The sequence below is a fragment of the Lucilia sericata genome, unplaced genomic scaffold (genome assembly GCF_015586225.1).
Source record: "Lucilia sericata isolate MDLA Ls3-8-SP2 unplaced genomic scaffold, ASM1558622v1 Contig001020F_arrow, whole genome shotgun sequence".
NCBI classification, from domain to species: domain Eukaryota; kingdom Metazoa; phylum Arthropoda; class Insecta; order Diptera; family Calliphoridae; genus Lucilia; species Lucilia sericata.
In genome coordinates this window covers 1-137,500 of record NW_023995002.1, presented here as the reverse complement: position 1 = coordinate 137,500, position 137,500 = coordinate 1, and the positions used below count along the sequence as shown (strand labels likewise).

Below are 137,500 nucleotides of genomic sequence, written 5' to 3'. Positions count from 1 at the left end.
TAACAGAATTGAATTATTTTGTAAAAGTTAAGAAAAAAAATTAAAATTTAAAAAAAAATAAAGAATATAAAAATCTATTTTAAGTCTCACTTATGCAGATTACTTTATAATTTCAATTGATACTAATACTCAATTTTCTATAAAATTTCAAAAATATAAACAGTTTTTTTTTAAATTATATATTTCATTATTTTTTGCTTTCTCTCTTTTCCAAAATCTAAGCTGCAAGTAACATCTATGAGTATGAACAATAAGAAAAATGAAGGCAACAACAGGTAGCATAACTGCATGGATTGTATACAATGTTGTGGTGAAAATAATAATACTTAAAAAAACAGAAACAAAACTTAACGGAAAATCAACAAAAAATCAATACAAAAACTTCAACAATATAAAAGTATTTAAGAAAAAATAATTAAACATCTACTACTACTAATAGTACTTCGTCTACATTCTCTGCATAAATTATAAAATTTATTAAAACTACTACAACAACAACAACTATTATTCTTATAATATATAATTACAAATTTTATACTTAACTAAAAACATTTATTATAACAAAAAAATATTTTAATGTAAATATAACTTATTAATCTTATTAATTGATTTTAATTAGGCTTTTTCTTTGGAAAAAATAAAAAAAAATGTTAATTGTTTAAAAAAAAATATTATTATTCTGTTTAAATCCAAAAACAATCTTTATTTATGTTATTTAATAAGACTGAAACTTAATAAGAAAAAAAAAAGAGAAATAAAACTAATAATTTTTCTTTCAAAAACATTTAGGTTTTTTTTCAATATTAATTTTCTTTTATCTCAGGAAAATTTTTTTATTTATGCAACTAGTTCTAGGGAACACCTTCAAAGTACTTTAAAACCAAAAAAGTGTTCTACAGAATTGGTTTATGAAGCTAAGACGCTATCACTAGTTCCAAGGTTGCTGTTTAAGAATCTTAAACGATTTGATTTTCATCCGTTTTAGAACTAGAAAATCTAGAATAAATTAAAAAAATTTTCCTGGGATGAAACTGAACCAGGCATGGAAAATTCAGTGCTTTTTTCAGAACTTTAGACTAGAATATAGACTAGACTATAGACTAGACTATAGACTAGACTATAGACTAACTATAGACTAGACAATAGACTAGACTATAGACTAGACTATAGACTAGACAATAGACTAGACTATAGACTAGACATAGACTAGACTATAGACTAGACTATAGACTAGACTATAGACTAGATATAGACTAGACTATAGACTAGACTATAGACTAGACTATAGACTAGACTATAGACTAGACTATAGACTAGACTATAGACTAGACTATGACTAGACTATAGACTAGACTATAGACTAGACTATAGACTAGACTATAGACTAGACTATAGACTAGACTATAGACTAGACTATAGACTAGACTATAGACTAGACTATAGACTAGACTATAGACTAGACTATAGACTAGACTATAGACTAGACTATAGACTAGACTATAGACTAGACTATAGACTAGACTATAGACTAGACTATAGACTAGACTACAGACTAGACTATAGATTAGACTATAGACTAGACTATAGACTAGACTATAGACTAGAATATAGACTAGACTATAGACTAGACATAGATAGTCATAGACTAGACTATAGACTAGACTACACTACACTACACTATAGACTAGACTATAGACTAGACTATAGACTACACTATAGACTAGACTATAGACTACACTATAGACTTGACTAGACTAGACTAGACTAGACTATAGACTAGATAGACTAGACTATAGACTAGACTATAGACTAGACTATAGACTAGACTATAGACTAGACTATAGACTAGACTATAGACTAGACTATAGACTGACTATAGACTAGATTGACTAGACTATAGACTAGACTATAGACTAGACTATAGACTAGACTATAGACTAGACTAGACTAGACTATAGACTAGACTATAGACTAGACTATAGACTAGACTATAGACTAGACTATAGACTAGACTATAGACTAGACTATAGACTAGACTATAGACTAGACTATAGACTAGACTATAGACTAGACTATAGACTAGACTATAGACTAGACTAGACTATAGAATAGACTAGACTATAGACTAGACTAAGACTAGACTATAGACTAGACTATAGACTAGACTATAGACTAGACTATAGACTAGATATAGACTAGACTATAGACTAGACTATAGACTAGACTATAGACTAGACTATAGACTAGACTATAGACTAGACTACTAGACTAGATAGACTAGACTATAGACTAGACTATAGATAGACTAGACTATAGACTAGACTATAGACTAGACTATAGACTAGACATAGACTAGATAGACATAGACTAGACTAGACTATAGACTAGACTAGACTATAGACTAGACTATAGACTAGAGATAGACTAGACTATAGACTAGACTATAGACTAGAATATAGACTAGACTATAGACTAGACTATAGACTAGACTATAGACTAGACTATAGACTAACTATAGACTAGACTATAGACTAGACTATAGACTAGACTATAGACTAGACTATAGACTAGACTATAGACTAGACTATAGACTAGACTATAGACTAGACTATAGACTAGACTATAGACTAGATATAGACTAGACTATAGACTAGACTATAGACTAGACTATAGACTAGACTATAGACTAGACTATAGACTAGACTATAGACTAGACTATAGACTAGACTATAGACTAGACTATAGACGACTATAGACTAGACTATAGACTAGACTATAGACTAGACTATAGACTAGACTATAGACTAGACTATAGACTAGACTATAGACTAGACTATAGACTAGACTATAGACTAGACTATAGACTAGATATAGACTAGACTATAGACTAGACTAGACTAGACTATAGACTAGACTATAGATAGACTATAGACTAGACTATAGACTAGACTATAGACTAGACTATAGACTAGACTATAGACTAGACTATAGACTAGACTATAGACTAGATATAGACTAGACTATAGACTAGACTATAGACTGACTATAGACTAGACTATAGACTAGACTATAGACTAGACTATAGACTAGACTATAGACTAGACTATAGACTAGAACTATAGACTAGACTATAGACTAGACTATACTAGACTATAGACTAGACTATAGACTAGACTATAGGATAGACTATAGACTAGACTATAGACTAGACTATAGACTAGACTATAGACTAGACTATAGACTAGACTATAGAATAGACTATAGACTAGACTATAGACTAGACTATAGACTAGACTATAGACTAGACTATAGACTAGACTATAGACTAGACTATAGACTAGACTATAGACTAGACTATAGACTAGACTATAGACTAGACTATAGACTAGACTATAGACTAGACTATAGACTAGACTATAGACTAGACTATAGACTAGACTATAGACTAGACTATAGACTAGACTATAGACTAGACTATAGACTAGACTATAGACTAGACTAGGACTATAGACTAGACTATATAGACTATAGACTATACTAGAACTAGACTATAGACTAGACTATAGACTAGACTATAGACTAGACTATAGACTAGACTATAGACTAGACTATAGACTAGACTATAGACTAGACTATAGACTAGACTACTAGACTAGACTATAAAGTAGACTATAGACTAGACTATAGAGTAGACTATAGACTAGACTATAGAGTAGACTATAGACTAGACTATAGACTAGACTATAGACTAGACTATAGACTAGACTATAGAGTAGACTATAGACTAGACTATAGACTAGACTATAGACTAGACTATAGACTAGACTATAGACTAGACTATAGACTAGACTATAGACTAGACTATAGACTAGACTATAGACTAGACTATAAACTAGACTATAACTAGACTATAAACTAGACTATAAACTAGACTATAGACTAGACTATAGATAGTCTTGTCTGTAGTTCGGTTACGTTTTCGCAATCAGTTACGCAACGATCGAATAAATGTATTCCAACAAAATGGAATCCCAAGAAACAGAAAGCATTTCTTTTCAGTATGTTATGATTGTGTGTATATATTCTACAATACGATCGTAGCATTGTCATTAAGTCGTTCTCAAACGGAGAAATCGTTGTCGAACAGAGAAATTTACTATTCAAATAGTCTAGTCTATATTGGCAAAATTTATTTAATAAATCAAAACATCAAATCGATATTTAAAAATTTAAGAATTCGTTCTACAACAAGTGCAAACATAACCATTTCAGATTTTTGAACTCAGGAAAGAGTTCTGAAAGAACTTCTTAGAATCAGTTCTTTATTCTAAGTAAATCAATTAGTCTTTGAATAGGTGCAAACAGCAACACTTCAGATTCTTCAATAAAACCACCCTTAGAAGTAGTGACGTCATTTTTGCTTATGGAACGTTATTGTGATTTTAAAGCATTAATAAGAACTTTTGCAAGGAAGTAGTTCTATAGTTATTACATTGGTTCTATAGTTATTACATCTAAAGGCCATAATAATGCATTCTGGAACTAGTTGTAAAAACTTTTTTAGAAATTTTGAAAAAATCTGAAATTTAAATAAGAAAATGTGTAAATAAATTTTAAATTAATATTTTAAAGGAATAAATTTAACTAATTTTAATATTATGATTTTATTTGTTAAAAAATAATAATAAAATTTAAATAAAAACATCTACAAAATCTACATTTAAAATTACACGTCTTCACTGTGGCTTACTTGTCTTCTATCTATAAAATAAACTAAATAATAAATACTTTCTAAAAAACAAGAAAATAATTAAAAACTTAAAAAAATACAAATTTTCTATAGAAAATTAACTAAAACGAAGAAAATGTATTATAACTATGGGAAAAATTGAAATCAAAACAAAATTAAAAAAAAAAAAATATTTAAAAAATAAATCGAAATTAATAAAAATATTTACAATATTTAATAAAAAAAGATTTAATAAAAATATATGTGTACAATTTATTATAAAATTAAACAAAACTAAACTAAATAAAAGTTTAAAATAAACGTAGTTAGGATTAACCAAAAGAAATTGTAAATTATTAAAACAACATTTAAAAAATTAAAATAAAAAACTAACATCAAAATTAACTAAATTCAAAAAAGTTATTGTATTTAACAGCCATATTTATATATATATAAATAACAAATGAAAACTACAATTTTGTCCTTAATCAAAAAGAGAAATTCCTTTAAAAATTTTTAAAAGAAAATGTAACGGTAATAATATTTTTATTCAAATATAAAATTCTATAAAAAAAATATTTGAAAACTTATATATAAAAGTAGTTATAAAAAAAGAAAAGAAAAGTGTAAGTCGTGTGGGGTCTGAAGTCGGATAGTAAGAAAACCGAAAGTGAGGTAAGAGTGAGAAAGTGAAAGGGGGAGGGAGGAGAGGAGGAGGGAAAAAGAAAGAAATGAAAACGGAAAAAGGAGAGGGAAAAGAAATAAAGAGAAAAGAACGTAAAGAGGGAGGAAAGAAAGTAGAAAAAAAAAAGAAAAAGAGATGAGGGGGGGGAATACACGGGGCAAAGGGAAGGGGGAGAAGCATCGAGCGAGCGAGCGAGGAGCGAGCGAGCGAGCGAGCGAGGAGCGAGCAGCGAGCGAGCGAGCGAGCGAGCGAGCGAGCGAGCGAGCAGCGAGAGAGCGAGCGAGCGAGCGAGCGAGCGAGCGAGCGAGGCAGCGAGCGAGCGAGCGAGCGAGCGAGCGAGCGAGCGAGCGAGCGAGCGAGCGAGCGAGCGAGCGAGCGAGCGAGCGAGCGAGCGAGCGAGCGAGGAGCGAGCGAGCGAGCGAGCGAGCGAGCGAGCGAGCGAGCGAGCGAGAGCGAGCGAGCGAGCGAGCGAGAGAGCGAGCAGCAGCGAGCGAGCGAGCGAGCGAGCGAGCGAGCGAGAGCGAGCGAGCGAGCGAGCGAGCGAGCGAGCGAGCGAGCGAGCGAGCGAGCGAGCGAGCGAGCGAGCGAGCGAGCGAGCGAGCGAGAGCGAGCGAGCGAGCGAGCGAGCGAGCGAGCGAGAGAGCGAGCGAGCGAGCGAGCGAGCGAGCGAGCGAGCGAGCGAGCGAGCGAGCGAGCGAGCGAGCGAGCGAGCGAGCGAGCGAGCGAGCGAGCGAGCAGCGAGCAGCGAGCAGCGAGCAGCGAGCGAGCGAGCGAGCGAGCGAGCGAGCGAGCGAGCGAGAGAGCGAGCGAGCGAGAGCGAGCGAGCGAGCGAGCGAGCGAGCGAGCGAGCGAGCGAGCGAGCGAGCGAGCGAGCGAGCGAGCGAGCGAGCGAGCGAGCGAGCGAGCGAGAGAGCGAGAGCAGGAGCGAGCGAGCGAGCGAGCGAGCGAGCGAGCGAGCGAGCGAGCGAGCGAGCGAGCGAGCGAGCGAGCGAGCGAGCGAGCGAGAGAGAGCGAGCGAGCGAGCGAGCGAGCGAGCGAGCGAGCGAAGCGAGCGAGCGAGCGAGCGAGCGAGCGAGCGAGCGAGCGAGCGAGCGAGCAGCAGCGAGAGAGCGAGCGAGCGAGCGAGCGAGCGAGCGAGCGAGCGAGCGAGCGAGCGAGCGAGGAGCGAGCGAGCGAGCGAGCGATCGAGCGAGCGAGCGAGCGATCGAGCGAGCGAGCGAGCGAGCGAGCGAGCGAGCGAGCGAGCGAGCGAGCGAGCGAGCGAGCGAGCGAGCGAGCGAGCGAGCGAGCGAGCGAGCGAGCGAGCGAGCGAGCGAGCGACGAGCTAGCGAGCGAGCGAGCGAGCGAGCGAGGCGAGCGAGGCGAGCGAGCGAGCGAGCGAGCGAGCGAGACGAGCGAGGAGCGAGCGAGCGAGCGAGCGAGCGAGCGATGAGCGAGCGAGCGAGCGAGCGAGCGAGCGAGCGAGCGAGCGACGAGCGAGCGAGCGAGCGAGCGAGCGAGCGAGCGAGGCTAGCGAGCGAGCGAGCGAGCGAGCGAGCGAGCGAGGCAGCGAGCGAGCGAGCTAGCAGCGAGCGAGCGAGCGAGCGACGAGCGAGCGAGCGAGCGAGAGCGAGCGAGCGAGCGAGCGAGCGAGCGAGCAGCGAGCGAGCGAGCGAGCGAGCGAGCGAGCGAGCGAGCGAGCGAGCGTAGCGAGCGAGCGAGCGAGCGAGCGAGCGAGAGCGAGCGAGCGAGCGAGCGAGAGAGCGAGCGAGCGAGCGAGCGAGAGCGAGGAGCGAGCGAGCGAGCGAGCGAGCGAGCGAGCGAAGCGAGCGAGAGCGAGCGAGCGAGGCAGCGAGAGCGAGCGAGCGAGCTATCGATCTATCGAGAGCGATCGATCGATCTATCATCTCGATCAGCTAGCGATCTAGCGAGCGATCTATCTATCGATCTATCTATCTATCTATCTATCTATCTATCTATCTATCTATCAATCTAAACTTTAGTATAATTTTAAAACCTGAAAGTGGTATCTGTTCAAAAAAAGAACCAAATAAACTTTAATAGGTAATTACACTTTCGATTGGAAAGAGAATACATTCCCGATAAACTATAGCTTGAGGTATAAACTGTATATATCTAGTGTACTAATTAGACAAATATCAACCACGAATCAATAACTATTTTCCAACAATTCACTAAATTTATTACATAATACCAAATATACAAAAAATTTACTACATTTCACTAATCTCTACTTAAAGCCAACTGTACCAGAGGCAAAACTTTTATCGATGATAAATCCGCCAATATTGCTTCGATACTATCCAGAGAAGTTACTTGCATAATGCTCTCTTTGCGAAATGATAAAATAATGATAGCAAATATGGAGAGAATTTCTAAACTATCAAAGCCCAAGATCTGTAAAGAAATTGGAAATGTAATTCTAGTACTTATGCTGTCTTAGACATGAACACTTACCAAATCCCATAATACTAGCAATTGATCGGGAGGTAAGTGGCCACTAAATGCACGCATTAACCATTTGAAGACAACACGAATGCTGGAAAAAAATTTGAAATTGTGAGCGTGTTAAAATTGGTATCATGAAAATTCGGAATTATCGTTGAACTATTGTGACAGGATGAATTCATTCTTCTCCCAAAAGCAAATTTTTCCCATCATATGATTTGAACTTACGGTTGTATTTGTAACTCTCGAAAATGTGACCATAATTGTGGCTCGTGGGTTTGTAAAAGTTTCTCGAACAGTAAACATATGCTGACAATGCCCTGTAAAAAGGATGGAAAGACATTTTGATAATATGTATATTTTGTTTTATTAGGAATTCTATTATATTACCTGAGGATGAGTATTAATAGTGGTCAAACGATGACAATATCTGATGTAAAATGCTCGAAAGGTGAAATATAAACCAATGGGTGAATCATACAAATAACAAAATGGAGCAGCTGCAAGAAAAAATTTCTCAATTGAAAGAGTATTGATAAAGATCCAAAGAGATCGCAAATACAAAGTGTCAATATTGTTTGCTAATAGTGATCGAATTATTGTATGTAATTCGACCACAGGTCCATATGTTGCTAAACAAATTAAAATCATAAAATTAACTTACCAAACATACAAATACCATGAAACGGCACCACTCCCGACGGCGGAGCCTCATAATGTTTACCCTTAATGGGATAATGTTCAAACTGAATCATTTGGGCGATCTCTGTATCGCGTGAAAAACACAACATCACCTGATAGAGAACATCCTCAAAAACAAAATACTGATCATCATTGGAGGCAGTAAGTTGTATATCTTTAAAAACTAATTTATCAACAATATGATCGGTGGCCAAAACCATATGTTTCAATTTGTTCCAGTGATCAATGTCCTAAAAGAAAAGATGATTGGTATTCTTTAAATTTAAAGAAGAGAGGGAACTTACATAATCGTTGACATGACTACCCAAACATAGGCCCACAAAGCACCCCTATAGGGTGCTGGTGTATTGCCTTTTCTTAGTAAATGTTGACAGAGCACCGCATGTTTTGACTCCAGTACACGTTGACATTGTACATTTATATCGGCAGCACCGACATACGTTTCATTACGCATTAGATCATTATAATGATTTCGCTGAAAAGATATGGATATAGGGTTTTTAAAATTTTATATTAAAATATTGTTTCGATAACTACCAATTCAAATAGATTCTTAACTGGCAGTGATATATGCGAAAATTCCCATTTCGGCACCTGTCTAAGAGGAAAGGGAATACAAAAATTTTCTATTAAAATATATAATTTTAAGTGCAATTAATTACACCAACTCAGTATTCTCTGGGGATTTGGTGGGACCCTTTAAAGAAAGCAAAACATCTAGAATATCTTTAGGAGCATATACTGGCCGATAATTGGCTAAATCTGTTAAAAGGGTTTTCAATTGAATAGAGGCTTTATAATTTGAGTAATCACTTACCTATAGTGTAATTACTTAATTCATCCCATTTATTGAGTAATTCCTCACGATCGGCTGGTATGCGCGGTTGACCTTGACAAGCCATTTTCAATTCTGAACACATGGCATTTAAACTTTTACGCACACGACGATCCCATTGAACGCCAGCACGTTTCAAATAGGCTAAAGGGTCATTCTTAAAACATTATAGGAAATATTTGGAATGGAAATAAATATATATGTAAGTATAGGTAACTTTGATCCAACAATTATCAAATGTTTTTGGATTTGGATTACAAATTTACCGTATTTGTCTGTGACACTTTCTCCTCCGGTTTCAGTTTACTGCGCACCAAATGAAATATAATATTGCGTATATCGGTTTCAATGCCGGCATTTTTAATGGCCTCTTCTAAAGTATTGCACATATCATTACGATCCACATTGGGACTGCACACCAATTTCTATATAACAAAAATATATTTACAAATATTTATTTTAAATAAATAAGCCAAAAATACTTAATATATACATATATATCCCCATATTTTGTCTATTTAAAACCCACCACCTACCTGAACATTTTGATAAAGTGGCTCGTAATTTTTTAATGTCTTAATTGTACTGATTAACTTGGCAGCCGTATGATGAATGCTGGCGTCTTGTAATTCTTCCATACTTTTGAAATATAAATAAATTCAATTTTCTTTTTAAAAACACTAAATTTGCAAAATTATTTTTATTTAATTTAAATAAAGAAAAATATTTATAAATAAAATTAGTGAAAGACTTTTTTGTAAATTTTTCTTCTTTGAAGTATTGAAATTTGATTATCGATTAAACAATTTTATTTTGAATACGGAACTAATAGAAACACACTTGTTAATGTGGTTAAAGAACTCCACTTAGAGAAATTAAATTTGTTTTATTAGTCGTAAGGTTGCCAGGGTGACAAATTCACTGAAAACTTTCAATATTGATAATAATTTTTGGCAGTAAAAAAAACTATCATCCTTATGGCCCTAGAGACTTTAGTCTCGCCCTAAAAATGGACATTTAGGTTTCACTCTATTTTTGCTCCAAATATCGGATGTTTTTGGAAAATAATATGTTAGGTTATGTGCGTTGCTCGCTAGTTAGTGAGTTCTCTCGGAGGCCTTGTGGCCCATTGTAATACCCTTAGAATTGTCATTTCCTTATGTTGAGAGACTGGTTTCCCTTCCTAATCTCGTTGATTATTTGGTTCTTGCGGTCTTCTTGAAAACCAGCCGGTGTTCCTAATAAAACCGATTCTGTTTACTAGTGACGCACTTCTAAGACAGTCTAGATCATGGTAAAGAGCTCTAGCAAGTTAGAGTATTCTGTGTCGTACCGATTCCACTTCCTCTTTGTCCAAACAGCTTCTCCAGTAGCTATAATAAGGGTAGCTCATACGTTCCCACATATGTCTAATCATACAGTAATTATACCAGTTAGAAGCCTAATCGAGTTCATACTAAGAGACAAGAGAGTCCTAGTCCTAACTCACTCGATATTCTACAAGTCGTGATATTTGACCACCTAAGTTCCATTTCACTCAAAGCCCAGTCATCTAGCAATTTTGATAGGCTCATCAGGGGAGTGTGAATATGCCTTTGCGTAGGGCTTAAGTCAAGGGACGACCCTTTGGTTGCGTTTCCCCGGATGCCCTCATGTCCTGGAACCCATATCAGCTCAACGTGATGTTGCGTCTGTTGTGCCAATGATTGAATACAATTGACAAGAAATTTCGACTTAATAACATTGGAGTTGAGAGCCTGGATTGATGCAAGGCTGTCCAAGTATATATGTATGGTCGAATTTTCGAGATTTAGTTCCCGGATTCTTCGCGCGACTTTTAGGTTTCATTATAATTCCTGTGAAAATATTGAATTTTCTTGGAAAAATCTTTGATTATAGTTTTATTTGGCTTTAGCGCCACTAGATTCGCCAGGAAATAGACTTTTATGTTTCACTATAGTTTCACAGATTCGATTTTTGTCAAAAAATAAGAGTTTTTTAGATTTCACTCTAGTGACGTTCAAAATAAAAGTGATCTTTTGGTCCTAGTGCCTCTAGTTTAACCAAAAAATGGTTTTTTATTTTTCAATCGGGTTTCACAAAAAAATCTCTTTTTGGGCAGGATATAAACGTGATCACAGATTATAATCCTTTGGGTCCATGTGATGCGCCAGTTTATTCAAAAGTTCGAATTATGTTGGAAAATAAAGGTGATCATACATTATGGTTTCTTTTGCTCCTCTAGCGCCTCTAGTTTAGCCAGAAAATTTTATTCAACAGTTTCACCAAAAATTATAGATTTTTGCCGGGAAATAAAAGTGTTCACGGATCACCCATATTTATTTTTCACTCAAAAACTCGAATTTTGTTGTGAAATAAAACCGATCAGAGATTATCGACCATTGGAACATATCGCTCTTAGATTCATAAGAAAATTGTCTTTTTCACTAAAAAACTTAAATTTTGGCGGGAAATTAAAGTCATTATAAAAGTGGCCCTAGCGCCCTAGTTTCGCCAGAAAATGGACTTTTATATTTCAATCTAGTTTCGTCCAAAGAAAATCGTTTTTGGCGGGAAATAAGTCCAGATTATAGAACTTTTGGTTCATGTTCCTTAATTTCACTAGATAGTTGTTTCACTCTAGTTTCGCCAGAAAATGGACTTTTAGTTTTTCACTCAAAAAATCGAATTTTATTGGGAAACGAAGATTATCGAGCTTTTGGCCGTAGTTTCACTAGACAATGGTCTTTTAGATTTTCACTCAATAAATAGAATTTTGGTGAAAAATAACAGTCATTGCAGATTATCGTCTAGCGCTTCTAGTTTCGCCAGAAAATGGACTTTTATGTTTCACTCTGGTCGTTAAATAAAAGTGATCACAGATTATAGTTTATTTCTCTTAGTGATCATAGAGCGATAGGGCCCAAAAGTTTCGCCAAAAAATGTTGTTTCACTTAAAAAATTAAATTTTGGTCGGATCACTTTAATCACTTTAATGATTGCAGATCATTTAGCGCTTCTATTTTCGCCAGAAAATTAAATTTTATGTTTCGCTCGAGATCTGTCGGCAAATAAAAGTGATCACAGTTTATTGTCTTAACGCTCTTAGTTTCACCTGAAAATGGGGTTTCACTAAAAAAATCAAATTTTGGTATTTAGGAAATAAAAGTGATCGTAGATCATCCACAGCTGCTACTTTCGCAAGAAAATGTTTCACTCCAGAAAATGGCGTTTCACTCAAATAGCAATAAAAGTGATTGCAGATCGTCTAGAGCCCCTACTTTTCTAAAAAAATGGATTTTTATGATTCATTATGATAAGTGATCATCAACAAATTTTCTTTCAGTTTTCTTTAAAAGATCAAAGTTCGAAAAAGTACTCTAATGTAAGTACTCTAAAAGTGGATAAATTTGAATGTTTTTAACTGAAACCTAGATAAGCGGATGTTTACTGTTTATAATAGGTTTATAAATTGCTCATACTTTTTGTTTATAGTCTCTTTTAAATTAGTTTTTAATTATTCATTTGTTTTGTTTATTCTATAATTAATTACGGTGCGAATAAGAAAAATATTCAAGGAAATGATTAATTGGATTATTTAATGCTGAGAAGATTAAATTGAATTATAGTCCATTAAATAAAAAATATGTACATATATCAATTTATTTTCCAAATAGCTAAATTAACCCATTCGCAACCAAAGATATGTTCAATCATATTCAAAATTATTCATTGAAATTGAAAAAACAAACTCACACGCTTGTCAACAGGCAAATTATATGACAAATGTCATTTAAAATTTTAAATGCTTTATGCCAATGTCAAAATTTATATTTTTATGTATTTAAACTATAAAATACAGTAATTCTATATGTAAAAATAAAATCACAAACAATTGTATTTTTCATTACTCACTTTTCGCCATAGATACAATTCGAAATCAATCATTTAAATAGCAACAAAATTCACATAAAAACAAAATTATTTGTGAGAAAAAAATCGAAAAAAATTATATATATTAAAATGTTTTTAAACCACAAAATGCTATAAATTTATAGTCATTGTGTCTGCTGCCTGACCGAGAACTCATTTTCGATTTGATGAATAATTATTAAAATACGTTTATTTACTTTTTTTGAGAAAATAATTTTTTTTTTGTGAAATTTTTTTATGATCATGTGAAATTTTGGCTAAAACTAATAAATATAATGGCTGCACAATGGGTAACAAAAAGTAACAGAAAGTTCATTTTCAACTCCATGTTTCTATGATCAAAAATATTAATAATATAAAAAAGTACCACAAAGCTTAGTCTTATAAATTTCCATTCCATCAGGTTCCTATATATTTCTAGGTTCAATATTGCTGAAAATCAAAAAAGTACCAATTGAATGACGAAAAACTACCAGAATTTTGTGTTCCTAGGTTCAATATTATAAAAGATTCACAAAGTACCAGTTGAAGAACGAAAAAGTACCAAAAATTTCACTTTAATATTAATATATGTCTGATTATTGAGTTCTTGGTTCAATATTGCCGAAAACCAACAAAGTACCAGTTGAAGAACGAAAAAGTACCAAGAACCCTTTACTCACTCACTCAGGACTCTAAATGTTTAAACTTAAAAAAAAGTACCTTTTTAAAAACGAGAAAGTATCAAAAAATTCCCTCTACTAGGTTCTCATGTACTCCGTACTCTACATACTTAATTTCATATTTCTAGGTTCAATATTATACAAAACTCAAAAAGTACCTATTAATAATTTCCCACAAACAACTTATCATCACTGATTTTGACAATAACAACAGACTGCCTTAATCGAAATCCTAAAAAATAACTTTCTAATATTAAACACTCTTAACCCATGGTGCAAAATTTTCATTTAAAAATTCTATAGACATCAATGGAGGAGGATAAATGCAAAAAGTACTTGAGCTTCACTGTCTTAAGATTTTATGAAATGGAAAGACATAAAAAAAAAAGTACTTAATGAACATTTTGTGTACATTTGTGCATCATACGAAGAAATGCTTGATCGAGCGTATTTCATTTTCACAAAATTTATTACAGACAACACAAAATTCCTTTAACTACTTAAAAGCCATATAAATACCAAAATAATGAAAATTAAAGAAAAAAAAGAACTAAATTAAAAAAAAAGATTTATTTCAGTTTGAGTTTTTTTCTCAAAACAAACCGCAAAAGTTTTTACAGTTTATTTTTAGTTAAAATAACAAATAATTTTTTCTTTTTTATTTTTCTTATTTCATAATTTTATATCCATCATTTTGAATTTCAACAAAAATGTTTCAACTATTCATTTTGTTTGTTTGTCTTTGACTTGAAGCATAATTAACGTTGCAAATTTCTCTCTTTTTTGTAGTTGTAGTAGTTGTTGTTATTGTCGATCTCATCCAAATTCCGGGGGTGTTTAAAGTGGCTAAAAAGTAATATTCATATGAATATTGCCGAGACGAATGTACTACAAACATACATACATATGCACATGCATTAAATAATATTTATTTTTTTTATTGGTACCGTTTCAGTACTTTGTAACACATTTAGTTCCTACTACTAAATTCATAGATAGATACATAGATAGATAGATAGATAGATAGATAGATAGATAGATAGATAGATAGATAGATAGATAGATAGATAGATAGATAGATAGATAGATAGATAGATAGATAGATAGATAGATAGATAGATAGATAGATAGATAGATAGATAGCTAGATAGATAGATCGATCGCTAGATAGAGAGTAGATAGCTCGCTAGATCGATAGCTATCGTAGCTAGCTCGCTGATAGCTAGATGATCGCTCGTCGTGATAGCTAGTAGATAGCTCGATCGATGTCGCTCGATCGCTGAGAGCTCGTCGCTAGATGCTGCTCGATGCTCGTCGATGTGTCGCTCGCTCGCTCGTCCGCTCGTGCTGGATAGCTGTCCTAGTCGAGGCTAGCTCGATCGCTCGCTCCTCGCTCAGCTCGTCGATAGCTCGTCGCTATTCGCTGATAGTGCTAGCTAGTCGCTCGCCGCTCTCGCTGCTAGTCGCTCGCTGCTCGCTCGATCGCTAGCTAGTCGCTCGCTAGTGCTCGCTGCTAGATCGATGCTCGCTCGCTCTGCTAGCTAGCTAGCTCGCTGCTCCTCGCTCGCTCGCTCGCTGCTCGCTCGCTCGCTCGCTCGCTCGCTCGCTCGCTCGCTCGCTCGCTCGCTCGCTCGCTCGCTCGCTCGCTCGCTCGCTGTCTCTCGCTCGCTCGCTCGCTCGCTCGCTCGCGCTCGCTCGCTCGCTCGCTCGCTCGCTCGCTCGCTCGCTCTCTCGCTCGCTCGCTCGCTCGCTCGCTCGCTCGCTCGCTGCTCGCTCGCTCGCTCGCTCGCTCGCTCGCTCGCTCGCTCGCTCGCTCGCTCGCTCTCCTCTCGCTCGCTCGCTCGCTCGCTCGCTCGCTCGCTCGCTCGCTCGCTCGCTCGCTCGCTCGCTCGCTCGCTCGCTCGCTCGCTCCGTCCCTCCTTCCCGCTCCCTTCCCTCCCCGTCTTCCTTTCTCCTTCCGTCCTTTCCTTTCTCCCCGCCTCGGCCCCTGGTGCTCTTCTCCCCGCCCCTGTTGCCCTTTCTCCCTGGCCCGTCTCTCTTCCTTCTTTCCCCTTCGTCCCTTGCTTATCTGCACATATGTATATGTATATATGCAATCACACGATCTTATAAGGGATCATGTGTACATAAATTAGTTTATTATTATTTTTTCTATTCGCACGATAATTGGAAAAATGAATGACGTTGATGTGTTTTTCTGAATCTTCATGAACGCTCTTAGAGTGTGTGCGTGTGTTTTCGCGTAAAAGTACCTCATATGATCAGTTCGGGAGGAAAAAAATGATCATGCAATTATTATTAACGTTTTTTTTTGGTAGATATGTGTATTTCACTTAAAGGTGGTGGAGGTGTTTTCTTTAGAGAGTTTTTTTTATTTTTTTTGTTTATAATCTCAAGGAAATAAACTTGTATTAACGAGTTTTTTGATATACAGTAAAAGGGAAGAGAAATGTTATACATATGTATATGGATATTAAAAATCATATCTATTGGCGATTTTTAAATTTCAATGTATTTCAACGAAGTTACTAGTGATTTTAGGGTTCCGATATAAAAAACTTGATTTCACAGGCCAGCAAGATAGAGACTATTGAATAAGTTCGATATATATATAGATAGTCTAGTCTATAGTGTAGTCTATAGTCCAGTCAATAGTCTAGTCCATAGTCTATAGTCTAGTCTATAGTCTAGTCTATAGTCTAGTCTATAGTCTAGTCTATAGTCTAGTCTATAGTCTAGTCTATAGTCTAGTCTATAGTCTAGTCTATAGTCTAGTCTATAGTCTAGTCTATAGTCTAGTCTATAGTCTAGTCTATAGTCTAGTCTATAGTCTAGTCTATAGTCTAGTCTATAGTCTAGTCTATAGTCTAGTCTATAGTCTAGTCTATAGTCTAGTCTATAGTCTAGTCTATAGTCTAGTCTATAGTCTAGTCTATAGTCTAGTCTATAGTCTAGTCTATAGTCTAGTCTATAGTCTAGTCTATAGTCTAGTCTATAGTCTAGTCTATAGTCTAGTCTATAGTCTAGTCTATAGTCTAGTCTATAGTCTAGTCTATAGTCTAGTCTATAGTCTAGTCTATAGTCTAGTCTATAGTCTAGTCTATAGTCTAGTCTATAGTCTAGTCTATAGTCTAGTCTATAGTCTAGTCTATAGTCTAGTCTATAGTCTAGTCTATAGTCTAGTCTATAGTCTAGTCTATAGTCTAGTCTATAGTCTAGTCTATAGTCTAGTCTATAGTCTAGTCTATAGTCTAGTCTATAGTCTAGTCTATAGTCTAGTCTATAGTCTAGTCTATAGTCTAGTCTATAGTCTAGTCTATAGTCTAGTCTATAGTCTAGTCTATAGTCTAGTCTATAGTCTAGTCTATAGTCTAGTCTATAGTCTAGTCTATAGTCTAGTCTATAGTCTAGTCTATAGTCTAGTCTATAGTCTAGTCTATAGTCTAGTCTATAGTCTAGTCTATAGTCTAGTCTATAGTCTAGTCTATAGTCTAGTCTATAGTCTAGTCTATAGTCTAGTCTATAGTCTAGTCTATAGTCTAGTCTATAGTCTAGTCTATAGTCTAGTCTATAGTCTAGTCTATAGTCTAGTCTATAGTCTAGTCTATAGTCTAGTCTATAGTCTAGTCTATAGTCTAGTCTATAGTCTAGTCTATAGTCTAGTCTATAGTCTAGTCTATAGTCTAGTCTATAGTCTAGTCTATAGTCTAGTCTATAGTCTAGTCTATAGTCTAGTCTATAGTCTAGTCTATAGTCTAGTCTATAGTCTAGTCTATAGTCTAGTCTATAGTCTAGTCTATAGTCTAGTCTATAGTCTAGTCTATAGTCTAGTCTATAGTCTAGTCTATAGTCTAGTCTATAGTCTAGTCTATAGTCTAGTCTATAGTCTAGTCTATAGTCTAGTCTATAGTCTAGTCTATAGTCTAGTCTATAGTCTAGTCTATAGTCTAGTCTATAGTCTAGTCTATAGTCTAGTCTATAGTCTAGTCTATAGTCTAGTCTATAGTCTAGTCTATAGTCTAGTCTATAGTCTAGTCTATAGTCTAGTCTATAGTCTAGTCTATAGTCTAGTCTATAGTCTAGTCTATAGTCTAGTCTATAGTCTAGTCTATAGTCTAGTCTATAGTCTAGTCTATAGTCTAGTCTATAGTCTAGTCTATAGTCTAGTCTATAGTCTAGTCTATAGTATAGTTTATAGTCTAGTCTATAGTATAGTCTATAGTATAGTTTATAGTCTAGTCTATAGTCTAGTCTATAGTCTAGTCTATAGTCTAGTCTATAGTCTAGTCTATAGTCTAGTCTATAGTCTAGTCTATAGTCTAGTCTATAGTCTAGTCTAGTCTAGTCTATAGTCTAGTATATAGTCTAGTCTATAGTCTAGTATATAGTCTAGTCTATAGTCTAGTCTATAGTCTAGTCTATAGTCTAGTCTATAGTCTAGTCTATAGTCTAGTCTATAGTCTAGTCTATAGTCTAGTCTATAGTCTAGTCTATAGTCTAGTCTAGTCTATAGTCTAGTATATAGTCTAGTCTATAGTCTAGTCTATAGTCTAGTATATAGTCTAGTCTATAGTCTAGTCTATAGTCTAGTCTATAGTCTAGTCTATGTCAAAAAAAAGCTTATTCCAAAATTTTCGAAATATCTCGTTCCCTTTACGGTATACTTAACTCCTGCATTAATAATTTTCTGTATGAATTGTTTTGTCTACTACAAAAAACAAAAAAATTCAGAATACTACCAGCTCGAGAATTAAGCAAAATGAATAATCTACATTTGTTTGTTGTTGTTTCATTTGATCTTTGATGCCACACTGATGATGTTGATGCTATAATGAAGAACAGTTAGAACTTTTTTGATATTTTTTGTGAAAATATAAAAAAAAATTAAGAAAAAAAAAAAAATAGAATTCCAATGTGAACACTTCTAAGTACCAGCAAACCGACAAAAAAAATATTAGAAAAATATATACAAGTAGTATGTGTTAATATAATAAAAACGATTCAATGATGGCGAATAATGGAAAAATGTCTAATGCAAGAAAGGGATGGGAGTGGACCTGTTGTATATATATATAGTAGTACGAATGGATGGATGGTTTTGTGAGTTAATGTTGTTGCTGCTGATGATGATGATGAGATACTAAAGGAATGAATGTTTGAATTTTCTTTTTTTCAGAGAGGTCGGTAGGTAAATTGCAATCAACGAGAAATTCCACTACTTGAAACGAAACACAATTAACAACAAAAACCAAAATGTAATATTATAAATATACAAATTTTCAAAATTTTATATTTTAGTTTATTAATGAAACTCAAACGCAGTGGAAGTAGTAGTGGTGTGTGGTTTCTGGGGAAATCTTTAAATTTGTGGTGAAAAGTGGTGAAGTTTTTGCAAGAAAAAAGAGTTTTAAATTTCTAATTCGAAATTTAATATTGAGAAAAAAACAAAATGGTAAATTTTAAAAAAAATTTAATAAAATTTTTAAAGAAATTTTTAAAAAGTTATAATTTTTAAAAAAAAAAAAATGATTTTATTTTCATTATATAACAAATTTAAACATTAGGAAGATGATGAGAAAATGGATATAATGCGTAAAGCATTTCAAATGTTCGATACCCAAAAAACCGGTTTTATAGAATGTCTGCGTCTCAAGACCATACTCAACAGTATGGGTCAAATGTTTGAGGAAAGTGAACTGCAGGAATTAATCGATGAAAATGATCCCGAAGATACGGGTAAAGTTAACTTTGATGGCTTTTGTAATATAGCCGCCCATTTCCTAGAGGAAGAAGATGCTGAGGCCATACAAAAGGAATTGAAAGAAGCCTTTCGTTTGTATGATCGTGAGGGTAATGGTTATATTACCACTTCCACCCTTAAAGAAATCTTAGCTGCCTTAGATGATAAATTATCCTCAAGTGATTTGGATGGTATTATAGCCGAAATTGATACCGATGGTTCGGGCACTGTGGATTTTGATGGTATTTGGAAAATTTTTCATTATTTCCCTTCTCTTCTTAATAATTATTTTCTCTTTTTTTAGAATTTATGGAAATGATGACTGGCGATTAGTTATTTAAATTTAAAGAAAAATAAATTTTATTTGAAAATCAAAATTTCCTTAACAATATTTTTATTTGTTTCTTGTTTTTTTAATTATGTACAAAATTTGTCTACAAATAAATTATTTTAATTGTTAAATAAACAATACATAATTTACTTAAAAAAATAAATTTAAGAAAAACTAAAGAAACAACATTTTTGGTTAAAGTGGATTTTTAGTCATTAATAATTTGTCTAAATTCTTTGCGTTTACCCCCCAAGTATTGAGTAATTTATGATTTTCTTAAATTATTTAACAGTAAATAACACTGGCCAACAGAAATTTAAAAAAAACAAGGTTACGACGAATCTTAACTTTCCTTTAGCTATAACACGTCGAATATTTTTCGAAATTTTGAATGCTTAAATAATAAACAATAAATGGGTCGATCCTTAAAAAATATTACGGAAAGATTTGTATGACCGATCGGGAAAAAAAATTTGCTGGAGCTTTTCTATGCATTCAAAACAGAATTAGAATTAAATGCCGATATCATTATTACATTCAAGAGTTATTTACTATTAAAAGATCGCACCAATCCCGGAAAAATGTTCGCAGAATGATTTGTTTCAATACAAAACATATTTGTGTAGAATTTTATACCGATATCAAAAAATTTTATTTATTTAATTGATTTTCGAATGTGGACCTTATATGGGAGCAATGGTCAATTATGGGCCGATCCTGGTAATACGATTTCTATTGATATTACATTTATATATACAAAATTTATCACATGTTAACAAGGTATGTTCATTTAATCGATTTTTGCAAGCGGACCTTATATGGTAGCTATGATCGTTTATCCAGGTCCGATCCAGGTTTTACTTGATAATACGTTTACTTTTAATATTAGATTAACTAAAGGAAGTTATTACTAAAACTATAGTCTAGTCTATAGCCTAGTCTATAGTCTAATCTATAGTCTAGTCTATAGTCTAGTCTATAGTCTAGTCTATAGTCTAGTCTATAGTCTAGTCTATAGTCTAATCTATAGTCTAGTCTATAGTCTAGTCTATAGTCTAGTCTATAGTCTAATCTATAGTCTAGTCTATAGTCTAGTCTATAGTCTAGTCTATAGTCTAGTCTATAGTCTAGTCTATAGTCTAGTCTATAGTCTAGTCTATAGTCTAGTCTATAGTCTAGTCTATAGTCTAGTCTATAGTCTAGTCTATAGTCTAGTCTATAGTCTAGTCTATAGTCTAGTCTATAGTCTAGTCTATAGTCTAGTCTATAGTCTAGTCTATAGTCTAGTCTATAGTCTAGTCTATAGTCTAGTCTATAGTCTAGTCTATAGTCTAGTCTATAGTCTAGTCTATAGTCTAGTCTATAGTCTAGTCTATAGTCTAGTCTATAGTCTAGTCTATAGTCTAGCCTATAGTCTAGTCTATAGTCTAGTCTATAGTCTAGTCTATAGTCTAGTCTATAGTCTAGTCTATAGTCTAGTCTAGTCTAGTCTAGTCTAGTCTAGTCTAGTCTAGTCTATAGTCAGTCTATTAGTCTAGTCTATAGTTCTAGTCCTATAGTCTAGTCTCTAGTCTAGTCTATAGTCTAGTCTATAGTCTAGTCTATGTCTAGTCTGTCTAGTCTAGTCTAGTCTAGTCTATAGTCTAGTCTATAGTCTAGTCTATAGTCTAGTCTATATGTCTAGTTCTAGATTCTGAGTCTATAGTCTAGTCTATAGTCTAGTCTATGTCTAGTCTAATAGTCTAGTCTCTAGTCTAGTCTATAGGCTAGTTAGTCTATAGTCTAGTCTATAGTCTAGTCTATAGTTAGTCTAGTCTATAGTCTAAGTCTAGTTATAGTCTAGTCTATAGTCTAGTCTATAGTCTAGTCTATAGTCTAAGTCTATAGTCTGAGTCTATAGTTTACTAGTCTATAGTCTAGTCTATAGTCTAGTCTCTAGCTTTAGTCTATAGTCTCGTCTATAGTCTAGTCTATAGTCTAATAGTCTATAGTCTAGTCTCTTAGTCTAGTCTATAGTCTAGCTCTAGTAGTCTTAGTCTAGTTAAGTCTAGTCTATAGTCTAGTCTATAGTCTAGTCTATAGTCTAGTCTATAGTCTAGTCTATAGTCTAGTCTATAGTCTAGTCTATAGTCTAGTCTATAGTCTAGTCTATAGTCTAGTCTATAGTCTAGTCTATAGTCTAGTCTATAGTCTAGTCTATAGTCTAGTCTATAGTCTAGTCTATAGTCTAGTCTATAGTCTAGTCTATAGTCTAGTCTATAGTCTAGTCTATAGTCTAGTCTATAGTCTAGTCTATAGTCTAGTCTATAGTCTAGTCTATAGTCTAGTCTATAGTCTAGTCTATAGTCTAGTCTATAGTCTAGTCTATAGTCTAGTCTAAGTCTAGTCTATAGTCTAGTCTATAGTCTAGTCTATAGTCTAGTCTATATTCTAGTCTATAGTCTAGTCTATAGTCTAGTCTATAGTCTAGTCTATAGTCTAGTCTATAGTCTAGTCTATAGTCTAGTCTATAGTCTAGTCTATAGTCTAGTCTATAGTCTAGTCTATAGTCTAGTCTATAGTCTAGTCTATAGTCTAGTCTATAGTCTAGTCTATAGTCTAGTCTATAGTCTAGTCTAGTCTAGTCTAGTCTAGTCTAGTCTAGTCTAGTCTAGTCTATAGTCTAGTCTAGTCTATAGTCTAGTTTATAGTCTGGTCTACTTTATAGTCTTGTCTGATAGAAATTATGACAGGGAACGCCGTTTGTGAATTTGGCAAATATTTTGTTCTCTGGGTTTAAAATTTGTTAGCCCGTGTAATCTACAGAATTTAAATTTACTCAGTTATGTATATCAAATAATGTATAAGGAAATAATAGGTGGTTAGTTTGAAAATTATATGAAATTTTGCAAAAATTTATTACACAAAGCTATTTTCATATTAAAATCTTTATTTAAATTTATTAAAATTGTTATAAAATTTTTATTTTTCCAAAAAAAATGTTTCACAACAATTTCTTCTTATTAATCTAGACAAAAGAAAGTATAGCTTAAAATGTACATATTTGTTGTTTATTTTATTTTAATTTTAAAATCTTACAACTAAGCTGTTAAATGTAAATTTGTTCCCAAAAAAAAAAGAAAATGCTGTCGTTTTTTCCTTTTAAACAGTCCCATTAGGTAATTGCATTTCTTGTTCCGGTGGTGTTTGTGGTTTAATCTAGATTTAGAGGAAGATTTTTTTATAAATTTATAAATTTTTTATAAATACAAAATAAATACCCCATAAAACATGCAAAAAGTTTTGAGAAAAGTTTTATTATATATTTTTATATAAATCCAATTAATTAAATAGTAGACCCGTATTTTATTTTATAAAGACATTTTTTTAGTAACTCAAATGCAAAGTTAAGATAAAATTATAATTAAATTAAAATTAAACATAAATATAATATTATATAAATAATTTTTTTCTTAAGTTTAGTTTAATGAATATTTGTTATATGCACTTATATTCTAGTCATGCTTCAATGGATCTTTGATATTCGATATAAATTCGAAATGGATTCTATATTTACGATGACAGAATTTAAAAAAAAATTAAAACCCAAATACTAAAGTTTACTTTAATAATGGCTTGGGCTACACTCACACTAAAACTAACTCCTTTAAAAACTCGCAAACTAGATCATTTAGTAACAAGGGTTTTGACTTTTTTCAAATTTTCTCGGCCTGTGTAATTAACAGCTTAATAATGACTCTCTTGAATTTTGATATTATTTGAAAATGTGTTACAGATTTACGTCTTAAGTTTAGTGGGTCAAATTTGTCATCAGTTTGATTTTGTTTGTAATATATGGAAATATTGAACCCACAAAATGTATCTTATGGGTCATGCAAGACTCACTACGCAGGCCGACATAATTTTAAAAAAAGTCGAAATCCTAAGACCAAGTTATACTTTTCTAAAGCCGAATCTGCATCACATCTGTGATTTAAGATATTGTGTCCTGAAGTTTAAAAATCGTCATTTCTGTCCCTTTTTGAGAAGTTACAACAGCGCCAATACAACTTTATCTATAAGTCCATTCTGTTGACTTTAAAATAAAGGCATCGAGATATCTTTGGCGCAGCTCAATCCTTTAGAAAAGTATACTTTGGTCACTAGCTATAAATATATCCTATCATCAGTTTATTTCTACCACGATTGGCCAAATATCGGTCGGGGTTAACTAGAAGAATTTTTTCAATAATATTCTCTGAATGAAGAGTTTTGTAAATGAGCACAATCGGTTCACTATTTCGGGTCAGTTTGAACATTTATAAATATATTGATTATATCGTGACAAAAAGTTAACCAAGTAATTTATGTGTATCCAGAAGTCGTAATTCGAAAATATTATTCACAATTCTATAAATTTAAATATCTCAACACTTTTGCATATTTCGTCCCTTAAATGGTCCTAACCTCCAGAGAAGGTCTCTATCAGACTGTCAGTTTATCGTAACAATAAGAATTAAAAGAAATTATTCACTCTTTCAAATTTCATGAAGTTTGACCCATAATTTATTCAAGGAATCATCGAAGGTCTCTTCTGTAAGTCACTCGTAGCCCCTTATTCTTTGTATCGGTCTATGATTGACTTCTAACCCCATAGAAGGTCTCTGTCAGACTGTCACTTTATTTTTATAATGCTACTTTCAACCTTTGTGAAGTTTGGTCCTTAATTGATTCAAGACCTTTCAGAAAATCACTCGTGATATTAAATTCTTTAAGTATCGGTCCATTATACATATATAATAGTAAATAGTTTTTCGCAAATAAATAGAACCTGGTGGACATAGGAACCGAATATTCTCCGTTAATTGGTCATCTAGGACATACGATTTTAAACCGCTACAATATTTATTTTGGAGTCTTGTTGGAGTCCCAGTTCTACGTCAAGAAACTCTAAGCGTCCGATATCTTCGAAGTGTTATTTATGGGAATCAATGCAAATTAAACCTACTGGTCATCAAACATTTATAAAAGATAACTGCAACCGAATCTTATGAATATGAAGGACCATTTGTTCTATTATACTCCGATCGTGCTACTATTGTTCTTGTGGGATTGTCAAAAGGTCTATTCTAATAAAGTGTAAGTGACGACATTTTCAAAAACTTTTGTATCATTGTCTGACTAAACTATTCGCGATGAGATTGGTTCATGATCTTGCATATATACATAGTTTAGCAACTGAAGGCCCTCTTATGAATATGAAGGATCAATAGTTTTCTATTATTCCCCGATCGTGCTACTATTGTCCTTGAGGGATTGTCCGAAGCCGCTGGTCTATGCTAATAACCAGTAAGCGACGATATTTTCAAAGACTTTTGTATCATTGTCTGACTGAACTATTTGCGATAAGATTTTTCATGATCTTTCCTCCCCCTCTATTTAGAATCCAAATTTTCAATTACACTTATCACAGCATACAACAAATATAAAGTAAATCGAATATTTTGTCTTGACTAGGATGATTGTTCTTAAATATTGTTAATGATTGTTCTTAAATATTGTTAACTTTCGACTTAAAACTAAATGACATACAAAAAAATAATTTGGCTTCGTTGTATGGACTTAAAACTAAAGATCGTTCCAGTAAAAGTTTTAAACAAAGCAGGGCTTTCAAAGATCTAGTCCAATTAATTAATATTAGAAATATATATTAATTTGAGAATAAAAACTTTAAGTTAAAAACCTCTCTACCGGAATCGATTACATAAACTATAATCTCACAAAATATTTAAAGGGTGTGACTTTAATATCAACAAGGTTTTGAAAATACTGGCAAATTTTACCTCCAATAGACGATGTAAAACTATTTAAAAATAAAACATTTATATAAATAGAAGACAAGGACATATTTTTAAATGTTAGTACTTAAAAAGTCCCCTAAAGAACTTTTAAACATGCTATGAACCCCAATTATTTGGTTAATTTTCCCGTTTGAGATCTCTTACTTTAAAGCAGCGGATTTTAAAATGACTACACATTTCACGGACCTGGAATTTTTAAAAAAATATATAATTGTCTGTCTGTAAACTATATGTATACTTGTCCAACTCACCACTCCCTGGCCATAATGTAAATGGGCTATTGTTACAAATATCGTTAAAGCCTGCATTATCCATCTTTCTATATCTACGGGTAATTCTCTACCCATTACTTCTTCATACCAGGGAAAACAGCTAACAGCAACAGTTGCCACCAAAGGCCACATTAAAATATTAAAACCATCACAGCGGGTATCGGACATTTGAGCCACAATTAAACGGCACTAAAAGAGAGAAGTTCAAAATTTTCTAGATTTTTAAAATGTTTTATTCAAACTTACCGCTATATTTGAGAATAATGTACCGAATAATACGAACATAATTCTTGGTTCTAATTCTAAAATATGATTACGTGAGAATAATACCCAAATGGTGGTGAATAAAAACAGCCAAAGGAAGGCAAACATGGGACGAGCCGCATCCATAAAGGGTCTCATTTTACCCGTTTTATTTTTATAGGACCTAATTGAAAAAGAAAAACAAACAATCATGAGAAACTAATAAATTTTGTTGTCTTGATCTTACTTACATGTATATATTTTTAATAATAATCGGATGACTAGTGAAAATACCCGATCCTACTAAAGCCAATTCAAATAAATTGGCCATAGATAAATTGAAAAATGTGCGATATCTCCAAATGCCCGGTCCGAGAATAGTAGTCAAAAACAAAGTCAAACTAACACCCTAGAAAAAATAACAGAAACAAAATAAGTGCAATTACAAAACCATTTCCCCGATAACAACTTACCCACATAGTGAAATCATAACCCCAAGGTAAAAACATAACTCCGGTATTATATTTCTCCACATGTGTCAAATAGAAATTTAAGAAAACATTCCATATAACGAAAAACATGCGTATGGGTGGTAAATCTTCCGAACCGAATAAGGAAAACATATAAATGGGTATAAGTACTGCGGAATAGGAATCTAAACCATGATCGAATAGTTCACCCAAAGGACCGCTAGTACCGGTACGGCGGGCCTGTTTGCCATCCATGCCATCTGTAAATACAAAATACTCTAAATTTAATATATTACATTTTTATAATAAATTAATTTGAAATCATACCTAAATTATAATAAAGTAAAATATTTAACGCTTCCACTGACCACACCCAACCCGGTACTGGATTTACCGGCTGATTTGCCGAATCGAAATTCCAATCATAATACGCTAATAATAGAAAGTTTATAACTGTCATAAGGAAACCAACAAATGTGAGAATATTAGGTGCTAACCATCGTGGCAGGAACTGTAAGTAGGGGAAATATATTGGTTACACGTTATTGTTTCTGGAGGTTTTTGGAGGAGATACTTACCTCTACACATTTATTCCAAAATGGATGCATAACATATACACTGAGATAACTGGTATCTATGCTGCTATACTGAAATTAAAGTACAAAAAGATATATATTAGAGTAAAAATATTATTATTAATGAAATAAGAATGTGATGTGAAGAAGAACTGAACAAAACTAGAACTGAACTAGAACTGAATTAGAACTGAACTAAAACTGACCTAGAACTGAACTAGAACTGAACTAGAACTGAACGAACTAGAACTGAACTAGAACTGAACTAGAACTGAACTAGAACTGAACTAGAACTGAACTAGAACTGAACTAGAACTGAACTAGAACTGAACTAGAACTGAACTAGAACTAGAACTGAACTAGAACTGAACTAGAACTGAACTACAACTGAAATAGAACTGAACTAGAACTGAACTAGAACTGAACTAGAACTGAACTAGAACTGAACTAGAACTGAACTAGAACTGAACCAGAACTGAACTAGAACTGAACTGAACTAGAACAGAATTAGAACTGAACTAGAACTAAACCAGAACTGGGAATAGAACTGCAGTAAAACAGAACTAGAACTGAACTACTAGATCTGAACTAAACTAGAACTGGAACTGAAGTAAAACAGAACTAGAACTGAACTAGAACTAAACTAGAACTGAGCTAGAACTGAACAAGAACTGAACTAGAACTGAATTAGAACTGAACAAGAACTGAACTAGAACTGAACTAGAACTGAAATAGAATTGAACTAGAACTGAACTAGAACCGATCTAGAACTGCATTAGAACTGAACTAGAACTGAACTAGATCTAAACTAAAACTGAACTAGAGCTTATCTAGATCTGAACTACAACTAAACTGGTCAGTATTGAGATAAAATCGGACAGCAGACTGATTATATGTTGACAAAAAGTCAGGTCATGTCCATAAAAAAGATATATTTAATGATTTTTTAAGAGGTGAAATAATTCTTCCAAAAACGTTATCATAGATGAACAAATATTTTTATAAAGTTTCAAAAAGATTATTCTCTATCCATGAGAAGGGTTTAAAAATTATTTTATTTTGACTACAAGTATTTCAAAGTGGTAACATTTATTGGAATGCAAAGATCTTTCTCTGATGAGTCTTATTTCATGAAAACTCATCCAATAATGAAACTTTCAATGCCTTATTCGCCGAAGACTTGTCTAAACAATAGGCCGGCATCTGTGCTTACGCCGTTAAGCCTTACCATTAAACTTTGAAGTTTTCTTTGCAGTTTGTTTACGAACGTAGAAAATAGTAAAAAGGAACAATTGAAATAATTTGGCTGCAGTTTGTTAAACTCGTGTAAATAAAAATATTAATTAATAAATAAAATGCATTTCCATCAATTTATTATTAGTAAAAGTGATTTAAAAGTGTTGTGTTATAGGAAAGTGAAAGGATAATGACTGGTTAAAATTTTAAAAAATTGTATTAACAAAATTAAAAAAAAAAAAAAAATGTGAAATCGAGACTCCTCAACATTATGGCCGTCAATTTATTTTTACAAATTTAATTTCTATATAAATCTAACGGTAAGTGCAAAATCTAATTAGTAAATTAGTTTACATACATGAGTGGAAGCGAGAAACAACTATTATAATCACAAAAAGATCAGATACTATAATCACAAGTAAGTTTTTAACATCAACCGCCATTTTTCTTAAATTTCTACCAATTCTTGTTGGAGTTTTTATAATTTAATGAATTTCTAGTGTTGCCAAATATGTAGAAAAATACACATATAACACAATATTTGGTGTAATTGGGAATTTTGTGCTGATGTTTGTGACACCCACAAAATATTGCCCTTAACCATTTAATATCAATAAACTAATTTCCTATAAGGGGGCTTAAATTGTCCACCCACCCGAAATTCTGTTTCAATATCCTTTGATCGCTCATATTACCTGGTGTATGTAAAGTCGATTAAGTACTTGTCTCTTCGTCTGGCTGGTATACTGTCCATTTCAAATTTGTGCGCAAGGTATTGGTGGCAATTTTGCTGAAATTTAAACAATACCCCTTGTTTTCGAATGAAGCCCTTCATAGAAATCGGTACCCATACTATCCGAAAATACACTTTCGGAGGTCCACAAATGTATTTCTAATTAACGAATTAAAACTAAACTAGTATTGAACTAGAACTGAATTAGAACTGAAGTAGAATTGAACTAGAACTGAACTAGATCTGAAATAGAACTGAACTAGAACTGAACTAGAACTGAACTAGAACTGAACTAGAACTGAACTAGAACTGAACTAGAACTGAACTAGAACTGAACTAGAACTGAACTAGAACTGAACTAGAACTGAACTAGAACTGAACTAGAACTGAACTAGAACTGAACTAGAACTGAACTAGAACTGAACTAGAACTGAACTAGAACTGAACTAGAACTGAACTAGAACTGAACTAGAACTGAACTAGAACTGAAGTAGAACTGAAGTAGAACTGAACTAGAACTGAACTAGAACTGAACTAGAACTGAACTAGAACTGAACTAGAACTGAACTAGAACTGAAGTAGAACTGATCTAGAACTAGAACTGAACTAGAACTGAACTAGCACTGAACTAGAACTAAACTAGAACTGAACTAGAACTGAAATAGAACTGAAATAGAACTGAACTAGAACTGAACTTGAACTGAACTAGAACTGAACTAGAACTGAATTAGAACTGAACTAGAACTGAACTAGAACTGAACAAGAACTGAACTAGAACTGAACTAGTACTAAACTAGCATTGAACTAGAACTGAAGCGAAAGTCTCACAGGACCTGTCCTGGCTGGGGATAGTGTCATATTCGGTAGACCGATCAACATAGTGTTATGGTTGTTCAATTTAGCGATCGGCAACACTTAATAAGTAGTCGTGGATTATATAAGTGCGATTGCCACATATTCCGATATTCCTTTAGTAGTTGAGCAAAAATTGTCACCAGAGTGGTTGTTGGAAAATTACCTTTGGAGATCCACAACTGAACTAGAACTGAACTAGAACTAAACTAGCACTGAACTAGAACTGAACTAGAACTGAAATAGAACTGAACTAGAACTGAACTAGAACTGAACTAGAACTGAACTAGAACTGAACTAGAACTGAACTAGAACTGGACTAGAACTGAACTAGAACTGAACTATAACTGAATTAGAACTGAACTAGCACTGAACTAGAACTGAACTAGAACTAAACTAGAACTGAACTAGAACTGAAATAGAACTGAAATAGAACTGAACTAGAACTGAACTAGAACTGAACTAGAACTGAACTAGAACTGAACTAGAACTGAACTAGAACTGAACTAGAACTGAACTAGAACTGAACTAGAACTGAACTAGAACTGAACTAGAACTGAACTAGAACTGAACTAGAACTGAACTAGAACTGAACTAGAACTGAACTAGAACTGAACTAGAACTGAACTGAAACTGAACCGGAACTGAACTAGAACTGAACAAGAACTGAACTAGAAATGAACTAGAACTGAACTAGAACTGAACTAGAACTGAACTAGTACTGAACTAGCACTGAACTAGAACTGAAGCGAAAGTCTCACAGGACCTGTCCTGGCTGGGGATAGTGTCATATTCGGTAGACCGATCAACAGAGTGTTATGGTTGTTCAATTTATAGGATTATATAAGTGCGATTGCCACATATTCCGATATTCCTTTAGTAGTTGAGCAAAAATTGTCACCAGAGTGTTTGTTGGAAAATTACCTTTGGAGATCCACAACTGAACTAGAACTGAACTAGAACTGAACTAGAACTGAACTAGAACTGAACTAGAACTGAACTAGAACTGAACTAGAACTGAACTAGAACTGAACTAGAACTGAACTAGAACTGAACTAGAACTGAACTAGAACTGAACTAGAACTGAACTAGAACTGAACTAGAACTGAACTAGAACTGAACTAGAACTGAACTAGCATTGAACTAGAACTGAAGCGAAAGTCTCACAGGACCTGTCCTGGATGGGGATAGTGTCATATTCGGTAGACCGATCAACAGAGTGTTATGGTTGTTCAATTTAGCGATCGGCAACACTTAATAAGTAGTCGAGGATTATATAAAAAAAAAGTAGTCGAGGATTATATAAAATTGTCACCAGAGTGTTTGTTGGAAAATTACATTTAGTAATTTTACCTCCAAAGGATCAATAATAGAATTATTGAATTAAAATTCATATTGATATACATATTAACATTATCATTCAATGTCTAATGTTGATTAATATTTTCTTTATAAAGCGTCCTTCGCCTTAAAAGGGTTAATTTCAATTCACACAATTTAGATTTGTTTGTATTTAGAACAAACAGTGATAACGATGAAACCCGCAAAGTTCCATCATCAGTCTTATCATTCACACTTTATACGCACTAATCGTGTACTCATAATATAAATATTTAAATAAATTTAATGTTCACACATACATATGTATTCATAAGCATCAGTTTTATTAATTTATTTAATAAAGAAAAAAACGTTCAACTGAATCAAATAATTGAAATCTTTCTTCATTGAGAAAGTTGTTAAGCGAAAAAAATAAGAAGAAATATCAGTATTTCACGTGGTCAATGACACTTGTTTTGTATTATTTTTATTTTTTCATTTAGTAAATAAATTTGGGAGGAGGAGAGTAAATATTTCTTAAGTACAATAGCAATAATAATACATAATAAAAACAAAAACAACATTCTATTAATCTTTAATCTAAAACTTTTTGAATGATTCAAACTCTTATCGGGCATCCAGAAAAATAAAGATGAATTTAAGCTTTTCGCACAAGGGATCTATAAAAATTTGTTGGGATTTTTTTTAAGTGGCATAAGAATAGCGTCATTTAAATTTAATTTGTCTAATTATATTATATACCGAAATGCAATTTGAATACAGGTTTTATTAGTTAAATCGAAATATATAATTTATAATGATATTTTAATCATAAAGTGGTTTATTAGCACAAATCTTATCTTGAATAAATATAGGTCAAAGTTGTTGAGATATACTGGAAAAATAAAACGTGACCACTAAAAACTTAATCGTTTGAAATATTTACAGCCCTTTTCCTTGAATCTTTTAAGGAGTTTGAAATTTTTTTCTATAAAGTATAGCGCTTCCAGACGACAAATACGGGGACGTGGGCACTTTGACCTCTTTAGCGAACTGTAGAGACATTGGTCAAATAAATAGGGTTGAAAGAGAAGGATAAATTTGCTCTTAGCAACCTCATAATTTAAATACAGGTTAGGGTTCTGACTCCGAATGCTCAGCTGATCACTATACCAAATCCCAACATAGATGGAGTATAGTGAATAGTATAGCAGCATAGCTAGGCTCCAACTGAATCATATCATATTGAGTAAATCTCAGGATAATCCAAAGAATGTCGATTTCTCTTCCAACCTCTTCAACAAAGAGAACTAAACACAGAAAACTAACCGGGGAAGAAAAAAAAGTTCCCCGACTACCAATAAACTGACAAACCAAAACCAAACCATGACATTCTCAAAGGACTCTCCGTTCAAAATCATAGGACCGATGGAGATTAAGCTACGCAAGCTATTGTAATAGCGATCGAAAACATTTTGGAAGGAAAGAATGTCTGAAATATACTCCTTATAAAGCGGAAGAAATAGTTAGACACTGATAAAGAAAAACAGCCGCCATCTTATGTCATTTTAGTCAAGAGAAGGCAAAGGAATGATCTCGTATATGCAGTATACAACGCCGGTAACCCGACGTTAAAAATTGCAGTAAATGGATGATCTGGCCAACCTTCTCCCTGGTATGATAAGCTATAGATTTTAAGGCCAACAGTAGCGTGATGACCATGAAGACCATATCATACAAATATATTTACACCTTTGACAACTTGGTGAAAAGTAACCCATCTTCCTGAAATGATGTTAAGTTGGTACTGATCAAAAAGAGGAATCTTACTGAGCTCTCAAATTCCGCAGAATATTAAAGGTCAAACTATCTATAAAGAAAGTGAGCAGGGTATTCAATAGGAGTGTGATGAACATGAATGACCGTGATATGGTCACACCAATATGTTTACACCCTGAAGAACTTGGTGAAAAGAAACGATGCTAAGCTGGGACTGATCAATAAGAGGAATCCTACTGTGCTCTCAAAGTAGCCGGTGGATGAGGTAGTATATTGGGAATTACTGGCAGCTAAAATGCGAACATGGACGTGGAAATGTGATGGTGTTTCCCAAGAAAGAGTTCCCTGAGGACACTCTTATTGTGGTGGGTTTTGACAAGAACTCCCATTTCGCTTCTAAAAAAGTCATCTTCAAAATTGGAAAGGCAAACATAGAAAAGGCAACATTGAAGAGTCAAATCGTTGGACTTAAGAGATAATCACCAACTTTCAAGAAGACATTCTAGTCTAGCTCCTACAGAATTAATAAGGTGTCCATTGGTAGGGCGGACAAGGACACCATTATACCAACGATGGTACTCACAGCATCATTAGGCACTACAGACTAACCGGGCGACTAAAATCCTAAAAACTACCCACTATCTACCTACCCACAACTATAATCGGTAATAAAAGAGCCAATTAGATGTTAAAAAAAGATTTTAAGGCAAGGAAGGAGATGAAAACCTTTCGACACTATGAGGGCTACATTACACTTTAAACTTGAAAGGGGTTTTACCAACGAGAGGAAAACGAAAAGCCTCATTAGTATTATTATGATGTTTAGTGAAGACACAGGTCTAGGGGCACAACTATACAAAATTGGGGAAGCGTATGTAGAGTATGTGAAGAGAAGAGAAAAACTTCGAATCACTAGACTTACATCGATATTACATTCCTTGATTGGAAAATTCTAATCAACTATGTGAAGGAAACTGAGTTTTAGGACTTTTGTTCCTTCATCGATCTCTATATAAGGGGTTTCCACTAATATTTTCCATAATAGACAGCACAAAGGAACCCTAAAGTCTTGTTGGGTGATTCCAAAGAGAAGAGGACGAAACGTCATTTCATAATGATCCAAGTTCGAGTTTAGAATGAGTTTTATATGGACACACAGGTTTACGGACATTATTCTGAACCTTGGTCAATAGCTCCTTTAATAGATCTCTATATATATTCTGAACCTTGGTCAATAGCTCCTTTAATAGATCTCTATATATATTCTGAACCTTGGTCAATAGCTCCTTTAATAAATCTCTATATAAGGGTTTTCCACCAAAATTTTTTTCGATGATAAGTAACACACAAGACCACTAAAATCTTATAGGGTGATTCCACTGAGGACAAAAAGATTTCTCAGAACGAATAAGTCCGCACGAAGTATTTTTAGGGGCATAATAATATATAATTGAACGATTCAGATGAATGTGGAGTGACTAGTGAAATGTTAAAACACTTGCTAGACTTTCGTAAAAATAACATCCAATTTTGCTTTGTGATGTTATTCCAGATATAACATTCCTCAGAAACACTGATTTGATAACTTCTGATTAACTATTTAAAGGAAACTGAGTATTAGAACTTTCGATGATAACTCCTGTCATAGATCACAATATAAAGTATCTTCAACAATAGGCCAGATTTTTATAAATTTCAAAGTATCCATATATGACACTAAAATAATGATCATAATCGAATTGTTTTGCAATATTGATTTCTTGTCATATTTGTTGACATTACCATTTTTTTATTACCACTACTATACTACTAATTGCTGCTACTATAATTTAATTATAAAATACCCGGACAACAACAAATTAAGTTTTTTTCTTTTGTTTTCTTTTCATTTATTGACTACTTACCTTGTACTTTTCAAAGCCCTTTAAATGGGCTTCTGTTAAATAATTGATGCCCAACATGTTGTTGATGTTGCTGTTGTTCTAATTTCCACTGTAACACACTCGATATGCCGGTTTGTTGTAAATTTCAGCTGTAATTGTTGAATAATTATTTAATTATTTTATTTTATTTATTTTGTTCACTTGTTCTACTATGGTTTTTATGACTGTGTACTTTACACACTATCTGACGACTGATACAACTGCTTAATCGCAAAAACTAAAAAAAATAGTTGTACACGCAAAAATATACATATTTACTATGTGTCTTGCACAGTGGTTTGTAATGGGGTGGGTGTGTTTAAAATTAAAATTGAATTAGTTAAGAATTTGGTTGTTTTTTTTTAAATTTATTTTTATTTTAAATTATCATAAAAGTTTAACGAGTTTTTCTTTTTTATAAATTTAATGACTACTGTATAATGATCTTTTTGTTATTACTCGTTCCCTCTTTCTTTTGATCCTCACATGTCACGTGTTATTAAATATTTTGCTCAAATTATTATTAGATATTTAATTTTTTTAATATCGTTGAAATTGAAATAATTGTTTTAAATATGCATTTAGTTATTTATTAATTACTGAATTCATTGGACCTTAAAATAAAAATTGTATCCACTCAATTCTTGATACGACAAAGATATGTTGAAAACTTTTATTGAGATTCATTGAAACCCCTTTATCAATAGATTTTGTAGTTTTAATCAGTTATTTTATTTATTTTGGTTATCGCAAGATTTTTAAATTGGCGAAAGAGATTATTGCTATAGTCACTAAAAATAGTCTTGGAAACATAAATACAAAACATAATTACTAAGTACTTTTTTATTTAATTGGAGAGAAGTTTGTGTAATTTAGTATATGCTAAATTAACAAAATTATTTGGCTATAACGAATATGATCTGTCCTTTATCTGGGAGTTAAGAACTATAATTTGGGGGAAAAATAATTTACTCTCTATTCTTTACATTTTTTTTAAAATAGCCTACAGTCTTCAATAGTCTAGTCTACAGTCTAGTCTATAGTCTAGTCTACAGAATAGTCTATAGTCTAGTCTATAGTCTAGTCTACAGTCTAGTCTTATAGTCTAGTCTATAGTCTGGTCTATAGTCTAGTCTATAGTCTAGTCTATAGTCTAGTCTATAGTCTAGTCTATAGTCTAGTCTATAGTCTAGCCTATAGTCTAGTCTATAGTCTAGTCTATAGTCTAGTCTATAGTCTAGTCTATAGTCTAGTCTATAGTCTAGTCTAGTCTATAGTCTAGTTTATAGTCTATAGTCTAGTTTATAGTCTAGTCTATAGTCTAGTCTATAGTCTAGTCTAGTCTAGTCTATAGTCTAGTCTATAGTCTAGTCTATAGTCTAGTCTATAGTCTAGTCTAGTCTATAGTCTAGTCTATAGTCTAGTCTATAGTCTAGTCTATAGTCTAGTCTATAGTCTAGTCTATAGTCTAGTCTATAGTCTAGTCTATAGTCTAGTCTAGTCTATAGTCTAGTCTATAGTCTAGTCTATAGTCTAGTCTATAGTCTAGTCTATAGTCTAGTCTATAGTCTAGTCTATAGTCTAGTCTATAGTCTAGTCTATAGTCTAGTCTATAGTCTAGTCTATAGTAGTCTATAGTCTAGTCTATAGTCTAGTCTATAGTCTAGTCTATAGTCTAGTCTATAGTCTAGTCTATAGTCTAGTCTATAGTCTAGTCTATAGTCTAGTCTATAGTCTAGTCTATAGTCTAGTCTATAGTCTAGTCTATAGTCTAGTCTATAGTCTAGTCTATAGTCTAGTCTATAGTCTAGTCTATAGTCTAGTCTATAGTCTAGTCTATAGTCTAGTCTATAGTCTAGTCTATAGTCTAGTCTATAGTCTAGTCTATAGTCTAGTCTATAGTCTAGTCTATAGTCTAGTCTATAGTCTAGTCTATAGTCTAGTCTATAGTCTAGTCTATAGTCTAGTCTATAGTCTAGTCTATAGTCTAGTCTATAGTCTAGTCTATAGTCTAGTCTATAGTCTAGTCTATAGTCTAGTCTATAGTCTAGTCTATAGTCTAGTCTATAGTCTAGTCTATAGTCTAGTCTATAGTCTAGTCTATAGTCTAGTCTATAGTCTAGTCTATAGTCTAGTCTATAGTCTAGTCTATAGTCTAGTCTATAGTCTAGTCTATAGTCTAGTCTATAGTCTAGTCTATAGTCTAGTCTATAGTCTAGTCTATAGTCTAGTCTATAGTCTAGTCTATAGTCCGTCTATAGTCTAGTCTATAGTCTAGTCTATAGTCTAGTCTATAGTCTAGTCTATAGTCTAGTCTATAGTCTAGTCTATAGTCTAGTCTATAGTCTAGTCTATAGTCTAGTCTATAGTCTAGTCTATAGTCTAGTCTATAGTCTAGTCTATAGTCTAGTCTATAGTCTAGTCTATAGTCTAGTCTATAGTCTAGTCTATAGTCTAGTCTATAGTCTAGTCTATAGTCTAGTCTATAGTCTAGTCTATAGTCTAGTCTATAGTCTAGTCTATAGTCTAGTCTATAGTCTAGTCTATAGTCTAGTCTATAGTCTAGTCTATAGTCTAGTCTATAGTCTAGTCTATAGTCTAGTCTATAGTCTAGTCTATAGTCTAGTCTATAGTCTAGTCTATAGTCTAGTCTATAGTCTAGTCTATAGTCTAGTCTATAGTCTAGTCTATAGTCTAGTCTATAGTCTAGTCTATAGTCTAGTCTTAGTCTAGTCTATAGTCTAGTCTATAGTCTAGTCTATAGTCTAGTCTATAGTCTAGTCTATAGTCTAGTCTATAGTCTAGTCTATAGTCTAGTCTATAGTCTAGTCTATAGTCTAGTCTATAGTCTAGTCTATAGTCTAGTCTATAGTCTAGTCTATAGTCTAGTCTATAGTCTAGTCTATAGTCTAGTCTATAGTCTAGTCTATAGTCTAGTCTATAGTCTAGTCTATAGTCTAGTCTATAGTCTAGTCTATAGTCTAGTCTATAGTCTAGTCTATAGTCTAGTCTATAGTCTAGTCTATAGTCTAGTCTATAGTCTAGTCTATAGTCTAGTCTATAGTCTAGTCTATAGTCTAGTCTATAGTCTAGTCTATAGTCTAGTCTATAGTCTAGTCTATAGTCTAGTCTATAGTCTAGTCTATAGCTTAGTCTCTAGTCTAGTCCATAGTTTAGTCTCTAGTCTATACTAGTCTATAGTATAGTCTATAGTCGTGTCTATAGTCTAGTCTATAGTCTAGTCTATAGTCTAGTCTATAGTCTAGTCTATAGTCTAGTCTATAGTCTAGTCTATAGTCTAGTCTATAGTCTAGTCTATAGTCTAGTCTATAGTCTAGTCTATAGTCTAGTCTATAGTAGTCTATAGTCTAGTCTATAGTCTAGTCTATAGTCTAGTCTATAGTCTAGTCTATAGTCTAGTCTATAGTCTAGTCTATAGTCTAGTCTATAGTCTAGTCTATAGTCTAGTCTATAGTCTAGTCTATAGTCTAGTCTATAGTCTAGTCTATAGTCTAGTCTATAGTCTAGTCTATAGTCTAGTCTATAGTCTAGTCTATAGTCTAGTCTATAGTCTAGTCTATAGTCTAGTCTACAGTCTAGTCTATAGTCTAGTCTATAGTCTAGTCTATAGTCTAGTCTATAGTCTAGTCTATAGTCTAGTCTATAGTCTAGTCTATAGTCTAGTCTATAGTCTAGTCTATAGTCTATTCTATAGTCTAGTCTATAGTCTAGTCTATAGTCTATTCTATGGTCTAGTCTATAGTCTAGTGTATAGTCTAGTGTATAGTCTAGTGTATATTCTAGTTTATAGTCTAGTTTATAGTCTGGTCTATAGTCTAGTCTATAGTCTTGTCTATAATCTAGTCTATAATCTACTCTATAGTCTAGTCTATAGTCTAGTCTATAGTCTAGTCTATAGTCTAGTCTATAGTCTAGTCTATAGTCTAGTCTAGTCTAGTCTATAGTCTAGTCTATAGTCTAGTCTATATTCTAGTCTATAGTCCAGTTTATAGTCTAGTCTATAGTCTAGTCTATGGTCTAGTCTATAGACTAGTTTGTAGTCTATATATCGCGACAAATACAATAACAAACGTATATAACCAACTCATTGTGATGTAGGGTACATCAATCCAATCATTGCTGCTTCTCAACACTTTTTTTATGAATGAGGATGTAACAAAATGATAGTGATATTTTAAGTAAAGCTAAATATTTCTGTTCATTAATAAATGTTGTTATTTTTAAAATTAATACGAGTACATAATTATTATGTTGAACTTGATCTTTGCACCGAAATATAGTAAATACATACTATCTTTGAACGGATTACTTTAGTATATTTGCTTTATTGCTAATTTGATTATTTTTTTCTTAAATTGGTAAGATTTGCTTAATAATTATAATAATGATAACAAAATGTATTTTTCTCGCAACCACACGTTTTTCAAAACTTTTAAAGAAAATTAACAAAATAAAAAGAACTTGACTTTTTAAAATAAAAAAATCATGTTTTTAAGGAAACAATATAGGTATCAAACCTTATTTTGATAAACAATTTTTGTCTGTCAATTCTTTTTTTCAACGTTTTTTTAATTTTTCACATCCACCCCTTTATTTAAATTTAGTTTATAAATGAGCTAATCAAATTCAAAAATATTCTTTTTTGCACTATTCACAGCAGTCATAATAGAAAAATCAACAGTTATTTTTGCATAAAATGTTCAAGACGCGACAGTACAGATTTTTCGAAATTGTTTACTTTTTAAGAGTACACAAATGTTATTTAGTTTTCTATATAAGTTTTATTTTATAATAATTTTATTATTATTATAGTTATTTTTATTATTATCTGTCTGTCTAGTTGCAATTTATGATTACTATAGTGTTTTCGTTTAATTCTATAAATACGCATAAACATCACATCAGAGAAGTATTATTTATTATTTTTTATGATGAATAAACGTCGTACGACAATTTTATTTAATTCCACCCTTAAAAAAAATCGTATAAAACTACAGTACAACAATTTTTATATTGCCGGTATTTTAAATACGTACGTGTTTACCGGCCGATTTAAGAGACTTGACTAAGTTTAAATTTACAAACAAGTAGAAGTCGTATGAATTATAAGCTTTTGTATTTTGAAAACAAGTAAGAATTCTATATTCGGCTGTACCGAAACTTATATACCCTTTACCATAGTTTGTTAAATAAACAGTCGTTACGTCTATTGCAAAAAATAGCATTTGGTAACGAAAAAGTACCAAAAAAGACCTTAAAGTAGATAGATAGATAGAAAGATAGATAGATAGATAGATAGATAGATAGATAGATAGATAGATAGATAGATAGATAGATAGATAGATAGATAGATAGATAGATAGATAGATAGATAGATAGATAGATAGATAGATAGATAGATAGATAGATAGATAGATAGATAGATAGATAGATAGATAGATAGATAGATAGATAGATAGATAGATAGATAGATAGATAGATAGATAGATAGATAGATAGATAGATAGATAGATAGATAGATAGATAGATAGATAGATAGATAGATAGATAGATAGATAGATAGATAGATAGATAGATAGATAGATAGATAGATAGATAGATAGATAGATAGATAGATAGATAGATAGATAGATAGATAGATAGATAGATAGATAGATAGATAGATAGATAGAAGATAGATAGATAGATGAGATAGATATAGATAGATAGATAGATAGATAGATAGATAGATAGATAGATAGATAGATAGATAGATAGATAGATAGATAGATAGATAGATAGATAGATAGATAGATAGATAGATAGATAGATAGATAGATAGATAGATAGATAGATAGATAGGATAATAGATAGATAGCTAGATAGATAGATAGATAGATAGATAGATAGATAGATAGATAGATAGATAGATAGATATTTTGGGATTAAAATTCTAATATTTGGAGGCTGTGCACAATTCCATTTCGCTTCGTTCACTTATTAAACTAATTAATAGATTAAGTCAATAGAACAGTTAAGGACCCAAAATTTATAGAAACTCTTGATCCTAAGTAAATACTGTAGAGAGTTACAAACGACCTAAACAAACTAATACATACCCTCAGTACTATAATGAAGAACAAAAAAGTACTGTTATTTATGTACTCTCACACATACACTGTGAAGACACTTACTGATATTAATGAAACTCGTACGTTTGTATTGTATTTCCGCAAGTATGTATAAGTACAGCAGTTGTTGCAATGAAAGCGATTAGCGATAAGCGAAAAATAAGGTGGAAATATGTAAATATTTCATCAATGACTGAAATGTTATTGTATGGATCGTGGACAGACATATGGATGTTATTTTATACATAGTTAGTATTATTAGAAATGTCAATGATTAAAGATAATCATTTTGGCTTCTTGTTCGAGTAGTCATGATCGTGGGCAAACTAGCTAGATTAGGCTCGAACCTTAATATAGATGGCAAGCACCCATTTGTCACATAGATTTTCTCCCTCATTTATTTCTTTAGGGTAATTCTTCTGTGTAAATCTTCTGGGTTGCAATGTCTTGAGAATATCCTCTTTACCTATCCTCTTCTTACGTTCTTGTTTTCATATAGAGTATTTAAGTCTTTACTCTTTGAAGGGAATGACATTCAATTCATGATATGAAACCGCAAAATGGAGACCAACAGTCACATTCAAATTTGTTCCTCTAAACACTCAACTGGTCGTGACTCTTTTCGAACCAAATGTTAACACTTGTGTTATCATTATTATCCAATTCGACTTTTTAGCCCATACTCTGCAAATTGGCAAATAAAAATAAGGATTTATTACGGACTATAGGAACTATAGAGGCAGCACAATTTTTGGAATTTAAGGGGCCGCAATGTTGAATAAACTCTGATCTATATATCATATGTTAATGAATTTGCGAAAGATTAATTCTTGTTGGTTGAATGTTTCCTAAATGGTGTTTCTGAACTATCGTGTACAAGTTCAACCAATATCGATATGTACTTTAGGAACTGTATGTAGGTTTGGAATTGAATATTTATCTTCTCTTAGGACTAGAATATAAATATATTATAATGTTATTAATTGGATATTAGATCAGCAAATCAAGAAGTCTTAAATATCCTTGATCTCAACTAATCTTGATCGTTTGATCTTACCCGTCTTAGTTAGTTAGTATGAAAAGAGGATGTGTCAAACTCGAAGAAATACACCTAGGCCTTCAATGGATCTGTTGTGAGCTCTTTTACCAGTTTCTCTGTTGGGGATCGAACCTAGAACACTAATCCAGCGGAGGCATCCTTTAACTCGAACATTGTAGTCCCTCAATTCGCATTGTCGTTGGTTGTTGTAATTATAAAAAAAAACGTTTAATTTACCACCTTTCTTTCAATAAGGACATGTGTCAATAAAATACGTACGCATTGTATATAGATATATATAAGTATGTACATAAGTAGACATTGTGTTGTCCATAAAGGCGAGAAAATTTAAGGGTTAAATTTTTGCATAAATAATACAATTGCTAAAGGTAGAAAATATTCGACCAAAATTTGCATTTATTCTTTGTTAGTTCATATATATTAACTTTTGTAAGAACCGTTTTGCCTGATTATCGAAAAAATTTGCCCGATTTTATATAAATAACTTCTTTAAGCTATTTTAAGCAAGTCAGGTCAGGTCGAATATGAAGTTAAATTTTCTATATATGCGATATATACTAGGTTATGTTTGTTTTAACAATAACGGTCTAAGGTCGAGGTTTTTTGAAAACCTTACAAGAAAACGTTTAGTTTAACTGTGTTAAATCGTAAGCTAACCGTTGATCTGAGGGCGTCGAAGATTTTAGAACCGACAATGCGGCCAAAATTAAATCACTGCCGTTTGAGCCTATTAACGTTAGTCTCTATTGGTCCTTTAAATAGGTTATTTAAAGCCGGGTTATTTATATTTTAAAAGTTACTAACGAAATCTTAAAAGAACTTTAATGTCCTATAATTGTGTAGTGTCCTGTATAATAAACATACACGTAATAATCAGACTCATCATCAAAACTTTTAACAACCCCTATGTTTAAACAAACGAATTCTGGGAATAGTTGCTACTCAAGAGGTCAAATTTCAAAATGTGCGTAATGAACATAGGCGTAGTTTAAAAACAAATAAGAATGTATAGTAGGGCATGGCCGAGCATATGATATCCTACACCACTCACTGGTGGTACTGGTATGTATATTTTAATCATAAAGTGATTTTCTGAAAGAGGGTTTACATATATGGGAGCAAAGGTAAATATGGTAATATCCGTATAAATATTGTTAGAGCGATTTATATTGACATTAAAGTTGGTTAGTTAGTTAGTTTGTTTGAAAGGAGGATGAATATACATCAAATCCGAAGAAATTCACCTAGGCCTCTATTGGGCCTGTTGTACACTCCGTGCCTCAGGTTGGAATCGAACCCACCACCTCCGGTCTACCAGACTAGAAAACTAACCACTTACCTACCGGAGGCCACGACATTAAAGTTATTTTTGCAGGATTTCATCGCGATACAAGTGTTTAAAGGTAATTTTTCACCTTTCTGAAGGGGATTTTGTATGGGGTCTAGGGTCAAATGAGGCCCGATCATTACGAAATTCGCTAGTATCATTTAAAATTATATAAAACCGATCTTTTTTGTATAGGTTCTATAACATTTAACATAATTGTAAACTCAAAAGCCCTATTCGGTCGGTACGGTTGTATGGCTGCTAATGGACCGATTTCTACTATTTTCAATAGCGTGCATCCTTCGGGTAAAAAGAGGAGTAGGTGTCAAATTTAATAAAATTTTCTTGGAAATTGCGACCTGTATCGTGCGCACAAGGTTTACATGGACAGACGGACGAACATACTACATAGTTCAATCGAAAGTGATTCTGATCAGGTGGGTGTAGGATCGAATTATTAAGCTATTTTGGCTTAAACATAATAAAAGATTTTTTTAATAAAGTTTTTTTTTTTAATTTTTATTTTTATTTTTATTAATTTTTATTAATTTTTTATTGAATTTAAAACGGTTTTTATTCTTTTAAATAATTAAATATTTTTTTTTTTTTTTTAATTACACTTCTAACTTAAATTTAAAACTAAACTGCTAATTTAATATATATACTAAAGGAGTGTGGTTTTAAATAAAATTTTATAATAAAATTTATATTTAAACAAAACTATTTTAGGTTTTCATTAACTACATACAGGTTCAAAATTTACGAAAATTTATTTTTCAAACCTATAATATATATTTGTTAAAGTGTTATTACCAATTTTGCGTCTTATTTTATAAATAAACAATTTAGAAAAATATTTACATACATTTTTAAAAAAATAACTCATTTAATTGTATATAAATTGAACTTTCTTCTTAACATATTATTATTTTAATAAATTATTTACTTATTCATTAATAAATTATTACAGGATTAATTGTTATTACAGGTTTAATTGTTTTTCATATATACAAGTTTTCAATAATCCTTTTCAAATCAAAATTCTAGATAAATTTCCCGAATTAGATTCGAAAGGAATTTTCTGTGAATTTGTAAATAAAACGGGATTTTTGTATCGGACATTTCGGTACTTTCGAAGTGAGAACTGGGAAATATTCGTAAATTTTTGTAAATTAAGGCAATTTATTTTTACTATCGTAAGGCTTGTCGAAGTAGTATTTGAAAAAATGTTGCTTTTAAAAAATGTTAAATGAACCAAGAGAAGTGTAACGAACTTACTCCCGTCTTTCCGTCCCTATAGAAAAGCGATGAAATTTCCGGAAATTATTCTGCATTTTTAGTATGAAAAATGGGTAAAATCGGCTCACAGGTCCCCTTCAGTAACTGGCTTTAAAATTCGAAGATTAAATTCCACATGAAATAAAATTTCTCTCCCAAGTTCCAAAAGCATCAATCCATAACTCTAGACTGACTGAAGACACTTTTATAACGGATTGAGTGACGCTAAATTCGAATCTGTCAACAGAATTTCTTCCTCCATTCGATTTTAGCGATATCGTGTCTTAAAGTGTGAGTTTTTGCCACGTTTGAGACATTATAACAACGAGAAGTGAATTTTATTTATAAATAATTGTCCAATTCATAAATAATAATACAGTAAATCCTAAACATATCCGGATAAAGAATGGAAATTTAGCCAGAAGATAGATATAATACGATTCCACAACAAAATCTACGGCGGGATCTGACTTATAATCTTCCAAATATTGTATTTAACTAAAATCTGTTTCACCAGAAAACAACTATAGGGCACAGTCGTGTTCAATTCAATAAACTGATAAGAATGTGAACCAATAATAAAAAAAAATTCGGGAATTTTTATGAAACAATGGATCGGAATCAGCCTGGGAATTTGCCAGAAATGTAAGTTTAAAGCCAGATTCGGCCAGTAGTTAATTAAAGCAAACAACAAAATTAATTTGAAATGTTGTTGTAGTATGGGTCCTAGGTCCAACATTCATAAAAATTTCAGATTTTTTTTTTAATCTTCAAAATCGGGAACTACTGGCCCAATCTGGCTGGATCACCTTTCTGCTAAAATCCCATGCTGAATCCAAAAATGGAATCAGAATAGACCTGTGACCAATATTTCATCAAAATTCTCGAAAATGTGTTATTTTAAGCAATTTGTGCTATAATATCGGGGTCTTGAGACCTAGAGCTGCAAAAATTTGATATTCAAGATTAGTTTTTAAGCTGAACCCGAAAATGAACCCATACTCGCGAACTACTGGCCCAATCTGGCTCACCTTTCTGGTAAAATGCCATGCTGAATCCAAAAATGGATTCAGAATGAACCAGGGACCAATATTTCTACAAAATTCCCACAAATTTTTTACTTTAAAAAATTTGTGATATTATATCGGGGTCTTGAGGCCAAGAGCTGCAAAAATTTGATATTCAAGGTTAGTATTTAAGCTGAATCCGAAAATGAACCCATAGTGGACATACTCGGGAACTACTGGCCCAATCTGGTTCACGTTTCTGGTAAAATCCCATGCTAATCCAAAAATGGATTCAGAATGGACCTGGGACCAATATTTCTACAAAAATTTCCACACATTTTTTACTTTAAGAAATTTGTGGGGTCCTGAGGCCTAGAGCTACAAAAATTTGACATTCAAGATTAGTACTTAAGCTGAATCTGAAAATTAACTCATAGTGGACCTGAGACCAATATTTCATCAAAATTTTCCAAAAAAAAAAATCAACGAATTTCCTACGAAATTTAATTTGAAATTTCCTTTACATTTAACTGTGTCCTTGTCTTGTCTATAGTAAATTAATTGCTATCCAAGCCAAGCATAGAACCAACTGAAGTGGAATTGTTTCAGACCTTGAACTGAATAGAAGACTAACAAATTTTGTTTACCCAAATGTTCGCATGAGTGTCAAAGTTCTTCGTTTAATATTTGAGTATTCTAGGTCCAATTGTTTAGTTTAAGGCAATTTAATTCCTATTCCCCACATAATTTTCTTTCCAACAACTATTTTAAAATAACTGGCACTTTTTTTGTTTTGTTTTTTTTAAGTTTAATTTTTTTTTTTTAAGAAATATAAGGCAATTTATTTATGTATTTATATATAAATATTTATAAATAATTTAGTAAATAAACATAATAAAAATATTACAAAATTTTATAACTTTTTTTTCTTTAAACAAAAAAAGTTGAAAAATTTGTTAAATAAATTTTTAGGAATAACAAGATTGTTTATTATTATTATTTAAATTAATATCAGTAAAAGAACAAATTTGATTTTATATACGTTAAAGCCTTTTGTTTTAAAGTAATTTTCTTATTTTCTATATATAATTTTTGTCATTTTAATAGTTAGTTAATTTATGTATATTTATATAGGCTTAGAAAAAAATATGTCTCTTAGTTTAGTTATTTATAATAAATTGTTTATAAACTAACTTAACTTTAAAGTTATAGCTAAATTTAAAGTGTTTGCATATTTTTTTGTTTTTATGAAATTTTTTTTTATTTATTTCTTATACTTTTTAAAAATAATATATAAATGTAAATTATGTTATCATTTTTAGAACTTATTCATAATCATGTATAAAAGTTTTATAGAACTAATTTTATTTGAAAATTTGTTTTATAAAACTTTGATATATAATTATAAATAAGTCTTTTACTAATATTTAAATTACTATTATTAGTTTGTTTATATATAGTAAGCAAGAAATAATGACTTTGTACAAGTATGTAAAGAAATAATGAAAATGCTACTTTTTTTTAATTTGAGGGATTTTTATAAACATCTTGAATATAATCTAGTCTTTAGTCCAGTCTATAATTTAAACTATAATCAGGTCTTTAGTCTAATATTAACTTTAGTCTGATAATCTGATTATAATTAGTCATAACTCTAATTTTGTCAACAGTCTGGACTATAATTTAGTCTAAAGTCTAAACTAAAGTTTAGCCTATAGTCTAGTCTACAATCTGCACTATAGCTTAGTACATAGTTTTCTATATTCTAATCCATAATCAAGTCTATAGTTTAGTCTATAGTCTTGACTACAATCTAGCTTATACTCTGGGCTATAGACTCTTCTACAGTCTGGACTATAGTCTGTGCTATAAACTAGTCTATAGTCTGGGCTATAGATTTTTCTATAGACTGGGCTATAGACTTTCCTATAGACTGGGCTATAGACTCTTCTATATTCTAGGCAATAGTTTTGTCTATAATCTAGACTATAGTTTAGTCTATAGCCAAGATTATAATTTAGTCTTTTAACTTAACTATAGTTTAGTCTACAGTCTGGACCATAGTTTAGTTGAAAATCTAAACTAAAGTTTATTCTATAGTTTAGTTCATAATCTCGACTATAATATAGTCTGTAATATGGACTAGCGTTTACTAACTATTCTTGTCTGTAGTTTAGTTTATGTATATTCTAGTCCATAATTTGGAATATAGTTTAGTCTATAGTCTTGACTACAGTCTGGTTTATAGTCTATAGTTTGTGCTATAGACTAGTCTATAGTCTGAACTATATTTAAGTCTATAGACTGGACTGTAGTTTAGTCGATAGTCTAGACTTTAGTTTAGTCTATAGACTGGACTACAGTGTAGTCGATAGATTCAACTGTCGTCTAGTCGATAGTCTGAACTAAAGTTTCGTCTATAATCTGGACTATAGTTTAGTTTATAGTCTTGACTAAAACCCAATCTATAATCTAGTCAATAGTCTCGTCTATAATTCAGTCAATAGTCTAGTCTATAATCTATACTATTGTTTAGTCCTTAGTCTTGTCTTAACATTAGTCAATATTCTAGTTCATAATCTGGACAATAGTTTAGTCTATATTCTAGTCTATAGTCCGGGCTATAGACACGTCTGTAGTCTGGACAATTGTTAATCTGTAGTCTGGACTGTAGTTCGGTCTATAGTCTGAATTATAGTGTAGTCTATAGTCTGGATTATAGTTTAGTATTTAGCCTTAGCTACAGTTTAGTCTATAGTCTGGACCATAGCTTGGTCTAAAGTCTAAACTAAAGTTTAGTCTATAGTTTGATTCATAATCTTGACTATAGTCTAGTCTATAATCTGAACTATAGTTTACTCCTTAGTTTTATCTATAGTTTAGTCTATTTACATTAAATAGTTTAGTCTATTTAATTAGTCTATAGTCTTGACAATAGTCTAGTTTATAGTTTGAACTACATTGTATTCTATAGTCTGGACTATAGTTTAGTCTATATTCTGGAAGATACTTTAGTCTAGAATTATAGTTTAGTCTATAGCCTAGACTGTAGTCTAGTTGATAGCTATAGTCCAATCTATAATCTAGTCAATAGTCTATAATCTGGACTATAGTTTAGTCCATAGTTCTGTTTATAAATAAGTCAATATTCTAGTTCATAATCTAGTTTAGTCTATAGTCTGGTTTATAGCTAAGTCCGTAATCTTGGTTATAGCTTAGTGTATAGTCATGTCTACAGTCTAGTAGATAGTCTGGGCTACAGTTTTGTTGATATTCTGGACTGGAGTTTAGTCTATAATCTGGTCTAACGTCTATTGTCTAGTTTATAGTCTATTCTATTGCCTAGTCTGTAGTCTGGTCTAAGTATATAGTTTAGTCTACAATCTAGTCTTGACAACAGCTTAATCTATAGTCTTGGGTGTAGTTTTGACAAACTTTTCTAAGGCACTTTTTAAATACGAAATTTCTTATTATAGTCTTCTAATGAAATCGTGTTTAACATCCAAAATCAATACTAGATTATTGAATCTTTAGCCCCCTCAAATTATTGAAATGAAATTAAAATAATGTCATGTATATAATTAAATCTAAATATATATAGTACAAAGTTAAGGCTAAATAATATAATTGTATTAATTTAGTAAAAAAAAAACTAAATTTCTAACAATTAGAAAAAAAAAAAAATTAATAAACAGAAAACTTTTTTTTACAAGAAACTTTTTCTAAAAATATAAACAAGTTCCTTTTAGTACTACAATATTTTTAAACAAAAGCGTTGTTTTTTTCTCAAAATAAACTAAACAAAAAAATACAAAACTATAAACTTAGAAAAACTATTATCATAAGAAAAAAATAACTTAAATTACAAAGTTTAACTAAATTAAACTTAAAATATAAGTCTAATGCTTAAAAATTATACAATTTTCATAGGACAGTCCACATAATCCGCTTCTAAACGACCTAAAGTCTTTTTAACTCTCAGTGCTGTCAGACGCACTGTAGGATTAGGATGCCAACATTCTTGCATAATCTTGGCCACTGTAGCCAAAACATCATCCTCTTGCCAACGCGAGGGTATGGGCGGTCTAAAGCCCTTAACACACACCACAGCGTGCATGTCTTCGAAAGTGGGATCTGAAGGCACAACATCATGATAGGGTAAGGCATAGTCCTCACAGGTGGTGGCCTTTGAGCCGGGTATGGGGGTATAACAACGTCTGGCCATTTCCCACAACACCAAGCCCACTGAATACATATCCGCCCTCTTGAATTCTTCAAATTGTTGGGGATTTAGGGTTTGATTTAAAACTTCGGGAGCCATATAACGTCTAGTGCCCACACGGGTATTTTGAGCAATATGTATTTCATCCAATTCGGATATATATTTGACGGCCAAACCAAAATCGGCTATAGCACACTGGCCATTACGTTTAACCAATATGTTCTTGCTCTTAATATCACGATGGGCAATGGCAGGTTTACCGGGAGTGCCGAAAATTTCATCATGCAAATGAGCCAAACCAGAGGCCAAAGAATAAGCCAATAATTGCAATTTCTGGGGATTGATAACCGAAGTCGACAGGTAATCATGTAAACTGCCATTCTCATGGTAGTCAGTGATTAATAACATTTGAGTCCAGCTACCATTACCCTTAATATCGGCCGCTATAAAACCCAAAATATTTTCATGTCTCATTAGCACCGTTTGATAGATTTCAGTTTCCCGGAACCAAGAAGCCTCTTCAGTGGTAAAGAAAGTCTTAACGGCCACCTTTTCATCACGCCATTTAGCCAACCAGACCTCACCATAACGTCCCTTACCCACCAATTTAACCATTTGTATTTGTTTGGCAATAGTTCTCTGCACCAGTAAAGGTAAACCTGAACCCGAACCCGAACTCTGTTCAACCATTTGTGACAAGGGTGATAGTTGGCTATTACACATGCTGCTAATCAAACGTGGCTGTTTTCTCAGTTTCTCCCTTCGCCTATAGGTCATGCACACGATAACCACTATAACAATAAAGGCAGTCAGGCAAATGATCATGGAGGCAATCATGGCCAAATAGTGGACAGATTGTGAACTAACTGGCAATTCGGGGGCAGGTGTGGTAAGTTTTGGTGTAAAGGCAGGATGTAAATCTCGATTACAATAGTTACCCGTATCACAGCAATCGATATTTTTGCCATGCAGGTGGGGTACTGTGGAAACTTTGCACTGTAAAGAAAGAGAGAATTAAATTAAAATTTATCTTACAAGAATATATCTTATTTTCTTATACTTACCATTAGAAAACCACCATTTTCTTCTGGTGGCATACAACCAAATGTTCGCTCTTCTTCATAGGTGCCAGTGGTTTCATCGTATACCTCTTCAACTGCACTGAAGCAGGAACCTCCGGGACGGGTCTCACAGGTGCCATTGTTAACATTATTGGGACAACTGCCATCACAATAGCAGGTCAAAGTACGGGCTAAAATTATATAGAGGGAAAATCAATATTTATTACAAATTCTTTAAAAAATCTTTAGAAAAAATTTATAAAATTTTGGAGATTGAACCAGGCATGGAAAATTGAAATATACTAGATTAGACTATAGACTAGACTATAGACTAGACCATAGACTAGACTATAGACTAGACTATAGACTTGACTATAGACTAGACTATAGACTAGACTAGACTATAGACTAGACTAGACTATAGACTAGACTATGGACTAGACTATAGCCTAGACTATAGACTAGACTATAGACTAGACTATAGATTAGACTATAGACTAGACTATGGACTAGACTATAGACTAGACTATAGACTAGACTATAGACTAGACTATAGGCTAGACTATAGACTAGACTGTAGGCTAGAATATAGACTAGACTATAGACTACACTATAGACTAGACTAGACTATAGATTAGACTATAGCCTAGACTATAGCCTAGACTATAGCCTAGAATATAGACTAGAATATAGACTAGAATATAGACTAGACTATAGACTAGACTATAGACTAGACTATAGACTAGACTGTAGACTAGACTATAGACTAGACTATAGACTAGACTATAGACTAGACTATAGACTAGACTATAGACTAGACTATAGAATAGACTATAGACTAGACTATAGACTAGACTATAGACTAGACTATAGACTAGACTATAGACTAGACTATAGACTAGACTATAGACTAGACTATAGACTAGACTATAGACTAGACTATAGACTAGACTATAGACTAGACTATAGACTAGACTATAGACTAGACTATAGACTAGACTATAGACTAGACTATAGACTAGACTATAGACTAGACTATAGACTAGACTATAGACTAGACTATAGACTAGACTATAGACTAGACTATAGACTAGACTATAGACTAGACTATAGACTAGACTATAGACTAGACTATAGACTAGACTATAGACTAGACTATAGACTAGACTATAGACTAGACTATAGACTAGACTATAGACTAGACTATAGACTAGACTATAGACTAGACTATAGACTAGACTATAGACTAGACTATAGACTAGACATAGACTACTATAGACTAGACTATAGACTAGACTATAGACTAGACTATAGACTAGACTATAGACTAGACTATAGACTAGACTATAGACTAGACTATAGACTAGACTAGACTATAGACTAGACTATAGACTAGACTATAGACTAGACTATAGACTAGACTATAGACTAGACTATAGACTAGACTAGACGAACTATAGACTAGACCATAGACTAGACTATAGACTAGACTATAGACTAGACTATAGACTAGACTATAGACTAGACTATAGACTAGACTATAGACTAGACTATAGACTAGACTATAGACTAGACTAGACTATAGACTAGACTATAGACTAGACTATAGACTAGACTATAGACTAGACTATAGACTAGACTATAGACTAGACTATAGACTAGACTATAGACTATACTATAGACTAGACTATAGACTAGACTATAGACTAGACTATAGACTAGACTATAGACTAGACTATAGACTAGACTATAGACTAGACTATAGACTAGACTATAGACTAGACTATAGACTAGACTATAGACTAGACTATAGACTAGACTATAGACTAGACTATAGACTAGACTATAGACTAGACTATAGACTAGACTATAGACTAGACTATAGACTAGACTATAGACTAGACTATAGAAAAGACTATAGACTAGACTATAGACTAGACTATAGACTAAGACTAACTATAGACTAGACTATAGACTAGACTAGACTAGACTATAGACTAGACTATAGACTAGACTATACACTAGACTATACACTAGACTATACACTAGACTATAGACTAAACTATAGACTAGACTATAGACTATACTATTGACTAGACTACGTGCAACACTAGATTTTAAACTAGAGGCTATACTAGAGACTGGGCTAGAAACTAGACTGGAGACTGGACTAGAAATTAGACTGGAGACTGGACTAAAAATTAGAGTAAAGACTAGAACTAATTTAAAGCGATAAACTTGCAAAAACTTCTATCACAAATCATAATAACTTAAATTTTTCTATACTAATAAAAACCTCTTAAGATCTCCAATATATGGCCCATTAAAATGTACATTATTGTAAATAAATTTTCTTTCTTGATAGTACTAACTATAAGCCAAATTAAACATACTTAATTTGCCTAATTAATGACCACAAATTACGAATTTGTTAACCAAATGAGTTTTTCCTAATGATTAGCACCGAGATTTGAATTAAACTCATTTAGTAAGTGAAATAGCGTTATTTAAACATAAAATATTAAAAGAAGCATGATTTTTAAACATTAACTTAAGAAATTATTACGTTAATAACGTAAATTTTTAATATTATTGCTAAAAATTAAAGAAGGAAATTATAAATTTTTTCCTCTAAAAACTTCATTTCATATATAAACACTGCCGCCAGCTAAGCATATTAGTTGTTTGTGTTATGATCTTTGATAGAAAGTTGTAATAAAAATTCATTTTATTATTTTAAACTTGATAATTGCACAAACATCCCACATCCTCATCTGATGGCATACGCTGGATTGTTAATGTAATTGGTTGTTGTTTAATGTTTGTTAATTCTTTTGCTTAGTTTTTAAGTGGAACTATTATTGAAGGGTACCTGTTAAACGTATAATTCTTACAAATCGTTTAACAATAATTATCATTGATATAACTTCCTTTTCAAAGTTGTTGTTATAGCAGGGAACCTGAATTGTTGAAATAAGATATTGTGGAAGATGTTTAAGTGTAAAGTTGCTACTGTTTTATTTGTTTTTAGGTATAATGTGAGTGATGGCAAGTTTTGCTGAAGTCAAAAATGAAATAGAATTTCAAATACCCTACACTAGGTTTTAGCTTTGAGTTTCAGAGAGGGAACGACGATCTACCTATCTATATATCTATCTATCTATCTATCTATCTATCTATCTATCTATCTATCTATCTATCTATCTATCTATCTATCTATCTATCTATCTATCTATCTATCTATCTATCTATCTATCTATCTATCTATCTATCTATCTATCTATCTATCTATCTATCTATCTATCTATCTATCTATCTATCTATCTATCTATCTATCTATCTATCTATATATATATCTATCTATCTATCTATCTATCTATCTATCTATCTATCTATCTATCTATCTATCTATCTATCTATCTATCTATCTATCTATCTATCTATCTATCTATCTATCTATCTATCTATCTATCTATCTATCTATCTATCTATCTATCTATCTATCTATCTATCTATCTATCTATCTATCTATCTATCTATCTATCTATCTATCTATCGATCTATCTATCTATCTATCGATCTATCTATCTATCTATCTATCTATCGATCTATCTATCTATCTATCTATCTATCTATCTATCTATCTATCTATCTATCTATCTATCTATCTATCTATCTATCTATCTATCTATCTATCTATCTATCTATCTATCTATCTATCTATCTATCTATCTATCTATCTATCTATCTATCTATCTATCTATCTATCTATCTATCTATCTATCTATCTATCTATCTATCTATCTATCTATCTATCTATCTATCTATCTATCTATCTATCTATCTATCTATCTATCTATCTATCTATCTATCTATCTATCTATCTATCTATCTATCTATCTATCTATCTATCTATCTATCTATCTATCTATCTATCTATCTATCTATCTATCTATCTATCTATCTATCTATCTATCTATCTATCTATCTATCTATCTATCTATCTATCTATCTATCTATCTATCTATCTATCTATCTATCTATCTATCTATCTATCTATCTATCTATCTATCTATCTATCTATCTATCTATCTATCTATATATCTGTTTGTTTCCAATTTAACAATAAGCTTTCCATATTTCCCAACTTTCTGTAGTGAAAATTTCATAAATTTTCTATAGGAAAAGCGGCTAAAATGAAAAAAAAATCCCTCACATTTCTTTTGTCTGACTGACCATAAAATTATGAATTTTATTAATTAAAATAAGAACACAAACATCAACAATTAAGTAGAAAATAAACTATAGCATAATTACAAATATATGCTGACAAACATACACCGATAGAGATGATAAATAGAAAGTACCAAAACTATTTTATAAAAAAGTACAATAGTGAACTGTCTGAAGATAAAGAGTACCTTTTTATAAAATCTTTTACAATTTTCCTACGTAAAACTGTTTCTATTAGTTTCCTCTTAAAATCGATTGTTCTCAGTTTTGGTACTTTTTATAGAATTACCCTAAAAGTACCAATTTTTTGACTATATGTAGCATATTTACAATATTAAATTCTTATTGTTTTTGCCTCGTTGGTGTTATGCTGTCTGCCTTGGCTAAAAATAAAAGGGGACAAAAAACAACAACAATAATGAGGGAGCCCCAAATCGTTAAAATGGAATTTCAAAGAAAAAGCACGCACTGAACACATAAAAATATATAACGAAGTAAACAATATGGGCAGTTTCTGCTTCTTCAATTTTGATAGAACCAAAACAAGAAGACAACGATCGAAATAAAAAAAAAACTTCTTAAAGAAGAGACACACGTTTAGAAGCACGTTGCACATTGGTCTCTACACATATTTAAACATAAAATATGCAACTAGTGTTAGTTTGGTGAAAAAAAAAATTATTTGATTTTGAAACGTTTGGTTTTTGTTCTTTCTTTTTAGAAAAAGGCTCCAAATTGGCGCCGCCTGCCGCAGTTGCACATACTTTTAAATAGTCCATCCATATAGACATGATCATAAAAGTAATGTGTGTTTGTGTGTATGTTAAAATTTAATACTTTTTTTTGGGGGGAATAATGCCGACGTTTAAAAAAAAAATGCAGTTGTGTGTAAGTACGACATAATTTTTTCTGCTGACCATTTTTCTTATATAAAAAGTTGAAAACAAATTTTAAAATATTTTCATGTTTTCATATTTTTATAATTTATTAAGCATATTTTTGTTTTGTCTGCTTTTTTAGTTTATGAAATATTGTATATTTTTTTATAAATAGAATTTTTTTGATTTCAGTAATAAAACCATTTCGTCTGATTTATTTGATGTTTTTATGTTTGCATTAAAAAAAAATTTGTGAAAAAATTAATATATGAAACGAAAATTTGTCAGGCCTCATTTAAAAAGATTAAATAAAAATTTATTTAGACAGACAGTATGTCAGACTCATTTAAGTGATTTTAAATACTTAGAAAGAGTTAAAAATATATTAATGTATTTGCTAAGGTATTTAAAAACAAAACTGTACTAGAGAACTGGACTAAAAGTGAACTAGAACTGAACTAGAACTGAACTAGAACTGAACTAGAACTGAACTAGAACTGTACTAGAACTGAACTAGAACTGAACTAGAACTGAACTAGAAATGAACTAGAAATGAACTAGAACTGAACTAGAACTGAACTAGAACTGAACTAGAACTGAACTAGAACTGAACTAGAACTGAACTAGAACTGAACTAGAACTGAACTAGAACTGAACTAGAACTGAACTAGAACTGAACTAGAACTGAACTAGAACTGAACTAGAACTGAACTAGAACTGAACTAGAACTGAACTAGAACTGAACTAGAACTGAACTAGAACTGAACTAGAACTGAACTAGAACTGAACTAGAACTGAACTAGAACTGAACTAGAACTGAACTAGAATTGAACTAGAACGGAACTAGAACTGAACTAGAATTGAACTAGAACGGAACTAGAACTGAACTAGAACTGAACTAGAACTGAACTAGAACTGAACTAGAACTGAACTAGAACTGAACTAGAACTGAACTAGAACTGAACTAGAACTGAACTAGAACTGAACTAGAACTGAACTAGAACTGAACTAGAACTGAACTAGAACTGAACTAGAACTGAACTAGAACTGAACTAGAACTGAACTAGAACTGAACTAGAACTGAACTAGAACTGAACTAGAACTGAACTAGAACTGAACTAGAACTGAACTAGAACTGAACTAGAACTGAACTAGAACTGAACTAGAACTGAACTAGAACTGAACTAGAACTGAACTAGAACTGAACTAGAACTGAACTAGAACTGAACTAGAACTGAACTAGAACTGAACTAGAACATAACTAGAACTGAATTAGAACCGAATTAGCGGTTTTTCAAATTTTTTATGATTTTTCGTTAAGATTTATTTAAAAATTCCTTTATAATTTTAGCAGAATTTTTTCTATTAAAAATATGTTTTTATTTATTTCTTGTTACGTGCCATTTACCAAACAACTACAATGTATTATTAATTTCTGCGCTCACAAAATTGTTGGCATACTTTTGGCATTGTGCAAGAAGAAAAATTCAGCAACAAACATTAAAATTTAAAAAAAAAAAAACATCTGTTTTAAAAATTTCTTTTAGCAACATTTTAGAACATATAGTATTTTGGTTGGCTCATTTCTAGTTTCGCAAAAAATACCCTACAGGCAGTAGGCATCATTCCAAGCTTTGATTTTTCAAATTATCCTAGATTTATTTAGATTATCTTTTCTTAATATTTGTTCACAATTTATTAAATTTTAATTTGAGATTTTTGTTTATGTTTTCTGTTTATTTTTTTTAAACATTTTTAAGCAAGTTGTTTAAAGATCAAATTCTATAGATAATTACAAAAGATCTTTTAAAAATATTTCACATACTAAGCGTGGGAATCGTAATTTTAGTTTTATTGCCAGTTTATATTAATAATATTTTTGTTGCTGTTGTTGTTATTAACAATTAAAATAAAAATAATAAATATTACAGAAATAAATAAATAAATCATTTATTTGTTAAAAAAAACCGACACGCAAACGTTTATGGAGACACTTGTTGTTATCAACATGTTGCTACAAAAAAAATCACCAACATTTAATTATTTTCTTGTAAATGAAAAATTAATTAAATGTTTCTTTTTTTTTTCTTGTAATATTTTTTTCAGCAAAAAAACACACCCACACTTTTTATTACCACAAATATTTTTATAAAATACAAAGTTGTAAACAAAACTTAACAATTTTTATTTTGTTTTTTAAAATTATTTATTATATTTATTTAATTTATATTGCGTGCAACATAAAACGGTTGTTGTGTTATTTTTTTGTTTGCATTTTCCAAAGAAACAATTTATTTCGTAATTAAAAACAACTAAAATAATAATTGTTTGTACAAAATATTCACAAAAAAAAAAATCTTATTCATTCATGTTTACATATTTATTCATTCATTGAAAAATATGCCAACACAATTTCATTGTAAATTTTTTTTGTTGCAAAAAAATACCTAATAAATGCAGCTTGTTGAAAAGCGGGAAGGTATGCCTATGAACCTATAACTATTTAACACACTTACAAATTTTGAACATAGAATACAAGTTTTCTAATCAGATTTGTACAGAGAATAATTATCTAATTTTATGTTTGGGGTTACCTTCCCTTTTTAAAGTTTTTCGTCATAAAATACAAAGTGTTTTAATGCTACACGTAATACCAGCGCATATAATTGCCGGATGCTGTCAAATACTTATTGCATTGTTTGTTGCTCCAACTTAAACTGATTCACTGGGTGATGTAGTACCTCAATTTTTAATTATTTAAATGAATTGTAAGCTTGTATTAGTCTTCTGTAGGGAATTATGATTATAAGTTTATCCGATCGTTTGACGCTCTGACAAAAAACCGAACCAGAAACGAACTAGAACTGCACTAGAACTGAAATAGAACTGAACTAGAACTGAACTAGAACTGAAGTAGAACTGAACTAGAACTGAAGTAGAACTGAACTAGAACTGAAGTAGAACTGAACTGGAACTGAAGTAGAACTGAACTAGAACTGAACTAGAACTGAACTAGAACTGAACTAGAACTGAACTAGAACTGAACTAGAACTGAAGTAGAACTGAAGTAGAACTGAACTAGAACTGAAGTAGAACTGAACTAGAACTGAAGTAGAACTGAACTGGAACTGAAGTAGAACTGAACTAGAACTGAACTAGAACTAGAACTGAACTAGAACTGAACTAGAACTGAACTAGAACTGAACTAGAACTGAACTAGAACTGAACTAGAACTAGAACTGAACTAGAACTGAACTAGAACTGAACTAGAACTGAACTTGAACTGAACTAGAACTGAACTAGAACTGAACTAGAACTGATCTAGACCTGAACTAGAACCGAACTAGAACTGAACTAGAACTGAACTAGAACAGAACTAAAACTGAACTAGAACTGAACTGAACTGAACTAGAACTGAACTAGAACTGAACTGAACTAGAACTGAACTAGAACTGAACTAGAACTGAACTAGAACTAGAACTGAACTAGAACTGAACTAGAACTGAACTAGAACTGAGCTAGAACTAAACTAGCACTAAACTAGAACTGAACTAGAACTGAACTAGAACTGAACTAGAACTGAACTAGAACTGAACTAGAACTGAACTAGAACTGAACTAGAGCTGAACTAGAACTGAACTAGAACTGAACTAGAACTGAACTAGAACTGAACTAGAACTGAACTAGAACTGAACTAGAACTGAACAAGAACTGAACTAGAACTGAACTAGAACTGAACTAGAACTGAACTAGAACTGAACTAGAACTGAACTAGAACTGAACTAAAACTGAAGTAGAACTGAACTAGAACTGAACTAGAACTCAACTAGAACTCAACTAGAACTGAAATAGAACTGAACTAGAACTGAACTAGAACTGAACTAGAACTGAACTAGAACTGAACTAGAACTGAACTAGAACTAAACTAGAACTGAACTAGAACTGAACTAGAACTGAACTAAAACTGAACTAAAACTGAACTAGAACTGAACTAGAACTTAACTAGAACTGAAATAGAACTAAACTAGAACTAAACTAGAACTGAACTAGAACTGAACTAGAATTGAACTTGAACTTTTCTTAAAAGAACTGAAGGGTATATATGAGTTGTCATTGCCGTAAAACTCTTATGATATGAATTTATTTTGTATTATTCAAATGGAATTCCTTCTATGTAGTAAATAAAAATGTCAAATAATGAAGATTTTAATTAAAACGAAACAAACAAATTGGTTATTTAACAAGCAACATGTTTATAAACATTTTTCAACGAATATTATTAAAAATTTTTAAATTATTTAAATTTTATTTTATCTTTTATATGAAATCTTTTAATTATTAAAAAAAAAACAACGTTAAAAAATATTTCATTTTCCAACAACTATTATTAATACAATATCTTTGCAATTTTTAGCTGCAACATCGTGATGTCTGTGAATATTTAATTTTAAAATTCACAAAGATTTTTATCGATTTTCAAAAGTTGGCAACAAACAATTTGTATAAAACATATTAGAACAAATCATGTGCTGCAAAATAAAAAAGCACATGATTTGAAATGGAATTATTTAGAAAATTATTTATAAACTGATTTGATGAGCTTGTAATTGCAGGAGTTTTTCAGGGAAAAGATTAAAAATTAAATATTGTGTTGAAAAAGGGAAAATTTACACTATTATAATTGATAGTTTTATTAAGTGAAATTATTTGATATTTCCAGGGAATTTTGTACAAAGATTTTTAATAAGAAATGTAATTAATAGAATAGAATTTGAACGTAATTTAGTCAACTAAAACTGTGTATCAACATTGAGTCCAGCAACATGTTGTTCTGGTTTATTAAACATTTAAAGTTTCAGCAACATTTTAAAAAACTTTATGCTCAGTTTTCGCTAAAAAATCTATTCTTTTTCCCGTTAATTAAACTTTAATCTAAAAAACGAACAGCCACACACCATAATAATAATAATGATGATGATGATGTCCATAATTAAAATCAGTGAAGCTTAAAACTTTAAATTAACCGTTAATTCAATGTCCAAGTTTACCACTAAACCAAGTAATTCAATATTTATTATACGTTGTTGTTTTTGTTTTTGTTGTTACTCTCTAGCTAGCTTGTCCATGGGTCCATAATTATTACGTTTAATTGCTGATTATCTCAACTCATTACAGTAATACACAATTAAATAGTAAATAATTCTACTGAATTTTTTTTTTTTCATTTTCTTTAAATAATATTAATTTTTCTATTTTTAATTGAAATTTAGTAAAAAAAAATAGAAGAGTAAAAAGCATTTTACCGCAAAATTTATTATTATTATATCGGTACTTTTTATAGTTTTGTTTTATCATAAAAATTAAATTCCATATAAATGGAAGGTGTTGGCCCACACGCTTCTAAAGCAAGTAGTGCAGCAAGTAGTTACTGTTTTATCTGTTCTTTAATTTAATTTTCTAACAAATCCTCTCCACCAGCTAAAACATAAATTATATTGTTTCCACTTGAGTTTGGTCTGGTCTGGTTTAAATAATCATGGCATATTTAAAACTAATAATTTGTGTTAATTTCTAGTTATACGCACGCGTGCATTTTCTCTTAATATTTTTCGTTTTTTTTTTTCTTTCTTCTCCTATTTGGCTTTAATTTAGTTACTATATTTCAGTTTTGTTGCGGTAATTAGTAATATACAAATTGTTTTAGGTGGCCTTTAACAGGAAGTGTATATTATGTTTTCAATTTAGTTTAAATTTTTTTTTTATTACGTTTGGCTTGTTAAACCACATAAATTTGTTGAAATATTAGTTTTTTAACGAGGCTTTTATCACAATTATGTAAAACGATAAAAAATGGTTTGTAAATCTTTGGTATCAGCGGTTGCTTATCTTAATAAAGTTTAATTTATTTAATAGATTTTCTTTTGAATATTAAGGGGATTTGTAAACCGACATTAGTTATAGATTTTAGTCAAAATATTCAGGACTAATACTAACTCAAAAAGCGGTAAGTTTTTTCGTGGACAGGCCTTAGAACTGAACTAGAACAGAACGAGAACTGGACAATAACTGAACTAGAACTTAACTAGAACTTGCACTAGAACTGAATTAGAAATAAACTAGAACAGAATTAGAACTGAACTAGAGTAGAACTTGAACTGAAATAAAGCAGAAATAGCTGAACTAGAACTGAACTGAACTAGAAATGAACTAGAACAGAACTAGAACAGAACTAGAATAGAACTAGAATAGAACTAGAACAGAACTAGAACAGAACTAGAAGAAAACTAGAACAGAACTAGAACAGAACTAGAACTAGAACAGAACTAGAACAGAACTAGAACAGAACTAGAACAGAACTAGAACAGAACTAGAACAGAACTAGAACAGAACTAGAACAGAACTAGAACAGAACTAGAACAGAACTAGAACAGAACTAGAACAAAACTAGAACAGAACTAGAACAGAACTAGAACAGAACTAGAACAGAACTAGAACAGAACTAGAACAGAACTAGAACTGAACTAGAACTGAACTAGAACTGAACTAGAACTGAACTAGAACTGAACTAGAACTGAACTAGAACTGAACTAGAACTGAACTAGAACTGAACTAGAACTGAATTAGAACTGAACTAGAACTGAAGTAGAACTGAACTAGAACTGAACTAGAACTGAACTAGAACTGAACTAGAACTGAACTAGAACTGAACTAGAACTGAACTAGAACTGAACTAGAACTGAACTAGAACTGAACTAGAACTGAACTAGAACTGAACTAGAACTGAACTAGAACTGAACTAGAACTGAACTAGAACTGAACTAGAACTGAACTAGAACTGAACTAGAACTGAACTAGAACTGAACTAGAACAGAACTAGAACAGAACTAGAACAGAACTAGAACAGAACTAGAACAGAACTAGAACAGAACTAGAACAGAACTAGAACAGAACTAGAACAGAACTAGAACAGAACTAGAACAGAACTAGAACAGAACTAGAACAGAACTAGAACAGAACTAGAACAGAACTAGAACAGAACTAGAACAGAACTAGAACAGAACTAGAACAGAACTAGAACAGAATTAGAACAGAACTAGAACAGAAATAGAACAGAACTAGAACAGAACTAGAACAGAACTAGAACAGAACTAGAACAGAACTAGAACAGAACTAGAACATAACTAGAACAGAACTAGAACAGAACTAGAACAGAACTAGAATAGAACTAGAACAGAACTAGAACAGAACTAGAACATAACTAGAACAGAACTAGATCACAACTAGAACTGAACGGGAGCTGAACTAGAACTGAACTAGAACTAGAATAGAACTAGAACAGAACTAGAACAGAACTAGAACTGAACTAGAACTGAACTAGAACTGAACTAGATCTGAACTAGAACTGAACTAGAACTGAACTAGAACTGAACTAGAACTGAACTAGAACTGAACTAGAACTGAACTAGAACTGAACTAGAACTGAACTAGAACTGAACTAGAACTGAACTAGAACTGAACTAGAACTGAACTAGGACTGAACTAGAACTGAACTAGAATTGAATTAGAACTAGAACTGAACTAGAACTGAACTAGAACTGAACTAGAACTGAGCTAGAACTGATCTAGAACTGAACTAGAAATGAACTACAACTGAACTAGATTTGAACTAGATCTGAACTATAACATGCCTACAACTGGTTTATACATATTTAAAAATATGTTGTTGCCAGCAACATGTTGCTGATTAAAATTTTTTATTTAAACTTCACAAATTCCTTCTTTTTCTTATAGAAAATTTCATAAAAAAATAATTAAAACACCAAGTTCCTTGTTTTTTTTTTATAAAAGTTTTACATATTTAAATTAAAAATTTTCTTACAAAAATGACCACTCATACAGAGGGCGGCGGTAGGTATTTTTTTATTCAAACGATTATTTTCTGATAATGATAAGGTTGGTGGTTTTGTTTATTATTTATTATTGTTGTATTATTTTTACATATATATAGTAAATAGTATTTTTTGTTGTATAAAAGTAATTGACGCCGTCAATATTTGAAATATGTTGTCGCCAATGCATGACATGTACGTCTTTAATAAATTTGAAATGTGCAACGTGTTTTGTATTAGTTTTACAAATAAAGCAAAAATTTTCTTTATTTTTCAACTATTAGAAATTTATTTTCAAAGGTTTTAAAAAACTACCTACTATAGAAAATTATTTTTATACTCTTTTATTTCTGTAAATGTGCATGTATAAGCCATGTTGGTTTGTTTTTATTTTTTTCTAATTCTTATCTTTAATCAAGCATTTAATTACAATCAGTAACAATTTTTTTGTTATTTAAAATAAAATAAAAACAAAACATTGAATATGTATTTTTGTAAAGTATTTTGCTGTCCATAGCGCTTTTTTTAGTTGTTTCAGTAAATTCAACTGGAGCTTTGACCACTGCCATCATGTAAATTACGACTACGTTTTGTATGGTCTCTGGTGCTGCTTCAACTATCATGTACAAACAATGATGTGAGCACACTCCCAAAGGCAAAAAAAAATTACAAACAAATTAGAAAACTAAGTAAATTGCATTAAATTAATTTCAAAGTTAGTGGATCTTTGTATATTTTTTTTTTCTGAGCTTTTGAAATTCACTTCCGCCAATTTGTAGGAACAACGACACACAACGCATTATTATCATTAAATGTATTGGTTTGTAAATTATAATTGAAGATTAATTATTGCAAAATGACAGAGAATACAGAAACAGATAGAGGGAGAGTTTTAAGGTTGTGGAAAAATTTTAATCATTTGAAATTTAAAAGATCAGGAAGCTTAATGGGAATAAATTTGAGTTTTTTTTTATTAAAAACAATGTTTATCAACATGTTTGTATGTAGAAGGAACATGTTGCTAAGAAAATTCGTTATGTAGTATTTGAAAAATAAGACAAATAAATTGTTCTAGTTCTCTTCTAGTTCTAGTTCTGTACTAGTTCTGTTCTAGTTCTGTTCTAGTTCTGTTCTAGTTCTGTTCTAGTTCTGTTCTAGTTCTGTTCTAGTTCTGTTCTAGTTCTGTTCTAGTTCTGTTCTAGTTCTGTTCTAGTTCTGTTCTAGTTCTGTTCTAGTTCTGTTCTAGTTCTGTTCTAGTTCTGTTCTAGTTCTGTTCTAGTTCTGTTCTAGTTCTGTTCTAGTTCTGTTCTAGTTCTGTTCTAGTTCTGTTCTAGTTCTGTTCTAGTTCTGTTCTAGTTCTGTTCTAGTTCTGTTCTAGTTCTGTTCTAGTTCTGTTCTAGATCTGTTCTAGTTCTGTTCTAGTTCTGTTCTAGTTCTGTTCTAGTTCTGTTCTAGTTCTGTTCTAGTTCTGTTCCAGTTCTGTTCTAGTTCTGTTCTAGTTCTGTTCTAGTTCTGTTCTAGTTCTGTTCTAGTTCTGTTCTAGTTCTGTTCTAGTTCTGTTCTAGTTCTGTTCTAGTTCTGTTCTAGTTCTGTTCTAGTTCTGTTCTAGTTCTGTTCTAGTTCTGTTCTAGTTCTGTTCCAGTTCTGTTCTAGTTCTGTTCTAGTTCTGTTCTAGTTCTGTTCTAGTTCTGTTCTAGTTCTGTTCTAGTTCTGTTCTAGTTCTGTTCTAGTTCTGTTCTAGTTCTGTTCTAATTCTGTTCTAATTCTGTTCTAGTTCTGTTCTAGTTCTGTTCTTGTTCTGGTTCTGTTTTAGTTCTGTTCTAGTTCAGTTCTGTTCTAGTTCAGTTCTAGTTCAGTTCTAGTTCAGTTCTAGTTCAGTTCTAGTTCAGTTCTAGTTCAGTTCTAGTTCAGTTCTAGTTCAGTTCTAGTTCAGTTCTAGTTCTGTTCTAGTTATGTTCTAGTTCTGTTCCAGTTCTGTTCCAGTTCTGTTCTAGTTCTAGTTCTGTTCTAGTTCTGTTCTAGTTCTAGTTCTGTTCTAGTTCTGTTCTAGTTCTGTTCTAGTTCTGTTCTAGTTCTGTTCTAGTTCTGTTCTAGTTCTGTTCTAGTTCTGTTTTAGTTCTGTTCTAGTTCTGTTCTAGTTCTGTTCTAGTTCTGTTCTAGTTCTGTTCTAGTTCTGTTCTAGTTCTGTTCTAGTTCTGTTCTAGTTCTGTTCTAGTTCTGTTCTAGTTCTGTTCTAGTTCTGTTCTAGTTCTGTTCTAGTTCTGTTCTAGTTCTGTTCTACTTCTGTTCTACTTCTGTTCTAGTTCTGTTCTAGTTCTGTTCTAGTTCTGTTCTAATTCTGTTCCAGTTCTGTTCTAGTTCTGTTCTAGTTCAGTTGTAGTTCAGTTGTAGCGCAGTGTTAGTGCAGTTCTAGTTTAGTGCTAGTTCTAGAACGGAACTACAACTGAGTCTATAGTCCACAATTGTGAAATTCTGTTAAAAAATTTATAAAACTGAGAATGTTTAAAGAAATATGTATGTGTCCTTGTTATTTGTTTTTGTTTAAAACATAATGACCGATCGTTAACCACAATTATTAAATAAATTGACGTCAACATTATAATTTTATTAATATTGTTTTTTTGCTAAACAAGCTCAGACTCAGTTTATGGTCACTCTATTTTTTTTTGCCATTTTGTCATAAAATTGTTATTAACAAATTTTCACTAATTTTATAGTTTTTCTCCAAAAAAAACCCAAAATCAAAACGAAAAACAAATAAAAATTATTAATTTTTTTATTGTTATTAATTTTAGCTATTGTTTTCGTTGCCATTTTTTTTTTGACGATTTTTATGAGCATTTCAATTTTAAGTAGGTGGCTGTTTGTTTATTAATTTTTGTTCGATTCCTCTACAAGTGGTTTATTACTGTAATAAATGTTGAAAAGCTAAAAAAAACACATATTTATTGTTTATTTTATTTAAACATTTTTTTTATGATTAATTAAAAATAATTATGTTACTATAAAAGCCATATATGAGGTAGAGACAATTTTGGTTAAAAAAAGTTGTTAAAATATGTTGTTGTTGTTTTTTTTTCAACAATAATTAAAAATATTGAAATTTATTATGAATTTCATATATTTTTCTTATTTTTTTTAATAGTGGTTGTTAACATCCTGTTATGGCATGATTTTTAATTAATGTTTGAATATTGTCACTTAATTAAACTTTTAAGAGCCAAGAAAGTATGAAATATCTTTAAAATGTTTGACCTTTTTAAGGGCTGAAAGAAATGTTTAGCAATATGTTGCTAGAGAAATCTTATAACCAAGAAATTATGTTATTTAGTCAAGTTATTAAGAAATTATCTTTCGTAAACATGTTGCGGGCAACAAGTTTTTAAAATATAAAGTTTAAAAACAGAAATTTTCTTTCATTTATAAACTCTTTGATACAAATATTTTTATAAATAAAAACTAATGCTTAGCAACATGTTGCTGCAACATGAAAATAACTCAAATATCTTAATTATTTACAATATTTTTTATAGTTTTAAGTTATATTATCCCTTAAAGGGTTAATTTACCAACGACAAATTGTTTGTTAATATAGAAATCAATCTAATATTGACGTTTTATAAATTAGTTTGTTATTTTTCTTCTACACAAAGTTGTTTTAAAGACAAGAAAAATTTTAAAACGAATATTGAAAAAAAAAAGTTTTTCTAGTTTTTAGTGTAGATATAGATAGTGTATATGAAGCATAGAGGTGCTTAACTTTCCAACGGAAGTCTTAATTGAGGATTTATACACTTCTTTTAGTATTTTTTTTTCTTTTTCTTTTGATTTCAGCATCATCATCAGCATGTTGCTGGAGGAGTTTTGTTGATGTGCTAGATTATGATGATGTGTGTGTGTGTATCTTCTAAATATGACTCCTATATACACATGTTGCTAGCCTGTCAGTTCATTCATTTCTTATTTTACGTACATTTTAAATTTTCATTCATGCCCATAGCCACCTTAAGATGTGCAACGTATATATGGCAGAAGAGGCATCATTTTCCGTGTTGTAATACATGCATCATCATTTTTACTTTATTTTATTTTCCTGTTTATTTTAAAGTACCTATAAATATGTATATATATAGTTTTTTTTTTCTTAATTTTTAGTTTTTCTTATATTTCTTTCTGGGTGCAGTTAAATTTCATTATGTGGCCTTTTGAGAGGAGATACACATTATTAAAAGATTTGGTGGAAGAAAAAGGCAAATTTTCTTTCTGCTCTCAAGATTTATGTTCTATATGCAAGACTGTCATATTTCTACTTAATAAAAACGTCACTTAGAATGTGTGGGTTGTTGCAGTATTTTATATATATATTTTTACCTCTTTCAGCACTCAGTTGTCAGTTGCCTACTAGTACAGTGTTTAAATTTGAACAAAATGTTGCTAGCAACATGTTGTTTACAAAAAAATAATCAATTAAATATAAGATTTTCGATACAAATAGAAGTTATGGTAAAATGTTGCAATGTTGCTGAATAACTGTTTTTGCTAGCAACATGTTGATATAATTAGCAACTTATTGCTGATATCTTAATTATAGAAATTTCTGTAAGAATGGAATATAATATTTTACAATGTTTTTTTAGTATTATATTGCTAACAACAGAAGTTTTTTAACAAATAGCATAGTACAGTGTTTAAATTTGTCATAAAAATGTTGCTAGCAACATGTTGTTTACGAAAACAAACAATTAATGCCCCTATTATGGTTTACAACTCAACTCAGTTGAGTTGAAATTGAAACAACTCAACTTTAGAACAACTCAACTTATATTTGGTATTATGAATTACAACCAATTTCAGTTGTAATTGTGTTGATGTTGCCAACCTAAAAAGTGCTTTTTTGTCATAAAATTAAGTGAAAAGTTTATGAATTTCTGTTTTTCGTAAATGACAAATGTATTGAACATCTTTTTATTGTAAATTCGCTTAAAATCAGTGATTAATGAAATTTAAGAAAATTTAAAAAAAAAAAAAACTTTACCTTGTTTTGTTTTAAAAATTTATTCTAAACAATTGAGTTGTAATTTGTTACAACTGCTTTTGATAAGTTGTAATTTTTTTCAAAAAAGTTGTAATAAATTTCAACTTTAAATTTTAAGTTGTTATCGATAATACCAAAGAGCAAAATTTCAACTAAAGAAGAGTTGAGTTGTAAACCATAATAGGGGCATAAATATAAAATTTTCCATACAAATTAAAGTTATGGCAAAATTAAGCAATGTTGCTGAATAATTGTAAAACACCTGTTGCTAGCAATAAGCGTTTTTGGCCAAATAGCTAAGTTCAATGTTTAAATTTGAAAAAAATGTTGCTAGCAACATGTTGTTTACAAAATTAATCAACTAATTAAAAAATTTTCTCATTAAAATTAAAGAAATGGCAAAATTTTAATTATTTCACTAACAAGCAAAATTTCCATTAGAACTATAGTTTCAGATAATATTTTACAATGTTGCTGAAATATTTTACTACCAGCAAGTAACTTTTTATTAAAACTAACACTTAGCAACATGTTGCCTTAGTAAACTGAAACTTTAAATTTCATTATAAACTTCCCCACAAAACACTGTCTCTCCAATAAAATTGTAATATTTTTTCATGTTTCTACATTACAAATCTTGTATATTTTAAACAACAACAACAAAAAAAGTACTATTTTTATAAATTCCTTGCCAAAGCCATACGATTTTTTTATAGTAAAAAAATTTTACAAAATTTTTATGTTTCAAATGACACCATTTGAATACTGTTGTTGTTTTTTTTTTTTTGTATTCATTCATTTATTCTATTCTATTTAACATCTCATACACTTCCGTTTTAAGGTGCAGCTAAAATTAACACATTTATTGGTACAAAAAAAAAAAAACAACAAAAAATATTTTACAAGAATTTTTGTAAATTCTAAGAATTTTGTTTAAAAACCGCCACAAATAGTTTCTAAAGTATAAAATATATAAGAAATATTCAGGGCTCGTGTTTTTTCCTACTACTTAAAGCAATTATTAAACAATTAATTGCAATTAAAGTGCAAATATTTTTTTCTTAGACATCTAATGTCATAGAAATCGTGTTTTTAAAAGAAGTTAATAATTAATTATATTTTTATTATTAAGAGGAGAAAATAGCCGACACAAAATTATATTACCTGACTTTGTTGAACTTTGTTAAATTATTTTGAAATATGTATGTATGTCTCTAAGTAATAGTTAAATAAAATTACTTTGAAAGTGTCTTAATAGCCATAATAAATAATTAATTTTTGCAAAAAATTTTGCACGACTAGCAATGTATAGAGTTTAAATGGAAAATTTTAAGTGTTGAATTTTTATATGCACATAAATTATAGTTAAATAATAAAAATTCTATAAAGATTTAAATGAAGAAATAGGTATAAAATCTTTGTATTAGTTTATCTATCGATTTTCTAAAATCAGACAAGTCCTAGGATACTTTTCCTGTGTTCTTTAATTCATTTTTCACAAAAGTCCAATACCTTTTCATAAGCATAAGTTCTGGACCATTTTGTACATTTGCCTCTTGTGTTACGGAAAGTATAGGTATTCATCTATCTATCTATCTATCTATCTATCTATCTATCTATCTATCTATCTATCTATCTATCTATCTATCTATCTATCTATCTATCTATCTATCTATCTATCTATCTATCTATCTATCTATCTATCTATCTATCTATCTATCTATCAATTATCTATCTATCTATCTATCTATCTATCTATCTATCTATCTATCTATCTATCTATCTATCTATCTATCTATCTATCTATCTATCTATCTATCTATCTATCTATCTATCTATCTATCTATCTATCTATCTATCTATTCTATCTATCTATCTATCTATCTATCTATCTATCTATCTATCTATCTATCTATCTATCTATCTATCTATCTATCTATCTATCTATCTATCTATCTATCTATCTATCTATCTATCTATCTATCTATCTATCTATCTATCTATCTATCTATCTATCTATCTATCTATCTATCTATCTATCTATCTATCTATCTATCTATCTATCTATCTATCTATCTATCTATCTATCTATCTATCTATCTATCTATCTATCTATCTATCTATCTATCTATCTATCTATCTATCTATCTATCTATCTATCTATCTATCTATCTATCTATCTATCTATCTATCTATCTATCTATCTATCTATCTATCTATCTATCTATCTATCTATCTATCTATCTATCTATCTATCTATCTATCTATCTATCTATCTATCTATCTATCTATCTATCTATCTATCTATCTATCTATCTATCTATCTATCTATCTATCTATCTATCTATCTATCTATCTATCTATCTATCTATCTATCTATCTATCTATCTATTATCTATCTATCTATCTATCTATCTATCTATCTATCTATCTATCTATCTATCTATCTATCTATCTATCTATCTATCTATCTATCTATCTACCTATCTATCTATCTATTAGAGCCCTGCATGAGTAACTCTATTTGCTACACACAATGAGTGACTCATTGCTTTGCACTCAACTCATTGTTTGTTTAGAATAGTATTTACAAAGTTTTGTTATACTCAAACGTTGTGAGTACTATCAAGTGAATGTGCAACTACATTCAAATCGAGCGAGTAAACAATTTGTTTATGTTAAAACAATACAAAATAGATTGTTTGAATCGAATGAATCGATTCAAACTTTTCTTGAATAAATGGTGAAAATTTTGAATGCTGTTAAAACTAGTTCCTGTGGCCCGAATTCGCTGAAATTTGGTAGTCTTGAGTAAAATTGATGACAAGATAATATTATGTTCGAATATTCGAAATTAAGTTCGAAAATTCGAAGTTATGTTCGAAAAATTTTTTATGCTTTTAAATTATTCTTTGAGTCCAAAAAACTAAAAAAAAAAATTTCGAAAATTCGAACTCATGTTCGAAAAAAATTTAAAGCTGATAAAACCAGTTTCCGTGGACCAAATTGGCTGAAATTTGGCAGTGTTAAGTACAGTTGATGACGCTACTATATTATCTTCGACTATTCGAAATTAAGTTCGAAAATTCGAAGTAATATTCAAAAAATCTGTTAATTTGTCGAACTTAAAAATTGTTTTGCTTTCACTCGATTCACTCACTGTATTCTACTTGAATTGAATCACACAAACACTCTCATTACTTGTTTCGTTTGAATTGAGTATTGACTAACATTCCTTATTTTCAAATATACTATTCATTTCATTCATAAAACAATGAGTGAGTCAAACACAGTGTTTGAAAAAAATCAAAAGTTTTAATTTATTATTTAAGTCACTCATGCAGGGCTCTACTATCTATCTATCTATCTATCTATCTATCTATCTATCTATCTATCTATCTATCTATCTATCTATCTATCTATCTATCTATCTATCTATCTATCTATCTATCTATCTATCTATCTATCTATCTATCTATCTATCTATCTATCTATCTATCTATCTATCTATCTATCTATCTATCTATCTATCTATCTATCTATCTATCTATCTATTTGCGTCTGGCAACATGTAACTAAAATGTATTCTGTGGCAACATGTTGTTTTCCCCAAAACATACCCATTGCTGTTTTGCCCCGAAACATGATTCATTAACTTTTCCTACAAACAAATTGTCTACAGCAAAACCTCTTGACCAAATAATTATTATTTTTATCGTTTTGTTTATCAACAAAAAAACCACAACAAAATAAATGTTAAAATTATAAACAAAAAGAAAACTTTTGTCTAGATCTGGTACACATATGGATTCATTAAACAAATTTGGCCAATTTCTTTATAAAAACGAGTGTAGGATGGATGGAAACTAAATAGATAAAACAGTCAGATATTAAAATACAAGAATTTAAATAAATATATACGAACATTAGAGACTACGGGAACAAAGAAAAATTAAATGTTTCAATTGTTGTTTAAGCAAAAAATAAAATTATAATAATAGAAAGTAAATCTGCTTATAAAATCAGACACATGACTTCATTTTCATGACGTCTTAAAAGAAAATGTTTTGATTTTTGTTTTGGGGGTCTATATAAAGTATTTATTTTTCTTTAGAAAATAATAATAATAATAATAATAATTACATGTGGGTGCTGTTGTTGGATTATTTCTCTTATTTTTGGCATTTTCGAAGTGGGTGTAAAACACGCACTTTTCATTGTAAACACTCTTTAAAAGACTGTGGTTAGCATAGATTTTTTGTCTAAAATTATTTTAAATGATGTATAATATTAATCATTTTTTATGTTAAACATAAATTTTAACAAAATTATAGTCTGTTTTCTCTACATTGATGATTTATTTCCCATAATAAAATATTAGTTGTTTTTTTAGGGAAAAATTATTGAAAATAAAAATTTCAAAATTATAGTTTTTCTTTAAATATTTGACTTGATAAACTATAAATTGTGTGTTTTTCTCTTTTTGCTATTTTTCATAAAAGAATTTTAATAATTTTTTCCAAAAATTTTTTTGGTGGGCGTTTAGTTTGCAAATTTTTTCTTTAGATTTGTATATAGTAATTTAAAATAATTAAAAAAAAATGTTTAATAAAAAATATTTATAACGCTTAACTTAACAAATAAAAGGTGTTACTGAACTGTATTATTTTTTACATATGGTAAATATGTATGTAATTTTAAATTGATTTTTGCTTGAATTCCTAATGGTAGCTAAGAAATGTCTTAAAATATTTTATGGGTTGTAACCGTTTGTTAATGTTTTATTTTTTTGACAAATAATGTCTTTTAAAACGTGAATATGTTATTAGTTTGCAGGTGTTTAAGTTAAATGTTAATTTTATTATATATTTTTCAAATAAATCGTTACTGTGGTAAAAAGGCAACATGTTGCTAAACATATTATTAATAAAAAGTAAATTAGTTGTTGCAAGAGTTTATAGGAATCAGCGAAAACTATTGTGAAACGATAAAGGAAACTGTAAATTTTCTTTAAAATGTTATTAATAAGATATAGGTTTTTCTTTAGGGTAGGCAACATGTTGCTAAACATTTGGTAACTACAAACTGAAGTTAATATCTTTTTATAAATATTTTCGAAGAGTTTATTAGCAAGTTTAACGAAAAAAATTTAATTTCCTTTAAAATTTTAAACAAAGATGCAATATAAAGGTAGGGCAACATGTTGCTAGGCATTTTGTTACTACAAATACACATTAATATATTATTATATTCTCCAAGAGTTCTCATTAGTTTATTGGCAGCCAGAAAATATAAACTTTTTTTTAATAATGAAACAAAACTGTAGTATATACATAGGTTGAGCAACATGTTGCTAAACACAAAATAAATACTAATTAAATATTATATTTTCTTAAACAATATTTTCCACATATAATTCTAAACATTTTTCTAAACAATTTAAGTGGGTGACATTATTAGCAACATGTTGCTAAACAATTTGTGAATACAACATGATGAATGCTTGTAAAATTTTCTAAATACTAAAATGATTTTTAATTGCAGGACAGGAAAATGTATATTGCATTCAATGTTTTAAGCTTAATGAAAAATTAACTTGGCAACATGTTGCTATACATTTTCCATATTGAAAAAACAAATAGATTAATATTTCTACTAAATTTTTAAATATCTAAGTCTTTTAGTTGATAAAAAGGAAAATTTTTGTTTCTAGTACTTTTTAAATAAATCTATAATATACATGACACAATCTAGTATGCAACATGTTGATAAACAAATTGTGAAATTCAAATAGATTGATGTTTCTAATTACTTATAAAAAACTGAATTTATTATTTGCTAAAGAAGAAGCAAATTTTCTGTAACATGTTTGAACAAATCTTTAGTATATATGATGATAACTTTTTTTAGCAACATGTTGCTAACAGCTTGTAGATATAAGAAGAGTTTTTTGTTTTATTATAAGTAGAAATCTGATTAGAATTATTAATTTAATAGAATAGTTAATAGTATTGACGGGCAACATGTTGCCAAATGATTAATTTTATTTGGTAAAGTGGCCTTGCAACATGTTGCTTAACAATATGTTCATTAAATATATTAGTGCCGGTTATAGTTTCTAAATCTTTATTTAGTTTTATTGCAAACATAAAAACTTTGCAAACAATTTTAAGAATATAATGTTCTAGAAACATGTTGCTAAGCAATTTAATCTCGAATTTGTTATAAAATTAATTTAAAACCTTTTCATTAGTTTTTATGTAATAAAATAAATAATTGTCTCATGTCCACTTATTAATGAATAGCCAGCAACATGTTGCTAACTAATTGAGTGTAGATAAACAATAGGACTTTAATTCAAAGTTTTTATGTTCAAGTTTTATATAGTTTTAATAAAGATTTCTTAAAGTTTATATTAATAGTTCTTGATGATGATGTGGAGACCTTTTTACACTAGCAACATGTTGCTAAATCATAAAAATCTTAAATTAAACTTTAATTTAAAACTTGTGTTTTTAATATTTTTAATAAAAATCAAAAATTCTTATGTTCAAGTTGCTGCTGTATTGTTACCATTTGATAGCTTTTTCCCGCAACATGTTGATATCAACAACATGTTGCCAAATCATTTAATAATAACTAAACTGTAAATTAAAGCCTATATTTCGCCAGTTTTAATTGTCAAAAATATTTTCTCATGTTTATGTTGCTGGTGACATGTTGACACCTCACAACTAATACTTTTTTTCCCCGCAACATAATGTCAAACAATTTCTCTTTCAAAATGATCTCCACTATCATCATCACTAACTCATAAGAGAGAAAAAATCTAGTTTAACTTAAAACTGTCATCGTATATAACCAGCGATATGCTTTAATAGTTTTTTAAAAACTATTTTAACAAAAACGCTTTAACTAAAGATGTATTTATCTCTTAAACATTTTGTTTAAAAAAAAAAAAAAATAATTTACATTCCTTTTTTATGTTAACGACAGCGAAAGAAAAAACCCACAAAAACCAGATCTTGTTTTTTTTTTTTTTTTTCTCAATATAAAATGAATGAATTGAAAGAAAAAATAAACTTAACACAAGTTTTACTACCAGACAAGCTGTCTGTTCAAAAGCGCCCACTAACATTTTTTTCAACAGTTAATGCCACAGTACGACTTAAAAATAAAGAACAAAAAACCTCCTCATGTTTAACTAAGAAAAGAAAAAATAAATATTAAATAAACTTTAAATTAAATGGAAAGGAAATAAATTAAATATGATAGACACATGTTAAATTGCTTTAAATATAAAACATATGTGCAAAATGTGATTTCAGCAGCAAAAAATCAAATATTTGTAATAAACTTTAAGATTTTTTTTTTTTTTTTTTTTTTTTTTTTTTGGGAGAACAAAAAAAATAATTCAATTCAAACTCCCAAGTAAACAAGTTCAATACATGTTTTAATTGAGCTGAATAAGCTGCCACAAGCTAGCAACATTTTTAAATTATAGAAAAAATTAAATGTTGAAAAATTTGAAAATTTGCATATTTAAAAGTCGGCTTTATTATTAAGCTTAACATTAATGAATTGTAAATGTGTTTAATTTAAAATAAACATTAATCAAAATTTCATCTGTATTTTTTTTTCTTTAATTGAAAAGCTGTTAGATTAAATAGCATGAGGGGTCGGTAAAACTTTTATAATCAAAAATTTTTTGCACAGATTAATAGAGAGTTTTTAACAGGTTTACAATTGAAAAACTTCAAGCAACATGTTGCTAAACATATACACATCAGCTGTCGTTTAGAATAATATTTAAAGAATTTGGAGAGACAGAGAGTTTATAGCCAACTAAATTGTTTTCTTGTGATATAGTAAAAAGTTGGGCAACATGTTGCTAACACATTTTTGAATACAAATAGTTTTATATTTCTATTTTTCCCTGTTGCTGATGAATATAGGAATATATAAATTTCATTAAAATTTGAAAACAAATCTGTTGGTGATTATGAAAAGAATATGAAATGCTAAGCAACATGTTGCTAAACAATGTGTAAAGTAAACGTATTCATTTTTAAAATATTCAAATACATTAAACCCGTTTATTGGCAGTCAAAAAAGAAAAATTATAATTTTCGTTGATTCAATACACACAGCAACATGTTGCTTAAGATTTTGCTAAAATAATTTAATAATTGTTTGTAATAAGGTCAGGAGAATTTTTAAATTATTAGCAATAAAAAAGAAAAATTTTTATTCCTTGACAATGCTTAAACTAAGCTTTAAGTAAATGACAATAGTTGGCAACATGTTGCTAAATAATTTGCAAATAAAATTTATATTAAGCGTTTGTTATGTTTTGATAGAATTAGTTCAATTTATTGACAAGCAAACCAGAAGATGTATATTAATTATCGTATAGAGGCTAAGCAACATGTTGCTTAACAATTTGTAACTACAATTCGCTTATTATTTGTAATGTTTCTGGAAGAATGATAAAGTCTTTCGCAATCAAAAATAAACTTTTAAATTTCCCTATTGGCAAACAAACGCGTAAAATTCCATCTCTTTAGTATAAAAGTTGAGCAACATATTGCTTAAGAATTTGTTAATACAATTCGCTTATTATTTGTAATGTTTCTGATAGTCTGTAGCAATCAATAAGATACTTTCATTGGCAAGTTGTTGCTTAACAATTTGTAACTAATATTTACTTATAGATTGTAATATGGCAAGAATAATGCTACAGTTATTCGCTATGAAAAAGAAAAATGTTTATGCCTTTACAAGATTCAAACTAAGCTTTAAGTAAAGAACAATAGTGGACAACATGTTGCTAAACATTTCGGAACTATAGTTCAATTATTAATCTTTATATGGACAGGAGATTGATAAAGTTATTCGAAAAAATATTTTATAATATTTAAAATTTGATTTTTGTAAATAACGAAAATTGAGCAACATGTTGCTAAACAATTTATCAATAAAAACGGCTTAGTATTTCTTATTTTTCGGTAAAAATCAATCAGTTTACTGGCAAGCAATCGTAAAAGGAATTAACGATTTTAACACAATGATTTATTTTAAAGTAGAATAGCTATGCAACATGTTGCTAAACATATAGTAATTACAAATTATCTAGTTTTTTGTTTACATTTTCAAGTCGCAATGAGTAAAATGTGCAGATGATTTTATGAAATATTTCTACAATATATTGCTGAAACATTTATGACGAAAAAATAAAATGTATGCAACATTTTATTAAAGTCTAATGCAAATTTATATAAGTTGAACTGTGGGCAACATGTTGCCAAATTATTTCTAAATACTAAAACCTGCGTTTAACAAGTTATCAATGGATTATTTTTGGTTTATTAAACAGTTTTTGAATACAAAATTAATGAAATAAACCCTCAATAACTTTGTTAAACGTTTATGAAAACAGGGGTAATAGTTTTTTGTTGTTTGTAATATTACGAAAAACAAATTCTAATTTGTAAAAAATATAAAAATTTTTAATATTTTAAAAGTGTAGATAAGATGCTTGTTTAACAAACTAAACAAATTATTAAAGTAAATTTAAAGTGTCGAAAAAAAAAAAACTATTTAATTTTTAGCAAACTAAGCAAACACTTGTAAAGTTTGGCCAAAAGAAAAACTGGTTATTTTTATTTCTTGACACTAAAACAGTTTAAAGGATGTAAGTTGTATGTAGGCGTTAACTTTAGTAACCCCCCGATACTACATATGTTCCAACAGTCAGCTGTCAGTCTATTCAACACAACTCAACAGTGTTGAAATATGATTTTGTTGTAAAGTTGTCGGTAAGATTGAGGTTTTAAAAAGTTTTCAAAATAAAATAGTTATAGTCTGAATGCTTAAAAAACATCTAAGATAATTTCTTTAATTTTAACATTTAATCAAATCGCTAGCTGTCAGATGTTTATATGTAAAGTTAGCAATATTTTTATGTCATTATTTGAAACATGTTGCAGCAGCACATTTTGAAATATTAATATTATTTAATTTAATTAATAAAAACTTAAATTTACATAACTAATTGCTGGTTTGTAGTAAATGAAAAATGTTTTTAAAAACATTTTCAAAATTTATTGCAAGCTAAAACTTTTAAGGCGGTTCTATATAGCAAAAGAGTTCTAAGTTTTAAACTTGATTAACAAAATCAAAAAGTTCTTAATAACAAGATAACAAATTAGAAATTCTGGTCTGTATATCTGAAAGTTTGTTTCTAATTGCAAGTTCGTACTATAGCTGGGAACTTCGTAAAGTTGTTTTCAACTTTTAGGTGAAAATTTCCTTAGAGTCGCGATTTCATGTATCAAAAATTAACTTACGTTTATCACTGATTACGATTTTCACTAAACGATTTGAAAACTTACCTAAAAAGAAAAGAAAAATAAAGAACAGATTAATAATTTGAATTAGAAGATAAAAATACTTATTAACTATGTTTAAAAGTTTAGCAACATGTTGCTAAATAATTTGTAAACATATATCAGCTAATATTTATTGATACTTTTACAAGTATAATCTCATGATGAACAAACTAATGGGAAAAATTTAGCTTTAAAATATATAAACTTATAAGAGTTTGGCAACATGTTGCTAAACAAAATGTAAACTGAAAAATATTAGTATTTGTATGTATAGGTCTGAACTGTTCATTTTCTGTAACAAAAAGAGCTCTAGTCTAGTGTTTCTAATGTGATAACAATAAAGAAAAATGTAAATTTTAATCAAATCTAGAGCAAAAATACTTTAGCTTTATGTTGCTAAGCGATTCGTTAATACAAATGACCATATGTTTACAAAAGTCTTTAATCTTAATTGAAAAGTAAAATATTAAAACATAAACTTTATTAAAAGTTGCAAAGATATCTGTTTTTAATGTTAAATAGTTGGCGGCAACATGTTGCTAAACAACTTGTCAATGTCAAGAGATCATTGGCAATAAACTGACCAAGAAATCAAATACAAGGCCTCCGAGTGAACTCGCTTACTAGCGAGCAACCCACGTAACATAACCTATAGAAACACGTTTAAACTAAAAATTGTACTGAGGTTTTTTTTTTTAATTTTATTTAAAAAGTTAAATATTTAAAGACAGTATAACAGTTTCATATTTTTTTAATAACCAGCAACATGTTGCTAAACTTTTTTTCGGGTTTAAACGAAATTTTCTTAAAAAATAAACATTTTTTTTACAAAAGAAAAAAAAATGATCTTAATAACTATTAATTAAGGGATTATTAACAAACTTTTCTATACATTTTAGTAAAAAAATAAAAACCTTTTTTCATAAATTCCAATTAATTGGTGGAAAAAACTAACAAACACTGTTTAAAACACACAATACATTATTAATATAAGACTAATAAATTTAAAATCATTTAAAGCATTTCTAAAGAAACGCCCCCATTTGAAAACTAAATAAAAAAAAAACAATTTCTTTAAATCTGGTTTTATAAATAAAAGATTTAAATGCAAATTAATGCAAAAAAAAATTTGGTGTTTTTTTTTTACGAAAACAAAATACTTAAAACTTCTTAACGAATAATAATCCAGCATTTTGTTAACAAACGTATAAACAATTAAATGTAATTTGCATAACAAAACAAAAATATTAAAATGAAAATAAAAAATCCACCAATAAGATTGAAATATGATGAGCAAAACAATAGTATATTTAATAATGTGATATTTTTCGCCTTAAATAATATAAACAAATTAATGAATGAATATGTTTTTTTTCTTTTGATTTTAAAGCGAAAATAAATTAACATTTTAATTTGTTTTATAAAATTTAGTTTTTAAGATATTTGAAGAAATGTTGTTGATTTTTTATTTAGCTAAAACCGGATGCAATTTATGTTTAATTTAAAAGACTCCATTTTTAATTTATATATTTTTTAATATAATTTAAATGGGATTTTCCCTAAAAACAAAGTTTTGCTAAAAACAAAGTAATAATTTTAAAATTTTTATTTGTTATTAATGTTTAAATAAATAAAAACAAATTAGCAGGAAATTGTGGAAAAAATTTAAACAAAATCGCCCAAAAGTCAAAAACAAAAAAAAACTAATTTAAAATGTTAATTATTTCAAGTAACGTTTCTTTTCTGTCTTCGTAACACCTACTACTGCTATGTTTTGAAATAAAAAAAAAAAACCTTTTAATTTGGGCAACGCGAACTTGGGCTAAACATTAAAATACTCGGCAGTTTTAGAAGAGTTGAAGGGATCACTTTTTTAGAGAGTAATTTTTATTAATAACTATTAAATATATCTATCTATCTATCTATCTATCTATCTATCTATCTATCTATCTATCCTATCTATCTATCTATCTATCTATCTATCTATCTATCTATCTATCTATCTATCTATCTATCTATCTATCTATCTATCTATCTATCTATCTATCTATCTATCTATCTATCTATCTATCTATCTATCTATCTATCTATCTATCTATCTATCTATCTATCTATCTATCTATCTATCTATCTATCTATCTATCTATCTATCTATCTATCTATCTATCTATCTATCTATCTATCTATCTATCTATCTATCTATCTATCTATCTATCTATCTATCTATCTATCTATCTATCTATCTATCTATCTATCTATCTATCTATCTATCTATCTATCTATCTATCTATCTATCTATCTATCTATCTATCTATCTATCTATCTATCTATCTATCTATCTATCTATCTATCTATCTATCTATCTATCTATCTATCTATCTATCTATCTATCTATCTATCTATCTATCTATCTATCTATCTATCTATCTATCTATCTATCTATCTATCTATCTATCTATCTATCTATCTATCTATCTATCTATCTATCTATCTATCTATCTATCTATCTATCTATCTATCTATCTATCTATCTATCTGTCTGTCTATCTATCTATCTATCTATCTATCTATCTATCTATCTATCTATCTATCTATCTATCTATCTATCTATCTATCTATCTGTCTATCTATCTATCTATCTATCTATCTATCTATCTATCTATCTATCTATCTATCTATCTATCTTCTATATCTATCTTCTATATCTATCTATCTTCTATATCTATCTACCTTCTATATATATCTATCTTCTATATCTATCTATTTTCTATATCTATCCATCTTCTATATCTATCTATCTTCTATATCTATTTATCTTCTATTTTTTAAAGTCTCCCAGAACCGCCAAGAAGGGCTCCATTAAATTATTTTATGACTGTAGGGTTTTGTGTCTTCAATGTAAAAAAGAAGTAGTGTTTTAAAAGCGTGGGTATATATAATTTTAATGACCTCTTGCGGTAATATTGCCGATAAGTGCTAAAAGTTTATTAACTTACACAAATTACTATTAACGCTTTAAGATCGCTTAACAAAACGAAATTTAAACGTAGTCATTTGAATAGCATATTGTTAAAGGCTTAGTAACCAAAATTCAACAGTTCAAAACTTAGCATAGAATCAAAAATATCGGACTGAACATAACAAGTTTAAAGGTACAATCGAACTCGAACTATTTAATCCGATTTATTCAATATCTGCTGAATTTCATGAGTGAATTAAAAGCATTACCTCTTGTGACATTATCTCCTGACATCTTTCCAATAGATTTCATTTGATATAGATTTTTAAACTGTGTCGCTCTCAAATTAGATGAACATAGGTAGAAAGCATGGCTTCTTGAAAAAGTTGTGGAACTAATAGAATTTTATAAAGTTTAAAACATACCTTTAATTATACCCATAAGTATTGCTATTTTAAGATATCACACTTGCATTTTCTGTTCGTTTTTAAAAAATTTTTATAATTCTATTTTCAGCTTAGCTTTCAGTTTTATTACAAATCCGGGTTCAAAGTTCTTTTATATTTTACACAAAAATTTCAAATTTAAATTAAATAGTCTTTGTTTCTTCCACTAACAAAAAGTAGATTTTTGATTAGAATTTTTGTTGTTATACCTATATATATATATATATATATATTTTTTTTAAATTTTATTAATCCATGTAATCCAAGCTTAAAAACTTGTTTCTAATTTTATTAAACTATTATAACTTTATTTATATTATTACTATATTTTTATATAATTTGTATTTTTTTCCATTTCTGAATAAATTTTAAAATGTTCAAACACAATTTGTTGTTTTTAGCTCAAACTTGATTTTGTCTGAATAAATTAACTTTAAAGTAAATTTGAATTTTCCTCTTTTTTTTTTTCTTAACAAAGAAATCAAAATGATTATAAAACAAATTAAAGAAAACCTACGCATTAATACAAATTTATTAAAATAATAAAAAAACTAAAAACTTTTTTCCGCTTGGGTCTTAAAAACAACACTAGGGGTACTTGATTTTTTATTTATTTTGGATTAAAAAACACCTTTACACTTCATAAATAATTTTTATAGACTGTTAGGAAAGACTACTCTTTTCCACAGACTTCTACTTTCAGATATTATATAGTGTTACAGTATCTAAAATATGGCATGTATGTATGTGTATTTGTTTATATATTATACATATAAACTTTAATAAATAAATTATTATGTATTAATATAAAAATTAGACTGAACATACGGGCCTGTCATAATTTAGTTGATAAGACAGTCGTTGCAACGCGTTGTTGTTTTTGTTTTTATTACTGTTGGCTGGCTGACAAACAGACTGGGTTCATATCTAAAATTGGAAACAAAATAAATACATACAACCAGAAAACCCTACATATTTACTACTCCTATCGCTTGGTATTTAAAAACATAAAAGAAAAAAAATATTAAAAATTGTATTTTATAGGTCGTTTATAATACAAACAACTAAACAAAATAATGAAAATAAAATTATATAAAAAAAAATCATAATAATAAAACTGCATTTTAATGCATTTTCTTTTATACATTCATTTTTAGATAGTGGAAATTATGTATGAGAGTATTTATTCCGTATATGTGTATTTATCTATTCGAAAAAGTAAATAACACGCACCTTTTTTGGGGTAAACATGTGAAAAAACGAAACAGGGTGTGTACGATTTTTTTTGGTGAGAAAATTTCTATTTGAACTAGAACTGAACTAGAACTGAACTAGAACTGAATTAGAACTGAACTAGAACTGAACTAGAACTGAACTAGAACTGAACTAGAACTGAACTAGAACTGAACTAGAACTGAACTAGAACTGAACTAGAACTGAACTAGAACTGAACTAGAACTGAACTAGAACTGAACTAGAACTGAACTAGAACTGAACTAGAACTGAACTAGAACTGAACTAGAACTGAATTAGAACTGATCTAGAACTGATCTAGAACTGAACTAAAACTGAAGTAGAACTAAACTAGAACTGAACTAGAATTGAACTAGATCTGAATTAGAACTGAACTAGAACTGAACTAGAACTGAATTAGAACTGAACTAGATCTGAACTAGAACTGAACTAGAACTGAACTAGAACTGAACTAGAACTGACTAGACTGAACTAGAACTGAACTAGAACTGACTAGACCTAGAACTGAACTAGAACTGAACTAGAACTGAACTAGAACTGAACTAGAACTGAACTAGACTGATAGAACTGAACTATGAACTGAACTAGAACTGAACTAGAACTGAACTAGAACTGAACTAGAACTGAACTAGAACTGAACTAGAACTGAACTAGAACTGAACTAAACTGAACTAGAACTGAACTAGAACTGAACTAGAACTGAACTAGAACTGAACTAGAACTGAACTAGAACTGAACTGAACTGAACTAGAACTGAACTAGAACTGAACTAGAACTGAACTAGAACTGAACTAGAACTGAACTAGAACTGAACTAGAACTGAACTAGAACTGAACTAGAACTGAACTAGAACTGAACTACTGAACTGAACTAGAACTGAACTAGAACTGAACTAGAACTGAACTAGAACTGAACTAGAACTGAACTAGAACTGAACTAGAACTGAACTAGAACTGAACTAGAACTGAACTAGAACTGAACTAGAACTGAACTAGAACTGAACTAGAACTGAACTAGAACTGAACTAGAACTGAACTAGAACTGAACTAGAACTGAACTAGAACTGAACTAGAATTGAACTAGATCTGAATTAGAACTGAACTAGAACTGAACTAGAACTGAACTAGATCTGAACTTGAACTGAACTAGAACTGAACTAGAACTGAACTAGAACTGAAATAGAACTGAACTAGAACTGAACTAGAACTGAACTAGAACTGAACTAGAACTGAACTAGAACTGAACTAGAACTGAAATAGAACTGAACTAGAACTGAACTAAAACTGAACTAGAACTGAACTAGAACTGAACTAGAACTGAACTAGAACTGAACTAGAACTCAACTAGAACTGAACTAGAACTGAACTAGAACTGAACTAGAACTGAACTAGAACTGAACTAGAACTGAACTAGAACTGAACTAGAACTGAACTAGAACTGAACTAGAACTGAACTAGAACTGAACTAGAACTGAACTAGAACTGAACTAGAACTGAACTAGAACTGAACTAGAACTGAACTAGAACTGAACTAGAACTGAACTAGAACTGAACTAGAACTGAACTAGAACTAGAACTGAACTAGAACTGAACTAGAACTGAACTAGGACTGAACTAGAACTGAACTAGAACTGAACTAGAACTGAACTAGAACTGAACTAGAACTGAACTAGAACTGAACTAGAACTGAACTAGAACTGAACTAGAACTGAACTAGAACTGAACTAGAACTGAACTAGAACTGAACTAGAACTGAACTTGAACTGAACTGAACTAGAACTGAATTAGAACTTATCTAGAACTGATCTAGAACTGAAGTAGAACTGAACTAGAACTGAACTAGAATTGAACTAGAATTGGACTAGAATTGAACTAGAACTGAAATAGAACTGAGCTATAACTGAACTATAACTGAACTAGAACCGAACTAGAACTGAACTAGAACTGAACTAGAACTGAACTAGAACTAAACTAGACTTAAACTGATTAAGATCTTAGTTAGTCTCTTTTCTTCTAATTATAGATATTTAAAAATAAAATAATTTATTTAAAAAAAGTTTTCATTTGTTTTTGTAAATTTGAAACATTTTCAATTTGTACCACGAAGAAAATCTCAATAGTTGCCAAGATAACTTTGAAAATATATGAAAATATTTATGATTTCTTTAATTTTTATTTAAATTTATTTTCAACATTTTGTTTTTCTAAACTAAAGACATGAAATGGTAGCTGATTTTAATTGCCAGTCTAATCGTTTATAAATAAATTATTAAAACATAAAAAAAGAAAACATATAAAAACATAATAATTTATTTAGATTTAAAATCGCAAAAAAATGTCTTCATAAATTTGCATTAAAAAGTTTTAAATTAGTAACGCGGAAAGGCGTAAACAAATATGTTGTTTTTTTAATAAAACAAAAATTCTTATAAATAAAACTAAAGAAGAAATATATTAAAGTAAGGGTATAGTAATAAAAATATGTATATCAAATTAACTTTAAGAAAAAATTTGCAAATATTTGCCTTTAGTCATTCATTACAACGGAAATACTTTAAGACAGATTTTATATAATAAAAATATTTCAACAAAAGCAGTTGAAGTCATCAGTCAATCTTGTAAATATACAAATTGTAAAAAAAATTTACCCATAATGTGACATTTTCTAATTTCAATAAAATTTCACGTTGCCAATAATTTCAATACTAAATAAAATAAATGTTTAATTAATTGATTTTCTTGAATTTCATCAATTTGTATACTGAATACAGACAGACAAAAAATAAAAAATTTATTTAAATTACCATTTTGCCTTTTGCATACCTAAAACTAAAACTTGGCTAAATTGTTAAATTAAAAATTCAATATTATTCAATATTATCAATAATAAAGCAAAAAAATAGCTGCACATTTCCTTATGAGATCATTTTAGAACAAAAAAATGTTGTAATTAAATTTAAATTGCAACACATTGAGCTGTTTTGGTTTTTTGCATTTGCAACGTACGTTGCCGATGATGGAAGATTTACAATTTTAATTAAAAATCATTAAAATAGTTTTGTAATTAAAACAGAATTTGTGTGAGGTTTCATCTAATATATGGATTTTAAAACAATTTCAATTTTTAGCTTATAAAGGAAATAAGGTCATTATGGTAGGGACGGACAAACAATATTTAATAGACTTCAAAATTTTAAAGGAAATTTAAAACATTTTTAGTGTTTTAAACCAGAGATAGGCAAAGAGCTCTCATGTAAAGAACAGAACTAGAACTGAATTAGAACTGAACTGGAACTGAACTAGAACTGAACTAGAACTGAACTAGAACTGAACTAGAACTGAACTAGAACTGAACTAAAACTGAACTAAAACTGAACTAGAACTGAACTAGAACTGAACTAGAACTGAACTAGAACTGAAATAGAACTGAACTAGAACTGAACTAGAACTGAACTAGAACTGAACTAGAACTGAACTAGAACTGAACTAGAACTGAACTAGAACTGAACTAGAACTGAACTAGAACTGAACTAGAACTGAACTAGGACTGAACTAGAACTGAACTAGAACTGAACTAGAACTGAACTAGAACTGAACTAGAACTGAACTAGAACTGAACTAGAACTGAACTAGAACTGAACTAGAACTGAACTAGAACTGAACTAGAACTGAACTAGAACTGAACTAGAACTGAACTAGAACTGAACTAGAACTGAACTAGAACTGAACTAGAACTGAACTAAAACTGAACTAAAACTGAACTAGAACTGAACTAGAACTGAACTAGAACTGAACTAGAACTGAACTAGAACTGAACTAGAACTGAACTAGAACTGGACTAGAACTGACTAGAACTGAACTAGAACTGACTAGAACTGATCTAGAACTGAACTAGAACTGAACTAGAACTTACTAGAACTGAAACTAGAACTGAACTAGAACTGTAACTAGAACTGAACTAGAACTGAACTAGAACTGAACTAGAACTGAACTAGAACTGAACTAGAACGAACTAGAACTGAACTAGTACTGAACTAGAACTGAACTAGAACTGAACTAGAACTGAACTAGAACTGAACTAGAACTGACTAGAACTGAACTAGAACTGAACTAGAACTGAACTAGAACTGAACTAGAACTGAACTAGAACTGAACTAGAACTGAACTAGAACTGAACTAGAACTGAACTAGAACTGAACTAGAACTGAACTAGAACTGAACTAGAACTGAACTAGAACTGAACTAGAACTGAACTGAACTGAACTAGAACTGAACTAGAACTGAACTAGAACTGAACTAGAACTAACTAGAACTGAACTAAGACAGAACTGAACTAGAACAGAACTGAACTAGAACAGAACTGAACTAGAACAGAACTGAACTAGAACAGAACTGAACTAGAACAGAACTGAACTAGAACAGAACTGAACTAGAACTGAACTAGAACTGAACTAGAACTGAACTAGAACTGAACTAGAACTAGAACTGAACTAGAACTGAACTAGAACTGAACTAGAACTGAACTAGAACTGAACTAGAACTGAACTAGAACTGAACTAGAACTGAACTAGAACTGAACTAGAACTGAACTAGAACTGAACTAGAACTGAACTAGAACTGAACTAGAACTGAACTAGAACTGAACTAGAACTGAACTAGAACTGAACTAGAACTGAACTAGAACTGAACTAGAACTGAACTAGAACTGAACTAGAACTGAACTAAAACTGAACTAAAACTGAAACTAGAACTGAACTAGAACTGAACTAGAACTGAACTAGAACTGAACTAGAACTGAACTAAAACTGAACTAGAACTAAAACTGAACTAGAACTGAACTGAACTGAACTAGAACTGAACTAGAACTGAACTAGAACTGAACTAGAACTGAACTAGAACTGAACTAGAACTGAACTAGAAATGAACATAAAGCTTTATCTACCAGAAATTATGAAACATTTCATTTTCAAAACTTTGTTTTAAATTATAAATTATTCAAGGACGTTTAACTAAACTTTATAGAAGTTCAATAGCTTGTTTCAAACATTCGTTAACATTAACAATATTATAAAAAACATATATTTCAATGAAATTTTAACTCCTATAAACGTCAAAAGGAGTGTATTTTAAACATCAAAACATTAATTTTAGTTAATGATTTTTATTTTGTAAAAAGTTTTTTAATAAATTCATGCTAAAACACGTGTAAATCATTAAAAGCAATAATTTTTTTCTACTTCTCTACAAAATATGTTTAGAAATCTAAAAAAATGTGACTCATATTTGTTTTTCTATAAAAATCATTGACACCATTCAATAATCTAAGTTGTGTGTGTGTGTGAGTTTATTTTTCTCAAATTATTTTTAAATCATTAAATCTCTACAAATTTGTTCAATTAAATTGAAAAATCACGTATGATTTGTTTTAACACAAACGCTTTTTTTTTTTTGTTTCATATAAAATTTACAATAATTTCCTTATTTAGTAAAAACAACTTTGAAAGATTTCTGTTTTTTTTGTGTTTGTTCTTAAATTTAGTTACCAGTTTTTTCTGCGATTTTCTAATTAACTTTTTAAACATGATAAATAAAATTTACACCTTTTTTAGCTTAAATTTTAACCAGTACCTACCAGTTTTATTTTTTATTATATTTTTAATATTGTTTAAATAGTTCTCGGTTTCATTCATAATTTCTGAAACTGTATCAATTTTTTTATAGAACGAGTTTTTTTTTCGATTTTTTTCTATGTTTAAAATTATTGTGGTCCATAAAAAAGTTGTTAATAATAAAAAAAAAAAACAGTAACAAAATTCATACATTATTAAGTTTTTTTTTTTGTGGAGAATTAAAACTAGTTCACCTTGTTAAATGTTTCCATGTTGAATAATTTAAGTCAAAAAATTATATTCATATGGTGAAAAAATAAACTCTTTATATTTGTTTGCTCTAAACAATTTTTTCCAACATGTAATTATTTGACATGTACATAAAACTGATTGTGTTGATTTACCGACAAATGTTATGGGTAAGAGTTGTTTTTCTGAGAATTTTCAAATATTTTCAAATAAAAACACAAATATACACAGTGAAAAATAGGCGTTTATTTGGTTAAGAACTAAATTAGATCTGAACTAGAACTGAACTAGAACTGAACTAGAACTGAACTAGAACTGAAATAGAACTGAACTAGAACTGAACTAGAACTGAACTAGAACTGAACTAGAACTGCACTAGAACTGAACTAGAACTGAACTAGAACTGAACTAGAACTGAACTAGAACTGAACTAGAACTGAACTAGAACTGAACTAGAACTGAACTAGAACTGAACTAGAACTCAACTAGAACTGAACTAGAACTGAACTAGAACTGAACTAGAACTGAACTAGAACTGAACTAGAACTGAACTAGAACTGAACTAGAACTGAACTAGAACTGAACTAGAACTGAACTAGAACTGAACTAGAACTGAACAGAACTGAACTAGAACTGAACTAGAAACTGAACTAGAACTGAACTAGAACTGAACTAGAACTGAACTAGAACTGAACTAGAACTGAACTAGAACTGAACTAGAACTGAACTAGAACTGAACTAGAACTGAACTAGAACTGAACTAGAACTGAACTAGAACTGAACTCGAACTGAACTTAAATGAACTAGAACTGAATTAGAACTGAACTAGACTGAACTAGAACCGAACTAGAACTGAACTAGAACTGAACTAGAGCTGAACTAGAAACTGAACTAGAACTGAACTAGAACTGAACTAGAACTGAACTAGAACTGAACTAGAACTGAACCAGAACTGAACTAGAACTGAACAAGAACTGAACTAAACTGAACTAAAACTGAACTAGAACTGAACTAGAACTGAACTAGAACTGAACTAGAACTGAACTAGAACTGAACTTGAACTGAACTAGAACTGAACTAGAACTAAACTAGAACTGAACTAGAACTGAACTAGAACTGAACTAGAACTGAACTAGAACTGAACTAGAACTGAACTAGAACTGAACTAGAACTGAACTAGAACTGAACTAGAACTGAACTAGAACTGAACTAGAACTGAACTAGAACTGAACTAGAACTGAACTAGAACTGAACTAGAACTGAACTAGAACTGAACTAGAACTGAACTAGAAACTGAACTAGAACTGAACTAGAACTGAACTAGAACTGAACTAGAACTGAACTAGAACTGAACTAGAACTGAACTAGAACTGAACTAGAACTGAACTAGAACTGAACTAGAACTGAACTAGAACTGAACTAGAACTGAACTAGAACTGAACTAGAACTGAACTAGAACTGAACTAGAACTGAACTACGAACTAGAACTGAACTAGAACTGAACTAGAACTGAACTAGAACTGAACTAGAACTGAACTAGAACTGAACTAGAACTGAACTAGAACTGAACTAGAACTGAACTAGAACTGAACTAGAACTGAACTAGAACTGAACTAGAACTGAACTAGAACTGAACTAGAACTGAACTAGAACTGAACTAGAACTGAACTAGAACTGAACTAGAACTGAACTAGAACTGAACTAGAACTGAACTAGAACTGAACTAGAACTGAACTAGAACTGAACTAGAACTGAACTAGAACTGAACTAGAACTGAACTAGAACTGAACTAGAACTGAACTAGAACTGAACTAGAACTAGAACTGAACTAGAACTGACTAGAACTGAACTAGAACTGAACTAGAACTGAACTAGAACTGAACTAGAACTGAACTGAACTAGAACTGAACTAGAACTGAACTAGAACTGAACTAGAACTGAACTAGAACTGAACTAGAACTGAACTAGAACTGAACTAGAACTGAACTAGAACTGAACTAGAACTGAACTAGAACTGAACTAGAACTAGAACTGAACTAGAACTGAACTAGAACTGAACTAGAACTGAACTAGAACTAAGACTGAACTGGAACTAGAACTGAACTTGGACTAAAACTGAACTTGGACTAAAACTGAATTGGAACTTGAACCGAACAGTTTTAAATAGAACATATTGTATGAGTAAAACTGTAATTTTTTTTCAGTGTAATGTAACAAAATATATGAAAATTTTATAAATCGCCTATAGTCAAAATAACGATAGAGTATATAACTGTTTTAGGTATAAGAAATAAATTAGTTGACATTTTAGAAGCCATTAATTTAGTTGTTAAATTAAGTCTTTTTTGGAAACAAACAAATTAAAAGAAAAACACTTAAAATGAATTAAGTTGCTCACAAAAGTTGGTCATAAAAACGAATACTCCTTGAATTATTTTAAATTAAAACCAATAAATCATTTTAACAAATTTTAATTAATTTTTAAACTTAATCATAAAATTGCGTTCATATTTGTTTTGCTATTTATTCCTATAAAATACACCCCTGGTATTTTTTTTCCGAAAGCAAACTCTGTTTGAATTTGTTTATTATTATTAGTTATAATATACAGCAGGGTGCATATTTTATATTTTTCCTTTTTGACGGACAAAATGGTCCAACAGACCACCCATGAAGAATTTTATAGGCCGTAAATAAAAAAACTATAACAAATTTTCTATAATTTCAATAAATTTAAAAAATATATTTATAATAAGTGTAAAATACCAGGGTGTGTAAATTTACTATGATGAAATCATAACTGCAAGTAATAGTAATAAATTCAAAACACAACTTACATAAAACTAAAAAGATTTAACCTTTGGTATCAGATTTCTTAAACACATAATGATAGACTTACCTAAAAAGAAAGAAAAAAAGAGAAAATTTATATTAATTTTAAAGTTTATTAAATATGAAAAGTTAAAGTTCATTATGTTTTATCTATAAAGCTTTTTTTATATGATCTTTTTCACAAAGTAATTTGACACCCCATTATTAATAATTTTCACAAAAAAAAAACAGTTTTAAAAGGTTTTATTATATCGTCATCAAAATGATAATAATATAATAATAACAATACAGTAGCTGTATAATATTTTTTTGTTTAGAAAAGTATATTTTTTGTTAAATACTTTTTAATTTTTGCAAATTAGGTGGTTTTTTTTTAAATATATTTTAAGAAATCTTTTTGCTGTATAAGTTTTAATTGCTGTTTTTAAACCATATTTAATTAAAAATTCAAAAACCAGTAGCTTAAAAACAATTTAAAATTTTGCTGGCTTTTAATGAGTTTCTCTTGTTTTAGGTTTTTTTGTTAAAAAGATTTTTTTATAAAAAAAACTTTGAAATTTTGAATATTATTCAAATTGTGTTATTGTTAACGAAACACACGTTTTGATGTGATAAATACTTATGCCCTTAAGTTATGTTTTAACCAGAAGAGAAAGAGAGAGAAAAAATAGTTATTGTTGCTATCTATGGACTACATTCTATAGCCAAGACTATAGTCTAGTCTATAGTCCAGACTGTAGTCTAGTCTATAGTCCAGACTGTAGTCTAGTCTATAGTCCAGACTATAGTCTAATCTGTAGTCCAGACTATAGTCTAATCTATAGTCCAGACCATAGTCTAGTCTATTTTCCGGACTATAGTCCAGTCTATAGAGCAGACTATAGTAAAGTCTATAGTGCAGACTACAGTCTAGTCTATAGTCCAGACTATAGTCTATAGTCCAGACTATAGTCTATAGTCCAGACTATAGTCTATAGTCCAGACTATAGTCTAGTCTATAGGCCAGACTATAATCTAGTCTATAGTCCAGACTATAGTCTAGTCTATAGTCCAGACTATAGTCTAGTCTATAGTCCAGACTATAATCTAGTCTATAGTCCAGACTATAATCTAGTCTATAGTCCAGACCATAGTCTAGTCAATAGTCCAGACTATAATCTAGTCTATAGTCCAGACTATAGTCTAGTCTATAGTCCAGACTATAGTTTAGTCTATAGTCCAGACTATAGTTTAGTCTATAGTCCAGACTATAGTTTAGTCTATAGTCCAGACTATAGTTTAGTCTATAGTCCAGACTATAGTTTAGTCTATAGTCCAGACTATAGTTTAGTCTATAGTCCAGACTATAGTTTAGTCTATAGTCCAGACTATAGTTTAGTCTATAGTCCAGACTATAGTTTAGTCTATAGTCCAGACTATAGTTTAGTCTACAGTCCAGACTATAGTTTAGTCTACAGTCCAGACTATAGTTATTCTATCGTCTAGACTACAGTTTAGTCTACAGTCCAGACTATAGTTTAGTCTATCGTCTAGACTACAGTTTAGTCTATCGTCCAGACTACAGTCTAGGTTATAGTCCAGACTATAGTCTAGTCTATAGTCTAGCCTGTAGTCTAGTTTATAGTCCAGACTGTAGTCTAGTCTGTAGTCCAGACTATATTCCAGTCTATAGTCTAGTCTATAGTCTAGTCTATAGTCTAGTCTATAGTCTTCTATAGTCTAGTCTATAGTCTAGTCTAATAGTCTAGTCTATAGTCTAGTCTATAGTCTAGTCTATAGTCTAGTCTATAGTCTAGTCTATAGTCTAGTCTATAGTCTAGTCTATAGTCTAGTCTATAGTCTAGTCTATAGTCTAGTCTATAGTCTAGTCTATAGTCTAGTCTATAGTCTAGTCTATAGCTAGTCTATAGTCTAGTCTATAGTCTATATAGTCTATAGTCTAGTCTATAGTCTAGTCTATAGTCTAGTCTATAGTCTAGTCTATAGTCTAGTCTATAGTCTATTATATCTATTCTAGTCTATCTATAGTCTAGTCTATAGTCAGTCTATAGTCTATCTATAGTCTAGTCTATAGTCTAGTCCTATAGTCTAGTCTATAGTCTAGTCTATAGTCTAGTCTATAGTCTAGTCTATAGTCTAGTCTATAGTCTAGTCTATAGTCTAGTCTATAGTCTAGTCTATAGTCTAGTCTATAGTCTAGTCTATAGTCTATTCTATAGTCTAGTCTATAGTCTAGTCTATAGTCTAGTCTATAGTCTAGTCTATAGTCTAGTCTATAGTCTAGTCTATAGTCTAGTCTATAGTCTAGTCTATAGTCTAGTCTATAGTCTAGTCTATAGTCTAGTCTATAGTCTAGTCTATAGTCTAGTCTATAGTCTAGTCTATAGTCTAGTCTATAGTCTAGTCTATAGTCTAGTCTATAGTCTAGTCTATAGTCTAGTCTATACTCTAGTCTATAGTCCAGACTATAGTCTAGCCTAGTCTATAGTAGATAGAAGATTGTAGTCTAGCCTAGTATATAGCCCAGACTACAGTCTAGTCTATAGTCCAGACTACAGTCTAGTCTATAGTCAAGACTATAGTCTAGTCTATAGTCAAGACTATAATCTAGTCTATAGTCAAGACTATAGTCTAGTCTATAATAGGCAAGTCTATGGAAAGACTTGCCTATAGTCTGGCAAGTCTATGGTCCAGACTATAGGCAAGTCTATAGTTCAGACTATACTCTACTCTATAGTCCAGACTATACTCTACTCTGTAGTCCAGACTATACTCTACTCTATAGCCCAGACTATAGTCTAGTCTATATTCTGGAATCCAGTCTATTTTGTAATCTATAGTCTAGTCTATAGGCAGTCTAGTCTATAGACTGTCTAGTATATAGATAGTATATAGTCTATAGACAGTCTATCCTATAGACAGTCTAGTCTATAGACAGTCTATGGAGAGACTTGCCTATAGTCTGGCAAGTCTATGGTCCAGACTATTGGCAAGTCTATAGTCCAGACTATACTCTACTCTATAGTCCAGACTATACTCTACTCTATAGTCCAGACTATACTCTACTCTATAGTCCAGACTATAGTCTAGTCTATATTCTGGAATCCAGTCTATTTTGTAATCTATAGTCTAGTATAGACAGCCTAGTCTATAGACAGTCTAGTCTATAGACAGTCTAGTCTATAGACAGTCTACTGTAGAGCAGTTGTATGCATTTAACGAAAAAAAGGCAAACTGTCTGCCATTTAACAAGAAAAACTTTAAGTTAAAGTTTATTTTTAGAGAGAAAATTTTTTTTAGAATTTTATGTTTTAATGAGTTTTTGATTTCTTGGCAATTATCGCAGACTATGACAATTATTATTTTTAGTACTGCTGCTGGCATAAGACAATTTCTCTTTTGTGGCAACTAATTTTATGTTTAAATTTCTTTACTCGAAATACATTTTTTTTCGATGTTCCAACAAGATTTATAAAAATAAATTAAAGATTTTTTTACAATTTTTAATTTAAGTTTAATGACATTTTTTTTGTGTGTGTGTGTAAAAATACATTACATTGTTTTTTGGTGGTTGTGTTAGATCTAGAATGTTGTTGTTTTTAACGTTTGTGTAAAAGGGAAATTGTTGAAATTCTTAAGAAAATAAACAGGGTGTGAAAGAAAATATTTTGTAGTTAAAGATTTCTTAGTAGAATATCTTTTAGCAGAGAAATAGCTGCAATTGCTTGATAAGTAGAGTTAGTTAGTTGTAGGTTTTAAGTCGTAGTTTAAGTTTAGTTTTAATATTTTTATAACTTTTTCCTTGAAATTAATTTGCAATTTATTAAGTTTATAACTTTTACTACCAAATAAAGTAATTATTGTTTTTTTTTCTTGTTCGCCTCACACTTAAACCCACAAATGTCTGTTAAGTTGACTGTTTTCTAGTTGGTAGCCTTTTCCCTGACAATGCAACCTACCACCAGGCAACAAGGCAACAGCAATCAATATTTTCGACAACATAATATTGGCATTTTCAATACTTAATTTATGTATGTAAGATGTTTCTTTGAGTACACTGAGAAAATTGTGTTAGTTGTAATAACAAAATTTTACAGTTGTGGCAACAATTTGGAACTAAAATTTCTTTAACATAACCATAAAATTTGTTTAGAATTTTTTTGTTTGTGTTAATTGCCAACAATTTTTCTTTGTGTATTTTGTTATTGTGTGTATAAAAGTATGTTGCGCAGTCGCATTTAAAATGCAATTGACAATTTCATATAAATTTAATTCAATAATAATAATAATTTACTTAAAAAAAAAACAAAACAAAATAGACAATTTATTATAGTAAAAAATTATTTATGCACAAGCCAAGAAAAATAGTAAAGGAATGAGTAAAAAAAAAAGAAAAACTTAAATACAACATGACATTACCACCCACGTTCGTAGATGTTTATTTAATCAAATTGAAGGCAACAACTACTTGGCATAAGCGATGTGGCACATTGGTGTTGCATAAATATAGTTTTTGCATTGCAATTACAACATAAAGACATAAATGTTTACTTTAGAAGATGATGATGAAGAAAAAAAAAAACGAACGAGAGTAATATGTAAAGAGTTGTTGAAGGATTGGTTTGAGTTATGAGGTAAAAGAAGATATCTGCCAAGATTAATTAATGGTTTAGTGGTAAATGAAAGGTAAACTGAAGACCCTACCTGCAACCAATCGCAATTATTTATATATTTCTGAACATCGACAAATTTTGAATTTTACATTTCTAGCAAAATTTATCTTCAGTTGATTTTGCACAAAATCTGTATTTCTTTAACGATTTTATAAAAATTAGACTCATTTTATTTGTAAGTATATTAAGCTTTATGATCTATAAAAATAATCCTATTTAAGCTTGGATTTTGGATTTTTCCTGAATTTTAAAAATGAAAGAAATTTCAAATTTATTTTTCGCACAAAATGTGTTGAATTTAGTTAATAGTGTATAAAATCATTATTTATTAATCGATTTTAATAAACTATATTGCAATTGATTGGCAACACTTTAAGCTTTGAGATCTATGAATAGTTTTGTATTTGCTTTGATTTTGGATTTTTTATGAATTTTTGAAAATCAAAAAATTTTCAATTTTGCTTTAGTTTCAATATATGGTTATCAGCAACTAATTGTGAATAAAATCGGTATATATTTATCGATTTGAATGAAATATGTTTCATTTTATTTACAACATCATAAGCTCTGCGTTATATGAAAAGAATCGTATTTAAAGTCTTTTTGGATTTTTTTATGAATTTTTGAAAATCAAAAAAATTTTCAATTTTGCTTTAGTTTCAATATATGGTTATCGGCAATTAATTGTGAACAAAATCATTATATATTTATCGATTTGAATGAAATATGTTTCATTTTATTTGTAACATCGATTTGAATGAAATATGATTCATTTTATTTGTAACATCATAAGCTCTGCGATATATGAAAAGAATCGTATTTAAAGTCATTTTGGATTTTTCATGAATTTTTGAAAATTAGGAAATTTTCAATTTTGCTTTACTCTCAATATATGATATCGGCACTTAATTGTGTATAAAATCTTTATTTATTCATAGATTTGAATAAAACATAACTCATTTTATTGGCAACACATTAAGGCTTTGAGATCTATGAAAAGAATCCCTTTTAAGAATTATTTATGATTTTTTATAAATTTTTAAAAATCAAGAAATTTTCAATTTTGTGTTTCATACAAAATATTTAATTCCTCAATGAAATATGAATAACATTATTATTTATTCATCGATTTTTAAAAAATATATTTCTTTTTATTCGTTACATATTTAGCTTTACATTCTGTGAAAAGTATTAGATTTAAGCTAATTTTGAATTTTTTATGAATTTTTAAAAATTGAAATTTTTTCAAGTTTAAATTATTGACAAAATAGTTTATAATTATTAAATTGTAAATAACATTCGTATTTCTTTATCGATTTTTATAAACTATAGCTGTTTCTGTTTATAACATACTAAGCTTTGTGATCTCTAAAAAGTTTGTGATTTGCAGTAATTTGGGATTTTTGAAGAATTTTCAAAATAAAATAAAAATAAATAAATTTTTTATGAGAAATTTTTTCTTTCTCAAAATTTAAGAAAATTTCCAAAACTCTTGATCAATTAAGAAAATATTGTTGATTTAATTTGAAGCTAATTTCAATTAGAATTTTTTGGTATTTTTTCAAACCAAATCGCAGAATTAGTTCTCCTTCTTTTAGCAAATTATTGTTAAATATAAGAAAATTTAATTTCCAACTATAGGGTATAAACTTACAGCGGAAAAATATGACAAATGTTTAAACAGCATAAAAAAACACTTTTAAAATTTTATAAATATTTTTTCTAAAATTCTCTTCATTGGTGGATCTTTTTTTTCGAATAATGCTTTATGTATGTTTGTGGCTTTTTTCTTATGTGCTTTTAGCGACAAATATTGACAAATGAAAGATGACATCCGTTAGAGTCATGCATAAGCATAAGACAGACAAAGAGGACGGACGGACAGACGGACGGATGGATGGATGTATAGATGAATGGATGGACGGACGGCTAAATACACCAAAGACACAATCATTTTGAAAACATGTTGCACACAGCACGCTTTTGTAAAAAAAGAGGCAAGTAAAGTACAAACAAACAAATAAATTTATAGCACACATCACAACAAACATTGACTAAAAGTGTCCCACATACAATTTGTTTTGTTTTTTTTTGTTAAAATGAAAATGCTGCATGCAGCAGCTTAACAAATAGTTTATTATGCAAAGGTGTTTCTAAGAAAAATATTCACATTCATTCATTCATTATGTAAACGTACAAAACAACTGAAAGAGTTGCTTCTACTAATAATAATGCTTTCTTAATACAAATATTAATAATAATAATAATGATGATGACGAATTTCCTTCCTTTACAATTTGTTTACAAAACAACAACAATAAGTAACAAGAAATTAGTCAATTCATTTTATATAAGCAGTTTATTTTGTGTGTGTGTGTGTTTTTGTGCCTCTGCAACTAAGAGTAGGTGTCTTCTTGTCTTAACTCTTTATAGTTCCTGAGTTTTTCTATATTTTATGCAAATTTTAGTTTGTTTTGTTTTGTTTAGTTTCTGTTTCTGTTAAAATGTTAAATTTCTTGTTAATTCAAATAGTTTTGTTGATTTTTCTTGTCTTTTGACGATGATATATGACATTTTGCATGATCGTGTGATTTATGACACACGGCAGGTGGTCAAAACCATATGTTAAATGTATTTTTTTTTTTTCTATAAAATTAATAGCTTTTTTGAAAAATTTATAGCTTTTTTTTTTCAATCATTTTTGAAAAAGTTAAAACATCTTTTAGAATGTCATAAATTTTATATAAAAAAATAAGTTATAACATATTTAGCACAAGTTAGTTAAGGTTATAAATTTTTGAAAAATTTTGATAAATAACACAGGACAACAAAAAATGTCTGAAAAACCTAAAAAGACTAGTCTATGGACCAGTCTATAGAATGGTCTATAGCTTAGTCTATGGACCAGTCTATATAATAGTCTGTGGACCAGTCTATATACTAGTCTATATACTATTCTATGGAATAATCTATAGACTAGTTTATGGACCAGTCTATAGACTAGTCTATGGAACAGTCAATAGACTAGTCTTTGGACCAGTCTATAGACTAGTTTATGGACCAATCTATAGACTAGTCTATGGACCAGTCTATAGACTTGTCTATGGACCAGTTTATAGACTAGTTTATGGACCAGTATATATACTAGTCTATCTACCAGTCTATAGACTAGTCTATGCACCAGTCTATAGACTAGTCTATGCACCAGTCTATAGACTAGTCTATGCACCAGTCTATAGACTAGTCTATGAACCAGTCTATATACTAGTATATGGACCAGCATATATACTAGTCTATCGACCAGACTAGGCTATAGACCAGTCTATATGGATAAGTCTATAGACTAGTCTATGGACCAGTTTATAGACTAGTCTTTGTACCAGTCTATATAATAGTCTATCGACCAGTCTATATACTAGTCTATGGACCAGTTTATAGACTAGTCTATGGACCAGTTTATAGACTAGTCTATGGATCAGTCTATAGACTAGACTATGGACCAGTTTATAGACGAGTCTATGGACCAGTCTATAGACTACTCTATGTATTAGTCTATAGACTAGTCTATGGATCATTTTATAGACTAGTCTATGGACCAGTCTATATACTAGTCTATCAACCAGTCCATAGGCTAGTGTATGCACCAGTCTATATACTAGTCTATATACTAATTTAAGGACCAGTCTATAGACTAGTATATACCAGTTTATATACTAGTCTATGGACCAGTCTGTAGACTAGTCATATTAACCTTTTTATTCTGTGAAACTAACTCATTTGCGTTCATTTTGGATTTTTTACAAATTGTTGAAAATTTAAAATTTTTCAATTTCGTAATTTTTAAAAATCTTTATATTTTCAATTTTTCATTTCTAACAAAACGTGTTAACTTTAGTAAAATGTTAATAAAATCATTATTAATTTTACGTTATTAATAAAATATAGCTCCTTTAATTGGCAACATATTTAACTTTAGGACCTATAAAAATTATCAAATTTGCGATAATTTTGGATTTTTAATAAATTTTTGAAAACCAATTTTTTTTTTAATTTTTCACTATGTTTTGCTAAAATGTTATTTATTTCCAGAAACGTTTCCTTTAAAGAAAAAATTTTCCTAAATTTTCTTTTTAATTATATAAATTAAAAAGTCTATAAAAAATAAAAACCCCTTTTAATAATAACAAAACCCCATTTTTTGTAAAAAAAAACTTCTATTAACTTGTCAATCACAAATTGCGTGTTTTTATCAACTTCCTCCCCTCATTTGTTAATATAATTTTAATTAAAGTTTTTTTTTTGCAGGAAAATTAAATCATTTTTCCTAACAACAAACGCCAAACTGTCTGATAATTTTCATTTGCAATATACAGCGTAGTTAAACCTAGTAGTTTTTAAAGTGGTATCAAGGTCCCCTCAAATATAAAATTATTTGGTATACCCCAATCTAGATATTATTCTCTCTTGAGGGGTGTTTTTCATAGCAAAATCAGAATTTAATTTATTACTGAACTTATTACTGGTAATCTTGGTAGGAGTTAATTGTCACTTTAGGGGCCCTAAGTAATCTATAATGTAATTTATTCTAAATTCTTTAAAAAGTATAACACAATCTCCGATAGTGTGGATGTGGTAGTGTAAATTGTCTCGTTACTATCCCCAAGTAAACTAAAGTGTAGTCAATTTCGCTTTTAAAGAATAATGTACTATATCCCCCAGAACTACTGGGTAGTTCTTTTAACAATTAGGTATTAGCATTTTTTATGGTTCACATCTATTTATATGTACATATATAGTGTTTGTAAAACATCTCACAAACTTGTAGAGTTAGTAACTCCATTTAGACGGTAGTGAACCATAAACTGAAAAAAAAAACAAATTATCCAACAACCACAAACACTTTTAGCCATCATTTGTTTAACAAATTAATTGTTTTAACTTAAGTTTTCTTCTTTGCTCATTCTTTAACATTTTTCGTATTTTGTGTTATTTATTATTTTGCCCATTTTTTCAGTTTGTGGTTGTTTGTTTCGTTTTTTTTTTTTAATTGATCATAAAAATCCATAAAAACGGATGTGGCTAAAGATAGAAAGTAGTAGCAGTAGTAGTAGATATAAACAATTAATACCAGTAGTTGTTGTTGGTTATGGTTTCAAATAAAAATTCCCAGCAAAAAAAGTGTGGAAAAAGATGTAGAATTTTCATCACAACTAGTAACTCGAAGTGCTTCAAATTCAGGTGAAAAACCTATGAATTTTACATTAACGTGTCATTGGAGGGATGTTGTTAATTTTTGACAACTTTGAACTACATTTAATCTTATCTTTAGAAGCTGTAAAAACCCGACATTTGTATGTCAAAAATAAACCACATTCTTTCAAGGAACGCTTAAGTAAATTTCATAGGTTTTTCATCAAAATTTTAAGTACTTCGAATATGATGTTTGTAGTGACTTTTCTACATCTCTTTCCTCATTTTTAACTGTGTTTTCATTTGTAAGGATATGTTTGGTTTATAAAAGCGAAAAGTATGCAATCGCATTTTTAGATGTGATTAAGATGTCGTTTGTAAAGTATGACATCAATTATTTTTTGCTGGGTTGTTGTTAACAATTAATTTAAATGACAATCTCTTGTCACTTTTAAATGGGCAGGGAAATGAGGCTTAATAATGGCTTAATTTGTTAAACAGTTTTAGTTGAAAATTTCTAAGAATTTTAAAATAACTTTGTAAAATTAATAAATCTAAGTCAAACTACTTTTATTTATTAATGGAAAAATCTTTAGGATTCTGTAAAAAAATCATTTAGACGGGATTTACGTAATTGTTAAATAGCACATGAGCTATTAACAATTACAAAATATGAATAATAGTTTCTTTGGAAATAATTAAAACCAGAAACTTTTCAGAAATAATTCGAAGAAAAAAACCCAGCACAATCAGACGATGCCATTGTAAGCAAAGATTTGCCATGCTCGCTAACAAATAAGGAGTTAAATAAGTTATTACCAATCTGGCTTACAAGTAGCAAGTTAAAGATGCTGTTAAAGTATGTGTAGTTAAAGCCTGATTAATTAAAATGGAAATCAGCTCAAAATTACACGATTATATATAAGTCATTACTAGACTACTTTAAAGTAATGTTTATGGTATGCAGTAGTCATTAAAAAGTAAGTTCTGACTAAGTACAAGTTATTACCAAATGTTTGCAGGATTTCTATTTCCTTAATTTCATTAACACTTAAGATATAATTTCATTATATACATATCTTAAACTTCAACCCTCCAGATTTTCACAAAATTTTGCCAACTATATTAAGTTTACTTCACAAATGACGTCATTTTCTCTAATATGTTTAAACATATTGACACTTTGGAACACTGTGAAAGAAATGCAGATATGCAAGGGGATGTTAAAGAGTGCCACCCTTATTATTGTATTGAGAACTTAATATGAGGTCATTTATCATTATTTGTGGGAGTTTTAGTTTAACCTCCTTTGCGACAGTTACAAACCCCTTTAAAAGGTCTTAAACTTAACCAAAATGAGGAAAAGCAATGCAAATATTGATATTAAAGTAATTTTCTTAATGGAAGTAAAAGTTTTTGAAAAATGTATATAAAAACAAGTAAGAATGTACAGTCGGGCAAGGATAAATATGGGCCTATCCTTATGCAATTTGGTAGAGGGATTTACGCGTACACTTGAAGAATTTTAACGAGATACTAGTGTTTATAAGTGAATTTTGATCTTCAAGTGATTTTCAGAAGGGGACTTTGTATGGGGGCTAGGGTCAAATATGGACCGATCATTACGAAAATCGGGAGCATAATTTAGACGTATATAAAAATATGGACACACGGACGGACAAACATAGACATATCGAAAATTTTCTATAAAAAGAAAATTTTTATCGAAAATTTTCTATAAAAAGAAGATTTTTGTCGAAAATTTTCTATAAAAAAATAAAATTTTCTATAAAAGAAAATTTTTATCGAAAATTTTCTATAAAAAGAAAATTTTTATAGAAAATTTTCTATAAAAAGAAAATTTTTATCGAAAATTTTCTATACAAAGGAAATTTCTATCGAAAATTTTCTATCAATAGAAGATTTTTATCGAAAATTTTCTATAAAAAGAAAATTTTTATCGAAAATTTTCTATAAAAAGAAAATTTTTATTGAAAAATTTCTATAAAAAGAAAATTTTTATTGAAAAATTTCTATAAAAAGAAAATTTTTATCGAAAATTTTCTATAAAAAGAAAATTTTTATCGAAAATTATCTATAAAAAGAAAATTTTGATGGAAAATTTTCCATAAAAAGAAAATTTTGATGGAAAATTTTCCATAAAAAGAAAATTTTGATGGAAAATTTTTATTGAAAATTTTCTATAAAAAGAAAATTTTTATCGAAAATTTTCTATAAAAAGAAAATTTTTATCGAAAATTTTCTATAAAAAGAAAATTTTTATCGAAAATTTTCTATAAAAAGAAAATTTTTATCGAAAATTTTCTATAAAAAGAAAATTTTTATCGAAAATTTTCTATAAAAAGAAAATTTTTATCGAAAATTTTCTATAAAAAGAAAATTTTTATCGAAAATTTTCTATAAAAAGAAAATTTTTATCGAAAATTTTCTATAAAAAGAAAATTTTTATGAAAAATTTTCTATAAAAAGAAAATTTTTATGAAAAATTTTCTATAAAAAGAAAATTTTTATGAAAAATTTTCTATAAAAAGAAAATTTTTATGAACAATTTTCTATAAAAAGAAAATTTTTATGAAAAATTTTCTATAAAATTTTCTATAAAAAGAAAATTTTTAATGAAAATTTTCTTTAAAGAGAAATTTTTTTTTTTAAATTTTCTATAAAAAAGAAAATTCTTTAAAAATATAAAATTCATACAAATCTTTCTATAAATATAGTTATTTTGATTAGATTTTCTCTATGTAATTTTTCACTATATACTTTGTATTTGACTCAGACAATTCACCTGTTATTCACATTTACGTCTGTCGAGTTGAAATCATCATCATTATTATTATTCTCATATTTATTTAAAGAATATTTTTTTAAATTGCAGTCAGTTATTCAGTCATTCATTCAGGTCCCCCCTTAACAAATTAAGTAAAATTTCTCATTGTTCAAAAAGTCTAAAACATTTGTTCATATAAAATTTTATGTCATAATTTCCCACTATTACAACATTCTCCTTCCTTCCTCTCACATTTTGCCTTAATTTTGAATTGAATAAAATATAATTTAGCTGTTTGTAGTTTTCACATTATTAAAATTGTTCATTATTATTATTTTAATTAATGTTATAGAGTAGTTGTTGTTGTTGCGTTTTGCTTAAAACCCACAGACAGTCTGACTACAACTATATATGATTTCTTTTTTTTTTTTTTTCAAATAATATTTTTGACTAGATTTTATTAATAGTGAACATGTAGTGAATAGGAGGATCTCCTTATGTGTTTTTAGAACTGATGAATCAGTTGTTTGTCTATAAATCTTATTAGCCATAGTATAAGAAGAAAAAAAACCATTTAAGGCCAGACAAATAGACATTTATATTTTTTATTATTTATATATAGATAGACAACGACGTCTGACTATATAGACAATTATACAGAATTTAATCAGAAATATTTATTTAAATATATATTTTTTTTGTGTTAAAAATATTATTGCTCACTTGTGCCAAGTTGTTTTTAAGAAATTTTTCGAAATATATTGTAATTTTTTAAGAAACAAGAATTAATTTTTGTTGTTATTAGATTGTTAATAAATTTTATTTAAATTTAAAATAAATTTTTTGAAAATGTAGTTGAAATCATAACTGTTTAAGGCCTTTGAATAGTTTTTTCGAATGGCCTTTCGAACCTGCTGCCATGAGAGTGTAAGCACTTAAGGATATGCAGAGTTAGAGAGAGTATAAGCGTTTAAGCAAATAGAAAGTAGCAAACATGCTTAACAAAGAGCTAACACAATCATAATCATTAACAAAAAAGAGTATAAGCATTTAAGCAAAGAAAGAGTAAAATATAGAGTAACAAAAATGCTTACTCTCTGCCTTACTTAAGATATGCGTCTTTCAAGGCTCTATACCACTTGCAAGCAGTTTAACCAATCTTATAATTTAACTCTTAAAATAACAATTTCCTAAATTTTTTCTTCCAAACTCCTTGGCATTTTCCTCCATAAGGGCTTCACTGTTTCTATAATTCTCGATAATAAATTATACTTTACTTTAATAAACCTTTGATCATTAAGCCATAAATCCTTAAAACTTGTCATCATCTTAAAAAAGAACTTGTTTATCAACTGCAGGCAAAATGTACATATAAATCCCATTTAAAACGAAATGCCAAAGAAGTTTTTTTTTTTAAGCAACTCTATGACAGTTTTCTTTGTCCAAAACATGTGTTTTCCTTATTTAGACAAAAAACAAAAATGAAGTAGAAAAAAATCACCAAAACATCAATTAATCTTTACAGGATGTGCACTACATTTAACAGCTCAACTACAAATAAGCAACAGCAGCCAAACATCGTGGTAATGTATCAAACTCAACAACAATTTCAACGTCCGCCGAAAACTTCTAACTGCTAAGAAGCCAAAGGCATTAACTTACATTTTATTTCATCTAGTCTATAGTCTAGTATATAGTCTAGTCTAGTCTAGTCTATAGTCTAGTCTATAGTCTAGTCTATAGTCTAGTCTATAGTCTAGTCTATAGTCTAGTCTATAGTCTAGTCTATAGTCTAGTCTATAGTCTAGTCTATAGTCTAGTCTATAGTCTAGTCTATAGTCTAGTCTATAGTCTAGTCTATAGTCTAGTCTATAGTCTAGTCTATAGTCTAGTCTATAGTCTAGTCTATAGTCTAGTCTATAGTCTAGTCTATAGTCTAGTCTATAGTCTAGTCTATAGTCTAGTCTATAGTCTAGTCTATAGTCTAGTCTATAGTCTAGTCTATAGTCTAGTCTATAGTCTAGTCTATAGTCTAGTCTATAGTCTAGTCTATAGTCTAGTCTATAGTCTAGTCTATAGTCTAGTCTATAGTCTAGTCTATAGTCTAGTCTATAGTCTAGTCTAGTCTATAGTCTAGTCTATAGTCTAGTCTATAGTCTAGTCTATAGTCTAGTCTATAGTCTAGTCTATAGTCTAGTCTATAGTCTAGTCTATAGTCTAGTCTATAGTCTAGTCTATAGTCTAGTCTATAGTCTAGTCTATAGTCTAGTCTATAGTCTAGTCTATAGTCTAGTCTATAGTCTAGTCTATAGTCTAGTCTATAGTCTAGTCTATAGTCTAGTCTATAGTCTAGTCTATAGTCTAGTCTATAGTCTAGTCTATAGTCTAGTCTATAGTCTAGTCTATAGTCTAGTCTATAGTCTAGTCTATAGTCTAGTCTATAGTCTAGTCTATAGTCTAGTCTATAGTCTAGTCTATAGTCTAGTCTATAGTCTAGTCTATAGTCTAGTCTATAGTCTAGTCTATAGTCTAGTCTATAGTCTAGTCTATAGTCTAGTCTAGTCTAGTCTATAGTCTAGTCTATAGTCTAGTCTATAGTCTAGTCTATAGTCTAGTCTATAGTCTAGTCTATAGTCTAGTCTATAGTCTAGTCTATAGTCTAGTCTATAGTCTAGTCTATAGTCTAGTCTATAGTCTAGTCTATAGTCTAGTCTATAGTCTAGTCTATAGTCTAGTCTATAGTCTAGTCTATAGTCTAGTCTTTAGTCTAGTCTATAGTCTAGTCTATAGTCTAGTCTATTAGTCTATAGTCTAGTCTAGTCTAGTCTATAGTCTAGTCTATTAAAATATTACTTAGCACTTCAAAAATTACTAATAACATATTTATACCCTACACCACTTTAGTGGGGAGGGTATATTGGATTTGTGCTGATGTTTGTAACATACAAAAATATTCGTCCTAGACCCACCTTAAAGTATACCAATCGGCTTAGAATCGTTTTCTGAGTCGATTAAGCTATGTCCGTCCGTCCGTCCGTCCGTCCGTCTGGCCGGCTGGCTGGCTGGCTGGCTGTCCATGTAACCTTGTGCGCAAGGTACAGGTCGCAATTTTCAATATAATTGGATGAAATTTGGCACGCACGTTTTATTTGACCCAAGGACGAAGCCTATTGAAAATGGTTAAAATCGGTCCATTATTTCACCTAGCCCCCATAGAACAGAACCCCCCGAAAAGGGCTTCTGAGCTCATAATTATGTTAAATATACAGATATATCGATAAAATACGGCACAACTAAGTTTTATAGAAGTCTTGATGACCCTGCCAAATTTCATAAAGATCGGGCCCCATTTGACCCTAGCTCCCATACAAAGTCCCCTTCAGAAAATTACTTGAATGTCCCAAATTAACTTATAAACACAAATATCGCGATAAAATTCAGCACAATAAAATATTATGTAAATACAAATATATTCACAAAATTTTATCGGGCTTGGTCCATATTTGCCCCTAGCCCCCATATAAAGCCTCTTTCAGAAAATTAGTTTTTCATCCATAAATTGCTTAAATGTATCGGAACAAGGGAATATTGAAGATAAATGCTTTATTATGAAAAATAAATCACATTTAATATTCATAACTGGTGTAGGGTATCATATGGTCGGCCACGCCCGACTATACTTTCTTACTTGTTTTTATTAATTTCATTTAACATTAAAAATAACACTTAACACTTTTTGCTTCTCAACAACATGAGTTACTCCAACATGTGTGACATTTTGTATGCAATTGTTGTCGTATGCAAAAGAAAAACTGAAATGAATTCATTTTAAACATTGATACAGTAGTAGCTATTTCCACTAAATACATTTGTTTATTTTTTTGTTTATTTATGGGCTTTAAAAGCAAATTATAAGCTTTTAAAGCAACAACTAACAACAGTCAACAGCAGCAACAGCAAGTCTAGCTGCAGCAGCATAACAAACAAGAAGAGGAAAAAAATTGTATATCCAGGCAAAACAGATTTGTCACGAACAAGCAATGAACTCATAAACCGAACACAGATCAAACGTGTTTTATTATTTTTATAGCGAAAAAAACTGCAGTTGTTGCCTTAAAATTTAATATGACAAACTGTAGCAGTTTTTAAAACTGCCTAGACGAAAAATAGTCAGTGTATGTATGTTTTTGTTGTTGTATGAACGCCTAATACAGCATGACTGTAAATAATAAATGTACAGAGTTTTTTTTTACCCTTTGTCATTGTATTGGTAAATTTGAACCAATATTTACGCCTCTATTACTCAAATTTTGAGGTAATGAAAAGTTGAAGCTATTACTAGCAAATATTTGTGTTCGTAATAAGCGACTTTGTAGACACTAGTTCCGCAATATGAATTGGTATATTACATTATATTAGCTATGGGCACTATCATATCAACCAAATATAACTTTAGGGCACAATCATTAATCGGTTTTTGATATAAACACAGCACGATCATAAAACAGTGTGATCTAGTCTATAGGCTAGAGTGTGATCTAGTCTATAGGCAAGAGTGTGATCTAGTCTATAGGCTAGAGTATGATCTAGTATATATGCTAGAGTGTGATCTAGTCTATATGCTAGAGTGTGATGTAGTCTATAGGCTAGAGTGAGATGTAGTCTATAGACTATAGTGTGATGTAGTCTATAGGCTATAGTGTGATCTAGTCTATAGGCTAGAGTATGATCTAGTCTATAGGCTAGAGTAATATCTAGTCTATAGGCTAGAGTACAATCTACTCTATATGCTAGCGTGTGATATAGTCTATAGGCTAGAGTGAAATGTATTCTATAGGCTATAGTGTGATCTAGTCTATAGACTAAAGTACGATCTAATCTATAGGCTAGATAACAATCTAGTCTATAGGCTAGAGTGCAATCTAGTCTATAGGCTAGAGTGCAATCTGGTCTATAGGCTAGAGTACAATCTGGTCTGGTCTATAGACCAGTCTATAGACTAGTCTTTAGGCTAGATTACAATCTAGTCTATACACTAGAGTACAGTCTAGTCTATAGGCTATAGTACGATCTAGTCTACAGGCTAGAGTACGATCTAGTCTACAGGATAGAGTACGATCTAGTCTATAGTCTAGAGTATGATCTAGTATATAGGCTAGAGTACGATCTAGTCTATAGGCTAGAGTACGATCTAGTCTATAGGCTAGAGTACGATCTAGTCTATAGGCTAGAGTACGATCTAGTCTATAGGCTAGAGTACGATCTAGTCTATAGGCTAGAGTACGATCTAGTCTATAGGCTAGAGTACGATCTAGTCTATAGGCTAGAGTACGATCTAGTCTATAGGCTAGAGTACGATCTAGTCTATAGGCTAGAGTACGATCTAGTCTATAGGCTAGAGTACGATCTAGTCTATAGGCTAGAGTACGATCTAGTCTATAGGCTAGAGTACGATCTAGTCTATAGGCTAGAATGTGTTGTAGTCCATAGAATAGATCACCATCATTCGATCTTTACAAACTTTGAAACTCTTCCTGCCTTATTGCCCCATGTAGCGTACACATTTATCATTATTTCTTTAACTTTATTTTAATTCAAAGGTGACATTTTTTTAAGTGATTGCCTGATATTTATATATTTCGTTCAGTTTGTTTTGTCTTTAAATTTATTCTGTTGTCTTGGGCTTAAAACATATAAATCAGATCAAATCTATGGCACGTTTTATATTCTCTGTGTTTTTGTTTTTGTCAATATTTTTATGGTTGTTGCTATTTAAGAGCTTAAAAAAACAACAATAACACAAGTTATTGTAATCAAATGTGGGCTAAAGTTGGTCACCTTTTTTTTTGCGCATTTTGCCTGCTGATCTGGGGGTTTCGTTACGTGCATTTTGGTTGACGTTTATTAAATGCTGTTTGTATTTCTAAAGAAAATTTATATTAAACTGAGTTTTTATTATAATTTTTTAAAGATCTTTTAATAAAGAGACGATTTTGATATATATGTATATAAGGGAGACTTCGGGTGCAGCGATCTATAGGATATTTAAGAAGCCCTTAACAATAACTTAACAAACACTGATCTAGTTTAAGACTAGAGTGCGATCTGGTCTATATATTAAGATAGAGTGTGATCTAGTTTATCGACTAGAGTGTAATCTTATCTATATACTAGGGTAGAGTGTAATCTAGTTTATAGAAAAGTTAAAGTTATTACTAGCAAATATTTGTGATCATAATATGCGACTTTGTAGGCACTAGTTCCGCAATAAGAATTTTAGAGTGTGATCTAGTCTATAGGATAGAGTACGATCTAGTCTATAGGTTAAAGTGTGATCTAGTCTATAGGCTAGAGTGTGATCAAGTTTATAGCCTGGAGTGTGGTCTAGTTTATTGGATAGAATGTGATCTAGTATATAAGCTAGAGTGTGATCTAGTCTATTGGCTAGAGTGTGATCTAGTCTTTTGGCTAGAGTGTGATATAGTCGATAGGATAGAGTGTGATCTTGCCTATTGGTTAGAGTGTGATCTAGTCTATATGCTAGAGTGTGATCTATTGTATTGCGTAGAATGTGATCTAGTATATTGGCTAGAGTGTGATCTAGTCTATTGGCTAGAGTGTGATCTAGTTTATTGGCTAGAGTGTGATCTAGTATATAGGCTAGAGTGTGATCTAGTCTATTGGCTAGAGTGTGATCTAGTCTATAAGCTAAAGTGTGATCTAGTCTATTGGCTAGAGTGTGATCTAGTCTATTGGCTAGAGTGTGATCTAGTCTATAGGCTAGAGTGTGATCTAGTCTATTGGCTAGAGTGTGATCTAGTCTATAGGCTAGAGTGTGATCTAGTGTATTGCCTAGAGTGTGAAATAGTCCGCACTCTAGAGTATGATCTGGTCTATAAGCTAGAGATCTAGTCTATGGAATAGAGTAGAGTGTGTTCTAATCTATGAACTAGAGTAGATTGTGATCTAGTCTGCAGACTAAAGTATATTAGTTTATTAACTAGAGTATGATCTAGTTTAATGACTAGAATACGATCTTGTCTGTATACTAAGGTAGAGTGTGATCTAGTTTATTGACTAGATGTGAGTGTGATCTAGTTTATTGACTAGTTTATTGTGATCTTATCTATATACTAGGGTAGAGTATGATCTAGTTTATAGGTTAAAATATGATCTTGTCTAGAAACTACAGAGGGATTTAGACTATAGTTTAGAAGAGTGTAATCTAGTCTATAGAGTAGAGAGTGATCTAGTGTATAGCCTAGAGTAGAGTGAGATCTATCTAGTCTATTGTCTATATGTAGTAGTATATACATTGAATGATGTTCTAGGAGGGAAAAGTTTTGTGTGATAAATTTCCTTGATTTTCTCTCAGTGTATTTAATAAAAAGGAGAAATTAAACGATTTGTTTTTGCTCAACTACAAACAACTAAATATTTCTGATTATAAATTTCAGACAAACAAACCCGCATAATTTGACTTTAATAATAATTAAATAAATGTTATTTAGAAAAAAAAAAACATATTTTTGGACTCGTTAGATTTAGCAGACAATGTCAGCAGTACAATGGACTAAGTTGAAAAAACAAACAGCAGGAAAGTCACAAAACTGGCGCGACAACACTTTTTTGTTTTTATAAATGCTGCTGATGCTGTTGTCTGATTTAAGGACAAATTTTTCGAATGGAAAAGAAATCTTTAAAAAAAAATGACAAGGTTGGTTAAGATTGTGTTAAAGAAGATGCTGGTGTTTGTTAAATAAAATGCGCCATCATTTTTATACATTGTTTCAAATTTATGTTGGATGTGCTTTTTTTTGTGGGCATAATTTTAACAAGAATTTCTTGCTGCAAAAACAAACAAAAATTTTACAAGTCAAATTAAATTAACAAAAAAAAAAAAAAAAAATATTGGAAAGCAGCAAAAAAAAGGGGGAAAATCAAATTTGCAGCTGTTGCTGTAAATCACAGGTTTTGTTTTGCGACAATAAAAAAACCAAAAAAAATATTTATTTAAAAAAAATTTAACAAAATTTTAAAAATCAAGAAATATTTCCCTTTAAACTATAAAATATTTAAACTATTGTTGTAAATAAGAAAAAAAAAAAAAAAAAACTACAACGTGAATTTTTATTTGGCGTCATTGTGATTATATTTTTTTCCAATAAATAATTACGTATGTACATTTATTTACTGTAACTTATACATTTAACTTATATTAATTTACGATACAATTTACTGCACGTAGTCTGTATTTGGTTGTATCTACTGAATTGTAAAAAACAACAAAACAAAACTCAAACCAATCAAAAACAATTATCATTTTGTGATCATAGATCCGCTGCTTGTTTTTTTTTTAGCTATAAGCATGTATATAGCGTAACGACAACGAAAACTACGGCGACAACGACAACAATTGATATTTAAACTGTCGTTTTGTCTGACGAATAGTCAGAAACAGCATCTTGTATTCTGATATATTGCTGTCAATATTTAAGCTGATTCCCTGAGATATATACATACATATATATGGATGTGTGTATATATATTTTTTATTTAAAGTTAAGAGACATATAAATTTATAAACGTTTTAACATACTATTGGATGTACGAATAGTAGGGGTGTTCATTGAAAGTTATTACAAATTGAGAAATTTATAGCCTAGAATGTGATCTAGTCTATAGACTAGAGTATGATCTAGTTTATATTCGAGAGTACGATATAGTCTATATGCTAGAGCATGATCTAGTCTATAGGTTATAGCGTGATCTAATCTATAGGCTAGAGTGTGATCCAATCTATAAGCTAGAGTGTGATCTAGTCTATAGGCTAGAGTGTGATCTAGTCTATAGGCTAGAGTGTTATCTAGTCTATAGGCTGGAGTACGATCTTGTCTATAGGCCAGAATAGTCTATAGGCTATAGACCAGAGTACAATCTAGTCTACAGGCGAGAGTACGATCTAGTCTAAAGGCTAGAGTACGATCTAGTCTATAGGCTAAAGTACGATCTAGTCTGTAGGCTAGAGTACGTTCTAGTCAACAGGCTTTAGTACGATCTAGAGTACCATCTATACTATAGGCTAGAGTACCATCTATTCTATAGGCTAGAGTACGATCTAGTCTATAGGCCAGAGTACGATCTAGTCTATAGGCTAGAGTACGATCTAGTCTATAGGCTAGAGTACGATCTAGTCTATAGGCTAGAGTACGATCTAGTCTATAGGCTAGAGTACGATCTAGTCTATAGGCTAGAGTGTGATCTAGTCTATAGGCTAGAGCGTGATCTAGGCTATAGGCTAGAGTGTGATCTAGTCTATAGGCTAGAGTGTGATCTATAGGCAAGAGTACGATCTAGTCTATAGGCTAGAGTACGATCTAGTCTATAGACTAGAGTACGATCTAGTCTATAGGCCAGAGTACAATCTAGTCTATAAACTAGAGTGTGATCTAGTCTATAGGCTAGAGTGTGATCAAGTCATAGGCTAGAGTGTGATCAAATCTATAGGCTAGAGTATGATCTAGTCTATAGGCTAGAGTACGATCTAGTCTACAGGTTACAGTACGATTAAGTCTATAGGCAAGAGTACGATATATTCTATAGGCTAGAGTACAATCTAGTTTATAAACTAGAGTGTGATCTAGTCTATAGGCTAGAGTACGTCTAGTCTATATGTTAGTATACGATCTCGTCTATAGGCTGGAGTACGATCTAGTCTACAGGTTACAGTACGATTAAGTCTATAGGCAAGAGTACGATATAGTCTGTTGGCTATAGTACGATTAAGTCTATTAGCTAGAGTACGATATAGTCTACAGGTTACAGTATGAACTATTATACAGGTTACAGTATGATCTAGTATATAGGCTAGAGTACGATCTAATCTATAGGTTAGAGAATAGACCACGATCTAGTCTATAGACTAGAGTACGATCTAGTCTATAGGGTAGAGTCTGATTTAGTCTAAAGTCTAGAGAGATCTAGTCTATAGGTTAGAGTGTGATCTAGTCTAGACGCTAGTGCGTGATCTAGTCTAAAGACTAGAGTATGATCTAAAACATAATCTAAAGACAATATACATACGATTTTATAGTCATTAGTATGTACGACTCTATAATCCCGACTTTAAAATCTGTTTTCAACCACGCGGGTCAAAGTTCATTTTGTGTTTATGTGAGAAATCTGGGGCCCTGAAGTAATTTTTGTGTTTGCTTATGTAAAACTATGAAGCGAATACACTTATTATTTATTCAAAAAATAAATGTTTATTTTACTAAGATCATGATCATTTAAAAAACTAACAACAACAATAACAATAATAATACTGATGATGATGAAGATGACGATGATGATATGCGAATAATAAATAAATAAAAAAAATCAACAAAATACTTTTCTACAAGCTTTTAAAAAACCTCACAGATAGATAGGACAGACAGACAGAAACCGATTCGATTGACAATATAAACAATTGATTACTTAACATATCAGAGGTAACTTATAAAGTAGTCAATTACTTCTTTAAAGTCAACAAAGAAGCTAGAATGTAACTGTTTGAAACCTTTTTAGATGAAAAGTAGTTATAGTCTTAATTTGTTTTTTAACAACTAGGTCACAAACATGCTAAAATAGTTAATTACCCAAAACTACCGGGTTCCTCAAATAACCGGCAGTAAAACATACACCAGACACTGCTTATTTAGCTATATGTACAAGTACTTATGATTTTCAAATTTTTATTGTGTATCCATCCATACATATAGAAAATTTCTGCACAATTATTGTATAAAATTTAACAAACAATTGTAGGATCATAATAATATCTGTCTGTATAAATAAGGCGCTCGCTCTATAAGTGACTTTATAACAGTAGACTCTTAGCAAACATCTAAATATTCGACTGTCTTGCTAATACTTATGTATAGTTTATTTTAATTGCTAAAAAACAGAAACAGAAATCTTGAAAAAAAAACCCATTTGACTTAAGTTTTAAAATAATAATAAAAAAATAAACTAAGTAAAGTAGCATAAATATGGTAATAATAACCATAAAATAGCAAAGACAACAAACTCATAAAAAAACGGGAGAAAAAATCTCTATACACTTTACTAAGACTTATAGGAGTATCTATCTATCTTTTGAGTATTTTTTCATATTTATAGATACAAATAGTTTTGTTTTTCAATTTTTTGCCGGTTTGTGGCACACTTTTCAATTTATGTAATGATTTTTAATGTAAACATCAGCCATTATTATTTGCTTAATAGTGTTTATGAGGAGAAAAAAATGCTTAGGAATGATGATGTTTTTTATTTATTAATAAAATAGCAAAACACACATATCAATTACATACTTGAAGTTGTAAAAAAATAGTACTAAATAAGGAATATTTTAAAAAGTTTTAAATTGTTTAAAAAAAATTTAAAAACTAAAACTGAACTAGAGCTGAACTAGAACTAAACTAGAAGTGAACTAGAACTGAACTAGAACTGAACTAGAACTGAACTAGAACTGAACTAGAACTAAACTAGAACTAAACTAGAACTAGAACTGAACTAGAACTGAACTACAACTGAACTAGAACTGAACTACAACTGAACTAGAACTGAACTAGAACTGAACTAGAACTGAACTAGAACTGAACTAGAACTGAACTAGAACTGAACTAGAACTGAACTAGAACTGAACTAGAACTGAACTAGAACTGAACTAGAACTGAACTAGAACTGAACTAGAACTGAACTAGAACTGAACTAGAACTGAACTAGAACTGAACTAGAACTGAACTAGAACTGAACTAGAACTGAACTAGAACTGAACTAGAACTGAACTAGAACTGAACTAGAACTGAACTAGAACTGAACTAGAACTGAACTAGAACTGAACTAGAACTGAACTAGAACTGAACTAGAACTGAACTAGAACTGAACTAGAACTGAACTAGAACTGAACTAGAACTGAACTAGAACTGAACTAGAACTGAACTAGAACTGAACTAGAACTGAACTAGAACTGAACTAGAACTGAACTAGAACTGAACTAGAACTGAACTAGAACTGAACTAGAACTGAACTAGAACTGAACTAGAACTGAACTAGAACTGAACTAGAACTGAACTAGAACTGAACTAGAACTGAACTAGAACAGAACTGAACTAGAACTGAACTAGAACTGAACTAGAACTGAACTAGAACTGAACTAGAACTGAACTAGAACTGAACTAGACTGAACTAGAACCTAACTAGAACTGAACTAGAACTGAACTAGAACTAGAACTGAACTAGAACTGAACTAGAACTGAAAGGCAACCTAGAACTGAACTAGAACTGACTAGAACTGAACTAGAACTGAACTAGAACGGAACTAGAACTGAACTAGAACTGACGAGAACTGAACTAGAACTGAACTAGAACTGAACTAAACTGAACTAGAACTGAACTAGAACTGAACTAGAACTGAACTAGAACTGAACTAAACTGAACTTGAACTGAACTAAACTGAACTAAAACTAGAACTGAACTAGAACTGAACTAAAAACTGAACTAGAACTGAACTAGAACTGAACTAGAACTGAACTAGAACTGAACTAGAACTGAACTAAAACTGAACTAGAACTGAACTAGAACTAAACTAGAACAAGAACTGAACATAAACAGAGCTTAGATTATGTAGATTCAAGCAAAAAAGGTCAAAGGTCATTACAATATTACGTGTCTGAACAAGGTTTAATTATTGCTAAAGTTATTTTTTCAAAAGATATTACAGCTTTGATGGGATTTGTAATAGTAGTTCTAAAGTTTTTTTTTTTAAAGGTCAAAGGTCATTCTTTATGTTATTGATGAAAAATATGCTAAACAAACTTTTAATGGTTTCAAAATTTTGGAAAAAAAACTTACGTTAAACAATAGCTTGTATTTCATACAAAAATTATTATCAGACTTACCTAAAAAGAGAGAAAATAAATAAAATTTAATTAATAATTTTTTGAAAATAAAAATATGATGAAACTTAACTATAAAATATATAACTTTTGTTTTAAAATGTAATTACATTTTATAATTTAAAATAAATAATATTTTTTCATTTAACTAAAAGTATGCAAATCTTCAATAAAAACAAAACAAATTGCAATTTAATTAATTCTAGCTAATTATTTTAAAATTTTATTTATTAATAATTGCAATCATAAAATTAAAAAAAAAACTCTTTGAATTAAGCAACCCCCAAAACTTTGAATAATATTTCTTGTGTATCTCTATCCAACAACTGCTGCAATTAATTAAGTAAAATTTTTGCCATTTTCTTTCATTTGTTTGCCCAATTTTTATTTATACATTTGGCAATTTTTGGCGAAAGATGATAAATTAAAATTTTATTTAAATTTATTACGTTTCAACACAAAAGAGCAACAGCAACCAAAAAAAAAAAAACAGAACAACGATATTATTAACAAAAAAAAGAAACTATATTTTAAAAGCGTAATTTATCAAGATCAAAAGAAATTTTATTTGATAAAAATGAAAAACATATTATTTTTTCCAACTTCTGTGCAAAAAAAAGTAAAGAAAATAATAAAAAATATCATTTACACATGTTTTAAATTAATGATTAAAACGTGTCCAACGAACTGACTGCTGGAATGAAAGTTGAAAAAAATATGACAGCGAGAAAAAACCATTACTAGTTGGTAAGGGAAGTCGCTAAATGTTTAAAAGTTTTGTAGTATTTTCACAATAAAATCATTAATTAAAAATAGTATAACTATGAGAGCTTTAAAACTGTGATCGTCTTTCATAGCTAATAGGTATGAGTCGGCTATAGGCTATATAGCCGACTCTACAGTAGAAGACTTTTTAGACCAACCTCTGATAGACTATCGAGAACTGAACTAGAACTGAACTAGAACTGAACTAGAACTAAACTACAACTGAACTGAACTAGAACTGAACTGGAAGTAAAACTACAACTGAACTAGAACTGAACTAGAACTGAACTAGAACTGAACTAGAACTGAACTAGAACTGAACTAGAACTGAACTAGAACTGAACTAGAACTGAACTAGAACTGAACTAGAACTGAACTAGAACTGAACTAGAACTGAACTAGAACTGAACTAGAACTGAACTAGAACTGAACTAGAACTGAACTAGAACTGAACTAGAACTGAACTAGAACTGAACTAGAACTGAACTAGAACTGAACTAGAACTGAACTAGAACTGAACTAGAACTGAACTAGAACTGAACTAGAACTGAACTAGAACTGAACTAGAACTAGAACTGAACTAGAACTGAACTAGAACTGAACTAGAACTGAACTAGAACTGAACTAGAACTGAACTAGAACTGAACTAGAACTGAACTAGAACTGAACTAGAACTGAACTAGAACTGAACCAGAACTAGAACTGAACTAGAACTGAACTAGAATTGAACTAGAACTGAACTAGAACTGAACTAGAACTGAACTAGAACTGAACTAGAACTGAACTAGAACTGAACTAGAACTGAACTAGAACTGAACTAGAACTGAACTAGAACTGAACTAGAACTGAACTAGAACTGAACTAGAACTGAACTAGAACTGAACTAGAACTGAACTAGAACTGAACTAGAACTGAACTAGAACTGAACTAGAACTGACCTAGAACTGAACTAAAACTGAACTAGAACTGAACTAGAACTGAACTAGAACTGAACTAGAACTGAACTAGAACTGAACTAGATCTGAACTACAACTGAACTAGAACTGAACTAGAACTGAACTAGAACTGAACTAGAACTGAACTAGAACTGAACTAGAACTGAACTAGAACTGAACTAGAACTGAACTAGAACTGAACTAGAACTGAACTAGAACTGAACTAGAACTGAACTAGAACTGAACTAGAAATAGAACTGAACTAGAACTGAACTAGAACTGAACTAGAACTGAACTAGAACTGAACTAGAACTGAACTAGAACTGAACTAGAACTGAACTAGAACTGAACTAGAACTGAACTAGAACTGAACTAGAACTGAACTAGAACTGAACTAGAACTGAACTAGAACTGAACTAGAACTGAACTAGAACTGAACTAGAACTGAACTAGAACTGAACTAGAACTGAACTAGAACTGAACTAGAACTGAACTAGAACTGAACTAGAACTGAACTAGAACTGAACTAGAACTGAACTAGAACTGAACTAGAACTGAACTAGAACTAGAACTAGAACTGAACTAGAACTGAACTAGAACTGAACTAGAACTGAACTAGAACTGAACTAGAACTGAACTAGAACTGAACTAGAACTGAACTAGAACTGAACAAGAACTGAACTAGAACTGAACTAGAACTGAACTAGAACTGAACTAGAACTGAACTAGAACTGAACTAGAACTGAACTAGAACTGAACTAGAACTGAACTAGAACTGAACTAGAACTGAACTAGAACTGAACTAGAACTGAACTAGAACTGAACTAGAACTGAACTAGAACTGAACTAGAACTGAACTAGAACTGAACTAGAACTGAACTAGAACTGAACTAGAACTGAACTAGAACTGAAATAGCACTGAAATATAACTGAACTAGAACTGAACTAGAACTGAAATAGAACTGAACTACATCTGAACTAGAACTCAACTAGAACTTGAAGCTCGATATTATAGACAACTCCATAATCGGACCCCTGCAATTTTTTTATCATTACCGGTTTTTATCCCGATCGATGATTTAAATTTGAAAAAATTAGTATGAATAAAATACATATTGGTATCACTTTTTGTTTGATTTCAAACCCAATAAAGAAAAAAGACCAACAAAAAAATAATAATAATTTTATTGACAAATTGATAAGATTACTTTGGCAAAGGAAGTAAAACAATAATAATAAAAAACAACAATACACTACCCAACAAACACAAAAATCAAAAGTTTGATATAAAAACGTTAGAAAACCTAAACTATAGTTTTGAAAAAAATCTTAAAGCTTTGACTTTTAAATCCATGTTAATTAATCCTATGACAGCTATCGCTTTACACATATAATCACAAATTTAATTTAAGAAGTTCATTGAATTACAAATCATTCGCAATTTGAATTTAAATCTCCATGTTTGTTGGGTTCAATAAATAAAACGTACTCTACGGAGTAGGTACATATAAACAAAATCAGACAGACAGCTGTGTGAAGCGTTATATAGATTGCAGGGCTTGGCGGTTCTGAGTTACTAACAGTGACTGACTGACAGGCATATGCGTTTTTCGTTTCATTATCAATAATATTTTTGTTGTTTTATATATAAAAAGAGAATTTTCAAAATTTTGTTTATTTCGCTGCTTGATAAAAATATTTTTATTATTTTATTATGATGTTTGTTGTTTTTAATCAAATTTGTATTTTAAAATAAACTGTGACAACATTTTTCAATGAAATATATAATAATAACAAAATGTCGCAATTTTTTTGTCGGTTAAAGATAAAGTTTTAAGTTCGATCGAGTGACTAGACTTAGAAGTTTCCGAAATTAGTGACAGGTGTCACTTAAGATTATTAGGCAAACTTTATAGAACTTTTTACATTTAAGAGGTAAAACCCTTAAGCTTTAAAAACACTTGTGATCATGTTTGAAGAGTTTCAGTAATGTTTTATCAACTAGAACAGAACTAGAACTGAACTAGAACTGAACTAGAACTGAACTAGAACTGAACTAGAACTGAACTAGAACTGAACTAGAACTGAACTAGAACTGAACTAGAACTGAACTAGAACTGAACTAGAACTGAACTAGAACTGAACTAGAACTGAACTAGAACTGAACTAGAACTGAACTAGAACTGAACTAGAACTGAACTAGAACTGAACTAGAACTGAACTAGAACTGAACTAGAACTGAACTAGAACTGAACTAGAACTGAACTAGAACTGAACTAGAACTGAACTAGAACTGAACTAGAAACTGAACTAGAACTGAACTAGAACTGAACTAGAACTGAACTAGAACTGAAACTAGAACTGAACTAGAACTGAACTAGAACTGAACTAGAACTGAACTAGAACTGAACTAGAACTGAACTAGAACTGAACTAGAACTGAACTAGAACTGAACTAGAACTGAACTAGAACTGAACTAGAACTGAACTAGAACTGAACTAGAACTGAACTAGAACTGAACTAGAACCTGAACTAGAACTGAACTAGGACTGAACTAGACATGAACTAGACATGAACTAGAACTGAACTAGAACTGAACTAGAACTGAACTAGAACTGAACTGAACTAGAACTGAACTAGACTGAACTAGAACTGAACTAGACTGTAACTAGAACTGAACTAGAACTGTACTAGAACTGAACTAGAACTGAACTAGAACTGAACTAGAACGGAGCTAGAACTGAACTAAAACTGAACTAAAACTAAACTTTTGTTTTTTTTTTTTTTTGTAGAAAAATTATAGAAAAAATTATTGAAACTATAATTTTTTATAAAATATCTGTCTTTTTGTTTTCTCTAGATATTTCTAATTTTATCAAAGCTAAAAATCTTTCGAATGATAAATATAATTTAAATTGTAAAAAATCGATTAGAAACACTTAAATATATTTGAAGCGTAAGATGAGAAAATAATGAAAACAAAAAAACACGATTGTATTCAGCTGATTTCATATGCTTAAAGAATCGATTAAATTCGATACAGCTATTGTTTAAAAGCAAAAAGCGAGAAAAATATAAAATATTAAAATCTTATTAAAACAGCGAGCAATGAAAGCAAAATGAATACAGGGGAAATATAAAAAACGGATTAGAGGAATTTTTCAAAAAGTACCTAAACTTTGGATAATATAAAGGGAATAACCCCTTTAGCCTTTAAATATAGAACAGAGAGAATTATCTTCAAAACCACTCCATTAGTTTGCTATAATTATATTTGAATGTTTTACCTCTTAAAAACTTCTCTATGCACTTGACAATGTGTCAAATACAAATGCATAATTAAAAACAAAATTTCCACTTTAAACTAAAGAATAGTATTCTTCCGCACTTTTATAAGTAGTATTAATCGAAAATATTATTATTTTTAAAACTAATTCCAAGGAAATAATGTTTTTCTAAAAGATTTATTAAAAATCCATTATGGATTTTTTTTTCTGTTTTAGTTTCTCAACCACAAAGTGATTTGTATGCAGCTCAAGTTACAAAAAAAAGTACCATGTAAAAAAGTATTTTTGTATCTCTCTACATATGACAAGAGGAGAAAAAAAAAACAACAAAAACAAAGCAATAGTTATAAATGTAAGTGAATGTTGTTACAACAGATCCATATACCTACTACACTATAAGATATACAATATGGGATTCAAGTCTGTCCCTGACTCCGACTCTGTCGTCTCTGCTTCAGTTTGAATTTATAAATAAGTAAGAGTTTTTTTTCTCAGTTATTGTAGTGATTGTAGTACTTGGGAGCTGTCATTTCAACACAAAAAATAATGTTTTATATCCTGTGCGTTTTTAAACCATGTATTTATTATTGGAAATTTCTTTTTTTTTTTCAGACTTCAAAAAATGTTTATCATTGCAGACATGTGTTTAAGAAATGTTGTGTTTAGTGTGGAGAAAAAAAATTAAAAACCCAGTTGCTGTTTTAATAGAAATTGTTGACATTTTTGTGTGAAAGACAGGTAAAATGTTTTACTGAAAACATTTGTGATGATTATCTGGGAATTTTTTTGTGAAAAGGAAATTTCAAAGGAGAGAAAAATCAAATAGAAATATGTTTTATAATTTAAAAATTCAAGGTGAATTTGAATTGGGATTTTTCAATATAAAATAAGTTTAGGAAGATATTATATCCATAAACTAAAATGGATCTAAAACTGAACTAGAACTGATCTAGAACTGAACTAGAACTGAACTAGAACTGAACTAGAACTGAACTAGAACTGAAGTAGAACTGAACTAGAACTGAACTAGAACTGAACTAGAACTGAACTAGAACTGAACTAGAACTGAACTAGAACTGAACTAGAACTGAACTAGAACTGAACTAGAACTGAAGTAGAACTGAACTAGAACTGAACTAGAACTGAACTAGAACTGAACTAGAACTGAACTAGAACTGAACTAGAACTGAGCTAGAACTGAACTAGAACTGAACTAGAACTAGAACTGAACTAGAACTGAACTAGAACTGAACTAGAACTGAACTAGAACTGAGCTAGAACTGAACTAGAACTGAACTAGAACTGAACTAGAACTGAACTAGAACTGAACTAGAACTGAACTAGAACTGAACTAGAACTGAACTAGAACTGAACTAGAACTGAACTAGAACTGAACTAGAACTGAACTAGAACTGAACTAGAACTGAACTAGAACTGAACTAGAACTGAACTAGAACTGAACTAGAACTGAACTAGAACTGAACTAGAACTGAACTAGAACTGAACTAGAACTGAACTAGAACTGAACTAGAACTGAACTAGAACTGAACTAGAACTGAACTAGAACTGAACTAGAACTGAACTAGAACTGAACTAGAACTGAACTAGAACTGAACTAGAACTGAACTAGAACTGAACTAGAACTGAACTAGAACTGAACTAGAACTGAACTAGAACTGATCTAGAACTAACTAGAACTGAACTAGAACTGAACTAGAACTGAACTAGAACTGAACTAGAACTGAACTAGAACTGAACTAGAACTGAACTAGAACTGAACTAGAACTGAACTAGAACTGAACTAGAACTGAACTAGAACTGAACTAGAACTGAACTAGAACTGAACTAGAACTGAACTAGAACTGAACTAGAACTGAACTAGAACTGAACTAGAACTGAACTAGAACTGAACTAGAACTGAACTAGAACTGAACTAGAACTGAACTAGAACTGAACTAGAACTGAACTAGAACTGAACTAGAACTGAACTAGAACTGAACTAGAACTGAACTAGAACTGAACTAGAACTGAACTAGAACTGAACTAGAACAGAACAGAACTAGAACTGAACTAGAACTGAACTAGAACTGAACTAGAACTGAACTAGAACTGAACTAGAACTAGAACTGAACTAGAATTGAACTAGAACTGAACTAGAACTGAACTAGAACTGAAATAGAACTGAACTAGAACTGAATAGGAACTGAACTTTAAGTGAGTTAGAACTGGTAATATAATTTCAGATCATTTTTAATTCCGAAAAATCTTGGCAAAAATCTTAGGTACCAGGAGTGGGGCAAATATTTGGAAAATTCTGCCTTAATATTTTATCTATTTAAAATATTTACCTAGTGTGAATGTCTCTCACCTTTAACTTTAAAAATTACTAATAAAAAATGGCTAAATTCATTCTATCTTGTTCAAAAAGAAATGATTTGAACCAATTTGAAATCTACACACCTTTCGATTTGCTACAATAAGATAAAAAAACACACAAAAATCTAAAGAAACTCCAAAACAAAAACTATTTGAAAGAAAAAATTCGCCACAGGCAGTCTTTGAAAACAATAAACGGTCACAGTCAAAAAGTGGAAAAAAAAAACGCTCTAAACAAAATCCGCTCGATATGTATTTGTATCTTTTAGTTTCAATATGGTGTTGGTCTTCATATAAAGGTTACACAAAAATTTAAACACCTTTTTGGCCAACAGACATTTGTTATAATATTGTTGCTGGTGTTATTGTTTTATTAGCCCAATAATTCAAAATTAGAAACACTTTTTATTTTTGAAAAATTCCAAACTGGTTTCTTTAGGTTCCTTATTAATCCTCTATTTCAAACTGATGCACTTCTGCCTTAGTAAAACAAAATTATAAATCTGTTTTTTATTTTTTGTATTTCCATAAACAAAGGTGTTGCTTGAAATGGTTTTCTGACGTAATCAATTTTAATTTAACAATTTTGCAAAAATGGCAGAAAAAAAACAGAAACACAGAAGATTGATTTTTAAACAAATTGCTGTTTTTGTTATTTAATTCAATTTCCAAGAAGTTCAAAAATTAAGATTTATTTGAAACACAAAGTTGAGGGTTAAAAAATAGTGTTTTGAAAGAGTTTTTTTAAAGATCATTATCTTTTTAGTTGAGAAATGTCAAGGAGAATAAAACAACATAAATTTTAGGAGAAGGAGAAAACAACTTACATATAATATAATTGATTTTAAGATTATTTGTTATGAATGCGAAAATGTTCTTATATTAGAGTAATTTCATTTATCCGATTCCACTGTGAAAATAGCTATATTTTTAATTAAAAACTACTTAATTACTCTAGTTTGTGGACTTGTTTGTCTAGTTCAGTTCTTGTTCAGTTGTAGTTCAGTTCTAGTTCAGTTCTAGCTCAGTTCTAGTTCAGTTCTAGTTCAATTCTAGTTCAGTTCTAGTTCTAGTTCAGTTCTAGTTCAGTTCTAGTTCAGTTCTAGTTCAGTTCTAGTTCAGTTCTAGTTCAGTTCTAGTTCAGTTCTAGTTCAGTTCTAGTTCAGTTCTAGTTCAGTTCTAGTTCAGTTCTAGTTCAGTTCTAGTTCAGTTCTAGTTCAGTTCTAGTTCAGTTCTAGTTCAGTTCTAGTTCAGTTCTAGTTCAGTTCTAGTTCAGTTCTAGTTCAGTTCTAGTTCAGTTCTAGTTCAGTTCTAGTTCAGTTCTAGTTCAGTTCTAGTTCAGTTCTAGTTCAGTTCTAGTTCAGTTCTAGTTCAGTTCTAGTTCAGTTCAGTTCTAGTTCAGTTCTAGTTCAGTTCTAGTTCAGTTCTAGTTCAGTTCTAGTTCAGTTCTAGTTCAGTTCTAGTTCAGTTCTAGTTCAGTTCTAGTTCAGTTCTAGTTCAGTTCTAGTTCAGTTCTAGTTCAGTTCTAGTTCAGTTCTAGTTCAGTTCTAGTTCAGTTCTAGTTCAGTTCTAGTTCAGTTCTAGTTCAGTTCTAGTTCAGTTCTAGTTCAGTTCTAGTTCAGTTCTAGTTCAGTTCTAGTTCAGTTCTAGTTCAGTTCTAGTTCAGTTCTAGTTCAGTTCTAGTTCAGTTCTAGTTCAGTTCTAGTTCAGTTCTAGTTCAGTTCTAGTTCAGTTCTAGCTTCAGTTCTAGTTCAGTTCTAGTTCAGTTCTAGTTCAGTTCTAGTTCAGTTCTAGTTCAGTTCTAGTTCAGTTCTAGTTCAGTTCTAGTTCAGTTCTAGTTCAGTTCTAGTTCAGTTCTAGTTCAGTTCTAGTTCAGTTCTAGTTCAGTTCTAGTTCAGTTCTAGTTCAGTTCTAGTTCAGTTCTAGTTCAGTTCTAGTTCAGTTCTAGTTCAGTTCTAGTTCAGTTCTAGTTCAGTTCTAGTTCAGTTCTAGTTCAGTTCTAGTTCAGTTCTAGTTCAGTTCTAGTTCAGTTCTAGTTCAGTTCTAGTTCAGTTCTAGTTCAGTTCTAGTTCAGTTCTAGTTCAGTTCTAGTTCAGTTCTAGTTGAGTTCTAGTTCAGTTCTAGTTCAGTTCTAGTTCAGTTCTAGTTCAGTTCTAGTTCAGTTCTAGTTCAGTTCTAGTTCAGTTCTAGTTCAGTTCTAGTTCAGTTCTAGTTCAGTTCTAGTTCAGTTCTAGTTCAGTTCTAGTTCAGTTCTAGTTCAGTTCTAGTTCAGTTCTAGTTCAGTTCTAATCCAGTTCTAATTCAGTTCTAGTTCAGTTCTAGTTCAGTTCTAGTTCATTTCTAGTTCATTTCTAGTTCTGTTCTAGGTAAGTTCTGTTAGATTTCATGCAGTAAATTAGCAAATGAACATTATGTAAACTTCTTGTCGTCTGTGGACCTCTTTGTAATCAAACTTGCATATTTGCAACTTTCTAAGAAGATTTTAATGATTAGATATTGGAATGCCCCTTGGTTAGTACAATGCAATACTTTTCTACAAATAAATTACAATGTAATGATAGTCTATTTTCAACTTTTCTTTCTATATCTGGAAAAAATAATCTTGTCTAAGTATTTTTGCCTAAATCGAAATCTAGTCTTTACCATAATCTCTAGTTTTGCATTTTTAATCTCTTAACTTATATGTATATGTACTAAGTATAAAGCAGCAGAGTAAGAACAAGCTTAAAAATAAATTATTAATATTAAATACAAAAGAAAACAAAACAAAAAAATTAAAAAGGAAATAAAGAGAAAAAAAAACAAATAATATATTTACCATTTGCCTTCTTCTTTCTGGATTTCGGCGCCATGTCTACGTAGTTTGAAGTCTGTAAAAGTTGTTGTTTAAAAAATCTAAGGAATTATTCCTTAAAGAAAAACTCTCTGCTATATAAAGAGTATATGAACGATCAGTGAGAGAGAGAGTGTGTAACACTGTGAAGATGTTTTTTTTTTTGTATTGTATAGACCAGGTTTATAAATTGTACATTGTTTTTGTTTTTTTGTTATTGTTTTAAGGTAGACAAACAAATGACGTTTGATTTGTATAGATTTTTCTGTTATTGCCAATGTTGTGAAAACGTTAACAAAGAGAAGAAATGCACAAATATGTTTAAAGACGAAAAAAAAACTGATTGCACGATTCTCTCTTTATCTCTCGATTATTCAAGGCATTCACTCAGAGTCTTCACTTGATTATTCAATGTTTACTGTTTACGAAGTTAAAAACTGGATTTTTGTTTTTATTTCGTGAAATAAAAAGGATGATGATGATGACGAAGATAATGATGTTGTATTTATTATTGTAGTATGTAGCTGTTGTGCTTGTTGTTGTTGTTAAAGGTAAATTTAACCAACAAACTCATGCATTCAAACAACGAAGTAAAGACTAAACAAACGATGATGATCGTTCGGTCTCAATGGCGTCAATGTTATTGTTTTTTTTTGTTACTCCGCTTGTTGTTGTAGTTGTTGTTTTTATATTCATGCTCCCTTTCAAGTTCATAAAAGTAATAATAAGCAACAGACTTAAGTTTATACGAAGGGTTTCTCGTTTTTAAAAACGATACGAAAACTAATCCTTGTTGATGTGTGTTTGTTGTTTGCTAAAGCTCTTCTTCTTGGTTTTTGTTGTTGTTGTTGGAGATAAAAGTTTTTTTGTAATGTTTTTGCTTTTGTTTTTCTTTTCCTTAAGGTTTTTTAGGCTGAAATTTTAAGTTCACAGCTTTTTTGCTGTTGTTGTTGTCGTTGTTGTTAAGATGGAAGTGATGTGATTGTTGTTACTTTGGCAAACTTGTTGCTGTTGTTGTTGTTGTGGTTTTTTGCTGCTGCTGTAGTTTAATATTTTTTGGTGTGAGGCTCGTGATCACGTTTGAGTATAATTATAGACGAAAGGTGGCGATACGTACGAACGAACGAGACAAACGAAAATGGAGTAAAAAAAAAAATTACGTACTACAGCAGATTTAAAAAAATCAGGTGAAATTTAATCCATGGGGAACACATTAACCAACTGAGAACAAATAAATAGTTGACCAACACTTTGTTTTTTTTAATTTTTTTTTTTTTCAAGTTAAATTAAGTATGAAGAGTGTGTGTATCTCCTTTTGTTGTTGTTGTTGTAATTTAGCATGTAAAACTGCACTTTTTTTAAAAAAATGATTTATTCACCAAAACTGCTTGTTACACTGATAATTACAGTTTTATTGATCATGTAATTATAAAAATATTTGTTGTTTTTGTTTTCACTGTTATTTGTAGATTTTTATTTATTATTTTTTATTGTTTTTTATTGGATTTTTTTTTTTTAATTTTCTCAAAATCTAAAATAAAATTTAGAATAATTTTTTTATAAAGCACTTTTTTGTTTTCTTTAGTTATTTTCAGATAGTTTTGTTGCTTTAGATACTTTTAGTATCTTTAAGATGCTTTAGCATCTTAAGGATACTTTGTAATATCTAAAGATACTTAGATACTTTTTGTGTGTTTATAGCTACTTTTTGTGTCTTTAAAATACTTTTGTATGTTTTAGATACTTGTTGTGTGTTAAAAGATACTTTTGTTTTTATATTTGTTGTAATGTTTTTTTAGATACTTTTTGTATCTTTTTGAAAGTTTTGTATCTTTAAGATTAATTTTTGCATTTCAAAGATACTTTTGCGTATTTTAATTATTATTTAAAGCAGTGAGATACTTTTTCTGGTTTAAAGATACTTTTGTAAGTTTTAGATACTTTAAGAAGATATAGGTTCGTGAAGATACATTTTTTGTTAAAGATACTTTAGTATGTTTTTTATACTTTTGTTATCCTAAAGTTAGTTTTGTATCTTTAAGAGAAATTTTTAGAATTTCAATCTTACTTTTCTAAGTTTCAGATACTATTTGAAGCAGTGCAATACTTTTTGTGGTTTAAAGATACTTTTGTATGTTTAAAATACTTTTTGTATCTTTAGGATACTTTTTGCAATTCAAAGATACTTTTGCATGTTACAGTTACTATTTGAAGCAGTGAGATACATTTTGTGTGTTAAAGTTACTTTTGTAGGTTTTAGATATTTTAACATCTTTAAGATACTTTAAGTATCCTTAAGATAGCTGTGTATTTCTAAGATACTTTTTGTAATTCAAAGATACTTTTGCATGCTTCAGTTTCTATTTTAAGCAGTGAGATACTTTTTGTGTGTTAAAGATACTTTTGTAGGTTTTAGATATTTTTATATCTTTAAGATACTTTTTGTATCCTTAATATAGCTGTGTATTTCTAAGATACTTTTTGCAATTCAAAGATACTTTTGCATATTTCAGTTACCATTTGAAGCAGTGAGATACATTTCGTTTGGTAAAGATATTTTTGTAAGCTTTAGATACTTTTATATCTTAAACATACTTAATGTATCCTTAAGATTCATTTTTATCTTTAAACTACTTTTTTTCAATTCAATGATACTTTTATATGTTTTAGATACTATTAAAAGCATTGAGATATTATTGTATTTTAGATACTTTTGTAGCTTTTATAAACTTTTGTGTCTTTAAAATCCATTTTGTATTCTTTAGATACTGTTATAACTTCGTTTGTGCCAAATTTCATCAAATTATCTTGAAAATTGCGACCTGTAGAGTGCGGCCAAGGTTTACATGGAAATACAGACGGATGGACGGACGGTCAGACAGACGGACATAGCTTAATAGACTCAGAAAGAGATTCTAGTCCGACTCGAGTATACTTTAAGGTGGGTGTTACAAACATCAGCACAAACCCATAATAACCTACACACTATAGTGGTATAGGTTATAATTGAAGGTGTTAAAATTATAAGGCGTTTAAAAAATCTTCAAGGGATTAATATGAAACGATAAAGAATTTCAAAAAAATATTGTTTAAACTATTTTTAAATATTTTTTTTTTTTAAATTCACAAAAACTCTCAATATATATTTTTAAAATGATTAAAATTTCCAGATTTTATTTGCTTAATATTTCTTTAAGTATATTTTTATTATCCATCTCCCTTAAAGACCTTCTTCTTTAGTTAATTATTAAAATCAATAAACTTATTACGTTTTTTATTTTTTAAATTTAAAACTCTTCAAATTTAATACGTGAAGTAAATATTTGTAAATGAAATTTTGCACGAGCAAGTATTTTTATTTTATAATTTTGACTAATATTTATCTAAACACTTAATAATATTAATACGATTTTTGTTGTGTTTACACAAATTATTAAGAGGCCTAGACGAAACGTGTACTATTATCAAATTAAAATTTGCATTTTTTAATATAAAATTAAAATTTTTAATATTTGAAAATTTATTAATTTTTTTTTTTTTTTTTAATATATTTAAGTAATTAATACAAGAAATTAAAGAAAAAACTCTTAAAGATACTTTTGTATCTTTTATTAGATTTCATTAAAATTTGAATTGTAATTTTAAAACATTATTAAAAACAATTTAATTAATGTTTAAAACATATTTAAAAGTTTTTTTAAACATTTTAGCTTTGAATTTTGAAAAAAATCTTTAAGATATATTTGTATCTTTTGTTATAAATCATTAAGATTTGATTGAAATTGCTATTTTAACAAAGAGTTAAGAACAATTATACAATGTTTTAATAATATTTTATGTAATTTTATCAAAATCCCACAAATATCTTTCAGATACTTTTGTATCTTTTAATATAAATCTTTAATTTTTTGATTTTTTATAGTTTTTCTTTTAATTTCGGAAATGTTTAATAACTCCGGCCAAAGTACACACTTCTAAAAGCTTATGCAGCGCTAAATCTGTAGCTGGTCCCAGAAAGTCTTTATAGTATCTGGTTTTCCCGATAAACGTGAAAATAACCCATTTTTTGACATATTTGAAACGTTATAACAAAGAGAGGACGAGTTTATTAACAAGTTCTGCTGATGTTATCTGAAAGTTCAATCTGTCAATCTTTAAAATAAAGATTAAAGCTATGTTATATCTACTTTCTTGTGCAAGATCTTTTCTCATTAAAATTCAGTTCTATTTACTGAGATATCATGCGTTCAAGTTTTTCTGAATATCGCTTTTTTTTAATTCATAATTCATGCAAACTTTAGTTTAAGATATCTTGAAGAAGAATAAAGCTACAAGAGCGTTTACAACTTTATTATAAAGTCATTAGTTTTAGCTTTCATATGGAATAACAAACTTTATAAATAAAGTTTTCTACGCGCTGTAATTACGTCTCAAATATGGCCTAAAGCGGGGTTTATTTTCGAAATTTAAGATAAGATTTATCAATATTCAAAAATACTTTTTGAATTATTTAAAAATCGATTCTATTAACTGATATATCATGCGATGAAGTTTTTCCGAATATCGTTTTTTTTTTATTTCAAAATTCATGCAAACTTTAGGTTAAGATATCTTAAAGAAGAATAAAGCTATAAGAGCGCTTAAAACTTTATTTTGAAGTCAAAAGTTTAAGCTTTCATTTGATATAAAAAACTTTATAAATAAAGTTTTCTACGCGCCGTAATAACGTCTTAAACATGGCCTAAAGTAGGGATTTTTTTTTCAAATTTCAAAAATACTTTTTTAATTCATAGTTAATGCAAACTTTAGGTTAAAATATCTCGCACAAGAATAAAGTTACAATAGCGTTTAAAACTTTATTTTAAAATCATTAGTTTAAGCTTTCATTTGATATAAAAAACTTTATAAATAAAGTTTTCCACGCGCTGTAATAACATCTCAAATATGGCCCAAAGCGGGTATTTTTTTCGAAATTTGAAACAAAATTTTTTTAAATTTCAAAAATACTTTTTAAATTATTTAAAAATCGCTTCTATTTACTGATATATCATGCGTTGAAGTTTTTCCGAATATCGTTTTTTTTATTTCAAAATTCATGCAAACTTTAGGTTAAGATATCTTAAAGAAGAATAAAGCTATAAGAGCGCTTAAAACTTTATTTTGAAGTCAAAAGTTTAAGCTTTCATTTGATATAAAAAATTTTATAAATAAAGTTTTCTACGCGCCGTAATAACGTCTTAAACATGGCCTAAAGTAGGGATTTTTTTTTTTTCAAATTTCAAAAATACTTTTTTAATTCATAGTTCATGCAAACTTTAGGTTAAAATATCTATAACTTTATAATTAGAGTTTTCCACGCGCTGTCATAACATCTCAAATATTTAAGAATTTTTTTCTGAAATTTAAGACACGATTTTTTAAATTTCTGAGGCCATATGTGAGTTTAATCCTTTAGTAAAGTAAAACTTTGGTATGAGAGTTTTCATAATCCATTTTGCGTTGAATAAAATCTTTTAGATACTTTTGAGATTTTTTGTTAAATTAAGCCAAATTTAAAGTGTTTACTTAATAACATTCATTAAGATACTTTTCAAAATTTTACACAGATTTTTTCATAAAAGACCTTTTAACACTTTAATTTTTCTTAATTTCGGAATATTTTCTTTCTTTTTATTCAAATTTTTGTTTTAAAAAATATATTTTTTATATAAAAATTTTGTTATTTTCATTAAAATCAAATTTTGTTTAATTTTTCCGCTAAAAACTACATAAAATTCTTATTTTAGTTTTATTTATAATTTTTCAATATTTTGAAAATTTTCTTTTAAATTTTTTTGAAAAGCACGTCTTTTGAATATTTTCGGTTTTTTTGTTTATAATGAGAGTATTTTTATAAACTTGCTTATAGTATTATATGTATTTCTTATTTGAGTATTTTTAGCTACACGACACGTACAATATTTTATTTAAACAAATAACATACACACAAACACACACACTCGTATCTATCTATACATTTCAAAAAGTAAAGTAGAAAAAAAAAACTTTAATTTAAATTGTTGATGTTTGATGTCTAAAAGTATTTACGTTTGTTATTTTCTTTCTTCTAATTGTTGTTGTTGTTTTTTTTTATATAAAATAATCTATACACAAAAACACATGTATCTAGTATCTGATAGATACATTTGGTTTTAAAGCATACGTTTTAAGAATATTTAAAAGTTTACTTTTTTATATAATTTACTTTTTTTTTTGTTATAAAACACGAAACCGTTTTAAATTTTAACGTTAATAATTTTTCACGTTTTTTTGTTTTCTGATAAAAATATAATTATTAATATATATTTTTTTAATTTAAACGAAAATTATAAAAAGAAAATTTTTTTTAGCAAGATGCGTTACTACGTCATGTTTTACGTACAACACATCAGGTACTAAATGCAACAGGCCGTTTTCAAAATTATTGTTTAGTAGAAATGGCTTTTGTATGGAAAATTGTATTCGTTATGATAAAGGTTTATCTCACACTCTCCAATGTTCTCTTATCACACTCTCTCTCTCTCTCTCCCTCGGTCTTTGTGTAAACAATAAGAGCGCGAGAGTTTTGAGTTTGCGCTCTCTGTTAAATCAATATAAATCTTATTGTAATCGCTGCCAGATTTTGGAATTTGTGGGGAGATTTTTTTCTTTCGAAAATATTTCGAACATATAATTATTTTTCTAGATAAAATATAAATCAAAATGAAAGGTCTTTCGAATATCTTTCTTTTGTTCTATAATGATGCGATATCGAAATTCGGAAAAAATCATCGGCTTTTATCGGAATATTGTTCATAACTGCATTATTTATTAACCAACTAAGCTGATATTAAATCACAAACTTTTCGAAACTATGTAAGATAGAATAAACAAGATTTGAATGCTGACTATAGTCCTGTCTATAGTCTGGACTAGTAGCTATAGTCCTACTATAGTCTAGTCTATAGTCTGGACTATAGTCTAGTCTATAGTCTGGACTATAGTCTAGTCTATAGTCTGGACTATAGTCTAGTCTATAGTCTGGACTATAGTCTAGTCTATAGTCTGGACTATAGTCTAGTCTATAGTCTGGACTATAGTCTAGTCTATAGTCTGGACTATAGTCTAGTCTATAGTCTGGACTATAGTCTAGTCTATAGTCTGGACTATAGTCTAGTCTATAGTCTGGACTATAGTCTAGTCTATAGTCTGGACTATAGTCTAGTCTATAGTCTGGACTATAGTCTAGTCTATAGTCTGGACTATAGTCTAGTCTATAGTCTGGACTATAGTCTAGTCTATAGTCTGGACTATAGTCTAGTCTATAGTCTGGACTATAGTCTAGTCTATAGTCTGGACTATAGTCTAGTCTATAGTCTGGACTATAGTCTAGTCTATAGTCTGGACTATAGTCTAGTCTGGACTATAGTCTAGTCTGGACTATAGTCTAGTCTGGACTATAGTCTTGTCTATAGTCTGAACTATAGTCTTGTCTATAGTCTGGACTATAGTCTAGTCTACAGTCTGGACTATAGTCTTTTCTATAGTCTGGACTTTAGTCTAGTGTATAGTCTGGACTATAGTCTAGTCTATAGTCTGAAGCGTTCAGAAAAATGATTTCAACATACATACGGACAGACGGACATAGCTAAATGGACTATATTATCTATAAGGAATCATCATATACATACTATATGGTGTCGCAAACTTATATAATCCCTTCTCACATACTTCGTCGTTTAAATGACATGGAACACTTGTAATGAGATGTTACCATTTGAACTTTCGTGATATACTAAAAACGATCCCCTATCTAATGTCCCCAGAGAACCAAACGTAAAATTCAAATCTAAATTTGCTATGACCCCTTTCAAGTCTATATATGGATACCGCACCAAGAGAACAAGAGGTCAAGGACGAATCATACCAATTATGGATATCCCAAAGAGAGCGTTCTGTATCATTCAAACTAAATAGCAGTATGACGTGGCAAGATCTGGACTATAAGGTGGGTGAAGTAAAACTTCCCAAACACATATTTCTAAATAGGACGAAGGACAAATCATGTCAATTTCGGATATCCTAAAGAGAGAGAAAGTTCGGCAGCGATAGAAAGAAAAAATAGTAGATGGACAGGACAAGTTCTGGACTATACGGCTGGTGAATCAACACTAACCAACCATATCTTGAAGCTTTGTAAGCTCTTTTTTAGTTTTACAATAATCCTCCAATTCTTTCGATCTATGTCTTCCATATCATTCTCATAGAATGTAATTTCAGGTACATATGTAGCTGCTGCCCTTCGAACACTATTATGATTTCAACAGTCGGACGGACATGGCTAGGTAGTTTTAGAATCTAGTAAAAACTCTGAATTCTTTTGCGCAATGAGTTTCTGAATGTAAGATCCTGTTGACATATCGATTTAACTTCAACTTCTATGAACTCTTAGCATTACTAAATGAAGTGAAATTTCTATTTTATACGGACAACTGTAGGATTAGTATGATCATCGGATAAGGATGAC

At 30.3% G+C, this 137,500-nt stretch overlaps 4 protein-coding genes across 5 annotated transcripts; 1 reads left to right on the top strand and 3 right to left on the bottom strand.

The window, feature by feature from the left end:
* Positions 1 to 7,637: 7,637 nt before the first annotated feature.
* On the bottom strand, positions 7,638 to 10,037 carry LOC119609623 (TBC1 domain family member 19). Its single transcript, XM_037964467.1, is given in 12 exon segments — positions 7,638 to 7,811; positions 7,872 to 7,953; positions 8,091 to 8,182; positions 8,253 to 8,362; positions 8,527 to 8,794; positions 8,849 to 8,877; positions 8,880 to 9,039; positions 9,102 to 9,162; positions 9,233 to 9,326; positions 9,382 to 9,556; positions 9,666 to 9,824; positions 9,936 to 10,037. Coding segments are annotated over 12 exon segments (1,506 nt in total).
* Positions 10,038 to 19,264: 9,227 nt separating this feature from the next.
* Positions 19,265 to 20,111, top strand: LOC119609622 (troponin C). Its single transcript, XM_037964466.1, has 3 exons — positions 19,265 to 19,446; positions 19,559 to 19,976; positions 20,039 to 20,111. Exons 1-3 carry the CDS (start codon positions 19,444 to 19,446, stop codon positions 20,065 to 20,067), a joined length of 450 nt encoding a protein of 149 aa, XP_037820394.1. The 5' UTR covers positions 19,265 to 19,443; the 3' UTR covers positions 20,068 to 20,111.
* Positions 20,112 to 23,101: 2,990 nt separating this feature from the next.
* On the bottom strand, positions 23,102 to 40,396 carry LOC119609620 (ethanolaminephosphotransferase 1). Of its 2 annotated transcripts, none has more exons than XM_037964465.1 (10): positions 40,365 to 40,396; positions 35,290 to 35,417; positions 27,469 to 27,537; positions 27,218 to 27,401; positions 26,894 to 27,150; positions 26,672 to 26,829; positions 26,424 to 26,604; positions 26,157 to 26,366; positions 26,050 to 26,091; positions 23,102 to 23,263 (listed from the first exon to the last, which is right to left on the bottom strand). In XM_037964465.1, exons 2-10 carry the CDS (start codon positions 35,344 to 35,346, stop codon positions 23,207 to 23,209), a joined length of 1,215 nt encoding a protein of 404 aa, XP_037820393.1. In that variant the 5' UTR covers positions 35,347 to 35,417; positions 40,365 to 40,396; the 3' UTR covers positions 23,102 to 23,206. The 2 variants fall into 2 exon arrangements, with proteins under 2 accessions (XP_037820393.1, XP_037820392.1); XM_037964464.1 differs by lacking the exon at positions 40,365 to 40,396 and adding an exon at positions 39,846 to 40,148 and having other exon boundaries at positions 35,290 to 35,545.
* Positions 40,397 to 49,112: 8,716 nt separating this feature from the next.
* LOC119609624 (bone morphogenetic protein receptor type-1B) lies at positions 49,113 to 132,042 on the bottom strand. Its single transcript, XM_037964468.1, has 3 exons — positions 128,941 to 132,042; positions 51,397 to 51,584; positions 49,113 to 51,328 (listed from the first exon to the last, which is right to left on the bottom strand). The coding sequence occupies exons 1-3, from the start codon at positions 128,972 to 128,974 to the stop codon at positions 50,024 to 50,026; spliced, it is 1,527 nt and encodes a 508-aa protein (XP_037820396.1). The 5' UTR covers positions 128,975 to 132,042; the 3' UTR covers positions 49,113 to 50,023.
* Between the last annotated feature and the right edge of the window lie 5,458 nt (positions 132,043 to 137,500).

Bases quoted from the DNA above. Each gene is read 5' to 3' on its own strand.
- LOC119609622 (XM_037964466.1), top strand. The intron at 19,977-20,038 runs GTATTTGGAAAA...CTCTTTTTTTAG, and splicing joins GGGCACTGTGGATTTTGATG to AATTTATGGAAATGATGACT.
- LOC119609620 (XM_037964465.1), bottom strand. From the start codon at position 35,346: ATGTTGGGCATCAATTATTTAACAGAAGCCCATTTAAAGGGCTTTGAA. The intron at 27,151-27,217 runs GTATGATTTCAA...TTGTATTTACAG, and splicing joins TTTACTTTATTATAATTTAG to ATGGCATGGATGGCAAACAG. The intron at 26,605-26,671 runs GTAAGTAAGATC...TTTTTCAATTAG, and splicing joins ATTATTAAAAATATATACAT to GTCCTATAAAAATAAAACGG.
- LOC119609624 (XM_037964468.1), bottom strand. From the start codon at position 128,974: ATGGCGCCGAAATCCAGAAAGAAGAAGGCAAATG. The intron at 51,585-128,940 runs GTAAATATATTA...ATATAATTTTAG, and splicing joins CAGAAAGAAGAAGGCAAATG to CCCGTACTTTGACCTGCTAT. The intron at 51,329-51,396 runs GTAAGTATAAGA...CTTTCTTTACAG, and splicing joins AAAATGGTGGTTTTCTAATG to TGCAAAGTTTCCACAGTACC.